The sequence below is a fragment of the Lynx rufus genome, unplaced genomic scaffold, assembly GCF_022079265.1.
Source record: "Lynx rufus isolate CCGP_SWC_20201006 ecotype Redwood Valley unplaced genomic scaffold, mLynRuf1.p SCAF_19, whole genome shotgun sequence".
Taxonomy (NCBI): domain Eukaryota; kingdom Metazoa; phylum Chordata; class Mammalia; order Carnivora; family Felidae; genus Lynx; species Lynx rufus.
The window spans coordinates 23245423-23349332 of record NW_025814833.1 but is presented as its reverse complement, the minus strand read 5'-3'; the positions used below and the strand labels follow the sequence as shown (position 1 = coordinate 23349332).

General features: G+C 37.1%; 1 protein-coding gene across 2 annotated transcripts; it reads left to right on the top strand.

Moving 5' to 3' along the window:
- Window positions 1-7826: 7826 nt before the first annotated feature.
- SMARCA1 (SWI/SNF related, matrix associated, actin dependent regulator of chromatin, subfamily a, member 1) lies at window positions 7827-79291 on the top strand. 2 transcript variants are annotated; one of them, XM_047082062.1, is made up of 25 exons: window positions 7827-7997; window positions 12713-12799; window positions 15064-15230; window positions 15557-15657; window positions 15763-15863; window positions 18491-18670; window positions 22509-22664; window positions 23932-24063; window positions 25032-25100; window positions 30690-30799; window positions 32135-32361; window positions 33328-33449; window positions 35762-35797; window positions 36704-36856; window positions 39149-39281; window positions 40048-40196; window positions 41195-41314; window positions 48181-48291; window positions 48554-48667; window positions 59132-59254; window positions 61565-61697; window positions 65270-65388; window positions 65501-65713; window positions 78010-78120; window positions 79220-79291. In XM_047082062.1, the coding sequence occupies exons 1-25, from the start codon at window positions 7827-7829 to the stop codon at window positions 79289-79291; spliced, it is 3210 nt and encodes a 1069-aa protein (XP_046938018.1). The 2 variants fall into 2 exon arrangements, with proteins under 2 accessions (XP_046938018.1, XP_046938019.1); XM_047082063.1 differs by lacking the exon at window positions 35762-35797.
- The last annotated feature ends 24619 nt before the right edge of the window (window positions 79292-103910 follow it).

The window sequence follows — 103910 nt, the reverse complement described above, 5'->3', positions numbered from 1 at the left end:
TGATAATCATTTAGTTGCTTTTCTTTACAGTTTTACCCCTTACAGATGCAGCCATAAATATCTTTGCCTGTTTTTGAAATTTATATAAATGACATAACAGTATGCACTATTTCATGTCTTGCTCATTTCACTCAATATTATGTCATGCATGTATCTGTATGTAGCTGTCATTTTCACTGATGTATAGTATTCCATTGTATGAATACAATTCATTCACTCTCCTGTTGATGGACATTTAAATGGTTGCAAGAATTTGGCTATTATAAATAAAACCTTCTATGAACATTCTTGTGTATGGCTTTTGGTGCACATATGAATGATTATTTTCTAGGGTATATTATCCTGGTGGAATTACCAGGTCAAAGGTGTTGCATGTTGGGCTCTCCAGAAGTAAGGGCTGAGATGGAGTATTGAGTACAAGATGTTTATTAGGGACTAACATTTGTGAAAGAAAGGTGAAGGAAGTAGGATTAAGCAGAGAAAAAAGATGAACTGTGATACAAGTCTGACAAAGCTTGAGCTGATTTGGTATAGAGCTTTGGAACAAGTAGCGCTCATTCATGTGTTCTGCATTGCTCCTGCCTTGCTCATTCACCTTAGGAAGAGTGTGACCTTGGGCAAAGCAACTCTCTGAAGATAATGTAGACCCTCAAGGAGCTGGCAGCTGGAGGCTATCTGTTGGTGCATTACCCATACCTGTGCAGAATGTCCTTCCTTGAAGGGGAATCTGGGTGGCATTATATCTCTTTCTCTACCACAACCCGCAATAGGGTATATAAGTGTTCAGCTCTGGTTAATAATGCCAAACTGGTTTCCAAAGTGGTTGTACAATTTATACTCTCACCTGCACTATATGAGAGTTCCTATTGCTTCTCATCCTGATCAATTCTTGGTACTGTTAATCTTTAAAACATTTTAGCCTTTCTAGTGGATGTGTAGCAGGATCTCATAGTGGCTTTAAAGCTTGTTATTTTTTTTTTTTTTGAGAGAGAGAGAGAGAGAGCAGGGGAGGGGCAGAGAGAGAGAGGGAAGGAGAGAATCCCAAGCAGGTTCTGCGCTGTCAGTGCAGAGCCCAACACAGGGCTCGAACCCATGAACCATGCAATCGTGACCTGAGCTGAAACCAAGAGTCAGGCGCTTAACCAACTGAGCCCTCGTTGTGGCTTTAATTTGCATTTCTCTGATGACTATTGAGGTTAAACACCTTCCCATACATTCACTCCTTTGATATGTCTCATTTTTTCACTTGTATTTGTTTTGCCTTCATTAGATAATGAACCTTTTTCAGGCAGGGATCAGAAAACAGCCTGATGCCAATATTTGTATGCCCCTCAACCTAATACTGGTTTTTATATTTTTTAATTGTTCAAAAAATCAAAAGAGGAATAATATCTCATATGAAATTCAAATTTCAGTATCCACAAATAAATAAAATTTTATTGGAAACCAGCTACACTCATGGGTTTACCTATTGCCTATGGCTGCTTTCATGCTACCACAATAGCGTCATGTGATAAAGACCTTAAGGGCCACAAAGTCTGAAATATTTATTATCTGGCCTTTTACAGAAAAAGTTTGTTATCTCTGTTCTTGGTCATTGGTTCTAAGGTGTGGTCCCTGGGCCAGAAGCATCATTATCACCTGGGAACTTGTTATAAAGGGAAATTCCTAGCCACACTGCAAACCTATTGATTCAGAAGCTTTGGGAATGGGGCAAGCCATCTGTGTTTTAACAAGCCCTCCAGGTGATGCTGACGTGTTAAAGTCGAGACCTCTGGTCTAGGTGCAGGACAAGGACCTCATCCATTCTCTTTGTGAGCCATCATAGCCCTTCCTATTTAATTCTATGGGTAGAAACCCATAGTGGATAAGCTGTAAAAGAGCCTTCAAACATGTCCTATAGATGTATTTTTATGCATATGAGATCTTGCCAAATAGATACCTAGGAGGAAAAGTGGGAGAAACCTCAGGGGCAAACATAAAATCTGAAGGGTATATGTGGAGGGTGGAAGACACAATGGAGCTGGGGAGCCAGTTTCTGGGTCCGCTTCCTTCCACCTCATTTCATGCAGGCTTTTAACAAAGATGAATCAGATATGGTCCCTGTCCTCAAGGAGGTCACGGTCTATGTAGGAAAGTGTCCTGACCCTCTTTTCCCTCATTTACTACTTTTCTTCAGAACTTACCTTTGAGAAAGTGTAATTGCTGACCCTAATAAATGATAATGGAGAGAGAAAATTAACTTGTCAAACAACAGTTTTGCTTTATTTCCACTTTAGTTCACGACTTACTTCCAGACTGACTTTTCTTGTGTCCCGGCTTTTTCCTTGGCTCAGTCTGAAGCTCAATGCATCACCTTCATGTTAACTACCATCCAATGAATGCACATTATGTACCAAGACAATGCGAAATGTTTTACATATACTTGTGCATTAAATTCTCTGTAAAGCAACTCTGAGTTAGGTTTTTGAAAAGTTGTTATTTTAATTGCAGTTGGTTTTGAGTTAGATATTATATCCATTTTGCAGATGAAAACCTGAGGGGTAGGGAGGTTAAATAATTTGGTAGCATTTGAACTCCAAGTCTTTCTAACTCTAGAGCCCAGGTTGGTAATAATTGTGCTATTCTCCTTCCGGTAATATTCACCATGTGTTTTTAGAAAACCCAGTTCAGACTACTTAGTATGTGTTACAGGTTTTAGGGCATGCTTTGCTGTATACAATTTCAGGGTGGGAAGTGTTTAAAAAACTGACAGTATCTTTTTTTTAGAACTAGGATTTGGGTGATAATTTTTAAAAGTTGAAAAATCCTTTTACATACAACTTAAAATGATAATGTCAAAAATAGTTCTTTAACCAGGTAACATTATTGCAAACGGCCCAGTAATTTATATTTCTTCTCTTACTTTACACATTAAATAACTGTGTTGTCTCTTTAGTATGAAAGTGTTCTTTTCCTTTTTTTGAATTATTCTGTCTACTAGCTCCTACTCCATCTGTTAGGGATTATTTCAACCTGTCTAGTTTTGAGCAATATTTTGCAATTAATCCTTTAAAATGTTATTTATTCATTATATAAGTATAAGCACCTTCACCAAGGAAAATTAGAATAGAGAAACAAAATAAGAAAAAAGTCACTCATAATCCCACCACCTTCTTGCAACTACTTTAACATTTGGGGTAGAACCCTCAAGACCTTTTCCTTTGTGGAAATCTATTTATGTAAATTAGTTACCTACTTAATTAATTCTTTCTTTCTTTCCTTCTTTCTTTTAAAAAATGGGATCATTCTACTTCGTTGCTCGCCTTTTTTCACTCAACAATATATTAGGGGCCTCTGTGATCATGACTGTAAAGGAACCGGGAGCAAGAAGGCCACAGACTATCTCTTAAAAGATTGGCCTAGAAGTGAGATATCTATTCTACTCTTATCCTATTAGGTAGAATTTGTCATATTGACTCGCCCTGTTGAATATGACCTAGGAGGGGCGCCTGGGTGGCTCAGTCAGTTGGGCATCTGACTTCAGCTCAGGTCATGATCTCACTGTAAGTTCAAACCCTGCATCCAGCTCTGTGCTGACAGCTCAGAGCCTGAAGCCTGCTTTGGATTCTGTGTCTCCCTCTCTCTCTGCTCCTCCCCCACTTACGCTTTCTCCCTTTCTCTCTTCCAAAAATAAAAAAATAACAAAAAAAAAGACCTAGGAAATGAGGGGGGACACATGATTCTATAACGTGGAGTTATAAAAAGTCTGAGAAAGACTACCAATCTCATATGGAGTGATCTCTACTATATGTGGAGAATATCATATAGCCAGTTAGCTTTTTGGTGTAAAAATGGGAAAGAAAACTGAAAAAGAATACAAGTGGTTACTTGATGGGAACAGAAAAAAAGATAAGGCAGTGTTGTAGTAGAGATTCTAGGAACATATATTTTAATATAATTTTGACTGTTGAGACTCAAATATTTTATATACACATGATAAAATGAATAAAATGAAAAACTTGAAAAATGGAAAAAACAACCTATTAGGGTTATATTTCCATATCAACCAGATACATACTTCCATAACCGTTCATAATGATTGCATAGTATTCCCTTTATGAATGTTTTGTACAACATTTTGCCAAACACTTCCTCTTGCACATTTAAGTTGTTTCAGTTAGCTTTTCCCCCACTCTGCACTGTGTCCTGAGTCCCATTACTGTTCTGAGAATTTACGTTGGGTACATGCTGTTCAAGAATCCCAAATTATTCTCTAATCTCCACCTTACAGCAACTTTTATGTACAGCCTAAGAAATTATCTGGCCGTGCATACTACCAGAGCCTTAAGAGTGATAATGTCTCCTCAGAAATCCAGAGGGAACACTTTGGAGATAGATGGCAAAAGTATTTTTCAGTAATTTTCTCAATATGATTTCAACTGTCAAAGAGGAAGCCCTAGGAAGAACAGAGAACTTAATAAAGGTAAAGTGGAAAGATGAAGTTTGGAGCCAGACGGCCTGGGATTTGAATCTGGCTTTTGTCACTCACGAGCTGTGAAACCTTAGATGAGTTATTACCCTAAGTCTCCATTTTCTGATCTGTAAAATAGGGATAATAACATTTATTTCATAGCATTACCAGGAGGATTAGCAACATCATATATCAGGAACCTAGTACAATAGTGAGTGCTCAAGAAATGGTTGATGTACACTAGCCACTATGATGACCTTTTCCTTAATATACAGAGTGCTGAGGAAATAACCATATTTTCAAAAATGACATATCATAAATGTCTTCAAGGAGAATGGTGAGAAAGCTTACTGCTAAGAACAGAGAGGTTACTATAGTTGGTAAGCAAGATACTGTGACCGGAATCCTTTGTACCAACTTCTAAAGAACGTTGATTAGTGGGATCACAATGTAGTTTTAAGTCACACTGTGGTTTCAATGATAAATATCAGATACAGGATAAGAGAATGAACACCAAGTCTTTGACCTTGCCTTCATGAACTTTATCAAAGTATTTAATACCGCTACTGGACATGCATTCTGGCAGATACTGTTTGGCTATACAAAAATGACTATTGGATAATTTCTATGATACTTGCTATCTGCCAAGATGGGTGTATTGTCTAGTAGACTAGGATTGGTTTTGAGGCTCCCAAATATGACCCCAAGATCCTCTACAAAAGTTTGGTTTGTTCTCCTACCTCACTGGAGTACAGCAATTAAAGACCATTTCAAATGAAAAGACAAAATAGAAGGTAGTAGTAGGAGAGAGTTCAAACAGATAGAGCAAGGTGTTGGGTAGGCTCAGAAATGAGATGACTTTTGTTGAGCAAAGTCTACAGATCATGAATTTTAGGCAGATTTGCAAATAAGGATAGCACATGCTCTGTAAATAGCAGCTGTTGCCACAAGCCAAAGGGCAATATTTACATGAATCCTGAAGCAAGGTCTATGGACCAAGCATTGACCTTTCCAGCCAAACTCATTACTTGGTAGCACTTTCAGCCATGTCATCCTGAAAAGGAAGGATCACATTATACACATATGGAAAATTACCAACACACAAATATGTTCTGGTCCCCAAATGAATTTCTAACTTATTTTTTTTGGAACTTGAAACACATGTTTCGAAAGAAAAGGTATTACAAACGGATGTGAGTTTCCCAGATTTCCTCTAAGAGTGCATTTAGCCCAAGGTGTAACTGAAATACTATACATTGGAAATGAGAAATACAGTGGAATAAAGTATCTTTGTAAGCAGGAACACACCAATACATAATAAATATTTACTAACCCTTTTTTCTTTGAATCCCCAGGCAAGGAAAGGGGAATTATATCCTTCCATAGCTTCAGTTTCATGAAAAAGAAATCTTTCATCACACTTTCTAGAAGGATCCTTTTCAAGTCAAGTGGATATGTACATCCTTGTCTTTTAGTGCTTCCTGGACTTCCCTATGAAACAAGTCTTAATGACTGAGGAGACTGAAAAGGTGGTGGTGAAGGGGTAGGATATCTAACTGGAAGTCTCAAGCTTTTATGTGGAGAGAGTTCAAACTCTGCAGTTCATTCCTTAATACATCTGCATATTTTACAGAAAAAATAGTGTTTCAAATGATCAGTTAAGTGGTTTAATTCCATCCCACTTTTTGATTAAGGTTGATGTTCCAGAAATACAAACCATTGTTATATATGCTACACACACACACACACACACACACACACACACACACACACACCCATTGGATACTACACATGTGTACTTCAGGATGAGAAACAAGGGCAAATGATAAAAATAATGAAAGTAAAATCAGAGCAAAGCTATCACTACCAGTCTCAGTGACACACTCCTTCAATCACCACTGTCTTGCTCTTTGCCTCTAAAAACCTGTGTGCTTCTGTGCAAAAGCAGTCCCTGGACAGTATCTCACACCTCTTTACAATAAGGTTTAAATGACCAATAGTAGGTAAAATGTCACAAGGATTTTGCATATGAAGCAGTCACAACTTTAAAACAGAGAGGAATTTAGGCTATTATTCCCAGGAAAAAGGGATATATTTGGGGGGCAATTGTGTGCTTTCCTGCTATTCATAGAAATCACATTTGATTTTAGTTGGTAATTTAGGAAGGTGTGTTGAGGGAAATTAATCATGATTTGTTTACACTTTGAAAAGTATTTGCTTCATTTTGGAAATTGTAGATTTTGTGATTGTTGTTTGGTATACTATTTTCCACCTGTTTTGCTATCTTTCGTCTGTAATGATCAAAATCTAGAAAGATGTAAACCTTCCCATGATTGATCAAAATAAATGGTGAGGAGAAATAGAAACAATATTTAATAATCGACATTTGCCTACTGTCCCACCCTTTACAAAATGCTTTTATATCCATGATTATGCCTATTATTGGTGTTTAATTACTACTTAATAATGGGGATACAAAAAGAACACATACCAAAAAACTCACGGTAATTTAATCCAATTACTAATATTGGGTTTGTACCATGATTTGCCCCAGGTTGTCTGAGGCCCTTGACCTTGTCCCCCACGCAACGAGTTTTAAAATTCAGCGGTGATGGCAACAGAAGGGCTCCTGCACTTTGGCCATCTGAGAAGTATCAGAGTTGCAAATAGAGCAAATATACATAAAACCCAAGTGTCACGCTTTGCCTTGTAAGAGAATGTTTGCAGCTATAATCAAGAGATTCAAGGAATGCTTCTCCTTCTGCAGAATTTCCAAAGGTGGGAATAGCACCACCAATACCCTTTTTGGGACCTGGGAAAGGGCAGTCCCCAGAGGGGTTCTCTGCTTTGCAAATAGTGAGACCTTTTACAGTGCAGTTACAAGCAGAGTAAAAGTTCTTTGTGCAAGAAGGGGAGAGCGCCCCGAGGTACAAAGAGCAGATTTAAGGGAAAGAGGATTCCTTCTGCACACATATGCGTGGGGAGCTCAGGCTGACTGTTGGGGGCGTGTGGGAAGGGAGATTTTTAGGGAGCCGCGGGCTTGTGGGTTCCCGCCTCCACCCCAGTCCGCGCCCCACACTCAGGCAACAGTTGGTCGTGCGGGGCCGGCCCGGGCTCTTGGTGGGGAGGGGGAGTCTCGCGATCGTTGAGGGGGGGGGGTGGAGGAAGGGGGGAGGGTGACGGGGGGAGGCCATGACGTAGGGTGGGTGGACGGAAGTGGGGCAGGGTTGAGGGTTATTTAAAGAAGGGGGGGCTGAGCGAAGGGGTTGGAAGCGGAGTGATTCCCCACCCCTGCTCCATCTAGCTCTTTCCAGTGCAGCCACTGCCGCCGCCCAGGAGCTCTCGTCCCCTTCCTCGTTCCCGCTCCAACGCAATGGAGCCGGACACCGCTGCAGTGGCAGCCACCGTGGCAGCTGCTGATGCGACCGCCACAATCGTGGTCATAGAGGACGAGCAGCCGGGGCCATCCACCTCTAAGGAGGAGGGAGCGGCCGCCGCGGCCACCGAAGCCACCGTGGCCACGGAGAAGGGCGAGAAGAAGGAGGTAAATAGGAAGGGGGTGTGTGTGTAGTCAACAAATCCTGAGCCGGGCCCCTCCGAGGGGCCCAAGCCCTGACCTTTCGGCGCCGACAGGTACCGGCGGAGCTCAGCGGGGATGGGGGCCGCGGGCGCGCTGGGAGTGGGGGGCGGCGGAACAGTCTAGCATTCGCTCCCCTCCCCCTTTCCTCCATGCCGCCTGGAGGGCGGGGGCGGGGCTGGGCGCGGGCGCGGCGCGGGGCGGAGGGTGCCCGTTATCCCGGGGCTTGGGGGGCTTGGACGCCCCTCGACAGCCCCCGGCCCCATCCACATTCCCGGAACTGGGGTAACAGGGTGGGGGATGGGGTTGTGCAGGAAAAAGCCTCCGCCTCTCCCTCTCCTCTCGCTCGCTCCCTCTCCCCCCCTTCCCGTCGGCCTCTGCCTGGGAAATCTGGGCCCTTCAATCCCACATCCGCGCGAAAGGGGTTCTGCTGGGGCTTACAATTTTTTAATTTGAATTTCAAGGTGCTGGTGGTTGGGAGGCGGAGGACGATAGGAGAGACTTTTATTTTTTTTGAATGGCCATGTCGGCCTTTTAGGTGGCAGGAAAAAAATCATCCCTTGTTCGTTTGGTCCCCGCCTGCTGAAGCGGGGGTGTCACCCCGAGAAAATGAGCTCTCCGCGTGCTACCCGCTCCCCCGCAATCCAGACCCCAAACTGAGGAACCGTGGACGCTGGTTTAGGAAAATTTCCAACGTGTGCACCCTCACCCTCTCCTGCCCCGCCCCCGACGGTATAGTGTTTCACTCCAGGGCCACCCAAATGGTCCCCCAATCCGGCCCCAAGCCTTCCAGGCTTCCGCCTCCCTCTCCTAGTGGGCGCTGCTGGCTCCTGGACACATGCAGGGTTTTTCTTTTTCTTTCTCTTTTTTCTTTTTCTTTTTCTTTTTCTTTTTCTTTTTCTTTTTCTTTTTCTTTTTCTTTAACCCAGCGTCGCTAGGATGAGCTCCTGCTAACATACATAAAGGGACCACTCAGACACCTATTAAAGCCAAATCCAGAAAATATGTATTATCTCCATAAGGCATATTTCATATGGACCAAGACATGCAAATGAAACTATGAAACACGTTCAGAATAAAAAATAAGATGGGGTATAAGGATTGTTGATATATAATTAAATTGTAGAATGGATCGTTTATGGGTAGATTTTTTTTTTTCCGTTTACGAGTAGACATCTCGCAATTAAAACGACGGTAGGTAATTAAAATTATGCTTTAGAGACCTCAAGTGGCTTTGTCTGAATTATTATATGGTACGATGCGACCAAATGAAAAGCTTTTGAAGGCAATTAACACCTTTTGCCGTGAATTAGTAATTTTAAATCCAGCATTTGTTTAAAGTGATATATTTTACTGTTACAAGGTTGACTAAACAGAAAGACAATTGTAGTGGTAAGTGAAAACCGTACAAAACATACACATTTTAAGATCTATGTGGTACTTGAATCAGTAACATGGTATTGTAAAGATGGTTCAGATACGAAGTATCAATATAAAATCAAATGCTGGGGAATTCACCAATGAGTCTAGGTGCCTTTTATTCCCTAGACTGTGCAAATGTAAGGGATAAACTCTTTTGTATGGCAGTAAAGATTGTTGAACTTCCAGATTGTGTAAATTTTTTGAGTTGTGAAAAGATTGGGAATCAATAAAAAAAACCTATGTAACAAACGCTGAATTGATACATATATTAATGAATTCTATAGCCTCATCAGAAGTTGTCCTAATACTATCTCATTTGTCTGCTCAGCATCGGGAAGTGAAGTGTTGCATGGCAGGAACTTTCTGAATACCTTAAGTTGATTATTTTAGTCACCACATCTTTCATTTTTAATTTTTCCTGAAAAATCTAAAGAGTACCAAATATCTACTTAAGTTCTTTCATGTGTATCATTTCATTCCTTTAAATAAAGTAATTTGGCACTCCCCCCACTCCATCTAAATAGATTGCTCACTACCTTGACTGCCTAAGTGATGGACTGAAAATGTAGATTAAACTTTCCTTCATGTTCATCAGTTACTGTACTCTGAAAGTGATACATAGGCATTTGAGGTGGAGGAGGCTGTTCCCCCTCAATTAAATAACCACTTCCCGGGCATTTCCAGTATTGTGTTGATTTTGTAAAAAATTTTTAACTGGGCTCCATGCCCAACACAGGGCTTGAATTTACAACCCTGAGATTAAGAGTCGCATGCTCTACGGACTGAGCCAGTGCCCCCAGTATTGTGTTGATTTCCTAAATGACTTTTCACTCTCCTCCTTCAATTGTCAGGTGTTAGCTATCATTTTTTAAACTTCATCTACTTTCATCAGAAAGAACATGATAAAATGACATAGATGTAACAAAACCACACAATCATTTAAAACAACTGTAAAAATACAAAATATAAAAATACAAGTGATGCAGCAGGGAGAGGGAAATAATTATGCCTGAATAGTAAGGAAAAGGGATGTTACTGCAGTGGAACTCCTCTTTTAGTCCTGGGCTTCTGCCATCCCTTCTTGCTGTTGACATTGTGCTTTCTTCTAAGTGATCTTTCCTGTGTCATTTGCTGTTGCTTTTATTCTCTGTAGTATGGCAAGTCAGATGATCAAACTTGCTAGAATTGTATATCAAGTAAAAGAAAATAGGCTCTGAGTAAGAGCATTTTTGTGATGCATAAAGTAGATGAGGTTTGGTTGATTGACTTGTGACATTTAGCTACAGAAACGTATTTTTGTTTACGTTCTGGTTCTTGAGCTTAACTTGGTTTAAGTGACAGTGGATAACCTAACACTGGAAGTTGGAGTTGGTATTTTTGGTAATGAAAACATCAAGAAAAAGGTCATGGTCTCTAAGGGCATCTTGATGACCTTGTCCACATTCTCATGGCATCTAAACTACCAGATGATGAAATCCATAGGAAATTCATTAAAATATCCTTTTATGTTTTCTTGTACAAGAAGTGTATTTTTGAAAACATATGCAAAGGAGAAGGTTTAGAAGGTAGGTATTTTAAAATTTGTTGTGGAAGATAGTGCCAATTAAGTAATTACCCACAGCTTTTAATAGCACTGCTTAAGATTAGGAATTTTAATTAGCATATAATTAAATTTTATGGTATTCTACCACAAGGTAGGCAAGAGTATTGAGTAAAGTTTTTTTTTCTAATTAAAGCCTTAATTTTTCTATAAGCGAAGTCTTTGTCCCACACTATTAGATATATACTTGTGTATATGATGTGAAGTAATTTTCACTGTTTTGAAACTTGAAAACTAGACTTCATATAGCTTTTCAAGGAATGATAAAGGTGTGAATTTTGTTACCCAGTATTCCATTACTTGTTGCTTTGAAAATAAAATCAGATTTATAGTACATGGGACAGTTTGAAAGAGTGGGATTGAGGGGATTTTATCAGTTTTCTATTCTTGTCCATCCAGGATTACATTCAAAACATCTCACATGGACGATATATATGTATGCGATGCTTAAATCAAGATGGCTATTATTTGGGTTAAGAATAACTGAACAATATCTGATCAGTGCTTCAAAGTAGAACACTGACCAGGGTCAAATTCCATAATCCTAGTTTGAATTGTCTTAAACTAGGAATTTCAGTAAATGTTAGAAGACATATTCATTAACTATTGGAGCTATGTTTTTTTTTTATGTTTAACATCACATTCTGTTTTTGATTTATGATCTAAGTTTTCAGGAACTGATTGACAAAAGCCATGATAAAATGGATGTAATTTCTGTAGTTTTCACAAACTGATTTGTGACTTGGGCAAAATCTGTGTTAAAACTGAAATACTCTCAGCTCTGATACTAAACGGTAGATTTGTGTTTTTATTATTTCTCTATTTATTATAGGGAAGGAGGTATATTCTATATACCTAATTATATTTGCAAGTACAAGCTTATCTTTACAAAGGATAGCGTGCATGAAATAACCCCCAGATAATTTCAATATTTTGAAGAAGCTGATTTATGTTAGTTTTCACTAAATCACAACTTTTTAAAAATCAAATGTTAATAGTTGATAGCCTTGAGAAACTGCTACAAAATATTTATGTAACAGGGTTTAAAATAGTTTTCTTTCCAGTTGGGAAAAATTAACATAAATCAAAAGTTTAAAACTATATTGTGTTATTATTTAAATAGAAATTAACATGTATTACATTAAAAAGTTTAAATGTTCTTATTAGAATATGAAAACAATGAAAAAGTGTCTTTTCAGGAACAGAAACCATAGTCTCCTTCTGAAATTTTGGCTCGTTTCTATTACATAAAGATGTGTTTCTGAGAATTAATATTTACTTTCCTTGAATTCCTTGGTTTGTGGATGATAATATTACCATATTCTAGATTTTAAATCTATTCAATGGTTCTGTACTTTCTTATGCTCGAAATTAAAAAATAGATGAAATGGCTCAATGTTTCACCTTTTGGTGTTTATTTTAATTAATGTTCTTTCTCTAGCTTTTATAATACAGATTTTTTATTGGACCCCAGGTGCACAGAACTGGATTAATCATAAGCCCTGCTTCATGACATGCTCTCATCATTGGTCTATGTGTGGCCCATGTTGATTTATTTATTTAGTATTTAATTACTTTTTACTTTCTTCAAATGACAATGTCGACCATTTTTAAGATCTTGCTTTGCAATTTGATGGCTTATTTTTTTTTGAAATTCTAGAAAAATGTTTCTTCATTTCAACTCAAACTTGCTGCTAAAGCTTCTAAATCTGAAAAGGAAATGGACCCAGAATATGAAGAGAAAATGGTAAATATATTCCTGGGTTGATCATGAATAATGTAGTTGATTTTTTGTCATTGAACTGTAGTTGGCACCCAATATTAACATTAGTTTCACTGTACTTGATTTTTATTGAGGAGACGTGAAAGATTAAAACGATACATGTTCATATATAATGAATACAGGATCATCGATTTTAGAATTGGAAAGTAATTTAATAATAAATCCATCATAATAGATTTTGTTGAATAAATGAATCTCGTTTTCAGATGAGAAAATAAGGAGCAGAAAAACTATATGAAATAGTTGGGAACAGAAACCACATCTCTTCACTGTTGTTCAGCACTCTATCTCATAATAAGATGCTTTATGCTAGAAATATTGTATCCACTAAGTGAAAATATCAGTGGGAATATCAGTATGGCTGAAAGAAATCAGGTCACAGAGCTGGACTGATATTTTTTTTCTCCCTCTGTTCTTGCTTTGGATATTTGAATGAATGTTACATATTATGAGACATGTAATACAGTAACACTTTCTCTGGAGGAGAGGACATTTTCCCAGTACATGAAACTGTTACGTATTTAAACAGTATAATCTTAATTATGCCACCTACTGCTTTGCTGTGTATTTCAAATTATTTAGTTTTTATTTACTAAAATCCATATCTTAGCTTTCATTTTAACTAATCTTTTATGCCCTGGGATCTTTCAAAACCAGTGAATTTGGTTAATTCAAAAGAGAAATTTAACAAGTAGTTGGAACTGAATTTTTTTGTTGAGGGGTTGCTTTTGCAGTAATATAAAAATAAGTAGAAATGAAGTATTTTTTTGGTTGTTCATAGTGATTTTGCCATACTCCATGCCTTAATGTTTAAGGTCACATCTAACATAGACAGTTAATGTTTTAACAACTCTAAAAACAACATTCCAGTGAGGATAACATAAAATGGAAAAGTTTTGGCCTCCTTCCAGCTTCTGGTCTGAATGTTTGTCTAATTCTTGTGTTTATGTTAATGAACTCTTGTAAGTTTCTGGTATTATTAATTATGCATCCTTCATTAGCAATCAAATATTCCCTACCCTGTGGTCAGAAAGTGACTGGGAAATAAAAAATCATTTTCATTTTTTCTTCATCTAGAATAATGTGTACATTTTTTGATCTTCTAAGATTTTTTAGTGAAGTTTTATTTCATTAATATGGTACAAGTTACATGACCTTTTATAATTTATTGAGAAATTATAGCACATATCAATTAAATTTTTTTAATGTTTATTTTTGAGACACACACACACACACACACATACACACACACAGAGTGTGAGCAGGGAGGGGCAGAGAGAGAGGGAGACCCAGAATCCGAAGTAGGCTCCAGGCTCTGAGCTTTCAGCACAGAGCCCGACGCGGGGCTCGAGCTCACAGACAGGGAGATCATGACCTGAGCCGAAGTCGGACACTTAACCAACTAAGCCACCCAGGTGCCCCACATATAAATTTTTAATAGTTAATATATGTTAACTATTTTACTTATATGTGTATGTGTATTTTTCCCCCAAATCTTATAAATTCTTAAGAGATCAGTTTATGGTATATGTATATCAAAGCCAATAATTTATATTTCTGCATTTAGGATATATTACATATTATGATGCTTTATTTTGTTAACTAGGAAAAGAAAATTATTATGGTTTGGAAAGAGGATTTGCTTTCTGACCCTGACTCTTTAAGCAGGGTACTTCTTTTTTTTTAATGTTTGCTTACTTTTGAGAGAGAGAGACAGCATGTGTGTGCATGCTTGTGCGTTGGGGAGGGGCAGAGAGAGACAGAGACACAGAATCCGAAGCAGGCTCCAGGCTCTGAGCTATCAGCACAGAGCCCAATGCGGGGCTTGAACTCACAGAGCCATGAGATCATGACCTGAGAAGTTGGATGCACAACCACTTAACAGACCGATCCACTCAGGTGCCCCAGCAGGATACTTCTTATTGGGGCATTTACTTCTGTTAGATCACTTGGCTTCTATTCAGAGTATCTGAAAATGCCATTTTTCAAATTTAGGTGCTTATTAGCTGTGGGAACTTGAGCAAGTTAGTTACCCTCTCGGTACTTTAGTTTTATCATCTGTAAAATGGACATAATATTAGTGCCTACCTCATAGGTTTATTAAGAGAATTAAATGAGTATGTTTAAAGTGCTTAGAACATAGTACAAAGTAAGGGCAATGTAAGTGTTTGTTAAATAACTTCGAGCAAATAAAAAAGAAAATCATTACTTTTTCTTTTGTGCATTAGAAAGCAGACCGAGCAAAGAGATTTGAATTTTTATTAAAGCAAACAGAACTTTTTGCACATTTCATTCAACCGTCAGCACAGAAATCTCCAACATCTCCTCTGAACATGAAATTGGGACGTCCTCGAATAAAGAAAGATGACAAGCAGAGCTTAATTTCTGCTGGAGAGTATGTTGGCATCTCTCTCTACTTTCTTCCCTCTTTCCCTCTCTTCCTCCTGTCCCCCCTTCTCCCTCCTTATACTCTCATTCCCTCTTCACTTATTCAGTTTAATTCTATGTTCAAAAAATAAGGTTATTGTCAGTGTAAATAAGTTTTGGAGGCAACATGTTTTTCTCACTAGAAATCAGTAAAAATGTAGGCCGGTTCTACCAACTTCTAAGCAAGACCTTAAGTAACTCATTTTCTTTTCATGAAGATACTAGCGATGTATACTGACTTCATTGACACCTTAACATTTGTGTTGAACATAAAGGTATTTCTTTTCATTTCAGCTACCGCCACAGGCGCACGGAACAAGAAGAAGATGAAGAGCTACTCTCAGAGAGTCGGAAAACATCTAATGTGTGTGTTAGATTTGAGGTGTCACCTTCATGTAAGTACCTCATCATGTTTGTGTTTTTTTTTCCCAATTTGATTTTAGAAAAAATTTACTTGATTATATTAATAAAAGTATGAGGCATCTTGATTTCTTTTTTAGATGTGAAAGGAGGACCATTGAGGGATTATCAGATTCGAGGGCTGAACTGGTTGATCTCTTTGTATGAAAATGGAGTCAATGGTATCTTGGCAGATGAAATGGTAAGGAGATGATAGCTAAAAACAGGATCTCAGTTACCAATTTTTTTTTTGTAAATTTGAAGTGCCTGAGCTGTATTGCACCCCTGAGGTCTGGAGGCTAATTGCTTTATTTAGTTATAATGTAAAAGGCATTTGTAAAGTCTAGGATTGTTTACACTTTCACAGGCTATATAATTCTTAGTGTGATTTCCTCAAATGGTTTAAAAAACCCTCTTTGTACTTTTGTTTTTATTTATACTTTGGCTTCCAGGAAGCTCAGAGCCAAAATGAATGCCAAAATGGAGCACCTGTGTAATGTAATGGTTGGCCCATTGTGTCTTTTGTGTCTTTTCCTATTCAATACCTTCTAATCTTTCCCTGGCCCTTCTTTATATCTATTTTACCATTAATTTACATTCCATGTTTTCACTGTAGGCCACCTGAAACATGTTTTCTTTGTAGGCTACCTGAAATCCTTTTGGTAATGAGGTGGGGTATATAAACCAAACACTAAATGAGTGAATGAATAGACCAGACAATAAATGATGAAAGCATGAATGAATAAATGTAAATGCCTCAATGTGTGAGCAGTGAGAAAGTGAATAGATGGAAAAAAAAAGTAAATAGCAATGTTGAGTTCTGACCTAGCAGAATACCAGGTAGGGCCTGGGAAGTAAGCTAAGGAGTGATGGACATATAAATAAAATGACCAAAGAGAAAAAGTAAGTCCATTGAAGATGCTAATTCAGCAGATTGGGGGAGTATATGAAGACTTAGATTGGTATTTTAAGACAAAATAAATTAAATGTGATTTAAGAGAGGACTGGGGGGAGTTCTAGATCTATATGACCCAGTGATATTCCTATTTATGAAACTCTGGAGCCATTATTGCAATCACTCATCTCCAGAAGAGCCACATGACTGTTTATGCTCTATAACATGTAGTGTAGTAATGATCCCATAGATGCTAAGCAACTGTTAGGTGTGTGGCAGGAGGTCCTTTAAAATCAAGGGTCTGTAGCTCCTTATATTTAGTATTCTGGGTTGGAGACTACAATTAGCTCAGGAGGGGAGGAGCTTGGTTAATTGGATAGCAGAAAGACCAGGATTATTTGCCCCAAGCTCTTCTTGACTGCAGCCTTTAAACATGAAGGATCTGAAGATCCTTCATATTGAATTTATGCTGACACCAGGTACTTTTTATTAAAAAAGGGAAAGATATTTTAAGGAGTATAGAAAATTTGGAAAAAAAACAAGAAAAAAATTGAAAGTAAATTATAATTATGCTACCCAGAAATAACCACAGTTGACATTTTGGCATCTTTTATTTTAGCATTTTAATTCTGGATGTATTTATTTTATATAGTTGAGATCCTATTGTACATATAATTTGGTATTCTGATTTCTTCACATTCATACATATTTTCTGCATAATTCAAATATTTGTAAAAATAATTGTTAATTACTGTATAATAATCCTGGAGAGTTACCATAATTCTGTTAATATCCTCCCTTATTGCTGGTCATTTGGACTAATGTATATAGTATATATTGGTTGATACACGTGTATATGGTACATAATAATGCTGTTGTGAGAACCCTTGTAATTTACTTTTTCTGTACCTTTCAAATTATTTCCATAGGATTCCTAAAAATGGAATTGCTTGATTAAGGAATTTTAAGTATTTTAAGGTTTTGATGCATCTCATTAAGTGAAATATTAGGATAAACCCTATAAAAATAGTTTTGAGCCTAGGTTTATAAAAGAAAATATATACCTTGCACAGAGATAAAGCCAGAAACTGTTTTAAAAGGCCACACAGCATAGGACATCATTCCCTTCCTCATGGGTTAGGTGGTGGGTTCATGGTGTTCAGTATGTTTTTTATTTTTACTTATTTATTTTTAAATGTTTACTTATTTATTTATTTTGAGAGAGCGAGAGAGAGTGCATACACATGGGAGAGGCAGAGAGAGAAAGGGAGAGAGAGAATCCTAAGCAGGCTCCATGCTCTGCACAGAGCTGGATGCCGGTCTTGATCCCCTTATCATGAGATCACTACCTAAGCTGATATCAAGAGCTGGATGCTCAGCTAACTGAACCACCCAGGCTCCCCTGTTCAGTATGTTGTTTTTTAAAAAGTCTACTGGACTAGGTGATCTCTAAGGCCTTTTCTGGCTGCAGAGTTCTTTCATGTTTTGTTCTTTTATGGTTCCATAGGTCTTCAAAGGTGTGAGATGCAAGTACAGAACTACAAGCCCCTTGAGATGCATAGTCTGAATATTTCATGCCTGGGCTGTAATAATGTTGGGGACAATGGGACAGAAAGACTGGTATCGAAGCAGGCTGGTATTTGAGTGTGAAACACATACACACAAAATTCCCTAATTTTGCCACTAGAAAAAATTATGAAGTATGCTACTTGCTCCTTTAAGAGGAGCAACAAAGCAACTTTCTGCCTGCAAGTTCCTGGTTTCTTTTTGTGCACACAGTAAGTACGAATTGGTATGGTTATTCACTTAAAAAAAACAAAGGTCTTTAAAATTTTTCCCCATGTGAGATAGTTGGCAAATGTCTTTGTTATTACTAACAAAATGTTTCATTAAATGAACCTTTATGGATTTTTTTCTTTGTAATGATAATGCAGGGTCTTGGTAAGACTTTACAAACGATTGCTTTGCTTGGTTACCTGAAACATTACCGAAACATTCCAGGACCTCACATGGTTTTAGTTCCAAAGTCTACTCTATACAACTGGATGAATGAATTTAAACGATGGGTCCCATCTCTCCGTGTTATTTGTTTCGTCGGAGACAAGGATGCAAGAGTAAGTGAGAAACTGATTTAAAGAGGCAATCAAGAATAACATCATTTCTGGGGTTAAGTTTTATACAAATACCATAAAAGACATTTAAGTTGACTGCTACTAGTAAATAACACATTGTGCTTACTCTGTGTTAGGCTCTGTTGTAAATGCCTTTAATATATTAATTAATCCAACACTCCTGTGAAGTAGATGTGTTACCTATTAATAACACGCAATCACTTTTATTATGCTTATCTGCATTTACTTTTAACTGGCACATTAACGTCAGCTTTTTTGAGTTGCATTTTAAATCACTTTTTATTAAAAGAAATCATCATTGACAGTATATCTTATCAGTGACTCATCAGTTGTATTATTTTGACACCAAAAATATATACGTTTGTATGACTTAATTTTTTATGTTTAAATTTTTAATTTTTTAACTGATTTGGTATACATGCACACACTTGTGCATAGATGCACACATGAATGGGGCCTTTTCTATTCATACAGAGAGCCTGTGTTTTGTATTTCTGCAAAGGCACAGCTTTCAGTTTTGCTCTTTGAATAGAAAAATACATACCTGCATACATTCTTAGATATTGGAAATGCTGGGCTCTTGCTTAAATTAGCCATTTGTCAATTTAGTAGGCTACAATGATTTTAGGACTGTAGAATTAATCTAAAAGAAATAAATTATGCAAAAATATAAAAATGAATAATCAGCTTAGAAAGCATATTATTAAACTTTGCCTTTACTTCGCCTCCAGAGGACATAGTTTAGAGAAAAGATTTATTCTATTTTTCGTATTTAGATAGGTTATCAAAAGATATCCTCAAAAGAATGGTAGCATAATGAATTATGTAATTTTATTCTTATCATTTTGCTTGCAGAAAAATTACTTAAATTTATTTAAATTCAGCTTATAAATAATTTAAGTATTGAAATACTGAGCTCATAAATTTAGAATTACAGGCTTGATTCTTCCTTATGCTTAATATTTCCCAGTGGCAAATTAGTCACTTAGAAACCTTTTCTGATCACTGCTGTTACTTAATGTAATATCATTCCTTAAAAAACTTCGTATTTCTGAAGTATTGATTTTTGGTTGAAAGTATTTCTCTGAGATCATAAAGAAAAAGAAATATGTGCACTTGTGTTTTCATATGTCTCAATAAAACTGTGTCAGTGGTTTTCCCCTATATTATATGGAATCCAAGGATTTCATGAAATATTTCAGGGAGTTTTTTTTTTTTTCTCTCTCTGGGAGTTTTAAAGGAAGAATGCTTGTATTTAATTTGTGACTGCCCTATCTCTACCCCATGAGTGGCTGAGATTTTACTAGTGGCTTCAAAAATTTTTTAATCTTGAAAACCAGTCTTCAAAGTCAGTGCTTTTCATATTGCCAGTCATTAATATTGCAAATTCGTGTTGGTGTGGACAACAATAAAAAAAAATGAGATAGAATAGAATAGAAAATAGAGTATTTTGCACATGGTAGGGATATGTATTGCTCATTTTTAAAGGATTGCAACCTGGGTGCCTGGGTAGCTCACTCTGTTACTCATCTGATTCTTGATTTTGGCTCAGGTCATGATCTCCCAGTTTGTGAGTTCGAGCCCTGCATCAGGCTCTGCACTGACGCCGAGGGGCCTACTTGGGATTCTCTCTCTCCCCGCTCTCTATCCCTACCCCACTTGCTCTCTCTCTCAAAATAAATAAATAAACTTAAAAACATTTTTAAAAAAGGATTGCAACCTAAAATATTATTTTATTGTGGGCCATGGGCAAAGAGTTTGTGGAATGGTAATTATTAATTACATAAATAATGTACTATATTCAGCACTTACAGATTGGTGTTAGAATGTATAGAGAAAATCCAGATAATTATTAAAAAATTTTTTTAACATCTATTTTTGAGTCAGAGAGAGACAAAGCACAAGTTGGGGAAGGGCAGAGAGAGAGGGAGACACAGAATCCGGAGCAGGCTCCAGGCTCTGAGCTGTCAGCACAGAGCCTGATGCAGGGCTTGAACCCACGAACCGTGAGATCATGACCTGAGTCGAAGTCAGATGCTCAACTGACTGAGCCACCTAGGCACCACCCAGATAATTATTTATAGACAAATTTGAATCTTGGTACCACATGGGATAGATACAATGTGTTTTTATAATTTCCTGGCCTTCTGTAAACATTTTATGAGGTCAGTGTTTTACTAATAAAAAATTTGATGTAGGTTACCACAGGTATTTGATTGAGTTGGGAAATTCTTAGTAATACTCCTGACCCAGTTTGACGCTAATGTAGTCCTGCAGTATATAGAGGTGTGAATCCCAAAAATGGTTTTTTAGTTGTTTTCTATTTTTTAAGTAGGCTTCACGCCCAATGTGGGGCTTGAACTCATGAGCCTGAGATCAAGAGTTGCATATTCTACCAATAGAGCCAGCCAGGCGCCCCACCAAACATGGTTTTTCCTTCCTTTTCCACTCCAGAGACATCAAAGATCTTGGACCTGGAAACAGGAGATCTGGTTTTAGTTCTGGCTTTGCTATTGACCGTGTGTGACATTGAGTGACAATTGAAGGGCCTTCATTTTGTCACCTATAAAAGAGCTTTTGGATTATGTGATGTTCAGTGTTACACAAATTTCGAGGCAGAGTTAATATAAATTAAAAATATGTGTGTTCCGTGAAACTGTAGGAGTTTCAAAACTGAGTGTTTCAAAAAAATCAAACAAAGATAAGGTGTTTGCAAGACCAAATGGAGTCTGGCATCCTGGTTCTCTTTATTTTGCCTCCAATTCTGTAATGTCTTAATTAACTTTTTAAATATGACCACTTCCCAGAGTGCAACTGGGATCTCTACAAAGGCCTTTTTTCTGTCCTCTACTTCAGTCCAGACAATCCTTTTAGATATCAGGGCACTCGGTAAATATTTGTTGAATGAGTCCACAGTGTGTTTGGTGCATAACTGTGAGTTTATGAAATAATGAGTTTGCAGTGAACAGTTAATTTTGTTTATGCACTGTAATTTCATATTTACAGTACTAATCAGAACCTTCTCAATATAGATTTGGCTGCTCCCTGCTAACTTCTATGGTTTTATTTTGACCCATACATAACATCTGAAATTCAGTTCATACAAGTTAAAAATGCTCTCAGTCAACTTGGCTACTATGTTGGCCACTGCCTATGAAGATTTAGAAGATTTAAAAATAGTTTTAAATAGTCTCACTGTCTTACATAGCCCTCTGTACTAGATAGAGCAAGTCCTCTTTATAAGATCATATTTGTAGTCTTACAACAATATCAGGGAATTCACAAAAGCATTAATGGGCTTTCATGACCCCTTAACAAAATATATGACTCATTCCTGTTAGAAATGGAAGGAACATAAAAGAGATCAGAAGGTGGAAATCATTCATGTATATTGAGTTCTTTTCATTTGTTGAAACTGTGTTGGTAATAGTTGGTAGTGCTTTGACCTTAGTAAGAACATGCTTTTCAGAAAGCAGTTTACTTTGCTCCTGTCTTTTTGGACCATTTGTTGTATGAAGAGAGCCTAATATCTGTCATCTGGTGATAAGAACTTTTCCAGTTCATTGAATATGTTGTACTCGGTTAAGGGAAGCCTTTGCTTCTCTTTTGTTGATATTAGTATACCACCCAGATAATGTGTCTTTGGGATTTGGTTTTCCTGTCTTTAAAATGGATGACACCAAATGGTTTTCCTATCTTTAAGATGGATGAGACCAAATGATTCTGAGGGCTCTTAGAATTATTAGTATTTTCTTGATGCTTTAATTCTGTGATCATCATGTCAGTGTATTCTAATATAAAGAACTTTATTTTGCATTAGGCTGCTTTTATTCGTGATGAAATGATGCCAGGAGAATGGGATGTTTGTGTTACTTCTTATGAGATGGTAATTAAAGAAAAATCTGTATTTAAAAAGTTTCATTGGCGATACCTAGTCATTGATGAGGCTCACAGAATAAAGAATGAAAAATCTAAGGTAAGCCAGTTTTCAATATCATTGTTAAACTTTTCTTTTAACTAACCATGTCCATTTATTACTTCTGTGTATTCAAAAGAAAAAATGTGATGGAAGATTGTGATTTTATTCACAGACTATGAATGAAAATCCATTTTAAAAATGATTTGAAGTTTAAATTATTGAATATGAGACAAATGAAAATTGAACACAGTTTTTAATGTAAAGAAAATAAGGTGTTCATTTTCTATACCTGTTGCAGTCTAACTCTGTTATGCTACAGTATTTTAATATTTTGGTAATATTTGTGTACCAGAGGCATTTGTATTGATTTTTATTGAGGAGCCTTCTACCTTATGTGTATTCATAAGGATTAGAAAAAATAATTTCCTGGAATTACCTGATTTGTGTGAATTAGAGCATGGTGTAAATTTTGAAAAATACCACTATTTCTTGCTATTCAACTCCATCAACAATAGGAAAAGCATCGATTATTATGATTACTGGGCTACTTTGGGAGAAACAGGGACAGAACTGGAGCAAAACCACCAGGCAGATCATATTAACTTCAAATTGAGACTAATACCTTATAAAAGGATGCATGTTAGAGAATAATTGTTTAAGAGCATTATAAAAATATGCATTTGTATTGATAAGATTACTGTTCTTTTATGCTTTGTGCTTTAATTTTTATAGTCTTATATTTAGAAAGTTAAGATATCAGGGAAAATGGGCTCAACTCTGGTGCTTAGAAATTGTCACCAGGCCTTTGAGGCACCTGGGTGGCTCAGTTGGTTGAGCATCTGACTCTTGATCTCAGCTCAGGTCTTGATCTCAGGGTTGTGAGTTCAAGCCCTGCATTGAGTTCTGCACTGGGTGCGAAGCCTACTTAAAAAAAAAATTGTCACCAGGCCAAGTTAGAACTTGGCTAGGTATGTGGATGAACATGATTGGCAGGGAGAAAGATGTTATTGTGTTAAGTGACTAGCCTGGATTCCATGGAGTTCTGACTGTTTCTGTGGACCCAAAATAGACCAAATAAGTTTTTTAAAGTGAGGGAGGGGTGTCAGGTAGGACTATGATTTGCGTTCTTATAAGTGTAGAAATGCCTAGAATATTTTGTTGAGTTGTGACTCACTGTGGCGGTGTCACCTGAACTAGGATATTTTTCTATAGAAAGATAATTTTCAAGATTTATTAAAAAAATACATTGGTTGGATAAAGAACTCCGGATGTTGAGCATTCTTACAAATGAAATAATGTTAACAGAACTATTATTTTTTTCTAGCTTTCAGAGATTGTTCGTGAGTTCAAGTCAACTAACCGCTTGCTCCTAACTGGAACACCTTTGCAGAATAACCTGCATGAACTCTGGGCATTACTCAACTTTTTATTGCCTGATGTCTTTAATTCTGCAGATGTAAGTTTAAGTCCTATGTTTTAAGTACAGTCTTCTTATGTTCACAGATCTCTTTTCCAATCATAGAATATAGATTAAAATTTATAGTTCTTTTTTCATTTGTAACTGTTTATCTGTGTGTTTTGGTGTTCTCAGAAAAAAAGCTCTTAAGCACAAATTTTTCAAATGGGGATATTTAGAGAAATGATTTTCTTTTCTTTGAGATTATTCTGCCTTTTAAACTTTGCCTATATCTCGTTGTTACCACAACTTAAGATATGAGATAGGCTGAGTTCATAACAGCAAGCTCAAAATTTTCTTTGAAAGGGCTTTCTACATACTAGGTTGTCAGGTGGAGTCTTTAAAATGATCTTTGATTATTGTAGTCGTTAATATTTGTGAGTACTGAAGAGCTCATAATGTGTGATTCAAAAAACAACATATTTTGTAAATGTATGATTTACATTGTTTTTATCATTAACACAAGGTTATGCTAGTGCAGCAAACCGAATTGAACGATTTAAGGACTTTTGGAGCTTTCCTCATTACTGCTATTAATTGATAATAAAAAGTACCAAGTTCAGCTATCCATTGGTTTGTATACCTTATCTTGCTTTTGTTCATTTTTATTGTTTGTGTAAAAGTTTCATTATTATTATGTGCCTTCAATTTTATATTCTCACTCCTACTCTAACTCTTTAACTGGATATAATACTACTATGGTGTGGGGAAGCCTCATAAAAGTCTTATAAGGAAACCCTGCTGGCGGACTTCCTGTATCATGGAGTTCAAATTTTCTTAACTCCTCCAGTATTTTAGCTATTTTCATAAGTAAATAATATTGACCATCGTGGTTAATATATTTTTGAAAGCGCTTTTAAAATGAATTACTGCTGTATCACTGTATAAGAATTTATAGAATATTGAGTTTATTAAAACAAACAAACAAACACCTGTGTGCTTACTGCAGAATTTCCACCCCTCCACAGGACTTTGATTCTTGGTTTGACACTAAAAACTGTCTTGGTGATCAAAAACTTGTGGAAAGACTTCACGCAGTAAGTAATAGACAAGAAAATTTAGTAATTAAATGTATATAATCCAGCTAGAAAACAAACAGCCGTAGAATCTGTTTGAACTTTTGGGTTTACCTCTTGGCTCAGTCTCACTGCTTCTCCCAACCTTTCTGACAGCCTCTTTGGGAAATGAACTCCACTATATTCTCAGCCTGTCTCAAGATGGCATCAGTATTTTTCTAGTTCCCCAATGCCACTTCTTGTTAAAATAAAAAAAAAAAATTTAACATTTATTCATTTTTGAAAGAGCATGAGTGTGGGAGGGGCAGAGAGAGAGGGAGACAGAATTCGAAATAGGTTCCAGGCTCTGGGCTGTCAGCACAGAGCCCGACGTGGGGCTCGAACTCACAGACCGTGAGATCATGACCTGAGCCGAAGTTGGATGCTTAACCGACTGAGCCACTCAGGCGCCCCCTGCTTTTTTTTAATTAAAAAAATTTTTTTTAATTTTTTTTTTCAACGTTTATTTATTTTTTTTGGGACAGAGAGAGACAGAGCATGAACGGGGGAGGGGCAGAGAGAGAGGGAGACACAGAATCGGAAACAGGCTTCAGGCTCTGAGCCATCAGCCCAGAGCCTGACGTGGGGCTCGAACTCACGGACCGCGAGATCGTGACCTGGCTGAAGTCGGACGCTTAACCGACTGCGCCACCCAGGCGCCCCTAATTAAAAAAAAATTTTAATGTTTGTTCATTTTTTGAGAGAGACACAGAGCACGAGTGGGGGAGGGGCAGAGAGTGAGGGAAATAAAGAATCCAAAGCAGGCTCCAGGCTCTGAGCTGTCAGCACAGAGCCCAGCACAGGGCTCAAACTCACAAGCTGTGAGATCATGACCTAAGCTAAAGTCAGATGCCTAACAGACTGAGCCACCCAGATGCCCCCCCACCCATGCTACTTCTAAGCCACTGCTTTTCCACCATCATGTATAGAACTTCCTTTAAAGCTTAAGTTATGTTGCAGGTCCAACCTCTACCCATTCTCTTCTCTGTCATCTATTCATCCAGGTGACTCCCTCATATTTGTTAAAAACCAGTTTTCTGGGGCACCTGGGTAGCTCAGTCGGTTAAGCGTCTGAGTCTTGATTTCAGCTCAGGTCATGATCTCACGATTCGTGCATTTGAGCCCTCATCAGGGCTCTCTCCCTCTCTCTCTGCCCCTCCTTTGCTCTCTCTCATTGTCTCTCTAAAATAAATAAATAAACTTAAGAAAAGACAACAATTTTCCATTCTTTGATAACAACTTCTTATGTCCTTTTAACTCCTTCATTCCTGTTACTCCTGTACTTTGTTACCATACAGAGACCTCTAGTCCTTGGACCCCTGTTTTTCTCCCCATCCATTACCTCTTTTCTGTTGTTACTTTTTTCTTAAAAGTTTTTTAAAATGTTTATTTTGAAGTGAGGGGAGGTGCAGAGAGAGGGGGACAGAGGATCTGAAATGGGCTCTGAGCTGACAGCAAAGAGCCCAGTGTGGGGCCCGAACCCACGAACTGCGAGATCATGACCTGAGCCAAAGTCAGACGCTTAACCGACTGAACCACCTAGGCACCCCAAAACCTTTATTTAAAAAAAGAAAAAAGTGAGGCACCTGGATGGCTCAGTTAAGTGTTCGACTTCGGTTTAGGTCATGATCTCGCGGTTCATAGATTCGAGCTCTGCATCGGGCTCTGTGCTGATGGTGTGGTGTCTGCTTGAGATTTTGTGTCTCCTACTCTCTGACCCTCCCCTGCTTGTGCTGTCTGTCTCAAAAGTAAGTAAATTAATTAAAAAAATTTTTTTTAAAGATTTTATTTTTAAGTAATCTCTGTACCCAGCATGGGGCTCGAACTCACAACCTCAAGATCAAGAGTTGCATGCTCCACTGACTGAGCCAACCAGGCGCCCCTATGGTTACTTTTTTCTGTATCAGTGAACTGAGCCCATTTTCAATCTCTTGAATCACCCTTTTGCCAATACTCCCAAACTCTTTTTCTCTCTTGTCCATCTGTCATTTCTGCCCTGGAAACCCTAAACTAGAATACTATAACTGTCTCTGTCTTCTGGGTTTGAATTCTGCTTCTACCATTTACTAGAAGAGTGACTTGCTCTATACTGGGGGCTTCTCAACACTGATAAAGAAGGTTATACAAGTGTATACGTTGGAACAACTCCAGATTTCATGTTCCGTAACATAAGCTGGGATTTGATGATGTCAGCAATCCTTCAACATGGCTGCCTATAACATTCTTTCCAATTTCCTATAACAACTATTTCAGACCTTCCCCAATCTCTCCAAGACTTCTATCATGGATACTCCCTCCCCTTCTCCTTTCTCAGCAGAGAAAATAGAAGTTATTAGGTAGGAACTCCTTCAAGGATATCCATCTTCCAAGGATATCTGCCTCTGTGTTTACCTTCTTTCTGAGTGGAAGAGGTGTTTTCTCTGGTCAGTGGCTAAGTCTTTCAGCATGAACCTTGGATCTCATTCATCTCTTCCTGTTTCCTTATGGACCTTTCCCCATTATTTATCATTCTTAATGACTGAATTTTCTGGCTCTCACTTTATATTGGCTCTTTTTTCTAACATGTAAACATGCTGAAGTATTTTAAAATCCAAACTCATACCCATACCCACCCACCCTCACAAATATACAAAATAGTACTCTCAACATTGTGTGTCTCTAGCTGAGATTCTGGTTTCTTCCCTTGATATCTCAGCTTCTTGAAAAATTAGTTTATATTCTCTGTGTCTACTACCTGATCTCCTGTTTACTCTTGAAACCGCTGACCACTGGCTTCTATCCATTCCACACAACTGAAACTTACCTTGCAAGGTCTTCAGTCATTTTCCAGTTGCTGAATTCAGGGTATACCTTTTGCTCAGTATTTTGTCTTTTCTGTACTGCTTAGCACTGCTAACCACTCCTGCATGAAACCATTTCCTACTTGGTTTCTGGGATACAGAGTGGATTTTCTCTTACCTTTTTGGCCATTCCTATCAGGCTCCTTTATGGGCTTTTCTTTCTCAGTCTGTCCCTGAAAGTTAAATGTTTTGTAGGGCTTTGTCTTTGACTTTCTTTTTCATATGTGCTCTCTCTGGGCATCCACTCCTGTGGTTTTAGTAACTACCTATCTATTTATAACTCCCAAGTTTCTCTCTCCATATTTCTTGCTGAGTTCCTACATATCCCACTGCCTTCTGAGTCTTTCTGACTAAATGTCTCACAGACAGTTTAAACTCTTAAGAACCTCTCTTAGACAAATGTAAGTGGCCCAAACCAGTAACCAGAAGTTGTCTTTTACTCTTTCCTTTTCTTTACCTCCCATAGATCTCTAATAATAATATCTGCTGTTTACTAACATCTACAGTTATTAAGGTCTACACAAGTACTACACAAATTTTCTCAGCAGCTTTTGAAATAGGTATCATTATCCTAATTTTAAAATTCTTGTCATATACATAGATCATAATTTTTTGATGAATGGATGAATAATAGTCTCAGAAAAGTTAAGGAACTTGTCTCAGCTCACAACAGCTAATCAGGGACTGAGCTGATGGTAGAATCAGCTTGATGTCGGTTTGAATTCGGCTTCTACCACTTACTGGCAAAATGACTTTGGTTAAGTTAATAAAATTGAAATAATCACATTCCCATTAAGGATGTATTGTAAGGATTTATTACTCAGTCTTGTAAAGTTTATGGTGCAGTTTCTGGCACATTGCAGGTACTCTATAGATGGTAGTGCTATTATGTTCTTGTGATAGAATCTGTCTTGCAGGTATACACTGATTATTTCACCTTTTTTCTCTATTTATCTGTATCTTAACATTGAACCATTTTCTCTTCATGTATATATTTAACTATTTTGAAGAGGCCTACATCTTTATCTTACTTTTAGTGACTCTCTGATCCATACTCTGACTTCAGATTTCCTCTAAGATTTAAAAATCTTGCTGTTTCAGTTAGCATAATACCTTCTAGGTCCATTCATGTTGTCACAAATGTCAAGATTTCATCCTTTTTTTATGGCTGAGTAACATTCCATCATGTGTGTATGTACACACACATATATGCACATATATACATATATCTTTATCTGTTCATCTATCAATGGACATCTGGGTGTTGCTTCTGTATCTTGGTTGTTGTAAATAATGTTGCAATAACTATAGGAGTGCATATATATTTTAAAATTAGTGTTTTCATTTTCTGTGGGTAAATACCCAGTAGTGGAATTATTGGATCATATGGTATTTCTATTTTTATTTTTTTGAGGAACCTCCATACTGTTTTCCACAGTGGCTACACCAATTTATATTCCCACCAATAGTGTATGAAGTTCCTTTTTCTCCACATTCTTGCCAGCACTTGATATTTCTTGTATTTTTGATATGAGCCATTCTGACAGGTGTAAAGTGATATCTCATTGCAGTTTTGGTTTGCATTTCCCTGATGATTAGTGTGTTGAGCATCTTTCATGTGTCTGTTAGCCATCTGTATGTCTTTTTTGGAAAAATGTATATTCCTTACCATCAAAATTATTCCTATACCAAATGAAAAAACAAATCTTGTATGACAACAGCTTTAAAACAAAAAAAGATTCTTTTGGGGCACCTGAGTGGCTTAGTCAATTAAGCATCTGACTTATTTTTAATTAAAAAGTTTTTTTTTAGAAAATTTATTCACTTTTGAGAGATGGAGAGAGACAGAGTGTGAGCAGGGGAGGGGCAGATAGAGAGGGAGACACAGAATCTGAAGCAGGCTCCACGCTCTGAGCTGTCAGTGCAGAGCCCAACGAAGGGCTTGAACCGATGGACCATAAGATCATGACCTGAGCCAAAGTTGGACACTTAATCGACTGAGCCACCCAGGCGCCCCAGTTAAACATCTGACTCTGGACCTCAGCTCAGGTCATAATCTCTTGGTATGTGAGACTGAGCCCCATGTCAGGCTCTGTGCTAACAGCACAGAGCCTGCTTGGGATTCTCTCTCTCTCTCTCTCTCTCTCTCTCTCTGCCCCTCCCCCACACTCACAGTTTCTGTCTCTCTCAAAATAAATAAATAAACTTTAAAAAGAGATTCTTTTATGACTATTCAGTAGTCAGTGATCTTGTTGTCTTTTTAATGTATTTTGGGCCATCAAATTAAGAATATCTAATTTAGGTTCCCTATTCCAATTTTATTTTTTTTTAATTTTTTAAATGTTTATTTTTGTGAGGGGGGAGGGGCAGGGAGAGGGGGAGGGGCAGAGAGAGAGGGAGACACAGAATCTGAAACAGGCTCTAGGCTCTGAGCTGTCAGCACAGAGCCTAACACTGGGCTTGAACCCAAGAACTGTGAGATCATGACCTGAGCTGAAGTCTGGCGCTCAACCAACTGAGCCACCTAGGCGACCCCCCCATTCTGATTTTCTTATGGGCCATTACTTGATTCTTTTTTACTGAGAATATTGGCATCTGGCATTGGTGGATGCCAGATTTTTTTCAGATTATGCATTGGGAAGTAAATTTCACACTAGGGTGTTGTCAATGAAAGATGTAGTTTATAATATTAGATATTTTATAAACTTTTATGAAAACTGTCACTTTTTAGGTTTTAAAACCATTTTTGTTACGTCGTATAAAAACTGATGTAGAGAAGAGCCTACCTCCTAAAAAGGAAATAAAGATTTACTTGGGACTGAGTAAGATGCAGCGAGAATGGTGAGCTATTTTGTTTCCATTAGCATTTATTTATGTATAAGGATTTATTAAAATTTAACTTTTTAGTGGTTCAGTTATACCTTTAGATCAAAACTTACATTTTATGTTTAAATGGCAAGTTAAGTAGTTCAAATATTTTAATAGAAAATTAGTGAATATTTTATTTAGCTTTTGGGAAAGCATGTCGGCCTTGAGTCTATACACCTGTATTTGAATACAGTGCTTCGTCTCTTAGTAGCTATTTAGCTTGGGCAAATTCTATAACCTCAGTTTCTCTTCTGTAAAACAGGTATGATACTTAGCTTATGAGTTGATGTCAGGGTTAAAGAGGCTGATGTCACTTGCACGTTTGTTTGTTATTTTTGCTTTTTGCATCAGTGAAAATAGTAATAACCATAATAAGTAATAATAAGATGGATGAGAATAGCGATTGTGGGTATTACAAAAATAGAAGCTGAATCGGTTTGATAAGTACAAGCAAAGCAGGAAATTGACAAGAGAAGTCACAAGGAATCACAAATTAGATATGCTTATGTCATAATGCTGCTTAAAGAAGCAAAATGTTGCTTATATAAATAAAATCAGGTCACTTATAATATATAATGACTTCTCTACTACTGAGACCAGTATAGGGTAGTGGTGAAGAGTATATTTCTCTAGATTCAGACAAAAGACCAAACTCTGGCTTTGTCCCTTTTTGTGGTCCTGAGTAGGATGTTTCACTTCTCATAGCTGCCTGAATTTCCATTCATAAAATGGGGGTGATTCTAGTACCTACCTCAGAGTTGTTGTGAAGATTTAACAAGATAATTTATAGAAAGCCCTTCCCATGATACCTGGCACTTTCACTCAGTGCAAGTTGGCTGTTACTATAATTAAATATTAATTGCTGTTCAGGTGGATAAATAGGTCTGTTTTCATCTGGGTAAAGGTCAACAAAAGATAATGAAAAACATTTATAGATCAGAAAAAATGCCTTATGAATATAGATATAAGAAATTGTGATAGTTTTAAGCTCAAACAAGTAAAAGTTAGATGCCATCTTTCAGCAAATATTGTAGTTATTGAATAGTTAATTATCAGATACAGTTATCTGAATACTTATCAGCTAATGGCAATTTGTAGCAATGGATAAAGCAGGAGGAAACAGGTTTATGGGCAATGTGCACGTTAAAATGTTCAAAAGTTTCTTGATTTTAGCGATCAGATTTAGTCTCAAAGTCAGACCTGTTGTTTATATTTAAATAGGACTCAATGCTGATCACCAAAGGGATATTGCTTGATGCCATTAAACCTTTCTAATAATCAATGATTAATTATAGTTTAAAATTTTAGGTATACAAAAATCCTGATGAAAGATATTGATGTGTTAAACTCTGCTGGCAAGATGGACAAGATGCGACTCTTAAACATTCTGATGCAGCTTCGAAAGTGTTGTAATCATCCTTACCTGTTTGATGGTGCTGAACCTGGCCCACCTTATACCACTGATGAGCACATTGTCAGCAATAGTGGTAAAATGGTAGTTCTTGATAAACTCTTGGCCAAACTGAAAGAACAGGGTGAGTTACAAATCTATACATTCACTTGAAATGACTGTATTAGTGACTTGTGTATAAATAATATTTTGCATATTTACTCATCATCCATTCATTCAGCAAACATTGTTGAGTACTTATTATTTGCTAGGAATTTTCCTATGGGCTGGGTGTACAAAGATGTGTAAGACAACAGTCTTTGCCTTGGAGAAACTCATAGTGTAGTGAAGAGGAATAGTTGCAATTTGTAAGTTGAGATGCTGGGAGTAAGTAATAAGTAAGTAATAAGTAAGTTGAGATACTGGGAGTTGGGGAAATCTTCACAAAGACAACATTTGAAGTTAAGCACTGGAGAATGTGTAGGAGTAACTCATGGGGAAAAGGAAGGGAAACATTATCTAGGGCAATGAAACAGCAGTGTGAAAATAGGGAATGCAGAGCTTATGGTATTTGGGTACAGTGGTAGTTGATGAATCTGGAAAGTTGGATGGGCCAGATTATAGAAGGCCTTTTAACCATGCTTTAAGGACTTTGGACCACTTGGAAGGTGAGGAGGGGGTTTGTCCTAGAAGATTTTGCTGTGTCAGCTGGCACGATCAGACTTCTATGTTTGAAGGAGAACCTTGGAAGCAGTATGTGGGTTCCACTGAGGATGACAGATGAGAAACAGGAGACTAGTTGGGAGACTACCGCAGTAGTCTAGTGAAAGGTGGTGTGGACCATCACTCATCCTTGGGACAGAATAAAGGAAGACTTTAAATAATCTCAGTATGTGTGGAGGGTTTTGAAGTCCTTAAAAATGCATAACTCAGCAATGCATAATTCTGTATAGCATTCCTTGAAGGTTGTGTGTGTGTGCATGTGTGTGTTTTGTGGAGTGTTCAGGCACTATGCATTTTTATTACATGTGATGTTTACTTTTATTTTTGTAAGTTTCAAATTAGTTTTACACAAATTGAATAACTTGCTCTTTGGGGGGAAATGTTTTAGGTTCAAGGGTTCTCATTTTTAGCCAGATGACTCGCTTGCTGGACATTCTGGAGGATTATTGTATGTGGCGTGGTTATGAGTACTGTCGACTGGATGGACAAACCCCACATGAAGAAAGAGAGGTGAGGAAAAAAAAACTTCAAATTCAGAGTTCAGTTAATCCATATTTTTCATCATTCAGTAGTTTTGAACTTTGACTTTTTTTTTTAAGCTAGGTGCATTGAATTTCTCACTAACACCTCTCTCTCTCTGTCTGAGATCTTCAGTTTGGCTCCCATTACACTGACTCTTCACAAATCATCCTTTTCAAGATCGTCAAAGACATCTTTACTTATCTAAAGGACATTGTACCATTATACCCTTACCGCCTCTAACCACTGCTATCTCTAACCTTTTGATTACTGTTTCTCATCCTACTTTTTAACTTCTGATTCTGTATCTTATTTTTCTTGATTTCCTTCCTACAGTAGACCCTCGCCATTTTGGAGTTTAACAGTTGAGATTTTTCTAGTTTATTAGCAACCCTAAAGACTCATGAAACAGTAATTTGTAAAGGGAATAATCTCAGTGTTAGATTTTTTTAAAACTGAAATTGGATAAGCATAGGTATAGGTGCTTATCATGCATTTGGATCTTGGAATACTAAAAGGTTGGTGTACAGGAATGAGTCACTTAGCTAGTGAGGAAGGCTAACTAGCACCCAGTATCTTTCTCAGCCTGTAAGAATTCCCAAAAGGAATTATTAACAGATCTTTAGATTATCCCTCCTGAATGTCATGGGTCTAATGTAAAGCACTTTCTTGGGGGGAGGAGGGCTTTGCTAATTTATCTTCTTTTTTCTGTGGTCCTTCAAGGCTATGTCTTTGACTTCTCTTTTAAGTCTATTCTCCTGCTCTGGGCAAAGATTGTGATTTCATGGTATAGTGGAAAATGCATTGAACTTGGTTTCAGAAGACCTAAATTTTAACACCAACTCCACCACTTTGTAGTATATGCAAGCTATTTAATTCTCTGAGCCTCAGTATTTTTAACTGTATTATTAGGGTAATGTTCATACCTAGGCTTCTTTTTTTCTGATAATGTGAGGATCATTGGATATAATAGATGTGAGTATAGTTTTTAAACTGTGTCATGCAGGATACACTGTCAGGAAATTGCACACAGGCCTTTTACCTCAACTTTAGGGCCCCATCTCAGGCTACAAAGACTCTTAGTTCATGTCTCTTTCCTTCCATAGCTTCAGTGAACACTGTCCCTTGTGTGCTTACTTATTGAAGCTTGGTTCATAGCGTAGGATAGGGCCTATAGCAGACACACAGGCTCTTTTAATATTCAGGGTTAACCTGCTACCCATTGATAACATTTGCAAATAATGGGTGTCTCAAAGTTTACACTGATCCCTGGTCTATAATAGTTTACTTTAGTAGTTTACTAACTATAGTAGTTAGACTTTAGATACAGCAAAGCAGAGCTGTTTTTTTTTTTTTTTGGAAATGCCCCCCTTTCCCATTATACTGCTGTCCACATAATCATTTCATCTATTTCCCTAGTAAGGAGGAAATGACCATATTTGATTCATTACTTTCATTATTTGCCAGCTGTTAACAGTTCTTTTTCAGTAGTTCTCAGATTTGCCCTTCAGTGTTACAGGTAAATTCAGCTAGCTAAGACTCTGGTCATTGTCTGACTCATTTCCTATAACCTTTACTTAATTGGCCTCCTCACTGTTATAGGGAAAGGATATAACATTTGTCAAGCAGCTACTTGAAGCTAGGCAATGTATAGTTCCAACTGAATTCTTCTAGCATTCCAGTAAAGTATAATTTTCTGGTATAATTTTCTCCACTTGAAACTGTCTCAGAGAGGTTAAATGCTTGCTTAGAAACACATGTGTAATGAATGATAATGATTCATACCAGGTTTTTGCTATTTCCTCTACACCAAATTGCCTCTCACTACACCATGCTGCTTTCTACACTGCCCCCTCTACATGCTATATGGACTGCGGCAGTGAGTGTCACCTCTGCTGCAACTTTTGACCATGCCATTCCATTCATTAAAAATATAACTTCCTGTATTTTCTGATTATGAAAGTAATATATGATTGCTGAAGGAAATTTGCAAAATAAAAGTATTTCTGGCCAATCTCTTCTTGTATATATAACATATATAAGTAATTGCTGTTAAATTATATATACTATATATGAAGTTTGGTAACATTTTACTTAGCATTATGTTGTACTTTCCTATATCAGTAATAAAATTTATTGTAAATAATTTAAATATAATATATATCCAGTGGACGTACTATAAATGATCTATTCCCCAATTGTTGATCATTTAGGTTGTTTCCAATTTTTCACTATTATAAATAATGCTGAAGTGAAAGTCCTTATACATAAATCTTTGTGCACATTTCTGATTATTTCCTTAGGATAAATTCCTAGAAGTGGAATTACTGGGTCAAAGGGTATGAACATTTTTAAGACTCTTGATGCATATTGCCAAATTGCTTTCCAGAAAGGTTGTACCAATTTACACTCCCTGCAGCAATGTATGAGAGTGCCCGTCTCACCGCCCCCTCGTCAACATTGAGTATTATCATTTTTTTAATCTTCAAAAAATGGTATTATGTTTTAATTTGCATTTATTTGTTTACTAGTGAGATTGAACATTATTTTTGTATTTATTAGCCATTTGTATTTGTTCTTCTGTGAGTTGTCTGTTTTTTCTTTTTGCTCATTTTTCTATTGGGGTCTTAGTGTTTTCTTTCTAATTAATTTGTATGAGATCTTTATATAGTTCAGATGTTAGCATCCCATTAATTGTTAAGACTCTTTACTAAATATCCCTGGATTACCTTCCTGAATTTCCTCATTACTTCCCTGTTTACCCCTTTTCATGATATGGAAATAAATCTACTTAGCCTCCCCTTTATCCATTGCTCTCATTTGCATCCTGAACCTTTTTCTCTCTTGGCTGATCTTCTAAACTATACCTTCCTTATTAATACTATATAAAGTAATGGGAATGAAGTTGAGATAGCTGACATTTTACTTCCTAGATATTTTTCAGCTCTCAATTAAAACATATTCACTATTATTACTTTAAATAAAATATTTATTACTTTGTGCAGTTGTTCTGAGTTTGTCTCTATTGATGTAAGCTTCTAAAGATTAGGAACTTTATGTAATATACTTTCTACAGTAATTCACAAAGTACAATATATAGGCATTTGCTTTAATATTTTTGAGATGGAAGAATATTATAAAGTGGGGTTTTGTAAATGCATGTTAAAAATGTTTCTTTCTTAAGGACTGTGGTAATGTTATTTTTTCTCTCTTTTTCTTTCATCTCCTATGTCAATTTAAAAAAGGAAGCAATAGACGCCTTTAATGTTCCTAATAGTAGTAAATTCATCTTTATGCTGAGTACCAGAGCTGGGGGTCTCGGAATTAACTTGGCAAGTGCTGATGTGGTTATACTATATGATTCAGACTGGAATCCACAGGTTGATCTACAAGCTATGGTTAGTAATCTTCAATGACGCCAGACATTTATCTTAGCTCAGAATGTTATTGTTAATATATACAGCACAGACATAAATAATGATAAAAGGGTAACTATTTTTTGGGAGGTTTTCAAGATGTTGAAATAGATTATCCTGGGAAACAAAAGATGCTGTGCCAGTTGCAAAACAAAAAAGGAAACAAAAACAAACACACATATACCCCAGACCCAATGATAGTATTTGTGTGTTTATTTTGACTTTTATCATGAAACAGTAATATTTTTTCCCCACTCCTGAATATTGAAGGGGACATATACGTACGTCTTAATGAAAAGGGTTAAAAAGTCAATCTGTCAGTATTAATTCTGCTTAATATGTAAATATATTAAAATCCTTAGCACTGAAATTGGGAGAGATATGATTTTACCTTTTGTAATAAAACATTTGAGGTGAGGAGGTAAAAAGGTAACAAAACAATATATTCCAGGAAAATGTTTGCTACCTAAGGATAGCATTAGAAACGATCCTACCCTTTTGGGGCACCTGGGTGGCTCCTTTGGTTAAGCATCTGGCTCTGTGATGAGCTTGGAACCTGGTTAAGATTCTCTGCCCCTGTCTCCTTCTGCCTCTCTCCTGCTTGCATGTGTGCACACACACACTCTTTCTCTCTCAAACAAAACTAAACTATCCTACTCTTTAAAAAATTTTTCAAGGAGCTATTTCTCTTGCTTTTCATCATGGTGTCATTTACTAAATTAGAGCTACATCTGTCAGTGTGACTCACATTTTAAGATAAAGAAATTTAATTTCAGAAGTACAAAGATGCAAAACAGCTATGCACTCAAAATCCCAATAAATTATGGGATAATTTATTCTCTTTGGAAGCAATTAAAGTCATGTCAATGAGGCATAGCTTAGAAGTTCTTCCTTTTTTATTAAAATTTTTTTAACGTTTATTTATTTTTGAGACAGAGAGAGATAGAGCATGAACGGGGTGGGTCAGAGAGAGAGGGAGACACAGAATCCGAAACAGGCTCCAGGCTCTGAGCTGTCAGCACAGAGCCCAATACGGGGCTCGAACTCACTGGCCGCGAGATCATGACCTGAGCTGAAGTCGGACGCTTAGCCAACTGAGCCACCCAGGCACCCCAAGTTCTTCCTTTTTTAAAAATGTATTTATATATTTGTATTTATATTTTTTGAGGCCAAAACTCAGGAGTGCACCCACCACCTTCTTTTTTTTTTTTTTTTATAATAGAGAATCGAAACATATTGACCATCAGGACATTTTTATTTTTATATTTTTAATGTTTACTTTTGAGAGAGAGAGAGAGAGAGAGAGAGAGAGACAGAGCACGAGTGGGGGAGGGGCAGAGTGAGAGGGAGACACAGAATCTGAAGCAGACTCGAGGCTCTGAGCTATCAGCACAGATCCTGATGTGGAGCTCGAACCCATGAACCATGAGATCATGACCTGAGCCGAAGTCGGACGCTTAACCAACTGAACCACCCAGGCACCCCTAGCAGCTTCTGTGTTTTAAAGACACTTCCCTAGCTATTTTTATATAATCAGTACTTGCCATCTGTCACCTTTACCAACTATAAATCATAGGACTAATTCTAGACCATTATATAGTAAGGATTTTAATATACCATTAATTTTTATGACCCTTTACATCCCTGAATTGCCTCCATAAACAGAAGGAACTGTGTGATGATGAGATAAAGCTAACTTTGCCACCACAGCAACCCTTGATAATTACTTTGCCCCTCACAAAATTTCTTGCTAGTGGGGAAGATGTTTGTATTTAGTGGCGTAAATTTATTTAATAAACTCCCTCTAGTCCTCATCTTACAGGGGCTTTGGCTGTTGTCTTTCTGGAAGTTTTCCATTAATGGTATAGTATAATATTTGCAGATTTTTTTGGTCACAGTGATCTGTAGATATTCTTAATATTCATCATCTTCCTTTTTTAAAGCTTATTTACTTTAGAGAGAGAGAGTGAACACAGAAAGGGCAGAGAGAGAGGGAGAGAGAGAGAGAATCCCAAGCAGGCTCCGTGCTATCAGTGTGGAGCCCAGTGTGGGGCTTGATCCCATGAACTGTGAGATCATGACTTGAGCCGAAATCAAGAGTCAGACACTCAACTGATTGAGTCACCACCACCTCTCATCATCCTTCTTTAAAAAGTGACAGGTCTAGAGAGCTCAGAAACTAATTTTATATCCAGCATTTTATAGCATATGATGGCTATACTATATATTTTATCCAGAATACCCAATATCTTACAGTAGGATTCTTTCTACTAGGATCGAGCACATCGTATTGGTCAGAAGAAGCCAGTACGTGTGTTCCGTCTCATCACTGACAACACTGTTGAAGAAAGGATTGTAGAAAGAGCAGAGATAAAACTGAGACTTGACTCAATTGTTATACAACAAGGTATTTAAACATATAAACTTAATTAGGTGTTTTTTTGCAAAAACACATGCAATTTTCTTTAAAGGAGATTACTTTTAAAGTTGACAAAAATATGCAAATTTAGAGGAAAAAAGTCAGTTTTTTTAATAAGTGCTAATTTAAATCTTTCTAATTTAAAGCCTTGCATTCAGTAATGTATGGAGTAGATAGTTGAACATCACTACCTTCTAGGTGAATGCCAATGGCATGTCTTCTGAAGATTCTGATATTAAGCAGCAGTTAAAATGTCTAGGTTAAAACATTTTAAGCAGGTATTAGGGAGTGCCTGTTGGTGGAAAGAAATTTTGATCTGAAAAATGAAGTTTGAACATGAAAAAATATTTCTGTTCTTCTGAGTTTTAGAGTCACATCTGTCAGTGTGACTCACATTTTAAGATAAAGAAATTTAATTTCAGAAGTACAAAGATGCAAAATAGCTTTGCACTCAAAATCCCAAAAAATTATGGGATAATTTACTATTTTTGGAAGCAATTAAAATGTCAGTGAGGCATAGCTTAGAAGTTCTTCCTTTTTTAAAAATTAGAATTTTACAGAAAAACTTCTATTGAAATAGAAGGTATGGTAGAAGAAAAATTGGTAGGGCTGTCCATTAATATAACTTTAAAGTTCACTAATTGTTCTTTCTCATAAAGCTTGACTTATGGTTAAATGTGGTAGTGTCTGGTTAGAACTATGATGCTGTGCTTTCTCTGGAATATAATTGAAAATACACAACTTTTATTATTAGGAAGACTCATTGACCAACAGTCTAATAAGCTGGCAAAAGAGGAAATGTTGCAAATGATACGTCATGGAGCCACCCATGTTTTTGCTTCTAAAGAAAGTGAGCTGACAGATGAAGATATTACAACTCTCCTAGAAAGAGGGGAAAAGAAGGTTTGTTAAAATGGCATTTGTTTTCATGATGAATTGCTTTAACATCAACATACTTCGGCATGCTTCTTGTATTTTCATCATTTCAAATGCATGTTTAAAATAATTCCTGTTTTAAGGATTTGTAGATTGATATCCAGAGGTGGTTTAGGGTTTTTTAGTTTAGTTTTTGGCGATAAACACTAAGAAGTAGAGTTTAAAATTGAGTGACCTTATACCTTATTTTTATTGAAAATGATGTTGATATTTACTTAAAAGCCAAATAAATTTCATTTTTAATCACATCTATCAGGACCACATTTTTACAACTCCCATTTTTTTGCACTGTATTAGAAATTATCTACTGATAAATTGCATTGAATGAAAATCTCTTGTGAACATTTCATGAAATATTAAATTTTTTTTTTTCAACGTTTATTTATTTTTGGGACAGAGAGAGACAGAGCATGAACGGGGGAGGGGCAGAGAGAGAGGGAGACACAGAATCAGAAACAGGCTCCAGGCTCCGAGCCATCAGCCCAGAGCCTGACGCGGGGCTCGAACTCACGGACCGTGAGATCGTGACCTGGCTGAAGTCGGACGCTTAACCGACTGCGCCACCCAGGTGCCCCAACATTTCATGAAATATTAAAGGATCATTTGTTAAAGTCTAATAAGCTGTTTCAGACTATTATAGTTTTGTGTTGAATTTATCTCTTTTATTTTAAAAATTATGGATAATTTCAAATATAAGTAAGAGTAGACTAAAATCAAAGTGTGACTACATCTTCAGTGATAAAAGATTTTAAAGAAAGCCTAATAGAGAATACTTGAATAACCATTTAAATATTTAAAATACTTGAAGTTAAATTTATATTCACTTAATGTTAGCATTGTATTCTTACCTTGTAAATTAACCGATTGGATATTTCATGTCGAAACCTGACTTCTAAAAAGAGAGTCCACAGATTTTTATAAGCAGTTCAGTGATAATTTTCTAATTTCAATGTATTGAACTTTAGACTGCAGAGATGAATGAACGCTTGCAGAAAATGGGAGAATCTTCTCTGAGAAATTTTAGAATGGACACTGAACAAAGTTTGTACAAGTTTGAAGGAGAAGATTATAGAGAAAAACAGAAGGTAACCTTTTACCTTAATCATTAGACTCTCAAATTAGCATTTCTCCCCATAACCATTATTAAAAAACACTGGCAGGGGAGCCTCGCTGGCTCAGTCAGAAGCGTATGCGACTCTTGGTCTTGGGGTTGTGAGTTCAAGCCTCATGTTGGGTGTAGAGATTACTTAAAAAAATAAATAAAATTAAAATGATAATAAAATAACCACTGGCACTTAACTCTTACAGTGCTCTGCTATGGAGTAAAATTTGCTGTAAATCAGAAGATCTCATGCAAGTGTTATCTTTTAATATATTCTGCTAGGTTATTAGTACCATAATCTTCATCATTGTATTTGCTGCTGTTGCTACTGCTACTCTTGTTTTTGAGAAGCAGTGTAGGATTGTGGTTGAGTTCCTGGATTCTGAAGCTGAAATCCCAACTGTGTCACTAATTGACTTTGGGTACTCATTTTTCTCCCCTGTCAAATTGAGGGTACAGTAATGCACTGTATGGACAACAAGAGTCCTTTTAGAAAGTGGAGTTTTACTTATTTTGTTTAAAATTATGGCTATAACTAAATTAAAAAAATTTTTTTAACGTTTATTTATCATTGAGAGACCGAGAGAGACAGAGCAATGTGCATGGGAGGGGCAGAGAGAGGAGGACACACGGAATCTGAAACAGGCTGCAGGCTCTGAGCTGTTAGCACAGAGCCTGATGTGGGGCTCGAACTCACAAATCGGGAGACCATGACCTGAGCTGAAGTCAGACACTCAACAGACTGAGCCACCCAGGCGCCCCATAACTAAAATTTTTAAAATTTTTTTAACTTAAAAATTTTTTTTAAATATTTATTTATTTTTGGGGCGCCTGGGTGGCGTAGTCGGTTAAGTGTCCGACTTCAGCCAGGTCACGATCTCGCGGTCCGTGAGTTCGAGCCCCGCGTCAGGCTCTGGGCTGATGGCTCGGAGCCTGGAGCCTGTTTCCAATTCTGTGTCTCCCTCTCTCTCTGCCCCTCCCCCGTTCATGCTCTGTCTCTCTCTGTCCCAAAAATAAATAAACGTTGAAAAAAAATTTTTTTAAATATTTATTTATTTTTGAGAGAAAGAGTGTGAGCAGAGGAGGGGCAGAGAGAGGGAGACACAGAATCCAAAGCAGGCTCCAAGTTCTGAGCTATCAGCACAGAACCTGATGTGGGGCTCGAACCTAGGAACTGTGAGAGAGAGCATGACCTGAACTGAAGTTAAATGTTTGACTGAGTGAGCCACCCAGGTGCCCCTAAATTTTTTTAAATTTTAAATGACTTTAGACTTCATTACAAAAAATAATATGGAGTTCACATGTATCCTTCACTCAGCTTCCCCTAATGTTAACAATTTACATGATCATAGTACAATTATCAAGTCCAGGAAATAAACACATTTTCTCCCTAATGTTCTTTCTCTGTTCTAGGAAATACAATCCAGGGTCTCAACATTGCAATTTTTAAAAATGGAGCTTTATTTAAAAAAATTTATTTTAATGTTTATTTATTTTTGAGAAAGGGAGACAGAGACAGAGCATAAGCAGGGGAGGGGCAGTGAGAGAGAGGGAGACACAGAATCCAAAGGAGTCTCCAAGAGCTGAATGTGGGGCTTGAACCCATGAACCATGAGATCATGACCTGAGCCGAAGTTGGACGCTTACCTGACTGAGCCACCCAGCCACCCCTGAAGCCTTAAAGAGCAGTTTAGATTCACAGCAAAATCAAGCAGAAAATGCAAAGAGTTCCCATATTCTCCCTGCCCCAAACAAACATAGCCTACTGCACTACCAGTTTCCCATATCAGAGTGGTATATTTGTTAAAATTGAACTGACACTGATACATCATTATCATTCAAAGTCCATCTTTTATGTTAGAGTTCACTATTGGTGTTATACATTCTGTGGGTATGGATAAATGTATGATGACATGTATCCACCATTAGAGTATCATGCAGAATAGTTTCACTGCCCTAAAAGTCCTTGGTACACTACCTATTCATTTCTCTGTCTCTACAGCCTCTGGCAACCACTGATCTTTGTACTGTCATCATAATTTTGCATTTTCCAGAATATTATATAGTTGGAATCCTAGAGTATGTAGCCTTTTCAGATTGGCTTCTTTGACTTAGTAGTATGCATTTAAGGTGGCTTCTGTGTTTTTCATGGCTTGATAGCTCTTTTCTTTTTAGTGCTGAGTAATACTCCATTGTCTGGATGTATTACAATTTATTTATTCATTCACCTACTGAAGGACACCCTGGTTGCTTCCAAGTTTTCGCAGTTATGAATAAAGCTCTCATAAAAACCCATGTGCAGGTTTTTGGATGGACAGAGAGTTTAACTCCTTTGGGTAGTTACCAAGGAGCATGGTTGCTAGAGTACATGGTAAGTTTATGTTTAGTATTGTAAGAAGCTGCCAACTCTTCTTGCATTCCTATGAGCAGTGAATGAGAGTTCCTGTTGCTCCACATTCTCACTAGCATTTGGTGTTGTCAATGTTCTGGATTTTGGCCATTCTAACAGGTGTGTAGTAGTATCTCATTGTTCTCATTTGTATTTCACTGACAGAAGATGTTCAGCCTATTTGCATTTGCTTATTTCCATCTATATGTCTTCTTTGGCAAGGCATCTTTTCAGATCCTTTGCCCATTTTTATTTTTATTTATTTATTTTTAAATTTTTAATGTTTATTTATTTTTGAGAGAGAGAGAGAAAATGTATGAGCAGGGGAGGAGCAGAGAGAGAGGAGACACAGACTCAGAAGCAGGCTCCAGGCTCTGAGCTGTCAGCACAGAGCCAGATGTGGGGCTCGAACTCACGGAAGGTGAAATCATGACCCAAGCTGAAGTCAGACGCCCAACCGACTGAGCTACCCAGATGCCCCCTTTGCCCATTTTTAAAATCAAGTTGTTTGTGGGGCACCTCACTGTCTCTGTCAGTAGAGCATGTGACTCTGTTTCTTGGGGTTTGTGAGTTCAAGCCCCATCTTCGATGTGGAGCCTACTTAAAAAAAAACACCTAAAATCAGGTTGTTTGTTTTCTTATTGTTGAATTTTAGGAGTTTTTTGTATATTTTGGATAATAGTCATTTATAAGCTATGTTTTGCAAATATTTTCTGTCATTCTGAGCCTGTCTTCTCATTCTGTTGACCCAGATTGCATTTTTTTGCTGATATTTTTAGGCTCTTTTAATCTGTGTTCTCAGTATTTCTTTGTCTTTCCCAGTTTTTACCATTTTGAAGAGTATTGGTCAGTTATTTTGTAGTTTGTCTCTCATTTTGGATTTGTCTGACATTATCTCATGATTGGATTATGTATTTTTTGGCAAGAATGCCATGGAAGAGATGTTATGTCCTCAGTACATCTTACCAGGGAATATAAGATGTTGCTGTGTTGTATTGTAGGGACTGTTAACCTTGATCACTTAGTTGAGGTGGTGTCTTCTGGGTTTCTTCACTGTAGAGTTACCATTTTCCCTTTGTACTTGATAAATATCTTGGGGAATATACTCCTCAAACATACCCATTGATTTAAGCATGTATTGGAGTTTGCCTGCAATAGTTATTATTGTGGTGTTTGCCTAATAGTAATTTTGTTTTCCTTTCATTCCTCCTACACTTATTAGTGGAGAGTTTTCTGTAAGGAAGACCTGTCCCTTCCCATTTATTTATATACTCAGTTATTTATATCAGCATGGACTCATGGATATTTATTTCACTTTCTGAGTTATAATATAATTTTATCATTTTGTTTGCTGAAATTGTTCCATAAGGCTGTTATATATTTTTTTTTAATTTTTTTTTCAACGTTTATTTATTTTTGGGACAGAGAGAGACAGAGTATGAACGGGGGAGGGGCAGAGAGAGAGGGAGACACAGAATCAGAAACAGGCTCCGAGCCATCAGCCCAGAGCCCGACGCGCGGCTCGAACTCACGGACTGTGAGATCGTGACCTGGCTGAAGTCGGACGCTTAACCGACTGCGCCACCCAGGCGCCCCAAGGCTGTTATATTTTTAACTCACAGAAATGAATTTTGTTAAAATAAGAAAGCTTATTTTGGATATTGATTTTACTGAAGAATGAGAGGTGAGCCATTTTAGTTTGCATTGCAACTAGTATGCTGATAATGCTCTGTTGCTATCATTATTTCTGGTAGTTTTTAGTGTCTTCACTTACAACTATTTGGTGGTTCTATCTGTAATCTTAGTTTAGACTGTTTACATTTTATTCTGATGAGATGAACGTGATGGCTTGCATGCATAAGGTAGAAATTGTTTTCCAGATCTCATTGTGTGGTATGAATTTTGTAAACTTTACAGTTATTTCTATGGGCTTATTGGTAATAAGAGTGTTTTATAAAGTGGAAAAATATTAAACAGCGAAAAGTCTAAATATCAGTGGATCTTCATATCTACATTCTTAGAGTAAAATTAGACTTAGTAAAATATTTGTCTTTCTAATATATCAGGTTTTCCTGTGCTTCCATTTCTAGCAAAGTAATGTACACATATAGAGAAATTTTAGTAATAATTATGATGACTTGTGTTTTTATAATTGAATGGCCAAATAAGATTTTTAAAAATATTCTGACTTGAGATTACCTTTTATTTCTGGCTTTTCATATTTTCTAGATAGGTTCAAAAAATAGGTTAATATTATCCTTTGAAGAGAATTGAAAACATAGAAGAATGTTGTTTGTACATAAATCATGGGAATTATATAATGACGTAGATGTTCATATATGATTTGTTGAACCAGTTGCATTACTTCACAGCCATGTCTGCCCGGTAAATTAAATCATGACGACTGACATTGATCCTGAAGAAATCAACTTGAATTAGTTTGTATTAATGTACTCTTATCTAAAACTAATTCAGCACCATTTGGTGTTTTTCAAAGTTTGGGAATTGACCCTTAATGCTTATTCCAAGTTTGAATACCTAGACTTGCATATAAGTTTGGGTTAAATGGCCAGTACATTACTTTTGATTAAGTTAATTTAAATTATTATTGATTTATTTTCATCCCAATTGAAACAAATAACATATTGGTTATTAATAAAACATCTTTTCTGTTACTATCCTCTAACATTAATTCAGTTGAGGGGAAAAAACAAAACTCATTTCACTGGGTATTTTTATTTTATGTAAACTTACATTATACTATCTGTATTTCATAAGCTTTTAGAGTTAAAAGATAACTTAAAGGTCATTTAGTCTGACCTTTTTTGTAATTAAGAAATCCCATCTAGAGCATGTAGGACAGTTATCCAGCCTCTATTTGCATGTGGTCATGTTGGGAATCATACTCCTCTTGGGAGAGTTCATTTCACTGTTTTATGTTTTTTGCTTCTCATAACACTTCTTATTTGACTTACAAGCTCCTTGATGGAAGACATTATTTTATTCATCTTTGTATCCATGACACTGACTTGTAAATAATAAAATAGGTACTTACGACATATTTGTTAAATTATATCAAGTAGCAGTTTACTTTCCCCATTGGTTTTCACCTTATGGCTCAAAAAAGAACTGTGTTCTCTTCTATTTGATAGACTTTTACATATGTGAATGCCACCATTATGTCTGTCTTTAGTCTTCCCTTCTCTGGACAGTGAGAGTTTGTAGATCTCTGACCATCTTAGTCATCTTGGTTTATCATCCATTCTTAAAATAGGATACCAAGGTTGGAACTCAACCCTCAGATAGAATCAAATAGAGTGGTATTAATTATAGATTAATGGCCTCTTTTGTGTATAGGCACTAGGATAGACACTCTGAAACCAAAAAAAAAAATATCTGAACTGGAAAACCATCTCTTGAGACTCCAGAATTTTGGATTGTCAGTTTTGCCTATTGGCTTTTAAATTGTATTTTCTAGTTAATATTGGGGTAAAGTCTTTTAATGCGACCTAACCATTGTTCACCCAACTTTGGATATTTAATAATAATTTACATTTACCTCCTGGCAGTTTATTTAATACCTTCACTTACATGGTCCCATTTAATCCTAAAGTTAGGTATTACTATTCCCACTTCATAGAGGGAGAAATTAATCTTCCCCAAGTTCTACAACTGGTAAAGTGGCAGAACCTGGTTTCAAATTCAGGTCTTTCTGATTCCACTGACTTTTCCCACAGCTGTCTTACTAAGACCTTACTTCATTTTACATCTTTTTAAAAAATTTGTTTATTTACATTTGAGAGAGAGAGAGAGAGACAGAGACAGAGACAGAGTGTGCGAGTGGGGAAGGGGCAGAGAGAGAGAGAGGTGGAGACAGAATCTGAAGCAGGCTCCAGGCTCTGAGCTGTCAGCACTGAGCCCAATGTGGGGCTCGAACTCATGAGCTGGTGAGATCATGACCTGAGCTGAAGTTGGATGCTCAACTGACTGAGCCACCCACGTGCCCCAAGACCTTACTTAACTCTTGATTCGAAGGTACACATGCCTGTTGTGTTGATATTCATCATACTCCATTCAGCTATTTCTAATTCATACACTTGACACAGTCACCAGAATCAATGTTAGTCTTCCATCTGTATTAGATACTGTGTATTCATTTTAACATAAAATACTAATCTGATTGTGCAAATTCTTCCCAATTGCTAAGGAAGAACTAGGTTTTTTTAAAAATAAGAATTAAACTTATTTACAAAAAAAAAAGAAAAAGATAAGCATCCTTGAACCTGAACTTGGCCTGTATGGTACAAGGTTTTGGAACTTGGGATACGTAATTGTGACATCTAAAGCAAGTTTGATTCTTCCTAATAGCTTTAGTTTTCTCATGCTTGTGCAACTTTGCTGTATTTGATTTTTTATAAACATTTTGGAATAACTAAATTCCTTGTTCTTACTGTGTATAGCTTGGGATGGTGGAATGGATCGAACCTCCTAAACGAGAACGCAAAGCAAACTACGCAGTGGATGCCTACTTTAGAGAGGCTTTACGTGTCAGTGAGCCAAAGGTTCCAAAGGTAAAAAAGAATGAGCTCTGTTGTTTTGCTCTACAGCAGAATTCTCCTGTAACGTGGTCTGTGATTTAGATTGGTTTATATTAGTGTGAAATTATAGTCTTTAAAATATAACAACAATGTTGAAAAGTAGCTGGTATGCCCAGCCTTATATAAAGGGACTTATTATATTTATTTTTCTATATATTAAAGAAATAGTTAAAGATAAGTATGTTCACTTCATGTACTGAAAACAAATATGTGTATAATGCATTTCCCCCCATAGGCTCCCCGACCTCCAAAGCAGCCAAATGTTCAGGATTTTCAGTTTTTCCCACCACGTTTGTTTGAGCTCCTGGAAAAGGAAATTCTTTATTACAGGAAGACAATAGGCTATAAGGTAATTTTTCAAGTATTTATTATTTTTAAAAGTTTTCAGATTAGTATAATTTTTTTGAGGAGAGAGTGTATGCATGCAGGTGGGGGAAGGGTAGAGGAAGAGGGAGAGAGGAAATCTTAAGCAGGCTCCAGTAAGTGTGAAGCCTGATGTGGGGCTTGATCCCACAAACTGTGAGATCATGACCTGTGCTAAAATTAAGACTCAGATGCTTAACTAAGCCACCCAGGAAGCCCTATAATCTAATCTTCTAAACTAATATAATCTGTTAAAGTAGACTGGAAAGAATTCCATTTTAATGTGAGAGAACATCAGAATAATTCAAAATAGTGGTGTTTTTAAAACCAAAGAGGAGGTTTAACTAGAAGTAAAGCATCAAACTATCAAGTCACCAATAGGATGAATTTGAAATGGGATTAATGGAGAATTATCCAATATTTCAAAAATAGTGATAATAACATTATTTTAATAATGCTAGTGTTTGGTCAGAGACTATGTAGAAAGAACAATCGAACAATTAACTTTAATTAGAAGTGAATATATGATAGATGACAGGAGGTTTATTTTTTAATCATTTTCCTTAATAAGATCAAGAAATAATACTTTTGTATTTATTGTTCTTGGGTTGATGAAAGCACTGTTGGTGGTTATTTGATTGTTGCCACGTAGGTGTTAAAGCTAATAATAAACATTATAATGAATTTTAACATTTTAAAATGATCTTTTAGATGAGTGCCTGTGTGGCTCAGTTGGTTAAGTGTCTATTTTGGTTCAGGTCTTGATCTCAAGGTCATGAGATGGAGCTCCACTTCTGGCTCTGTGCTGACAGCGTGGAGCCTGCTTGGGATTCTTTCTCTCCCACTCTCTCTGCTCCTCTCCCCACTCACACACTCTCTCTCTCAAAATAAATGAATAAACATTTAAAAAAACTTTAAAAAATGATAGTTTGGAAATCAAAACTCTTAATTTTTAAGTAGATAGGAACCCATTTTTAGTGAGTGAAATGTTTGTCACCCTAAAGCTTTCACACTGAGAGATTAAGCATACCTGGTTATTTCTATATGCTGAAACTCACTTTCTGGTGAATGGAAAGGGATGACCAAGGTATAAAATTCAGTAGTATAAACAAAATTATAAAAAATATTAACACTAGGGACTGGGTGGCTCAGTCGGTTAAGTGTCCAATTCTGGATTTTGGCTAAGATCATGATCTCATGGTTCGTGAGTTCCAGCCCCATGTTGGTCTCTATGCTGTCGGTGTAGAGCCTGCTTGGGATTCTCTCTGTCCCTTCCTTTCTCTTTCTCTTTCTTAAAAATAAATAAATAAACTTAAAAAATATTAACACTATTGTAGTTTTATGAGCTTTTCTGTTTCATGCATTGGAAGCTATGCTTTAATTTATTTTGTGAACCTTTATCACAAGTGGAACTATACCCAATTATTTTGATTAGTAGTTGTAATGTGTCTAGAACAGCTTCATGTATGTAAGATGCTTAGTTCATTTGTATTTTGAAAGTAGAGTGAATTTCTAGAGTATTTCTACTGTTTGTCCAGAGTGAGAGCAGTACCATTTGAAATGGAGCAAAAAAGGTTTGCTTTCTATTTATGTACTAAATTTCAATATATATAAACAGGAACAAGAAACTTAAGGTGAATATAAGTAGTTAATTATAATCTGGTTAGGAAATGTGATTAAATTTGAATGTATTGAATCAACATGACTGGATAAAATCTGTCTTAGGAAGTTGTAAAAGAGTAAAAGTACCATGGTTGAACATTCAGACCAGGAGTAAAATCAGTTTCAAAGAAAGTGAAAATGGCAATATGCCAGAAGAAACTGTAAAATTAATGGAGAATTATCCAATATTTCAAAAATAGTGATAATAACATGTTATTTTAATAATGATTCAAAATAAAAATGAAAATAGTAAATTAATAAAGTGATTAGTAATATTTCATGAGGTGAACAAATATACAAATATATATTATCCCACTAAAGTTATAAACATGTTAATCATTATATTGTTACTTTTATGGACTGTTATCAGTGAGACTTGAAAATTAATTGAAATGTTAGACCCAGTTATTAATCAAATATCTGTATAGAGCCTTTTATAATTTATGAAATCCTTTATCACACACTTCATCTGATTTCTAACAGTCCTGTGACATTGGTGTTATCTCCTCCATATAAGACATGAGGAGACCGAAGTTCAGAGAGGTTAAAAGACTTGTTCAAGTTCACATAGCTAACAGAGTTGCCAAGGGTGCTGGTCTCAAACCTGAGTTCTCACTGTTCAAATGCTATGCTCTTTCCCTCAGGCATTCTGGGCTATTTCTGCATGTGACATAACCCTGCTTCTCTTTGCAGTCCTAAATAAGGACTGTGTTTATAGTGGTGTGACATGTTGTTTGGGAGGTAAGCCAAGTGGTAGTCCAATAGCAGCAATGAAAAAAATCATCTCTGCGGATATAACTATTTGTGCTCCTTTGGAGATACTGAAATTCTTTTCCCTGTCATAGTACGGTGCCCACCACATTCTCGCCACAACTCTGGTTTTAATGTAAGCAGTGCCTTTCATTACGGGCAGTTTGTGGTTAGGGGTGAGGTCTTACAATCATATTTGGGTAGTAGCCAACTGGAAGGAGATGGAGGAGAGAGAAACCTTAGTAGAGAGAGGAATGAAGGGACAGCTGCAGAGGGTGACAAGAAGCAGGCAGGTGGAAGGAGGGAGGACAGGGATGAATGAGGAAAGGGAAGATGGCATGGAATCCATGCTATGGCACCTTGCTGTTTTCTCTTCCTCACCTCCCAGAGAGAAGTAACAGGAGAAGGGAGTATGAGTGAAAGGAGGGCTGTTTTTCATTTAATTCATATTTACTGAGGACTCCTCTGTGCCCGGTCCTATGCCGTGCACTGATGATAAAGTAGTGAATAAGACAGACAAGGTCCCTCAGTGCATGGAACTTGTGTTTCATTGGAGGAGATGGATATTAAGTTGATACAACAGAGTAATGGCATTAGTTGTTTTCTGTGCTTACAGAGGGTGCTGCAAGGGAACATGATATGGGTATCAAATGTGGATTGGGAGATCAGGGAGTTGGTCCCTAAGGCAGTGTCATTAAGTTGAGATCAGAGAGATGCACAGGAATTAGCCAAAGTATGAAGTGTGGGAGAGAAGAGCTCATCAGGGAAACCATAGGTACAAAGGTGTTACAGTAGGAAGGAGGATTGCCCCTTCAGAAACTGAAGGCAGACCAGGGTTGGTAAGGAGTGATGAGGGAGAGGGGTGAGATGAAGTTGTGGAGTGGGTCATTAACTGAACATTAATTGTAGGTCCCATTAATTAAGTTGAACTTTAGCTTTAGAGCAAAGGAAAACCATTGAGACGTTCTTAAGGTGGAGGGGTGAGTGGGTCGTGAAATACTAATAGCAGTTACCTATTTGGTCCTTACTTGTGTTGCTTTCTGTTCTAAGTTATTTAAAAAGATTAGCTCGGGATGCCTGGGTGGATCAGTCGATCAAGCGTCCGACTTCAGCTCAGGTCGCAATGTCACGGTTCGTGGGTTCGGCCCCGCGGCGGGCTCTGTGCTGACAGCTCTGAGCCTGGAGCCTGCTTCGGATTCTGTGTCTCCCGCTATCTCTGCCCCTCCCCCGCTCGTGCTATGTTTCTCTCTGTCTCTCAAAAATGAATAAATGTTAAAAAAAGTTTAAAAATAAAAAGATTGGCTCATTATCCTCCTAACAGCCCTGAGACTGTATTTCTGTTTTACAGATGGGGAAACTGAGGCACATAGAGGTTGAGTAATTTGCCCTAGGTTAAACAACTTTTAAGATGTGGAGTATGATCAGATTTACATTTTTTAAAAGATCACCCTGGCTTCATACAGAGAATGATGACTTTACCCAGGGACACCAGCCAGGCGGCTGTTGAAGGGTGAAAAGATGAGAGAAGATGATGGCAGCTTGGAGCATGGTGGCGATGGTGGAGGAGAATTTATCTCCTACCACTCTACTAGCTGTGTGTTCTCTTCAGCCTCATCGTGGATTGTGTTTGTGTGATCTTAAGACTTGCCTTGATCCTCCATATGCATATTTATTTAGTTGAGGATTTATAACACAAATAAGAGTACATTCTGGATGTTGGCTCTTTCTGAAGCTTGTCTCTTCCATTCTTTACCAGGGGATGCAGATCTGAGCTAAGGTGTGTGCTTCAATTGGGTGGGTGTCGTGTTGGAGTTGAGACTATAGGCAGAGGAGCATGGCATGCTAGTCCTCTGCAAAAGCTTTTTTTTTCCCAGGACCATGTGATATTAATAACTGTTATACATATCTTCTCAGAGGTATCTAACATTTTTCCCCCTATAGCTACAGAAAACTCACTAGAGCCACAAAGTGAATGGAGCAATGGTTTATTCTCAGTTGAACACAACTGCTACAGTGAAACTACCTGGTATTCTCGAAGCATAGTTAGGTTCTTAAAAAGGACTCTTGCCCCCTTTCTGCTTAAAGGATTGTTGGGGAGAGAGGTGTTGTCTTATAGCTGGGGGTATCGTGGTGCACGGTACTGTTTTGTCCATTTTGAGCCCCCATAGTCTTATTCTGTAGTGATTTTGGGTGGGTCTAGTTGGGGGCTCTGTACTTTTGAAGCACTTAGTAAAGAACATTTTTTCTCCAGAGCCTGCCTATTTGCATTTTTAATTTTATTTTGTTTTTCCTCCTGATACTCAGCACAACAAGGTCACAACAATATTGCTCATGATAACATCTGGAATTAAAACGTTTTATTTTATTTGAACCTGAGAAGTTTTGTTTGTTTTGCCCTAACCACTTGTTGGATAGCAGTGCATCATGTGCCAATTCTCCCTGCTGTCTTAGCTTTGACCTTATTGCAAGTTAGACACATTCAGAAGCTTTACTGCCCTTGCAACTTAAATGAGTTACTCAGTGTGTTTAATCACTTGTTCCCTGAAATCTTTCTATTGGAAGAGGATGACTTCATTGAAATTTCGATTGCAGAATTAAAAAAAAAACAGAGGATCTGTAAGTCCCATTGAGTCTAAGATCTGGCGTGAAAGACCTGTGCCATATTTGAAGCTGGAGGAAGCTGTAGAACATTCTAACATTTATCTTCAATAAAATATTCTTTAGGGACAGATACAGACACTTAACAAATGGAGAAAGTTCTATAATCTCTGTGAGTTTTGGTAATGTGCCATCGTGAGTCAGCTGTTTGCAGTGGCAGGACAGTACCATATGCTGATTTCAGGTCACTACGTGACTTTGTGTGCCACTGCATTTAATTCATTGTTCCATATTTCTATGAAAGGCTTCCTAAAACTCATTCTGACCATGACCAAATTTTTTTTTCACTTTTCAATGGAACACAGCTCTTAGTTGCACATTCCTTAATGTCTGACTAGAAATCCAAGTAATAATGAAGATGTTTCCTCTCGAAAGATAACTTTTAGTATATTGTGGCTGTATTAAGTGTTACTGGGGGGAGGGGCATCAGTAAGACATACAGTATGAATATTTCAGGTAGTGTGTAGGTATCTCTATGATTTATTTACTTAATTCTTATAAAGCACTTTGAAATCACTCCAGGAAGTTTAATGCTGATAAGAATATATTTATAAAATATGTACAAAACTCATGGAGATTATAGAACTTTCTCCATTTGTCAAATGTCTGTATCTGTCCCTAACGATTTTTTTATTGAAGATAAATGTTAGAATGTTCTACAGCTTTCTCCAGCTTCAAATATGACAAATGAAAAAATAAATACCTTTTAAAAATGAATATTATAGGAAGAGATATGGGAATGTAGGCATTTTGAGTAATTTCTAATTCTAGAAATTTTAGTGGTTAGGTATTTTAATTAAAATAGTAAACATAACACAGATGAAGTCCTTCTAAAATTTTGCTGCACTGAAAATATTAGCAGTAGATGTGGAAAAAGTAGTCTGCCAAGGAACCTAAAATCTAATGGTGTAATATAGTATTATGATTTTGCTTTTGTTAAAGTTCAAGGGGGAAATTTTTAGTATTGGGTATATCTACATAGGAATGAGTAGTTTATTTTGTGCAGGTATGTTTCCAGGTGTATTTCCATTTTCTGGCATAAAATTAGATGTTTATAAAATATGTACTTTGTTAAAATGGTTTCTTGGACATGGAGATTTTGAAGCTATTTCATAGAGAAATATCTTACGATTAAATAAGTTTTTCTCAGTTAAAATTAAAACTTAAAGTCACAGTAATTTCTGTATCACCAAGGGTCTGTTAAACTTTTTTTAAAAAAATGTTTTTAATGTTTATTCATTTTTGAGAGAGAGAGTGCAAGCAGGGGAGGAGCTTTGAACTCATGAACCGTGAGATCATGACCTGAGCCAAAGTTGGATGTTTAACCGACTGAGCCACCAGGCACCCCAGGTCTATTAAACTTTTTAAAGCTCTGTCTGTAATTTTTTCCAAACATTTTGTTATGTAAAAATTTTAACCATATAAAAATATTGAAATGATTGTATAGTGAACATCTACATACACACCACATATATTCTTCAATTTATATCTTACTATATTGGCTTTATCACCTATTTGTCCGTTTCTCCAGCCTTCTAGCAAATGGATATCCAGCTTATTTTTTCTGCATTTCAGAGTTGCAGACCTAAGTATATTTCACTCAGAAACACTTCAATGTGCATATTATTAGCCAGTGTTCAATATTTATTTGATACTTTTTTCAAGGTAAAATTAGCATACAATGAAATGTATAAATCTTAAGTGTTTCATTCATTGTATTTTGACAAATGTATGTTTGCAGAACTAAACCCCTATGGAGATATAGCATATTACCGTCACCCCAGAAAGTGCCTCTTCCCAGTCAATCTCTATACTCACTCCCCAGAGACAACCACCATTCTGATAGTATTTTCCTCCATAGATTAGTTATTTACTCTAGAATTTCACATTAATGTAATCATGTGTTATGTGTAAGGTGTTTTTCTCTTAACATAATGTTTTTGAGATTCATTCATGTCCCATTCTTGGTGGCTCATTCCTTTTTACTGCTAAGTACTATCCCATTGTAAGGATATACCAGTTTGCTTATCTGTTCTCATGTTGATGGACATCTGGGCTGTTTTCTGGCTTTTGGCTGTTGGGAGTAAAGCTGTGAACATTTTTGCAAAAGTATTTTTTTTAAGTTTATTTATTTTGAGAGAGTGCAGAATGGGTAGAGAGAGAGGGAAAGAGAGAGAATCCCAAGCAGGCTCTGCTGTGGAGCCTGATGTGGCTCAAAACCACGAACCATGAGATCATGACTTGAGCCAAAATCAAGAGTCAGACACTCAACTGACTGAGCCACCCAGGCACCCCTTTGTAAAAGCCTTTGTATAGACAGATATGTTAGGAATGGAATTGGTGGTGCGCCTGTAATTTAAAAATTGAATTTAGCTATTGAAAAATTATTTTATATATATATTTTTTGATAAAAGTTATTTTAGTCATGCTTGTCACTGGCCTGCATTTCATTTTTAATTTATACGTTTTCCATTTACATTTGTAATCATCTTAGGCCAGGTGATCATACCTCATTTCTGGATTATGGCTGTTTAGCTGGTTTTCTTGCCGTTTCCACACTTCCGTGCATCCAGCACAAAGCTTCCAAGTGAAAACACGTTTTGACACTTTAGTCTCCTATTGAAAAATCTCCAGTGGCTTGCTGTTGTGTACTGTGTAGTTTAAAAGGCTTGTAAATCTCTCTCCACCTGGCCTTGTTTCTTACCCCTTTTCAACATAAACCCTGTATGATCCTTCCTGGCATTGCTTTTACTGGTTTTGCTCCTAGTGTTCCAGCCTCGAATATTGTTTGCCTCTTCTTCAGCTCCCCAAATCCTTAGAGTTCAAAATTCCACAACTGGGTTGTGAGGCTTCCTGTAGGCAAGGACCATGTCCACTGATTTTATATTCCAGTGAATACCTGTCATGGTGCTACAGACATAATAGACATTTAGTCTGTACTTACTAATTTGATTGTCTGGTACTGATGATTGCAAATGAACCTGTTTTTTCAGTAATTCTTTTAAAATTAGTAGGGTTTATTTTTAATTTTCTGAGGAACCTCCACACTGCTTTCCAGAGCGGCTGCACCAATTTGCATTCCCACCAACAGTGCAAGAGGGTTCCTGTTTCTCCACATCCTCTCCAGCATCTATAGTCTCCTGATTTGTTCATTTTGGCCACTCTGACTGGCGTGAGGTGATACCTGAGTGTGGTTTTGATTTGTATTTCCCTGATAAGGAGCGACGCTGAACATCTTTTCATGTGCCTGTTGGCCATCTGGATGTCTTCTTTAGAGAAGTGTCTATTCATGTTTTCTGCCCATTTCTTCACTGGGTTTATATACACAATGGAATACTACGTGGCAATGAGAAAAAATGAAATATGGCCTTTTGTAGCAACGTGGATGGAACTGGAGAGTGTGATGCTAAGTGAAATAAGCCATACAGAGAAAGACAGATACCATATGGTTTCACTCTTATGTGGATCCTGAGAAACTTAACAGGAACCCATGGGGGAGGGGAAGGAAAAAAAAAAAAAAAAAAAAAAGGACGTTAGAGTGGGAGAGAGCCAAAGCATAAGAGACTGTTAAAAACTGAGAACAAACTGAGGGTTGATGGGGGGTGGGAGGGAGGGGCGGGTGGGTGATGGGTATTGAGGAGGGCACCTTTTGGGATGAGCACTGGGTGTTGTATGGAAACCAATTTGTCAATAAACTTCATATAAAAAAAATAAAATTAGTAGGGTTTACATTTAAAAAACTACTGGATGCAATAATTTAAAAATTATGAAAATATTAAAAATTATTGTTGAGTGTCTGACTTCGGCTCCAGTCATGATCTCATGGTTTGTGAATTTGAGCCCTGCATCAGGTTCACTGTTGTCAACGCAGAACCTGCTTCTGATCCTCTGTCTCCCCCCCACCACTCTCTGCCCCTCCCTGGCTCACGCTTACTGGCTCACTCACTCTCTCTCAAAAAATAAATTAAAAAATATTTATTTTCAAGTTACACTATGGTTTCAAACTCTATGAAATATGTACAACAATTAGAAAAATGTACTCTGATGTGTATCATAATTACATTGTACTAAAACCATAGGGAATGAGTTGTTTATGATAGGTGTGCATATCAAACGGTGGAAGGCTTAGTGTCAACCTGTTTTTTTTTAATTAAAAACATTTTTTTGTATTTATTTTTAAGAGAGAGAGCATGAGTGGGGGAGGGACAGAGAGAGAAGGACAGAGAATCTGAAATGGGCTGTGTGCTGACAGCAGAGAGCCCGATGTGGGGCTCGAACTCCAGGACCTCAAGATCATGACCCGAGCCAGAGTTGGACATTTAACTGACTGAGCCACCCAGGTGCCCCAACCCTTTTCTTTTCATGTTTAATGGAATACTATAAAATGCAGTACACATGTTAGGTACTTGCCCTCTTATGTTACTTATGTTACTGCAGATGCACATAGAAATGGTGTGAGGCTTTGGGCTGAGTGACTTAGTTTGTCAATCCATACAGTGACTGCTGCCGCAAACTGCTGAGCTGTACTGGTTGTGTTCACTGTGACACACTGGACATAGGGGCTGCGGTTTTGAGATACAGGTGCCTGGCTGATTGCTTGCTTCCTTGGAGAGCTGAGCTTCTGTCCCCACTCTTTTGGACTTGAACTCTCTAATTAGTTGTCAGTGTATCTGTAACTCTGTATCCTAAACAGTAGAATTTCTGTTGGTCACTGCTACTTTATCTTTTTCTCTTGACTGCTGATTGCATCACAGCTGTTTGCATACTCGGCCACCCTTTCCCTCTTACATATATTCTTTATATATGTAGAGTGTAGAGTTTGGGTTCTTCATTATCCTGTCACTTCTTCCAGTCTTGGCATTTTATGTGAAGTTGCTCTCCCTTTCCATGCCCTGGCAGGCAGTAAAATCATTCCTTTCTTTTTGCATTTTGAAGTGATCAGAGCATTGAGTGCATTGCACTTCTCTACCCTGGTCTATATTGCCAGGTGTGTATGAGTTCTTTTTGTACTGCCAAACTTTTTGTTTCTTCTGGGCTTGAAATTTTATTGTATAATGTTAGTGTTGGCATAATGGTATTATTGTTACCACCATATATTACAATATTACAAGGATGTATTTTGTTCCACAGTTATAAATAAATCTAGAATATAATGTGGCATTTAGCTGTGGGCTTAACTCTAAAATACCACATGGCACATTTAAAAATGGTTTTTATTTTGGTAATAGCATTGTAGTAAGGACATGGAGAGGATCCCGTATCATTCTGGTATGGCTTTATATTGTTTACTGTTGAAATAACTCTAAGATTGATACGTGTATATATACCCTTAATTAATTTTTCTCAACAGTTTAATTAAAATTCATCTCTTGATTTATAGGTCCCAAGGAATCCTGATATCCCCAATCCAGCTGTGGCTCAAAGAGAGGAGCAAAAAAAGATTGATGCAGCTGAACCTCTTACACCAGAAGAGACTGAAGAAAAAGAAAAACTTCTCACACAAGTAAAATATTTTAAGTGGCTGAAGTGCTTCTTCATTAACCAGTAGAAAAAGAAAAAAAACAGATTACATTTATCTTTTATTGTATGGGCTGATTAGACACATCAGCAACACTCAGGGCTATTTTGTAAACATACATTTAGATCAGATATTCCTCTTTTTTTTTTTATCCCATTTGTAGAATACATGCATTTGGAAATGCTAGAGAATACATAAATGCAAAATACAAGTGTCAGTTATTACTAAGAAGACATATTTTAGCAATTATACTAAACTCAGTTAATACACATACGAAGCTTGGTAGACAGTAATTACGAGCATATTCTTCAAAGTTTAAATTTATTTCATTTTTGTGAACGGTCCTCTGAAATTGTACTCTACTAATATTTTATTAGAATAATTTTGTAATTCTCAAAATGCTTTTTATCCTTTCTTGGAAAGGACTTTCATATAACAATGAGAGATTTCTGAACCTGTAATGTGATTATTGTATAATTAAAAGCTAATAGTTATTAAATAGGGAACATTTTCATTTGAACAAAATATTAATGCTTTCTGGTCATTGTTGGTTTAATGAGTTTTATGAGTGTAGAAGTAATACACAAATAATCTGTAGAAGATAAAAAAAGTTACAGTGTAAAAGACCCTTGCAAGATAATAAACAAATGTACTGGATGGTACCACCTTAGTATATAGAAAGTTGCTAGCAAGATTTATTTATTCAACAAGTTCTTTTGAAAAATATGCAAAGCACAGTGCTAGGAAAGTTGGCCACATTAATTATTGAAAGATAGTTTTGTATTTTTATCTTATTATATAGATCTTTGTTATGATGTGTAACTTTACTGAATGAATTTTTGCAAAGTATAATGATAAGTTTTGCAGCCAAATGCCTGGAAGTCATAAAGTTTAGTTTGACAATGTAATTGCTTTGGCTGAATATTAGGACTTAACACAGAATAAAATAAAACATTTAAATATTCATGTTGTATTTTCACAATTTATTTCCTGAACACAAAAGTAAAGTTCTGGTCTTAGAATACTACTTGGCTTGTAGTATATGGTGAATGTACAGTATATTGTGAATACACATTATCAACTGAGAAATTGCTTTAGTTTGTAACTAGAAGTAAAGTCAATTTTTTTTTGTTCCTCCTAGTAGTTGAATTCATCTTTAAACATCTTTCTCTGGTGCCTTAAATAATTAATCTTAATAAAAAATCATGGCAAAGAAACAAAATGTGGGATCACCTGAAATCTTCATCAACTAAAAGCTAGGGATAGAGTTTTGAACTGCCAGGGATATCACATTTTTATGGGTTGGGAAATAAGAAGTAGAAAACAAATTCTTGGTTTTGTGATTTCACAGACATGCTAATAATACCAGAGATTTAAAACAGTGATTAAACTGTTCAATCTTTTAATAAGGAAATTGAGTGGGACCAGTCATATTCTGTTTATACAGATTCTATTTTATGAATACAATTTTGAATAGAAATTATTTATTCACAGTACAGTTGACCCTTGAACAATGTGGGAGTTAGGGATGCTGACCCCCCCATGAAGCTGAAAAATTTCCTGTAATTTTGACTCCCCCAAAGCTTATCTACTAATAGCCTACTGTTTACTGGAAGCCTTACTGCTAACATAAATAGCAGATTAACACATACTTCTCATGTTACATGTATTACATACTGTATTCTTACAATAAAGTAAGCTAGAGAAGAGAAAATGTTATTAAGTAGATCATAAGGAAGAGAAGATACACTTATAGCGCTGCACTGTATTCATCAAAAAAACAAAAAAACAAAAAAACAAACCCAAGGGTCACCTGTAATTTGGAATGCTATAAAGAGTATGAAATATTTTCTGCATTCTTATTTTTCCCTCTAAGTTTTTTGGATTTAATGCAACCACATTCCCTTCTTAATTTACATGGGAACACATCTGAAAAAAACTGTTGAAGCACTGAAATATAAAGGACTTCGTTTTTATATTAGCATTTTTATATCAGTGCATTTGTATTTTAATGTAGGCATCTATAAAGTATGGAATTAAAAACTACACAATATCTTGGAACTATAAATCCATTTGTAGTACTTAGAAGTATATCTCTTCATGATAGAAAATCAGTTATTTTTATAACACTCAACTTCTGATTCCAAAAATACCCTGGGATTTTATAAGGAGGAACATTTTAAGTCTTTCAAACTGTTTTTAATGTATCATTGTAAAAAACATGTAGAATAATAAATGGATAAATGGATTTGCTAATTTAACCTCTGTTGATGATGCTTAATATTTTGTTCACAGGGATTCACAAACTGGACTAAGCGAGATTTTAACCAGTTTATTAAAGCTAATGAGAAGTATGGAAGAGATGACATTGATAATATAGCTCGAGAGGTGGAGGGCAAATCACCTGAAGAGGTCATGGAGTATTCAGGTTTGTGTATAACTTTAAACATAGTGTTTAATTGTAACCTATTCATTTCTTTAGTATCAATTTAATTGTATCATTGTTCAGAGATCTTTTAAACTATTAAGCATAAAGTGTAGGTAACAGTATAAAATGTAATTGTATTTCCACGATAAGATTATAAGATTTACCTAAACAGGCTGCTATTTTCCTCAGCAGTTAGCTTATCAAGCCAAGTAAAGTCCTAACGAAACAAGGGTAGCTGTTGAATGAGCATTGACAAAATGAGTTTCCCACTTACCTATCTCTGGAATTTGATCCTCTTATGGGCAATTCAGATCTGAGACTTGAGGTTCAGAAGATTGAATTTGTGTCTTTCTAGGACATCTTTGAAGTAGAAGATTCTTCTCAGGGAATTTAGGTCCTCAAACACCCTTAGAGTTCTAATCAGCTCCAGACAGGTCATGTGGATTCCATTAACTTGAGGCAAGCTGGAATAGATCTAAAAAGACTGCTAGAATTCTTTTTAATTTTTAAATTTTTTTAATTAAAAGAAAATTTTTTAATGTTTATTCATTTTTGAGAGAGAGAGAGAGAGAGAGGGAGAGAGAGAGAGAGAGAGAGAGAGAGAGAGGGAGAGAATGAGAGAGAATCCAAAGCAGGCTCCAGGCTCTGAGCTGTCAGCACAGAGCCCAACATGCGGCTCGAACCCACAAACTACAAGATCAAGACCTGAGTCGAAGTCAATGCTCAACCTACTGAGCCACCCAGATACCCCCCTACAATAAATCTTTTGATTGATTCTGGAATCCTCTCCCTTACTTAGCTGTGTCTTTGGTCTTGAAGCATATAGAGTTAATATGAATGCCCATGTCGCAGCACATGGAACCTCAGGCTTCTGAAAGAAATCTTAGTAAAAATAGGTAATTATCTCTAGCAAGTTTCCTATATGTAGAACAGGAATTTTCTTACTTACAAATAGGTTGAACTTTCAAATTTAGTCTGAGTATCAGCTATTTAGAATCTAGCGCATTTTTTTTCCCTTATAGAAACAATATTACAAAGTAGGTTTAGGTTTCTGTGCTAACCCCTCAAAGCCTATGTGGCTTTAACAGTTGAAATTCTGTGTTTTTGCCATGAAAAATAGCTGGGAGAGGATACTAATAAATATACCAAAAATTAATATAAGCTAGGAACAGCTTTTAATTTATCTGTACTGTTAGTGCTTGAAGAAATCCAGGTTTAATAAGAGAAAAAACACTTTTTCTTTTGGAAATCAGAGAGGGTTTCTGGTGATTAACAAGGAATTTAGAGGCTGATTATATTGAGCTTTTACTTCATATAATACCAAATTTATGAACTTCCTTTTCCTTGATTCCAGTATAGCACTACTATTACTTGTAAGCTTTATCACATAAGTTTACAGCAGTTGGGGGCTTAGAAAGGGTAAAAATAGATGAGAAATTCTAACAGCATTTTCATTCTAATGAAAAGAATATAAGAGATTTTGTGCGGAGAGATTTTCCAAAGTAGAATTTTCTTCAAAATAGCATCAATGTTTATGAAATTGCAAGAAAAGAAGTGATTCAGAAAGATACCATATCAGATGTTCTCTCACATTTGACACCAAGCCCCATGGCAGGACTGGCTCAGCACGGTTAAATTGGGGCCATGTCACAGGATGGGGAGATCGAAATGGTTTCATGTAGTTGGTTGCAATAAAAGAAGTGTATATAATTGGCTGTTCGTATCTTCTACATAGCAGGCATTTGTATGCTGAATGAATAAGAGAGAATGGATAAATGAACAAAGGTGCTTATAAAAACCAGAGAGTGACAGTTTCTTTTGTGATGCTGAGATGGGTGGTTAACGTCCAGCACAAAGAATGGCCCACTAATGTTCAGATTGTGTGCTATAGGTTGAATGTTTCCCCCTCAAATTTAGATGTTGAGATCCTAACCCTCAGTGTGATGGTATTAGCAGGTAGGGTTGGGAGGTGATTAGGTCATAAGGGTGGAGTACTCACGAATGGGATTAGTGCCCTTATAAAAGAGACCCCAGAGAGCTCCCTTGCCCTTTCCAGCATGTGAGGACACATTGGGAAGACCGTCATCTATGAACCAGGGTGTGGGCTCTCACTGGACTTGAAATCTTCCAGCACCTTGATCTTGGGACTTCTCAGCCTCCATAACTGTGAGAAATAAATGTTTGTTATTGAAGCCCCCCCCCCTCCGCAAATAAAAATCAGAGAGCACTAACATTCCTTTTGTGATAGGCTCTAAAAATGAAAAATTTGAGAATGTAGAGTATGCCATTAAAAGGCCTTTCACTGGGGCACCTGGGTGGCTCAGTCGGTTGAGCATCCAACTCTTGATTTTGGCTCAGGTCATGATCTCATGGTCATGGGATTTAACCCTGCATCGGGCTCTGCACTGACAGCACATGGCCTGGTTGGGATTCTCTCTCTCTCTCTCTCTCTCTCTCTCAATAACATAAACAAACAAACAAACATTAAAATACCCTCCACTGAAGTCATAAGATGTGACCTAATGCAGCCAGATCATTTAGATCATATATAAAATTTGGGTGACTTTGTGTTTTTTTGTTTTGTTTTTAAGAGAAAAGACTATTTCAGGTAAGTTTAGAAAACAGGGTACAGGTTGTTGGAAATATTGTAAGTTTAGTGAGTGGTTCCAAAAGTGAAATAAGAGTTTTGGTAAGAGTGGCGCTTAGGTGGCTCTCAAGAGTTCGAATCTTGGTTTCAGCTCAGGTCATGATCTCTGGGTTCATGAGATCGAGCCCTACATTGGGCTCTGTGCTGACAGCATGGAACCTGCTCGGGAATCTCTCTCTCCCTCTCTCTCTCACATGCACTCTCTTTTGCTCTCTCTCAAGATAAATTTAACAAAAAGTTTCAGTAATAAATTGCTGCTTCATAAGAAGTTTGAGTTGATAATGGGTTTTGTTTTTGTTTTTTCTTGCTAGGAAGCTGTGTTCTCTAAGTTTATATGGCTACCTCTCTCCTGTTTCACTTTATGTGTTTGGTCCCTTTTATATCATGTTTGAATGAAAGCATAGCTTAAATTAGTGTCTGTAGTATCCTTAAAAATTCTAGTCATTTGAGATTGATAATTAAAAATTCTATAATATTTCATGAAAAGAAATTCACTAACCTAAAACCTTCTTGTTGAGGTGTTTTAAATTTTTTAATGTTTATTTTTGAGAGAGAGACACAGAGCGTGAGCCAGTGAGGGGCAGAGTGAGAGGGAGATAAGCCAAAGCAGGCTCCAGGCTCTGAGCTGTCAGCCTAGAGCCCGACGCGGGGCTTGAACTCATGGACTGGTTTGCAAGATCATGACCTGAGCCGAAATCGGAAGCTTTAACTGAGCTATGCAGGTGCCCCAAGGTCTTACTTTTAAATAAAAAGGGGTATTTAATAATTGAACATATACACATATACAGATGAATCTGAATCTTAAGTTTTAAACAGTTTAAGTTTACTACATCATACCCTGTTAATTCTTTATTCTATAGTTCCTTGGATTCATTTGTTTAAGATGGGAGTACATTTATTGAAAAGTAGTAATTGTGTTTTTCAGCTGTCTTTTGGGAACGATGCAATGAATTACAGGACATTGAGAAAATTATGGCTCAGATTGAACGTGGAGAAGCAAGAATTCAACGAAGGATCAGTATCAAGAAAGCCCTGGATGCCAAAGTACTTTATTTCATAATTTAAAAATTATTATTAGATTGTTTTAATTGATACAGTGATTAGTTTTGACTTATTACACATTTAGTTAAAATCACTATTTTGTTTAAATTTATAGATTGCAAGATACAAGGCTCCATTTCATCAGTTACGTATTCAGTATGGAACCAGCAAAGGAAAGAACTATACTGAGGAAGAAGATAGATTCTTGATTTGTATGTTACACAAAATGGGCTTTGACAGAGAAAACGTGTATGAAGAATTAAGACAGTGTGTACGGAATGCTCCTCAGTTTAGATTTGACTGGTTTATCAAGTCTAGAACTGCCATGGTATGTATTCTTATTTCCTTCAACTTTTTATCTTGAAAAATTTCAAATGTCATATATTCCTCATTTAGATTCTTTAATGGTTAACATTTTGCCACATTTCTCCCCCTACCCACATATACATTTGTACATATATACATAGAATCTGTATGTACACATAGAGCCTATATTTTGTATTCAGAAATACAGGAACATACCTATATTCGGAAATATGTATCTATATCTGATATTCATAAATATACATTCTATATTTCTGAGCCATTTGGAAGTAAGTTGAAAAAATCATGAGTGTCCACCTCTAAATACTTAAACATTTATCTCCTAGAAATAAGAACTTTTCCTTATATAACCATAATACCTTTATCCTACCTGAAAATGTGAACAGTGATTCAGTAATGTCATCTGGTATACAGTCCCATGTACAGAATTTTCCAGTTTCTCTCAAAGTGTCTTTCATAGCTGTTTTCTTAAATTGATGATCTAGACAAGGTTCACATATTGCATTTTGTTGCTGATCCTCTTTAGTCTTTTTCAATCTACAACTTTTTGTTTTTCATGACAAATGGCTTTTTAAGGTACCTGAACTTACTGTTTTCTAGAATGTCCCACATTTTTTTTGTTAAAAAATTTTAATGTTTACTTTTGAGACAGAGTGTGAGGAGGGGAGGGGCAGAGAGAGAGAGAGACATACAGAATCTGAAGCAGGCTCTCCAGGCTCTGAGATGTCAGCACAGAGCCCAATGCGGTGCTCAGCCCACAAACTGTGAGATCATGACCTGAGCCAAAGTCGGACGCTTAACCCACAGAGCCACCCAGGCACCCCATAGAATGTTCCACATTTATCTTGCTCATTTTTAGATTTAGGTTAAGCATTTTTGGCAAGAATGTGACATAAGTGATGTGTACTTATTGCATCACGTCAGGGGGCACGATGACATAGGTTGTCCCCCTCTTGGTGATGCTAAGTTTGATCACTTGGTTAAAATGGTGACCACCAGAGCTGTCCACTTTAAAGGTATACTTCCCCATTTGTAATTAGGCAGGTGGTGCTTCACACTGTGTGAACAACTTAAGGATTTATTTTCAATGAGAAGGAATTGTTGCCTAAGTGAGTCTTTAAAAGAATATTATGAGACAGAGAATAATTAAGTAGAAAAATATTTTAGCTTCATGCAATTTACTTTGTTACTTCCTAATGTAAATTGTGTGCCTGTTAAATTTTAATGCTGCTTAACAGAGTTCAAATTGATATTGAATGGTTTTTAAAATGCAACACATTTTTAATGTTAGCATTGTCAGTCTTTTGTCAGCTGAGGTAATTAAGACAAAAGTAGCTTTATATAGCCTAAAAATTAAAAGCACCAGAAACTAACAGTTCAAATAATGGACACTTTTAAGTAGCTCCTATCTTTCATAAATGTTTTCTTGGCCAAAAGTGGAAATAAGGGTGCAAAGCAATGCTTAATGTTTTGTTTGATTCATTTATGTATGTATGTATGTATGTTTATTTATTTATTTTTAGAAAGAGAGCGATCAGGGAAGGGGCAGAGAGAGGGAGAGACCGAATCCCAGGCAGAATCCTGCACTGACTGTGCAGAGCCTGATGTGGGGCTCGAACCCACGAACCGCGGGATCATGACCGAAGTCGAAGTCAGATACTCAACTGACTGGGCCACCCAGGTGCCCCGTATTTTTTTTAAGGGTTATTTATTTATTTTGAGATTGAGAGAGAGGCTGGGAAGGCCAGAGAGAGAAGGGGAGACAGAATTCCGAGCAGGCTCTACACCGCTGGCGCAGAGCCCAACGTGGGGCTCGAACCCACAAACCACGAGATCATGACTTCAGCCGAAATCAAGTCCGATGCTTAACTGACTGAGCCACCCAGGTGCCTCTGATTCATTTTTTATTTTAAGTTCAAGCTGAACTGAAAAAAAAAAGAAAAATCTGGGCTGCTGCACTGAAGACGCTAATTCTGGCAGATAAAATCAAGTATTTCTTAAAACTGTAACATCAATTTAGAGTGTTCTTGGACTATTAGAATGTATCTATCAAGTTTATGAAATACATAATGCTGGAGAGCTAGCAAATACTTTGGATCAAGCCAGGATTCAAAAGGAACTAGAGAAATTGGAATGATGGATAGGTTGAGTCTCACAACATAACATTCAATAGGCATAAATTTAAAGCGCTCTGCTTACACAAAAGAATATGAAGAGGTTTATGTTAATAAGGTATAGTAGGAAGCATTGAATTAAAAAATAAGAATAAAAAAGGTAAGAATTAATTTGTAGCATGAAAGCCAGAAGTTTGATGTAGGAAAGAGTTGTTTGACAGGGTTCTTTGGATCATTGAAATAGATTATTGAAGAACGGTATAGAATAGCTTTTCTGTTAGCTTTGAAAGAGATTCTGCTTTGACTGTCTGAAGGCTTTGGCAGTGAGCTAGTTGGCCTTTTAAGGTGTCTTCTAACTCAGTGCATCTATGACCATGTTTAGCAGAGAACTCCTTTCAAAGGCCATGAGTTTAAAAATTTTAGCCATTTGGAGTTTTATGTGTGTAATGATCTAATGTAGAGAAGTACCAACAGCTTGTAAAAGACAAATGCCTACCTGCATTTGTCAGTGAATCATGTTTTAGATCATAAATGCTCTTTTATGTGATAGATCATTTGCTGGATTTTGAGTATTATTTCAGTAATATGCTACTAATTTTTTAAAATGTTGAGAGTTTGATGCTGTTTTCAGTCTCTAGAATCATTAAACTAAAGCAGAGGATGAAACATTCACAAGTGCAAGAAAAACCTTATGTTATTTGAAATACATGAACATGGCTATGGAACTACATATCCTTATTTCATTTTCTAAATAAAAAAAAAAAAACCAGTATATTATTAACAACCACTAGATGGCTCTGAACTCCCTTGTAAAGATCCTCATTTTCCTCCATCTTCTTTCTACAAAGCATTTACTTCTTTCTTTACTAAGAGATTTAAATCTCCGATGTATATTTTCCAAGGGGCAAATATTAATTCATTAGGTGAATATGAAGTGAAACCTTTATTTTATTTGTTAATAATGAAGATACCTTTGTCATTCTGGAAGGTGGAGTTTATGATTTCTAAAGAATCTTTGAGAACATATAATAGTTTATTTTATATTTAAATATTTTAATCCAGAGTTTTTTGTTTAACTTTTCTATCATATTGCTTTTTATTTCCCTCCTAGTTAATGGATAATTTTTACTTATGCTTCTGGATTTAGAGTATAAGTAATATATTTTAGAACATGCATATATTCATAAGGTGTTTTTGGAATATTTCATGACAACATCAATCATTAGGGAGTTAAAGGAATGGAGTATTAATAGATGATCCATTTGCCCTCCTTATTTTAAATAATTGCTCTCATACAGTGAATCTCATGTACAATCTAGGAAGAGAACTTTCCTCTTGGAAAGAGGCAGTTTTCATTTCCGATATTAATTTGTTTCATTGAAAAATCCTATCTTAGAAACACGGAGGATGTAGTTTGATTATGTGAGTGTGTCACTGTGTTCAAATTAAAATCTTATTAATGATTAAACTTTAAACTTAGGTTACCAAAGAAGCTATCTTTAAAAACAGAGTTTTGCTTAAAAGTGACTCTTCTTTCCCAGGGATGCCAATAAATAGTGTGAAATACTTAGGAAAAAAGTGGGAACCTTGGTAGTTATATTTTATTCAGACATCTCAAAGTACTGAATTCATGGCTCCTGACTTAACTAACAGTCTTAAAGTGCTTAAAGGCATGAACCTCCACTTCTAAATATGCTTCACTTTTAAAGCCTTCAGCTAAAGTATGAAGATTTCTTTGAGGCTTTTCTCCATTTAAAAATGCTGGCTATACAAAAGAGAAAATGAGTTTTAGTTCTATTTCTGTGTGCTAAAAAGATAGTGATTTCTTTCTCTGAGAACTTGTGTGGTCGTTAAGTAAGCAATCAGTCTCTATTGAACTACATAAACAAGTAGGAAGGATATGATCAATTTAGTTTTTTAAGCTCAGAGCATGTGAATTGCCCTACCATTTCCTTCAAAGAAAAATATCTTATAATGGGGTCTTAGTTGTAGGACATTCACATATGATCAAAGTTAAAAGGACCTTTACCAAGTGATTATAAGAGGAAATGATAATACTCTGTGTTTATATAGTACCTTTTATGTAATGCTTGCCAATCTGTTTACTAACATGAGCTTATTAATTTTTTTGCCATTCCTTTTAGGGAATGAGTTTCAGGATATTATCTCCATTCATTTAGTGACAGACTAACATGACTGGGAGATTGGAGAGGAATCTGAGAGGTCCAAAAGATCTCCCACGTTAGTCAGTTTACTGGAAAGGACATGTGGAAAATACCCAAAGTTCAACCAGTAATTCCTTAGACCTGCTTAGGTCCTTTTAAGGACTTCAAGAAGAAAAGGCAGAATTTAACTCTCTGAGCTAAAGAACATTTCTTGATATAACTATTTATTGCATCCTTTACAGAGTTGCTTTGACTTTTAATTTGAGTCAAAAAACATTCTTACCTTTTAGCCTCTGAGGGGCTGTTTTCTTTCCTCTCACAGCCACCTCGGGAAGCTGTGTGTGCATTGCCTGTGGCCATGTACCTTGGAACTGAATCAAAGTATTAGTAATGAGTTGTTTACAATTACCGTGCCTTAGGTAGTTAAATGAATTTTTCTGATAGCATCTGAGAAAAAGAATCATACACTGTTGCATACAGTGTAATAAAAACTTCACGTTATTACTGTTTGTTTTCAGATCACAACTTTGTTATTAATGGAAGTGTTCCTTATTTAAAATTAAGACACTGACATCTCTCATTAGAATTGCAGGAGAAAAAATACTTTCTAGAAAATATTGCTATAGCTTTTTATTAGCTTGCTTCCCTTTTTATAAGTTTATCAGTGATAGTAAATGATAATTGGGTTACTAGTTCAGCACAGGATATTTTATAAATTATCTGTCCAGTTAGAGAAGGACTTTCTTTATAGATACTTTAGAAAAATGAAAGTCAAATTAAAACATTTCCCACTTAATTCAGTAGTCGCAATAACATTTTGGTTTGTTGCTTATGCAGCATAGTCTAGGAAATTTCTTACAGAGTGCTGCTTGTTTTTTTTTTAAATTTTGTGTATTAGCACTTAATTGTGTGATAATAGCTAATACTGATATTTTGGAGCATTACAAAGAAATGTGAAAATATCAATTACACTGTAAAGTTGGTGAACTGTAATATCTACTGATGGATGCTTCTTGACTGTAGAATTATTAAAATATTAAAAAAATATATTTATGCTCATAGGAATATAATTCCTCATGCATTTAAAAGACTGAATTGTCCCTTTTCAGCCTTAAGTTTGAAAAAGGGTCTATACAGAGACATGTACAGGAGAGGTAGTGCTTAACTTTGCCTTGGGGTTAGGTTAGAGGAATGGCTTCACAGAAGAGGTCCTTCTTGGATCCAAGTCTAGGAAAACTAGGAAATGGCCATGGGGCTACATTCTGGGTTGTGGAAACAGCATATGAAGAAATTGCAAGGAGGTTAGTATAAGTAGGGAGGTACTCAGAGAAGAAGAGATAGCTGGCAGCCAAATTGTGAAGGGCCTTATCTGCTGCACAGAAGTCTTCTTCGTGTCTATAGGAAATGGAAAGAATCATTGAAAGATTTTAATAGGGCAGTGACAGTGATCAGATTTACATTTTAGAAATACTGTTCTGTGCAAGTGGGCAAATGTCTGCCTCAATTACCATATAGGCTGATTATCACCAAATTTCTATCTCTGTCTTTTCTCTGTTCCTCCTTTTTTCCCCCTTCCCTTGGCTAATGTATCACCATCTGCCCTAGATTCCTTTTTTTTTATACTGCTGCTCTCTTAACCCTCAAGTGCATTGGTTATATCTAAAGGGACCAGCATAACACCTTGCACAAAGTAGGCATTCAGTGAATAAATGGGCATGGAACATTTGTACTTTAGTTGGCTTCTGTCTCATAGTCTCCTTATAGTTGGATCAGATTTGGATAGAAAGTAAAGAAATGTAGAATGACTCTGAGTTCTTTTCTTTTTGTCTACCTTTTTCTAATGAGAGACTTTATTTGACTGTCATACCTGAATTTTTTATTTTTTTGTAAGTTTGAAAAGCCTGGTATAAATATCATGTGCTTTATTAGCAAATACAGTGTTTGATTTAAGACTGAACTGTTCTAGCAATCTGAAATACAGTAAATGCACTAACAGGGGTCCATTTAATGTATTTATACTTCTGTGTTATCTTGTGAGGAAGTGACAAAACATTTTATAAATAATGATGTTTAAATGGCAGCAGTTATGTAAAAGTATCATAACTTTTGATACTTGTTTGAGACGTATATGATATATTTATTAGAATATTAACTCCCATTTAACTGCCAATATGCTTGGACCCTGAGATTCTAATATAGAATGCTGTTGCATTATTTTTAAGTATGATAAATGTTCAAAAGTGACAGCCTGGAAAATATACCAGAGAATGTATAGTTAAAGGTATTGATTCTAGAAGGAAAGTATGGGGAGGTAATAAAAGAGCAAAGGAGAAAAATACCAATTTTGTTTTACTAAGAATTGTAGATGAAAATTCTGACTTTTTAGAACTACCTACAAATTTAGAGGTGCAAATGTGAAGTGCAATTTATTTTTTTTCCCTTGTTCATTCACCTGCTTTTGACTTTGAACTATAACAAGCACAGACCTTCTGTCATTCAGACTTAGGCAGGCTTAGTGTCTAGGATTTTAGTACATAGGAAGTGTAACATGGAGCCTCTTTAATCTCTTTCAATAAGTCACTTCAAGTCTATTGATGCTTTCTGTGCCTTTTGAATTGATGCTTTGAAGCTGAGTATTGGGGCAAAGGATATTTGAACTTGGTGCCTGGTGTGATTGATATTCACCACACAGTAAAGGGCAGCACTGCTTATTGCAAATATTTCATCATTTATTAAATAAAAGTAGAGATACATATCCTAGTATTCAAAAGTTGAATAGTACTTTTGAAAAGTATTTCAAAAGTTGAAACGTGGGTGACTTTGCATTGAATAGAATCACAAACCATTAAGAAGGTATGGAAAAACCAAGGCACCACAATTTGTTTAAAGTAAATCTAAAGACTATAGTTTAAAACGGGTTGGCAGACTACAGCCTGCCCCCCACCAACCTGTTTTTGTATTGGCCTGCAAGCCAAGAATTATTTTTAGATTTTCAAATGGTTGGAAGAAAATTAAAAAGCTATTTTGTGAAATGTGAAAATTTTACAAAATTCAAATTTTAGTATCTGTAAATAAGGTTTTATTGGAACACAGCCATACTCATTCATTTATGTATTGTCTACAGCTGCTTTCATGCTACAGTGGTAGAGCTGAGTAGTTGTGACAGAGACTGTGTGGTCTGCAAAGCTGAAACTATTGTTTGGCTCTTCACAGAGAAGATGTGCTGAGCTCTGGTTAAAAGAATGTGGGTAAATGAAGGTTAAGTGAATCAGGTTAAATGAAGGATAGGTAAAGGGAGAGGCTATTTATCTCAAAAGAGAGGTCTTTGGGAGGTGTTTGTGATGGAGGCATGGGAACTGCCTGTAATATTTGAAGGATTGTCATCCAGAAGAGGGAGTCAGCTTGTTCTCTGTGAGTATAAGAATTAGACCTAGAACCAGTTGTTGGAAATATAAGGTAGCATTGCATTATGGAACATTTTTAATTTGTCTAAAGGTGGAATAGAAAACCTTGGGAGGTAGTCTATTGGTATTCCCATCATTGGAAGAATTCAGACGGGTCAGACAACTAACTAGCAAGGACCTAGTAGAAAGGATTCAGCATCATCTTGAATGATTTTTAAAGTTTTCTAATCTTGAGAGTCTGTAATTTTATGAACTCACACAACCGAGAATCTGTATCAAGGGAAGATTTCCCAGGACAAAATACACCTTTGAGTACATCCCTGCTTCTGCATAGAAATCCATTAATGAAATCTTTTTGTCAGCTAAATTAAGTAAAATTCTTCAGTTCTCCACTGGTAGTGTCTAGGTTCTTTGTACTTTGATCCAAACTTAACTTTGGTTTAACTTTTTAAAACTATAGCATCTCCCACACATGTATGAACACAATACTTTTTTTCCTTTCGCCACCACTATTCACACTGCAGACCAGTTTTCCATTTGTCATTTTTGTATTCTTTTTTGTTTTTTGTTGTTTTTGCATTCTCTCTCTTCCTCTTATGTGCTGTTTTTCTCCCTCCAACTTCATTCCTAATCCTGCATTTGGAAATGGTGAAAAAGATAATTAGACTGCAGAGTTTGTGGAAACCTTTTGAGACCACACAAAACACTCCCTGTAACCCCAGGAAAATAGGAATATAAAGAGGTGCAAGAATTTAGGAGAATTTGAATGTGAAAGGAGAAATTATGTAAGATGAAGGTGCTTTAGATGTCATGAAATTTTTCATAGTCATTTAGTTATTCAAAAAGTGAATCACTGTTTTATTGGTAATCTGGCCTTTTGCCTTGTAATTTCTGGTTTCAGCTAGTGTTCTGTTTATGATACCATCTGTTTAGTTAGGCAGTGTTTAAGCATGTGAATAAAAAATGGGGTTGATATCTATAGAGGAAGTGACATTACCTATGCTAGGAAGGTAATATCCATACTCTCCCACTCCTTGGTGCTGTTCTCTAGAGAGGGTATTTTTCTGTGTCTGGAGTAGTGACAGGTTAAAAGGAATAAAGGTGAGAACTTATTATACAGTCTATTTATAATCATTTGGAGATGTTCTCCTTCCCAGCATATGACACAGTCTCAAAAGTATTAGTTCCCCTGAATCACCCATATGAACCATGAACATGTATCTTACAGATATCTTCAGTCACTGGCTGCTATTACTTATTGAGAATAATAACAGCCAGAGGGTATAGCTTAATGATTCAAGAATCAGCTTCACATAAAGACTCTATCTAGTCTCCCTAGAAACCAACAATCAAATCTCATCAGGGTCAACTTAGCCCTTTTTATAATAGATAAATTGAATAACATGCTGTTTAGTTTGTATGTGTGTTACTGAATGAAGGTATGGAGAATATTTGGTCTGCATATTAAAAACATCAGTATTGTTTTGGTAAGTAAGGATGTTATTTTTCCTAAATTATTTAACCTTGTATAATTGAGGATGCAGAAGAAACGTGAATGTACCAGTGTTCTGTAAGGTTATTTTTAATAAATAGTAATATACATATTTTTTAAAATAGTAATATTTTAAAAACAATAAGAGGATTTGTTTTTCTGGTTACACTGCCTTTGGCTTTCTGCCTTCTTTTGGGCTTGAATTTTTAGAGAGTAGAAAATGCTTGGATAGTCAATAATATTTCTGTATGTATCATTTCCTATGTTGTATGTCATTTTCTGGCTTTTATTTGGAAAAGTAAAAGTCTATTACAAAGTCACTTGCCATTTCTTAAAAATGTTATAGATTGCCCAAGAGTTACACATTCATTGCAGAAAATTTGGAAAATACAGACTAGTATAAACATGAAAATAAAAGTTAGCATTAGTCCTACTTTTAGAGATAGTTGCTGCTAACTGGTAATGCTGTAGTTAGTAATCTCTCCGCTATAATTCTGTAGATATGTATATAGTAAGATGTGTCTGTGTATTCCATTTTTAAATGATGACAAATTTCGTTCTCAGTATTTCCATGCTAAAAAAATAATAACTTCTCCAAATATTCTTTTGTAAGTTTTTGTATACATGTCTTATTTTCTTACATTAAGTTTCTAGGAATGGAATTGTTAGCTCAAAAGGTAGGAGATTTTTAAGATGCTTCATTGATACTCCCAAATTGCCTTCTAGGAAGGTGTAGTATATATTATTTTAAAGACTTTATTTTTAAGTAATCTCTCTACCCAGTGGAGCTCAAACCCACAACCCCGAGATCAAGAGTCATGTGCTCCACTGACTGAGCCACCCAGGCTCCATGAACGTAGTATATGAGTATTAGTCTGCTTGGGATGCCATAACAGAATACCGCAAATGGGGTGGCTTAAACAGAAGTTTAAGTTCACAGTTTTGGAGACTGGAAGTCCAAGATCAAAGTGTCAGCAGGGTTTGCTTCTGGTGAGGTCTTTCTGCCTGGCTTATAGATAGTGTCTTCTTGCTGTGTTCTCACATGGCCATTTGTCTGTAAGAGTGTAGAGAGAGGTATCTCTGGGTGTTTCTTCCTCTTCTTATAAGATGACCAGTCCTGTCAGATTAGGGCCCCGCTCCTTACGATCTCATTTAACTTAATTAACTCCTTAAAGGCTTTATCTTCAAACAGTAGTCACATTGTGGGGGTGTTAAGTTTCAATGTATGAATTTGGGGGGAATACAATTCAGTCCATAACAGGTATTAACATTGGCATGCCATCATCGGTGAATGAAAGTTCTCATATCCCCATCTTATTGCCAATACTGGATATGTACACCACATACACATGCATGCACATATCATTGGTAATTTGATAAAGATGGCTTTGTTTCACTTTGCATTTCTTTGATCATTAGTTTATTTAGTTTATTTATTTATTTAATTTTCTTTAACTCCAAGTTAACATATAGTGTAATAATGGTTTTGATCATTAGTTTCAGTGAAAATTTTGTAAATATGTGGACATTTTAATTTTTTATGAGTTTTCTATTCTTGTACTTTGACCATATTTTTGTTGGGGGTTCTTTTTCAAAATTTTTTAATGTTTATTTATTTTTGAGAGAGAGAGAGAGCGAGTGAGCGAGCAGGGGAGGGCAGAGAGAGAGGGAGACACAGAATCCAAAGCAGGCTCCAGGCTCCAAGCTGTCAGCACAGAGTCTGATGCGGGGCTTGAACTCATGAGCCATGAGATCATGACCTGAACCAAAGTCAGACACTTAACTGACTGAGCCACCTAGGCGCCCCTGTTGGGGGTTCTTAATTGCCAGTAAACCTACATTTTCATTTGTGTGTGTAGCTATGTTGTATGTATCATACCCTGTTGCTAATACAGAAAAGGAATTGTACTTTAAAATGTTGTTTATCTATGATTTACCTTTAAATACAGCTGTGTATGCAGGGTTAATATATGTGAGTATCCATATTAATGAATCATATGTTTAATGCTCACCATACATTTATAAGCACTATTTATAGTTTGGATGCATTGATTTGCTGGCAGTGAAATATAGGTAGTGGCAAGGTTAAGGCAAAATCTTTTCAGCTATTGTTTTCTCTGCATTAACAAATACAGCAGTGTTTCCTGAGATGTGCTCCTCAGGACTCTGATCCTACAAGATGTCCTGTGAGAAGAGATTTCTGTTGGTTGAATAGCTTTGAGAACTGCTTGCATCCTACATCTCCCACCTAGTGCTTGAGAGTGCTCATCAGGAACTGAGAAGCCCTGTATGTAGAAAGAAATCTGTTGTACATCTGTAGCCTGAATACTTCCAAAACTTATTTTGGCAATAGGACTTCCCCCCTTTTTTGTTTCTGTGATTTTTGTTGACTTTTTATTTTGAAACGATTCACAGGAAGTTATAAAGAAATGTATAGGAAGGTCCCATTCACCCTTCACCAAGTTTTCCCCAATGGTAACATCTTGCATAGCTATACTACAGTGTCAAATCAGAAAATCCGTAGTAGCATAATCCATAGAGCTTATTCGGATTTCATTGGTTATACATGCACTTGTGTGTGTGTGTGTGTGTGTGTGTGTGTGTGTGTGGTTCAATGCAGTTTCATCACTTGTAGGTGTGTATAATCAGCACCACAAGACTCCCTTATGCTAGCTTTTTATAGTCACACACATTCTCCCCCCCTTTCCTACCTCCTGGCCACCACTGGTAAGTTCTCCATTTCTAAACTTTTGTTATTTCAAGAATGTACTGTAAATAGAATATGGTAAATAATTGTTTGCGATTGGCTGTTTTCACTCTGTGTAATTCACTTTTGGTTCATCCAGGTTGTTGTGTACCAATAGTTCTTTCCTTCCTATAGCTGAATAGTATTTCATTGAATGGATGCACCACAGTTGGTTTACCCATTCACCCCACTGGATGACATTTACCCCCTCCATATATTTTTGGTGGAATCCATTAATATCCTGTATGAATATTGTTCTGAAGTAAATCAACTTTAGAAATCCTATACCACAGAAATGATACAATAAATAATTACAACTTTTTAAAGATTATGCCGGAGTTGCAGAAATTAAAAGTCTGTTACTATTTATTTGGTTTAGGAATTCCAGAGACGCTGTAATACTCTGATTTCATTGATTGAGAAAGAAAATATGGAAATTGAGGAAAGAGAGAGAGCAGAAAAGAAGAAACGGGCAACTAAAACTCCAATGGTAAAATTTTCAGCATTTTCCTAACTTTTAGGTAGATCTCACTTTTTTTACATAATTAAAATGCCTATATTATGTTTAATGCCACGTGATACCTATTATAAAAACTGTTTTTATGAAGTGCTAATTTGTTTTTGACAGAAAAAGAATACACTACAACCGCATTCCTTATTTGTTTGTAGAACATATGGTTAGGAACTCCCTAGTAAGAGGGCTCAATATTTTAAAAAATTCCTCATGACTTTAAGCAGAAGTATAATGCAAGTAAAATCCTTTGAATGGAGAGTCAAGTTGTCGTGGGGGAGTAGGAGAGGGGTGGGGTGGGATGGGATGGGGCTGAGGTTGAAACTTGGAGTTCTGATTTGATCAAATAAGTTTTCTGATCTTTGTGGAACTATGAGTACAAATGAGACTTGGAGCAGACAGCAAAGCTTTACTTGGTCTACTTGGTAACAAATAAATTGCCGAATAATAAGATGACTTGGTTTTAATCCAGTCAGGTCGCCTTGTATAGCTACAATTTGAAATATTCTTTAATAGATGATAGTATTTGAGTGTGGTTAAGTAAACTACCATATTTCATCAAGTCTAAGATGCTTCCTATTGTAAGAAACAGCATCATTTTCTGTATTGCTAAGTGAAACTGCTGCCAGCTAACTCATTTGTCATCAATTGTAAGATGCATCCTGATTTCAGAGATGCTAAAGTGAAAAAGAAATGCGCATCATAGAATATATGAAATATGGTGCTTTAACATCTATCATAAGGTTTTAAAAATAAATAGCATTTGCCTAGAAAACTTTAAGTATTAAGTAGTTCTTTAACATGAGAGTACATTTATGGTACCCTGTGTAAGTAGACATTTGCTGACTATTTTTGATGGGTATTTTATGTCTTTTTAAAAAAAAAGTCTTTGAAGGTTATTTTACATTGGGTTATATATTTTGTTGAGCTATATAGAACATTAACTGTGAGTATAACATTTAAGTGAATATTCATGTTAAAATTTTTTTTTGATGCATTTACATCCTAGATTTAACATTGTTGGGCCATTTAAAAATGTGCATATTGGAGCAGAACATTAAATCTGTTTCCATTTTAGTCACAGAAAAGAAAAGCAGAGTCAGCTACTGAGAGCTCTGGAAAGAAGGATGTCAAGAAGGTGAAATCCTAAAGCCTAGAAATAAAGTTTTAAATGGGAAACTGCTATTTTCTTGTTCCCATCTTCAAATGCTAATTGCCAGTTCCAGTGTATTCATGGTACTCTAAGAAAAATCTCTTTGGTTTGATTTCTTGCATATTTTATATATTTTACAATGCTTTCTACCTGAAATGTGTAGCTTTATATTTTATGCATTCTAGTATTTTTGTGTACTGTATTTTGTGCATTTCATGTCTTCATCAAAATCCTCTCAGTCCTTGTTCTTTTGAAGCTTGTGCTGAGGTTTTAGCTTTTCTATGTTTTATATGCCGCTGCTTTGAAAGAGAACCTAGATTCTATAGCTGTATTATTGTTGTTTCATACTTTAAATTTATATGGCTGTGGAAAAATGAATTAAAATGATTTGAGGAGAAAGACTTTTTCACTTCTTTGTTGCTTTCTTTTCTATTGAGTATGGGCTTGTATGTGTTACTGCATACTGTGATTAGCATAATAATTGTTTCTTTTGAGGTCATCTAAATATTTTTTTCCTAAAGGAATAAAGGGTGAGAACAGAAAAATATTAAAAAAAAACTAATATTTGATACTGTGCTTGCTGTCAGTATGCATTACATTTAAATTATTCTCTAAATATTCAAGTGGGAAAATATAATAAAGAAATGTCTATAAGAAATTTAATTATTTCCTGTTTTTTGTGCAGTAGAAAAATAGTTGTGTTTATTGAATTGTTTTGCTCACTCTACTATGTATTTGGTTGAAAGTTAAAGCTTTGTTTGCTGACTTGTTGCATGATCTTCTGTCCCATAGAGCCAGTTCAGAGGAGTCTGGGTATAACATGTAGAGTTATTAACAACTAAGTTAAGGTTACGAAATAAGTGCTATGCATGTAGAAGAATGGGGGCTGGCATCCATAGGACTACAGTTAGGCTCAGAAAACAAACAATCTCAAAGTATCAGAGTTTTTATACACCAAGAGTTTATTTCTTGCTCACACTACAGATTCCATGCAGGTCAGAAGGATATGAGAATGGGAGAGGATCTGTTTTACACAGTCACTTAAGGTTCCAGACTGACTGAGGCTCCAGTGTTTAGTATTGTGGCAGTACAATCTGGGACATGTGGCCTTTTCAGCTACTACTGTAGGAGAAAGAGAAGCTGAAGAGTCTCATGTAGGTTCGTCATTACGTAGGCTCAGAGGTGACACATGTCACACCCACTTATATTTTATTGTCCCAAAGTAGTCACATGGTCCTGTGTATCTGAAAGAGGGCTGGCAAATGTAGGGGAACAAATGGAGTGTTTAACATTACTGCCTCTGCCACGGGGCCTGTTGGCTCAGGAAACAACCTGTGTCTTTCACATGAAACTGTTGTTTGTGATTAATCAGGATGGAGGTCAGGTTGTCAGGGGAACAGGGAAAATGAATTGGGATCTAGTGTGAAACACACAGCAAATAAGCAAAGTTGGGGAATGCAGGACAGTGATTTTCATTACCAAACAAGGCTTGGATCACTAAAGAGTTGTTCCCCACCCTCCCACCCCCCACCAAGATCTTTTGCATTTCCTATCAGACTCTATTTAGTGTATCACCAGCAAAACTTGGGTAGCCGTGCATGCAAGTCAGCATCTTTTACACCCTCAGTCTTCTCGTAGGCATTCTGAAACATAGGAATAGATCTAGAAGGACAAACCAGTATCTGCTGGACTCTTCCAAGTCTTCATTCATTGTCTAGATTTCATATTTCTTCCTGCCATGCTCCTGATTGGGTTCCTTTTACTGTTTCTATTGTTAGGACTTAGAGTCTTGTACTCTGTTAGAGATTGGGGTGAAATGAAGGTGCTATTATGAGGTTAGGGTGATATTAGGTCAAGGGACCGAGAGATCCCCGAATCTGTCCCACTTAACTACCCTTTCTGTAAGATTCACAAAGGAGGCAAAGGTAAGCAAGGTAATTCTTCAATAGCTGGTGCTTTTGCTTCAAACTTCAATCCAGAGCTCTTAAGCCCAAAATAAAATCTTGGAATTTTGTACACCAGTGAGATTAAATGCTGTATTACCTGAGCTAGAGAAAATGATACCCGAGAGGGTTTTTTTGAAACCCCCAAGTTTTGTGCACTGAAAAACAGTGAGGGTCCTGGACTCTGATCAATCAGTTCAGCATTTCTTAGGAATTAAGATGCAGGGTGCGTGCAAGTACAATTAGGATCTTTAAACTTCTTTCATGGAAATTTAACAATCTCTGCTTGTTCTTTCTCTGTTAACCCAGAGGGGTTAATAGTTAAGCTGTATGTGACTATCTGCTTTAGGGGAGAAAATCTGCAGGTAAGTTCCTGGAACCTTTTCATGGGGCCATTTTCCTGATCCATATCATGGCTCTTAAGAAACTTTTTTGGACCAAAGAGAAGTGAAATTCAGCTCTCCAAGATGTTCACTGAATACCTCTGATGTCATCCTCAGAAACTTGTGAAATGGTTTTATTCAGGACTTTAACTTAAAGGCCACACTATATATTCAGTGAAAAAATCACCACCTACTATATTCATCTTATTTTATGTACAGCATTGTTGCACATAGCCTACCAAGGAGGCCCATGCAGTGAACCCCAGATGATAGCATAGTCCAAATAATACAATGTTGGAGATACAAAATGCCCAAGTCTCTATTTGAAACCTCTCTTATTGTCAGTTTTACACAGAGAAATTAAGGTATGATAGAAAATTCAAAAGTTCTAAGAAAGAAATCCCATTTCTAACAAGGGGCTGAGACTGATGGGGTAGTAGCCCTAGGCTTGGCTGCCCTGTTGGAGAGATAAAGCAGGACAATCAGTTTACCAGCTACTTGGAGGCCAGAGGAAGCAGAAGAGCATGCTGTATTCTTGAATACAATTGTATAAATGCACAATGATCCAGCTCACCAGCAAAAATGGTCCAATCGGTTGTATGGGAATCTGACCCAACCTGATTCCTTGTTTGCAGAATGTGCAAGGAGGGAAGTGGATAGAAGAACAGGGACCCTGAGTGGTTTTCTTCACTCAAGACCTCTGTAGAAGACAAGAGGTGAATGGGTTTACCAATAATCCTTGGGCTCCCAAAGAGGCACTTGGAAAGCATCTGTCTTGATCCACTGGATACTCAGGCACTAATTTCCTTAGAATCAAAAGAAGGCAGTGAGCTCAGTAATCTCTCATTGTAATAATAGTCATTTGTATCTCATTCTTTATTGCACAGCTCCTTTTTCCCTGGCCTATGAGTGGTTATGCTATATGGAAAACCTGGATACTTGTCGCATTACACATTCTCCCATGAAACCTGTGCCCACATTTGGTGTATTGTCTGAGACCTTGCAGTTAAGAGAAGTTATTGCAGCTATCTTAGTTGCAGGGTGTTTGGTTTGAAAAGCCTCTGCTTAACTGGTGGAGCTGTCTACTGTCACCAAAATAAAATGCTATTATTTCCCAATTACTGGCCAAGGTCCCCACTGTAGGTTATTGTTCCTCCTCTGTGGTGCAGTAGCCAATGCAGCTATTTCAGATTCCCCTGCCAGTTTCAAGTCCCATGATGGTGCTGGTGTCCACGTTGTTTTCTCTCTAGCTATTCTTAACTAACTCTTGAAATCCTCTAGTTGTCATCAAATTTCAAACTTCTATCAGAATTCTGTTCCATGTCTCCTTCATTTAGTCTGTCCAAGCTACCCTCCCCAATTGACAAGGGGTAAGATTTTCCTGTGGTTCAAATATATATAGCTAATGCCATCTGTTCTGTCCCCTATCCCTCAGCCTTATTTCTGTGTGCTCCAGCTGATTTCTAACTGCCGCTCTTTGTCTAAGGGCTTTGTCTGAGGACTTTATCAGAAGCTTTGGAAGGCTTTTCTACCCTTTGCATGATAGGCTGGAAGAACTAGAAAGTTAACACCTCTGAGTGCCTCTTAACCAAAAACTAATTGGGGTTGGTGTATAAGTACCCAAACTCTCTCACCCCTTGAGTGAGGTCTTTCTCAGGGTCCCTTTTCTTCTATCCACTTCCTTCTTTGCACATTCTGCAAACAAGGAATCAGGTTGGGTCTTTTCTATATGGTTCCCTGGAGTTTACTCAAAGAATTAAGCTCCAGTCATTCAAAGTAGTAGTTGTGTTGATGACGCACTTTTTATTGACTTTGTTTCTTTCCCTGTATCACTTGTTCCTCTCTGGGTATTTTCTGGAGTCAACTTGTCGGTAATACTACTTGCCTGAGAATCATCCCAGGGTCTGCTTCTGAGGAAACCCCAATTAAGACACTCCCCTTGTATACATAGTTCTTCTTAGCCCTTAGTTATTTCATTAAAAGGTGTAGAGTGTTCAAGGAGAATATTGATTGGATAGTATATCATTGACCTGTTCTTAGGTCTACTCTTCTATGGACACTTAGCAGATGATGTGCTTGGATCAGGATATTCTGCACTGGTACAAAGTGCTAGGTTCTGATTTCTCTCCATAAACAAATGAAACTTTCTCATATAACCAGTAGCTGTGGTGTTGGGATTTCTTATTCGGCAGAGGTTAAAAGGTTACCAAGTTTTTGTAAGGCCAAAGCTAGTGCCCAGGCTATTGTCTCTATAAGTGGTGTCCATGCTGGTTGGTGCCTCTTGCCTGTAGCAGTGGTTCACGAGATAACTGGACCAAGTGTAGGCCTTTATCACTGTGGTGTGGCATATAACTGTGCTGTGGTATCACCAGGCTTTTACATCTGTGACCTGATGATTGTCCATTTCCTTATATATTGCTTTCCCACTAGGGAAACTTTCATCTAGGCCACTGTAATCAGATTCAAGCTATGTATTTCCATTGAAGGCCGAGACATGCTTGGTTAATTTCTGATCTTTTCCCCATGAGATAGCTATTAGTATTTGTCCATATAGGACTACCAAATTTTGTGGTCTATTTTTGAGAGTCCCCATTTATCTATGGAAGGTTGATGGTGAGTACCATGTATGTGCAGTTGTCTACCTCCCATCGTGAATACAGCTTTGAACTAATATACCTCATTTGGTGGTAAAGACCAAAGCCCATTTGTTATATCTCAGACAGTAAAGATCTTTGCACCAGGTCTTATCTTTTCTAGAATATTTGGTGTGTGACCATTATCATCATCAGTTGGGATTGATAGATACCTTATTCAGTTCTCTCCCAGAATTGAGTATAAGTCTCCCAAATGCCATTTAGTTTTTGTACTGGCCATATGAGAGCATTGATGAAATATAATTTACCCATTTTCTTCTGATCGCCAAGAGTATTCCATCTATTGTTTCTCCATATGTGTTAGCTATTCTGCGTACAGGTAGGTGGACAGCCTCCCTTACCTTCATGAGGGAGGATTGCAGTTAGGTCTGGGTATATCTTTTTCTTTCATACATCTATCCTGGCTTCTAAGATGTCAAACTTTATTCTCTTTCTTTATTTCCTAATTCTTCTCTAACTTTTCTCCCATCACAACAAAAGCTCAGAGTATCTCCTGGACAAAAGTTTGAAAATATCCTGTAATCATTCTACCTGCTGACTAATAGCCTTCTACTATTTCCAGGTGAACCCAGTTCTCAAAGCCAAGCCATTCTGGGTATAGGCATTACTTAATGTCTTTTTGACTTTTGGATTTGCTTTTTCTTTATTAAATTTTCCTCTCCACCTCAAAGAGTCTACTTTCCCTGTGCAATAAAGCCCTCAATTCCTTTTTTATTAGTGAACTCTACATGCAGTGATTGCATCCATGCTCTGAAGCCTCTGAAGTTCACAACCATGATTAGACATTTGGTCAGTGCTCACTGAAGATACCTGATCAGGAAAGCCATTGCAAGGAATGTATTTTCTCCCAATTAGGCCTTGCCAATCACTAAGGGTTATTTCTGTTACTCTATCCCTTTATATTTTTTCCACAAATTCATAGATTAGGATTTAGATAATGCCCAAATCAGAGTCAACATGAGAACGTATGACAGACAAGGGACTCAGAAAACTTTAGAGAAGGCATATGACACCCCAGAATTTCATCCCACCATTGTTCTCTCTTTATCCCTGGATGTAGTTTAAAACAACATTAAGAGAATTAAGAGTTTGGGCCTACCAGCTACTTGGCCATGTGACTCTTTGGATCTAACAATCCAGTAGGCCAAATATGTCACACTGCTTATTTTAGGAAGACTTAGGTCATGTGCTGGACCTTTGCTGCTCCTGCAGTTTGAAGTCTGCCCTACCTCCTAAAATGAACATTTGCATCAATACTAGCACCTGCCTGTTATACGTGGGAGATTATATTCTGGGCATACAGAAGCACTGCTTCAAGTTGGAGGACTGAAACTCAATCTCTTTCTTGGGACTTTGCTCTCCAAATGTCAGTTCCCTGGGGCATATATTTGCTCTGTCTGCTGAGATCATGCCAGTGTTAGGGGTGAAGGTGAGATTATTATAAATCTATTATAAATCTATTAAGGGGTAGAATTATGATGGTAATAGGCCTGGGGGCTCAGGAATACTTAATTCTGCCTTGGCCTTACCACCTCTGTGTTCCACAAGGGATACATGTGCATAAAAGAGTGGTAAAAGAAAGCTAAGTAGCATCTTATAAACTGGGACATTGGTTCCAAACTCCAGTTTAGCATGCTACTGAGTTGGGCTTGAGCATAAGGAGGTTTAAGGTAGAGGCTGCCTGGAACTCAGAACCAAAGCAAGATGAATGGTTTAGCATTTCCCTTAGGCCGAAATCAACTCAGAATTTGCTATTCCAATGAGAAAAAAACTCGAAACTACCAACTCCAGAGGGAATGAGTGAATCCAGAAAGAGGCTATCCATATGGGATTGTTTAGATTTCTACAGCTCTACCCACTTAGAAACTGTGGTTCAAGAAGTGTTTGGGAATCTTACCCATCAGTTCAGACTCCTCCACGACTTGTGTAGGAGGATAGGGGGAGGACCACAGAAGACCCTTGAACCCACCCCCGCCTCTAGGGGCCAGTATGGACACTATGCATACACTGCTTCAGTGTTCAGCTTCTGTAGCCAGGTCAGTTCCTACAGCTTGTGGTTGATTACATGATCATACATGGCAGGAACATTGACTAATAGAAAAGGTGTCACGAGAGGTACCATTATAGAATACAAACTTGGTAACTTCTAATGAGAATTGTATCATCTATGCGGGATTTTTTATTATCTATCATATTTTGTGATTATTGGTGAGACTAAGTTTATCAGTGAACAATGGTTTATTATACAACAGTGTTACAGCATTTTGAGTTTTCTCTTCTGCGATATGGCAATGGTTGCCTAGTAATGATAGTAGGAGAAAAAGTGATGCTTTTCATATGCTATTATAAATGCACATCTACTGCTAAAATTTGAATGTGCATGCCCATGTTTTTAAAACATCTGTTTTTATTTTGTAGGGTTTTTTTTTAAAAACAGCAATGTAAACTATGTGTGAATAATTTGCATGCCATAATTTTCCTTATGTGGAGATCTTCCAGAGTGCTAGGTCGGTGCTGGAGTTGCTACACTGCTCAAACCTCGTAGAACTGTAAAAGTGATTGTGTCTCCCAGGATGTAGAGTTTGGACTTAATATACTGAAGGAAACATTTAGAATTGTATTCAGAATTGTCAGCTTCAGGCTTTGAAGACAACTAAGCTTGGTTTGGTTTTGTTTTATTTAGGTTCTGCATCAGTTAGCTTTTATTGCATAACAAACCACTCTAACATTTGGTAGCTTAAAACAGCCATTTATTTTTTTATATGTTTTTTAAGTAATCTCCACATCTGATGTGGGGCTCAAACTTACAACCCTGAGGTCAAGAAGTCTCATGCTGTACCGACTGAGCCAGCCAGGCACCCCAACACAACCATTTGTTTAATTTGCAATTCTGTGGGTTGGCAATTTGGGTTGGGCTCAGATAGGCAGTTCTTTTGGTCTTGACTGGGCTCACTCACATGTCTTTGGTCAACTACTGGTCAGTTAGGTGACTCTGGTTGTGGTGGTTGACTGATTGTTGGCTTGGTCAGTGGGGGTACCTCAGCCATGTATCTGTTATCATCCAGTGGGTTAGCTTGGGCATGTTCACATGGTAACTTGGCAGGGTTCCAAAAGGAAGAGCGAAAGCTTGCAAGGTCTCTTGAGGCCCAGGCTTGGATTTCACACAACTTCAAGCAAATCACAAAGCCAGATCAGATTCAAGGGGTAGAGAAATTGACTCCAGTTCTAGATGGGAGATGCTGCAATGTTACATTGCAAAAGGACTGGATACAAGATGAGTGTGGAGGGGAATCTAGCACAGGCTCTTTCTGTTGAGGTGTCCCGATTTATAGTTAGTGTGTGAATAACAGTCCTCTAGCAGTATCCCAAATTATAACATTTGAGCCCCCATGGGCATAGCTCAGTGGAAAGTTCAGAGTCTATCACTTAGAGACTTCCTTCCTGATATATTTGTGAGGGGTACAAAATATTTTATTTTTGGCTACCATTTTGAACTAGTAGTATTTTTGATCTAGGAGTTTGGATCCCCCATCTATTTTGGCTCCAAGAATATTTGGACTCCCTGTTTCCGAGTATAAGCATGTATATCACAATTATGCTAACAGGGACAGACACTCCTAATTGCATCCCAGTACACATCTTCTACTTCTTGCTTAGTAAGAACATTTATTTTCAGTTTTCCACACTGCCACTTGGCTTAAAAGACTATTATTACCCAGCTTCCTTTGTAGCAAGGTATGGACCTGTACTAAGTTTTGGCCAGTGAGATGTAAACAGAAGTGACATTGCAACTTCTGGAAAGTGTCTTTAAAAGTTTTCTTCATCCTTTCTTCTTTCCTTCTGGTTGGAATGTGGACTTGATGGCTGGAGTTCAAGCAATCATCTTGAATTAAATGGATGCACATCAAGGATGATGTAGTAGCTGGATAGAAGAGCCTGGGTCTCTGATGACCATGGAACTGCCTTCTAGCCCTGAGGTGCCCCCACTTCTAGACTTATCTTGGGAGAGAAATGGTTTTTCATCTGTTTAAGCCCCTGTCTTAAATTTTGTTTTTATTGGTATATGGAACTGTATCCTAATACCCCAGTATTGATGATTTTTTATTGAGCAAATATTTGAAATAAATTCCCTTAAGCTAACTAAAATCCTTGATGAGTTTTCTAAATTGCAAGGTAGAACAATTCCATTTTTTTCCATTTGTATTTTTATTCTGAACATATTTTCATTGGGATTGATTAGTTTCATTTTAACTTATCAATAAATTATTTTTCATATTTGTGGATGTTATTTTCATCAAGGTATAGTTTCCCTGGGTCAAATTTTATGAATCTAAATTTTTCAAGAATGTGTGATTTTTAAAATTATAGTCAATAACAAATTTTATCATGTGCAGTTTCACCATGTTTCCAATGTTACAAATAACATGTATTTTTTGTTTTTTTGTTTCTAATAAATTTTACTATGTGCAGTTTTAGACATTGACCATTTTATTTGTGTTGACTAGTTCTACTTGCTATATTTTTATGACTTGGAAATTGATAGTAATTTCTTGGTGATTCCATAAGGAAATTATGAGCAACTCCCCTCAGTTGTTCCAGAATTTTCCCATTCTTCAGAATGAATCTGTGGTCTTGCACATCCATACTTATAATCTTTCCTCTTGTCATTTGTTTCTGGCAATCTCCTTTAGTGCAAATCCTCCTAAGTCAAAGTTGCAATTACCATTACTTTAAATGGGAGAAAATGTCACGCATCCCTAGCCCCCAAATTGACACCAATTTTGTTAAAACAGCACCAAATTTCCATTAAAATGCACTCAAGTGGTTTAATAATTAATGTTACTTACCATAATAGAACCTAACTAGGCAGTTTCTCCTAATATAATATAGCTATTTACCTGTTCTCCTTAACCTCTTTGCAGCTATTGTATGCTCAACATGTAAAACCCTATTACCACCCCCAGAAATCATCAATATGATACTGAAAGTTTATGTCCTCCAACATTTAATGAAACACACACACACACACACACACACACACACACACCAATAAAGACAAAATGAATCAATTAAAATAATCTATTTTAGGGGCATGCCAGTGATCTTCAGCTAAAGTCTACCAGGAACACACCTGTAGTTGGACAAGTTGGGCTTATTACTTGCTGTAGGGGGAGAGAACACAAACCATGGGGAACCATGGGGTCTCACATTGAGAGGATAGTAGAAAGAAACTTTTATAGGATTTGAGCTTTGGTTAGGTGATTGAGGGAGGGTCTAAGGAAATGAGGGTTCCTTCTAGACTGGATGCTGTCAGAAATCAGGGATGATTCTATAACTGGGTTTCTCAGTAAAATCTATAGAGAGGGCAGGTTAGAGATAGAAAAGCTATAATTGGTAAAGAAATAGCGATTACTCATTTTAGCTGAGAGGGAGCAGCAGTGTTTGGTAGTTTGTTGGGGGCACAGTGACCTTGACTTTGGGCTTAGGACAAAATTATGAAGTGGCTTTGTTTAGTCGCACACTCTCATGTTCTCAGAGTAACATTTTTTGGGGTTGATATGTGAAATTATTATTGTCCAGTAGGAGAATAACACGACCTAGCTGTGACCATCAGGCCAGCTTTTGGATTTCAGGAGATGCCTTTTTTTCCACCCCCAGGCACCACGCTTCAGGTTATCATTGTTATAAACTGGTAGAACAAGAGTACTCTGAGAAGAGGACTTAATACAACATATGCCAGCTGTATAACTGGGGAGATCAGCATACAGTGTCTTTCCTCATGCGCTCAGTTGCTTTCAAGATGTCAAGTCCCTATTTATACATTCAAAGAAATTTCTTATAAGTTGAAGTAGAGGCATTAAACTCCTACCAAGGTTGAATTCTTCTAACCTGAGTGACTCCACTCTGTGTCGAGGAGAGAGCAAAACACAGAACAAAAATGTTTCTGGGGTTAAGATGGCAGGGTCAAAATAGGCAGTAAGAGCAAAATGTTCTGTGTGTCTGGGAATGCCCCCAAGGTCCTGTACGTTTATCCGGGTTCAGGGCTTGGTCCTGCTACTCTTCTCTTGGCACTGGGTCTGAACTCAGACAAGCCCTTTGAGGGTGGAGACTTCTACCTTGGCTTTTCTAACCTGTTTGCTTCAGGACAGGCTTTTATGTCACTTTCACTGCTACTGAAGTTGGCAAGGGTTTTGATCCTTTGATTTCCCCTGTTGCCATTGCTGTGTTGGACTGTGCGCTGTCACTCGTCATGACAGAGTTGATGTGTTTAGTGCAGAACACTCCCACTCGAGTCACTTCCCTGGCCCCTTAGTGAGATCCCACCCAGGCCACCCCTGGGCCAAGGTGCTCTCGCAAAAACTGGAATTCAAACACCTGAACTCTTTAGAAACATTAACTTTTCTTAAGGACACCAGAAGAACCGAGGTGCAATTGGTTGCTGGGTTTGGCACCCCTCAGATTCAGTCCTGTTCCTCTTTGACTACCTGGCTGTGAGCAAGGGCTGGCTCACTAGTGCCATCTCTTTCTACTCTCATAGTGATTTGATCTCAGAAGCTCCCTTGCTCTATTCTGCCACAGGGCCTTGACCAGAGTCATCTCTGTCCATCCTGACAAATGTCATTAATTTCATGTGTTTAAAATGTATTTATTATTTATTAATTTGTGCATTCATTTATTCCTTTGTTCTTCATTTCACTGGACTTTAGGGTAAACTTCTGGGAGAAGGGGTTGTAGCCGTGACCACTTGTCTGACAGAATGCCCTTCAAGCTTTGCATCAGTAGGACTTTCTCTGTCTCCTTTGACCTGTATTTCTCTGTTGTTTTCTTTGTCTCTCTCATTACAGTGCATCTGTCTCTCTCAACTTGCTAATCACCCTCACCTGCTCTTACACCAAAACAAATTTAAATGGCCCCCTTCTCAGGCATTCTAGTAACTCACTCTGATACCTAAATATGCAAAGGTGAGTATTGTAAGCCAGCAGGAATCCAGGCAGTTATACTTTCGGTCTCTCTTTAGGACCACATGATGTCTCTCAATGTCCTTGTCATTGTCATTCTATCTCAGTATCTCTGCTTCTCTATAGCCTTAATGGATGGCCTACTGATTTTATTTCTTGGAACCTCATGCTGTTCAATGCATTCTGCTTTTGTTGTTACTTTGCCTTGCCATGATCCTTCATAGATCCTTCTCTTCTCCAGGGCATTTTTGGTAAGCATTAGCTGTCATTTCTAACTGCTACAGTCCTCAGATTTTTTGAGTGGGAGAATCACAGGGACATAGATCATCTTCTGCATCAGGTCACATTGTAGGTAAATGGTTTGACTGACTTTGCTGCAACTGGGTCAGGCGTACACCCTGTGGCTACCGGGCAAAGTCATGTGATATGAAACTTGGCAGCGTGAGCAGCAGAGGTTGTAAGCAGGTAGTGATTGATACCTCCCTGTAGTCTGGTTCTTGCCCAATGTATACTAATCTTTCTCCTGTATCCTGCACCAAAGTTGTTTTTGCCTGAAAGAATCTACCTATTAGGCTTCAGCCACAAACACCTGCTCCCTCCACTTGCAGGAGGAAGACAAGCCAGTTTTATCTAGATGTGGAAAGATCTCATTAAAAGCTGCTTATTGGACCCAGTGTTGATAATTTCTAGGTGGCATCTTCAAATCTTCAAGTCCTGGGCCTACCTATGGTTGTGTATTCAGAGTATATATTGCATCCTGCAGCTGCTTGGGTATGGTGAATTATATACTGGAATCAGTAGGCATACGTTATTGCACAGAAGTCAATTCCTTGGTCAGCAAATCTGACCAACTGGAGAATCTGCCTCTGGGAGGACTTACCCCTGACGTGTTCTAAGGGCAGTGGCAGTTCACTTCCAGGTAATACTGGCATGCTGGGCAAGGCAGCTTTGAGGGTTTACTTCTCAAACCTGAGCTTGGATTGGAATCACCTGGGGGGCTTATTAAACATGACTGCTGGGTGCCTGGGGGGCTTCAGTCAGTTGAGCTTCCGGCTCTTGATTTCAGCTCAGGTCATGATCTCATGGTTTGTGGAATAGAGCCCCGCATCGGTTCTGTGCTGACAGCAAGGAGCCTGCTTGGGATTCCCTCTCTCCCTCTCTCTCTGCCTGTCTCCTGCTCATGCTCGCTCACTCATGCTCTCTCACATTCTCTCTCTCTCTCTCTCAAAAGAAAAAAAAAACAAAAACAAAACAGAGTGCTGAGATCCACCTCCAGAGTTTGGCCTTCAGTGGGAATTTCCATTCTAACAGGTTCCCTGGTGATGTAGATGCTGCTGGTCCAGGAATCACACTTTAAAAACCCCTGTTCTAGGGTGCTTGAATCAGGCCTTTGGTGGTCATGTAGAAGTGGGGTTTTGGGGCGCCTGGGTGGCTCAGTTGGTTAGGCACTGGACTCTTGATTTTGGCTCAGGTCATGATTTCATGGTTCGTGGGATGGAACCCTGTGTTGGGCTCCATGCTGACAGCGTGGAGCCTGCTTGGGATTCTCTCTCTCCCTGTCTCTCTGCCCCTCCCCCCACAAATAAATAAATAAATAAACATTAAAAAAAGAAGTGGGGTTTTGTTGGTAGTTTCAAGCCAGGAGAATTTCTCTAGTTTATCTGTCAGTTGTGTTACTGGGATCCCTAAATTTTTTTTTGGCTTTTTAAGTTTTTTTTTTTTAGGTTTTTATTTTAATTCTAGTTATCATATACTGTTAAATTAGTTTCAGGTGTACAATATAGTGATTCAACACTTCATACCTTACCTGGTGCTCATCAGGACAAGTGCACCCCTTAATCCCCATCAGCTCCCTCACCCTACCGTCTGGTAAGCATCAGTTTGTTCTCTATAGTTAAGAGCCTTTCTCTTGGTTTCTCACTCTTTCTCTTTTTCCCTTTGCTCATTTGTTTTATTTCTTAAATTCCACATATGAATGAAATGAATTGGTATTTGTTTTTTCTCTGACTTATTTCGCTTAGCATAATACTCTCTAGCTCCATCGGTGTCATTGCAAATCCCAAGATTTCATTCTTTTTTTGTGGCTGAATAATCCATTGTGTGTGTGTGTGTGTGTGTGTGTGTGTGTGTGTGTGTATGTATCATACTCTTTTTTTATTTGAGAGAGAGAGCATGAATGGGGGAGAAGGGCAGAGGGAGAGAGAGGATCCCAAACAGGCTCCATGCTCAATGCTGAGCCTAATGTGGGGCTGGATCCTGCGACCCTGGGATCATGACCTAAGCCAAAATCAAAAGTCAGACACGCAACCAACTGAGCCACCCAGGTGCCCCTATACCACATATTCTTTATCCATTCATCAATCGATGGACACTTAGGCTGCTTCCATATCTTTGCTATTGTAAATAATGTTATAAACATGAGGGTGCATGTGTCCATTTGAATTAGTATTTTTGTATTCTTTGCATAAATACCCAATAGTGATATTGATGGACTGTAGGGTAGTTATATTTTTAGCTTTTTGAGGAACCTCCATACTGTTTTCCAGAGTGGCTACACCAGTTTGCATTCCCACCAACAGTGTAGGAAGGTTCTCCTTTCTCTATAGCCTCACCAACACCTGTCGTTTTTTGTATTGTTGATTTTAGCCCTTCTGACAGGTGTGAGGTGATAGCTCATTGTAGTTTTGACTTGCATTTCCCTGATGATGAGTGATGTTGAGCATCCTTTCATGCGTCTGTTGGCCATTTGGATGTCTTCTTTGGAGAAATGTCTGTTCATGTCTTCTGCCCATTTAATTAGATTGTTTTTTGGCTGCTGAGTTTTAGAAGTTCTTTATATATTTTGGGTACTAACCTTTTATCAGATATGTCATTTGCAGATATCTTCTCCCATTCAGTTAGTTGCCTTTTAGTTTTGTTGATTATTCCCTTTGCTGTGGAGAAAGAAGCTTTTTACCTTGATGTAGTTCCAATAGTTTATTTTTGCTTTTGTTTCCCTTGCCTCAGGAGATCTATCTAGAAAAAAGTTGATATGACTGATGTCAAAGAAGGTATTGCCTGTGTTCTCTTCTAGGATTTTTATGGCTTCAGGTCTCACATTTAGGTCTTTCATCCATTTTGAACTTATTTTTGTGTATGATGTATGTAAGAAAGTGGTCCAGTTTCTTTCTTTTGCATGTTGTTGTCTGTTTTCCCAGCTGTGGGTTTATTTCTGGGTTTTCTATTCTGTGGGAACCCCTCAGGTCTCACTGTGTTTGTCCCTGTTGGCACCTGGATTGCCATCCTTCTTTATGTGCTGATTGTGATGTCCATACTCCCTTCTGTGATTAACTGCTGCCACTTGTGTTCAACCCTAGTTGACCCCTTCTTCTGTGTATTTAGTGATAACTTTGTTATCATCTTTTCCATTCTAATTTCCCCCCAGGAAAGGACTAACTGCCCCTTGCATACTTTTTTGTGTTTCCTAACTCCAAATCCTAAGACTAGGAACCTGATTGGTTGGTCAGGTTATCTTTTTGTGTTAGGCCAGAAAGTGTTCCTAGCTGGCCTTTGGATTTCAGCCCTTGGCTTGTGAGCCCATACTGAGTCCCATTGGCTATGGCCAGTCCTGGTGGCTGTGGCCAGTGAATGTCTGAGTAATATAGTATATAACATGGCTGCCTGGACAGCAGGGGTTAAGGGTAGGGTGGTTAAACAAAGGGCTTGGGGTATGCCAGGCACTGATGGACATTTTAAGTATAGCATCTTGACTGGCAGGATTAGTTTTCAGATGGTACCTACCATACTTGTTATTTTGTAAATAATATAGTAATATTTAATAAAATATAATATTCATTATAATATACTAATGTTAATTATCTAATAGCCAGTACCACTGTACTTGTTATTAAAATATTGAAGGGGCACCTGTGTGGCTCAGTTGGTTAAGTGTCCAGCTTCAGCTCAGGTCTTGATCTCATGCTTGTGAGTTTGAGCCCTGTGTCGGGCTCTGTGCTGACAGCTCAGAACTTGGAGCCTGCTTCAGATTCTGTGTCTCCCTCTTTCTCTTCTTCTCCCCCGCTCATGCTCTCTCTCTCTCTCTCTCTCTCTCTCTCTCTCTCTCTCAGAAATGAATAAACATTTATATATATATATATATATATATATATATATATATATATATAAAATATTGAATACCTCTTAGTGATTGGTAAATAGTTCCTTCCTGAGCCTCTTGAGTGCCTCCCTCATCCCAGCTGACTTGATCTCTCCCTGGAAACCCCAAGGTCTTCTTACTACCTAGCAACTAAAAGTGAATTTGTGGTTATGAGGACTCAGGCTTCTGCTCCAGGGTTAAGGTTGGCTTCTATTTTGATTGGCTGATGTCTTTGCCATAGTGATTGTTAAATATTTTGAATACCACTCCTGTGGCTTATGTGGAAAGAGGATTCCAAGCCCATATTACAGAAGGCATATGTACAATATTTTCTATGTTTACTTGTGTAAGTATAGTTGTAAATAACATATTTTGTAGTTGGGTTGATTTCTTCTAAAGCAATTTCAATGTGTCTTTGTATAAATTTTGCATTTTTTAGACATTCACCAATTATTTCTGTAAAAAAGAAGAAATCAAGTCTTTAAAAAAGCATTTTTAAAGTGATAATCTTTCTTTAGGTTTATTCTTTTAATGCCAGGAAAATTCATTTTGGTCACAAATCAGAATGAGTTGATTGCCTGTAAGTTAGTATTATATTCTAGTAAAACTGACCTAAGGGGGGAAATCCCCTTTCCTTTACAGAGAAGAACTGATTTCATAGTAGCAACAAATTTATTAAAATCTCCTACAAGGCTGTAATGGAAAACAACCTGAAAGGAAACCAAACATTGTTGAATGTTTTCATTCTCAGTAGGGATTTGGCATGATGTATATAGTGTCTGGCCATAGTGCTATGCAATGGCTGATCCAAGGATTGAGTAAATAACAAGATCCATAAATTAACATATGTTCATAGAATATATGAGGTCTTAAAACAAGCTAGAATTCATCAATTGGTACTAAACTGTGTAATATACAAAAGTATTGCCCTGAACTGTCACAGAACAAAATTACATTTGGTATATTCTTCAGTAGTTGAAGTGTATTTACTGAAAGGAACTGCATTATGTAGTTCAAATTTAAAGAATACAGACTTTTAAAAATGCAAAGTGATCCAGGAGCATTATTCAAGAATTGTCTCCTTTTCCTAACCCCTTCAATATATAAAGTAATAAAAATGTCTCACTCAGATTTATTAAGATACGAAGCATGACTCTAAGGCAATGTGACTATTTGTTGTGTGTGACTTGTGGAATGAGGGTCATTACTTTAGAGTTGTAAACAATGGTTATTCCTTTTTGGAGAAGTAAATAGTCTAGTGAATAGACATTGTATTAAACATCAGGAAACTCAGACCCAACGTCCCACACTCCTGCTGGGCTTTAGAGACCAGGGAGAAGCATCATGGTATCATGGAAAGAGCACTGGTTTCGGGAATCAGACTCATCCAGGGTCTAGTCCTAGCTTGTCCACTTACTAGCTATGTGAGCTCGACACATTATCTAACCTCTCTGAGCATTAATTTGCCCATCTGTAATAGGATGATATGATCTACTCAGGACTGATACTTACCAGCATGAGTGGAGCAGCTGTTTGCAGCTGGGCTCTGTTCTGATTGGGTCATTGTCCACTCTGATGGATGGATGCCCATGTTGTACTGGGTGTTAAATATTTTGGCTATCACTCTGAATGAGACTTAATGGGTAGGGTTATTGGGAAAAGAAAATGAGATAATACATGTGAAGCTCCTGACATAGTTGCTACTCATGAAATTTTAGTTTTATATCCTTCCTTTTTTTTTCTGTAGAACTTAAAAAAATATTTTTTCAAGTTAAATAAAAGAAGAGAAAAATGCCTGACACTTATTTTCACTGTGATGTTAAGAGATTAAGGGAACTGTTTATATCTTATATTTATTCAGGATCCATTAAGCAAACATTAAATTACTACTTTATGCAGGGTCCTTGATGGGTACAATAGATGGGTAAACTTTGATTTCAACCTAATAATTGTAAGAGTCAATGTGAACCTATAAGGCACCTTTGTGCAAATTTAATAAAAAAGACTTCTTCTAGACAGGTACAGCCTGGCTTGGCAGCTGAACTCAAGATGAATTTCAACTCCCACTTACTCCGTCATCTGGGTACCTTTGTGCAGTGCACAAACTATACAATTATACACTGTGGCCCTGCAAACTGTTATAACAGTATATGCCAAGTGCTATAGGCTTGTAGTTGTAGGAAAGACTGAATTTTGCCAGGTGAATGGCATTTATCCAAATTATAGATGAAGGAGAAGGCATTAGGGTGTGTATAAAGGCACAGATGTATGAAAGAGCTGGGAGATTAGGGGAATAGTGGGTGTTCCTACCAGATAGTATATTTGGATTCCTTATTTTGAAGAAAGGATGCCAATGTAAGTTATATTTACAACCTCTCTAAGTAGACAGTTTACCATCATACAATTAAATATTAGAACTGCTTTATGTATAAGTAATGTTTCTTCGTTGTTCTTGGATTAGATCTTTGCTTCCTGTTTTAAAATTTTCATTTGTATTCAAGAAATTGTTTTTAGTTGAGATGAGAACATACTGCCTTCTAAGGTTAATTGCTTGAGGTCATCTAGTGGTTTTTTAAACACTTTTTAAAAAAGCTTATTTTTTAGAGAGGGAGGGAGGGAGAGAGAGAAGGAGAAAGAGAGAGAGAGAGAGAGAGAGAAAGAGAGAATCCCAAGCAGGCTCTGTGCTGTCAGTGCAGAGCGCGATTCAGAGCTTGATCTCACGAACCATGAGATCATGACCTGAGCTGAAATCAAGAGTTGGATGCTTAACCGACTGAGCTACTCAGACACCCCTATCTAGTGTATTTCTAATAGGTCTTGGACCTAGACAAAGATCAGTTATCATAGGAGGCTAGAAGATAAAGTGAGGCATAATTTTTTTTAAAAATGTAGAGACTTTTATCATTGAATTATAGCTCTATATTTGCTTCATAAAATATTACATCATAGACTTATAGAGCTTAGAGATTTTTGGAGAACTTTGAATCCAATATCATTCCAAAATGACTTTATTGTTCTTCTAAAATTGATACATCCTCATTATTAAAAAAATTCAAGCCATTCAAAGTAAAATGTTGAGAGCTACAACCACCCCAATCCCCACCACCCTGATACAATCACCATTAATGTGAGGTTAACAGCATTCTAGATATCCCACTGCAGACAGATGATAGATGTACAGAATCATTTTTTTAAAAAAATTGAATCATATTACACATTTTTTAATCAAGATTACTCAACGTACTGTTACTAGAAATTAATGGAATAAAAAGAAAATGAGGTCAAACTGGAGAAACTATACACTTTGGAAAAATATTTATTCACCACAAGGCATATCAGTTTCTAATAGATCCTGTAAGATTGAGGGAAAAATTGATGAAAAAAAATCAAGAGGTTGTTATTTATATCCTTATTGTTTCAATTTTAATGATATTGATTGACTCTCTACTATGAAAGGTGAGGAAATCACACTTATGTTTTTCCCTCTCCCCTTACAAGTTCTGTTTTATATAACAATAATCACAAAGTCAAGGTTTGTAACATTTATTTCATGTTCTAGTAATTGGTTAGAAATTGCGTTTGCCAGTTACTAGAGACCTGACTCTAGTGACTTAAACACGTATGGGTTTAGTCTCACACCTACAGGAAGACTGGAGGTAAGTCAGGACATGGTCAGGGCTCCATGAACTTATTAGGAACTCCCTAATATTCCTGTGTTCTGTTTTACCATGTTTAGTGTGTGATTTTCATTTTCAAGGTTATAATGTGGCTGCTGGTGTTCTAGTCCTTGTATCTATACTCCAGGAAAGAATCAGGAAGAAGGGGGAAGAAGGTGAAAAAGACTTTAAAAATATATAGATATACTTTATTTCATAGTCTTAATTTTTTTAAGTAACCCCAATGTGGGGCTCAAACTCATGACCCTGAGATCAAGAGTCGCATATTCTACTGAGTGAGCCAGCCAGGTGCCCCCAAAAAGACTCTTTTAGAAGGCTAAAGTGCCATTTTTATTTCATTACCTGCCCCAGCCATCTGCTATCTGTAGGGCAGGCTGAGGAATGTAGTTTTGCTACTTACCACATTGACAATGTGGGAAGTCCCTGTAACCTCAATGTCTTGCTTGATTTTAGTTCTATATTTACATTGATTTACTGCCTGGAACACTAGCCAATTTTACCAAAGAACACTAGCCAATAAATCTCTACTTATAAGATTTTATTTTGTTTATTTCTTGCCTGAATGTATTACATCCTTAAGTAGTTCTTTCCAGAAGAGTCTGTGGGCATTATATCACTTAAGTTACTGCTACCTCAGTTGCTCTCCTAATTCCCAGGTGTTTCCTGCTTTTATCATCTCCTTAGGTTGTTCCTGTTAGATGGAATAACATCTCTATTTTCTTAAATGTTTATTTATTTATTTTGAGACAGGGAGAGAAAGAGCATGCAAACAGGGTAGAGGGGCAGAGAGAGATGTCCCAGGCAGACTCTGTGCTGTCAGTGCAGAGTCTGACATGGAGCTTGATCCCACGACCCTATGAGATCATACCTGAGCCAAAATTAAAAGTTGGACACTTAACCTACTGAGCCACCCAGGCACCTCTTAAGGATAGTATAAGATATCTTGATGCCTGTTGTCTTCTGTGGATACCTCGCTCCTGGAGCCCTCCACTTGGCTCCCTAGTTCTAAAGAAAAGCGGTCTCTTCACTTCAGTCCTTGAGTAGAGAGCCACTGGATCTTGGACCTCAATGTCTTTTTTCTTTTTCTTTTTGGCTTACTACTTTTTCTTGATGGAACAGCTTCTCAACTAACTTCTTAAGAAAGAATGTGTGAGAGATAAACTCTCTGAATTTTGAATGTGTGAACATGTTTTATTCTAATTCTTACACTTGATTGATAACTTTGTAGATGCAGAATTCTCATTTGAAAGTACTTTTCGGTCAGAATTTAGAGGCATGGCTCAGTTGTCTTCTAGCATCTGATGTTGCTGATGAAAAATATAATGTCAGTCTGGTTCTTGTACCTTTGTAGATGACTAGTTTTTTCTCTTTGGAAGCATTTAGCAACTTCTCTTGATTTTTGGCATTCTGGAATTTTGCAATGACGTGGCCTGCTGTGGAGTGTTTTTGATTCATTGCACTTGACACTGAAGAAGGCCCCTTTGATATGGAAACTGTTCTTCACAAAACTCATAAAATTACCTTGTATTATTTGTTCTGATCATTTCTTTCACTCTCCTCTCTCAATTCTCTTTTCTGAAATTCCTGTTAATCAAATTTAGAATTTTGTGTTGATCCTCTATGTCTCTTATCTTTTTGCTCAGATTTCCCACCTCTTTTTCTCTTCATTCTATTTTCTGGGAAATTTCCTCAGCTTTATGCTCAATCTTGTCACTAGGTTTTATTTTGGAAATAACATTTTAAGTTTATACAAACGTTTTCTCTAATTGGTCCCTTGTCATAGCACTTTGTCCTTGTTTTAGGGATTCAATATCTTAAGTCTCTTTGAGGTTGCTATTTAAAATTGTTTTTATTTCCCAAACTTCTTTTGGCTATTTGTGGTCTTTTGTGGTTCCATATGAATTTTGGGATTGTTTTTTCTATTTCTGTAAAAAATGCCATTGGGATTTTGTTAGAAATTGCATTGAATCTGTCAATTCCTTTGGGTAGTTTGAACATTAAAATAGTCTGAAAAACTCTGGCAAAGGTGTCTGAATTCTCTGGACTCCTTGGTGTCAAAATTACTGAAATCATTGAATGAACTGAAAATAAGATTTTGCTCTGACAGCATTGACAAGGATTGAAGACAACACTCCCCTTCTACCAGATCCCTGTGGCTAATTTCATAACATGACTCTGGGTAGATTAGACTCCTTCTAGGAGCACCTAGAGTAGCGCCACTTGGGCTTTGCCATCAGGTTCTCACTAGCTGTACATAATTCAAGTTCTCGGCCTTGTTTTTTCTTCATCTAAAAAATGGTGCTAAATAACACTTTACTTCAAAGGATTATTGTGAAGATGGATAGATTTGGCACTTAGTAGGTCCTCAATAGATGTTAGCTGGTTAAACTCCAGAGCCTATACTTTTAATCACTGTGTTAAATTATTAGTGGGAAAAATGGACTATTATGCATGCTATGCTTATAGGTACTTATTGCCTCGAAATATTTTTTCAGACACAACATCATATAAGTTATTATTATTATTTATTTAAGGAGAAAATACTCTTTTTTAATTACTGAAGTATAATTGACATACAATGTTATATTAGTTTTAGGTGTACAATATATTGATTCAATAGTTCTATACATTACTCAGTGCTCATCATGATAAGTATAGTCATCTGTTACCATACAAAGTTATTAAAATATTATTGATTATATTTCCTATGTTGTACTTCTCACCTCCATGACTTCTTTATTTATTTTAAATGTTTATTTATTTATTTTTGAGAGACTGAGCGAGGGAGGGGCACAGAGAGAGGGATAGAGAGAATCCCAACAGGCTCTGCTGTGTCAGTGTGGAGCCAGACACAGGGCTTGAACTGATGAACCATGAGATCATGACCTGAGCCTAAATCAAGAGTCGGAGGCTTAACCTGCTGAGCCACTGACGCACCCCGACTTATTTATTTTATAACTAGAAATTTGTACCTCTTAGTACTATTTGTCTATTTTGCTCGTTTCCCCACCAACTTCCCCTCTAGCAACCACCAGTTTGTTCTCTGTATTTAAGTCTTTTTTGGTTTTTTTGTTTGTTCATTTGTTTTATTTCTTTGTTTAGTGTTTATTTATTTTGTGAGAGAACAAAAGAGATCATGAGCAAGGAGAGGCAGAGAGAGAGAGAGAGAGAGGGAGAGAGAGAGGCAATCCCAAGCAGGTGCCATGCTGTCAGCACAGAGCCTGACATAGGGGTCTATTTCACAGGCCATGATATCACATTTGTTTTATTTCTTAAATTCCACAGTCTTTTATTGAAAAGACTGTCTTTTCACCATTGTGTATTTTTGCCTGCTTTGTTGTAGATTAATTGACCATATATGTGTGGGTTTATTTTTGGGCTCTCTATCCTGTCCATTGATGTATGTATATATTTTTGTGCCAGTACCATACTGTTTTAATTACTAACACTTTGTAGTATATCTTGAAATCTGGAATTGGGATACCACCAGATTTTTTTCTTCCTTCTCAAGATTGCTTTGGCTATTTGAAGTCTTCTGTGGTTCCATACATATTTTAGGATTATTTGTTTTAGTTTTGTGAAAAATGCTATTGGTAATTTGATAAGGATTGCATTGAATTTATAGTGTGCTTTGGGTAGTATAGACATTTTAACAGTATTCTTCTAATCCATGAGCATGGTATAGCTTTCCATTTGTGTTGTCTTCAATTTCTTTCAACAATGTCTGATGCTTTTTGGAGTATAGGTCTTTTGCCTCCTTGGTTAAATTTATTCCTAGGAATTTTATTATTTTTTGATGCAATTGTTTTTTTATTATTTTTAATATGAAATTTATTGTCAAATTGGTTTCCATACAACACCCAGTGCTCATCCCAAAAGGTGCCCTCCTCATTACCCATCACCCACCCTCCCCTCCCTCCCACCCCCCATCAACCCTCAGTTTTTTCTCAGTTTTTAACAGTCTCTTATGCTTTGGCTCTCTCCCTCTCTAACCTCTTTTTTTCTCTTCCCCTCCCCCATGGACTTCTGTTAAGTTTCTCACAATCCACAGAAGAATGAAAACATATGGTATCTGTCTTTCTCTGTATGGCTTATTTCACTTAACATAACACTCTCCAGTTCCATCCATGTTTCTACAAAGGGCCATATTTCATTCTTTCTCATTGCCACGTAGTATTCCATTGTGTATATAAATCACAATTTCTTTATTCATTCGTCAGTTGATGAACATTTCGGCTCTTTCCATAATTTGGCTATTGTTGAGAGTTCTGCTATAAACATTGGGCTACAAGTGCCCCTATGCATCAGCGCTCCTGGATTCCTTGGGTAAATTCCTAGCAGTGCTATTGCTCGGTCATAGGGTAGGTCTATTTTTAATTTTTTGAGGAACCTCCACACTGTTTTCCAGAGCAGCTGCACCAGTTTGCATTCCCACCAACAGTGCAAGAGGGTTCCCGTTTCTCCACATCCTCTCCAGCATCTATAGTCTCCTGATTTGTTCATTTTAGCCACTCTGACTGGCATGAGATGATATTTCAATGTGGTTTTGATTTGTATTTCCCTGATGAGGAGTGACGTTGAGCATCTTTTCATGTGCCTGTTGGTCATCTGGATGTCTTCTTCAGAGAAGTGTCTATTCATGTTTTCTGCCCATTTCTTCACCGTATTATTTGTTTTTCGGGTGTGGAGTTTGGTGAGCTCTTTATAGATTTTGGATACTAGCCCTTTGTCTGATATGTCATTTGCAAATATCTTTTCCCATTCTGTTGGTTGCCTTTTAGTTTTGTTGATTGTTTCCTTGGCAGTGCAGAAGTTTTTATCTTCATAAGGTCCCAATAGTTCATTTTTGCTCTTAATTCCCTTGC

Excerpts from the sequence above, each read along its gene's own strand:
- SMARCA1 (XM_047082062.1), top strand. The coding sequence starts at position 7,827 with ATGGAGCCGGACACCGCTGCAGTGGCAGCCACCGTGGCAGCTGCTGAT. Across the intron at positions 22,665-23,931 it reads TAAAGAATGAAAAATCTAAG|CTTTCAGAGATTGTTCGTGA; the intron begins GTAAGCCAGTTT and ends ATTTTTTTCTAG. Across the intron at positions 36,857-39,148 it reads AGGTTGATCTACAAGCTATG|GATCGAGCACATCGTATTGG; the intron begins GTTAGTAATCTT and ends TCTTTCTACTAG.